The 144179-nt window shown below is 42.2% G+C and overlaps 2 protein-coding genes and 1 pseudogene across 24 annotated transcripts in view; 2 read left to right on the top strand and 1 right to left on the bottom strand.

Moving 5' to 3' along the window:
• Window positions 1–11998, bottom strand: part of LOC106574327 (partitioning defective 3 homolog B) — a 157243-nt gene extending 145245 nt beyond the window's left edge. The window contains exon 1 of the mRNA XM_082962407.1: window positions 11876–11998. Within this exon, the coding sequence (XP_082818533.1) occupies window positions 11876–11998 (123 nt within the window). The remainder of the gene's footprint in view (window positions 1–11875) is intronic.
• Window positions 11999–13758: 1760 nt separating this feature from the next.
• Window positions 13759–16914, top strand: LOC106574365 (zona pellucida sperm-binding protein 3-like; annotated as a pseudogene).
• A 40684-nt stretch (window positions 16915–57598) lies between these two features.
• Window positions 57599–133463, top strand: LOC106574331 (muscleblind-like protein 2a). Of its 23 annotated transcripts, none has more exons than XM_014150179.3 (10): window positions 61069–62168; window positions 73012–73850; window positions 109878–110045; window positions 110290–110496; window positions 111701–111949; window positions 117440–117493; window positions 117983–118142; window positions 119649–119684; window positions 120648–120742; window positions 128064–133463. In XM_014150179.3, exons 2-10 carry the CDS (start codon window positions 73677–73679, stop codon window positions 128076–128078), a joined length of 1158 nt encoding a protein of 385 aa, XP_014005654.1. In that variant the 5' UTR covers window positions 61069–62168; window positions 73012–73676; the 3' UTR covers window positions 128079–133463. The 23 variants fall into 23 exon arrangements, with proteins under 23 accessions (XP_014005652.1, XP_045553507.1, XP_045553508.1 ...); XM_014150189.3 differs by having other exon boundaries at window positions 61083–62168; window positions 110293–110496; XM_014150177.3 differs by lacking the exons at window positions 61069–62168; window positions 120648–120742 and adding an exon at window positions 57599–57863.
• The last annotated feature ends 10716 nt before the right edge of the window (window positions 133464–144179 follow it).

The raw sequence follows: 144179 nt of genomic DNA, 5'->3' as shown, positions 1-144179 counted from the left end.
TTCTAGTGCCCTCGCCAATTTGTTGATATAGATAGATATATATATATATATATATATATATATATATATATATATATATATATATATATATATATATATGTTGGGGCTTAAGCTGCTTCCCTCTCTCACCCCACAGCCCTGTGGAAATAAATGTGTGTTTTTTGCCAATTTTAACCGCACACTTCTTGTTTGTGTACATGAAATTTAATGATTTTATAATGTCGTATGTTTTACCCCCAACACCACTTTCCATCAATTTGTATAACAGACCCTCAGGCCAAATTGAGTCAAAAGCTTTTTTGAAATCAACAAAGCATGAGAAGACCTTGCCTTTGTTTGTTTGTCCATTAGGGTGTGCAGGGCGAATATGTGGTCTGTCATACAGTAATTTGGGACTTGGCCACTAATCCTGCCAGTCACAGGAGGTGAACGTCCATGCTCTGACTGGGTAATTGGTCACAAACTGGTCAGGGATACATTACTGCCGTCTCTGATTACTGCATACATTACTGCCTTCACTGATTACTGTATACGTTACTGTCTTCACTGATTACTGCATACATTACTGCCGTCTCTGATTACTGTATACATTACTGCCGTCTATGATTACTGTATACATTACTGCCTTCACTGATTACTGTATACATTACTGCCGTCTCTGATTACTGTATACATTACTGCTGTCTCTGATTACTGTATACATTACTGCTTTCACTGATTACTGTATTCATTACTGCCTTCACTGATTACTGTATACATTACTGCCGTCTCTGATTACTGCATACATTACTGCCTTCACTGATTACTGTATACGTTACTGTCTTCACTGATTACTGCATACATTACTGCCGTCTCTGATTACTGTATACATTACTGCCGTCTATGATTACTGTATACATTACTGCCTTCACTGATTACTGTATACATTACTGCCGTCTCTGATTACTGTATACATTACTGCTGTCTCTGATTACTGTATACATTACTGCTTTCACTGATTACTGTATTCATTACTGCCTTCACTGATTACTGTATACATTACTGCCGTCTCTGATTACTGCATACATTACTGCCTTCACTGATTACTGTATACGTTACTGTCTTCACTGATTACTGCATACATTACTGCCGTCTCTGATTACTGTATACATTACTGCCGTCTCTGATTACTGTATACATTACTGCTTTCACTGATTACATTACTGCCTTCACTGATTACTGTATACATTACTGCCTTCACTGATTACTGTATACATTACTGCCTTCACTGATTACTGTATACATTACTGCCGTATCTGATAAAAAAAAAATATATATATTTTAAATTTAACTAGGCAAGTCAGTTAAGAACAAATTCTTATTTACAATGAGTAACTGCCTTGCTCAGGGGCCAAACAACAGAGTTTTACCTTGTCATCTCAAGGATTCGATCCAGCAACCTTTCGATTTCTGGCCCAACGCTCTAACCACAAGGCTACCTGCCGCCCCTAGGCAACAGCCATGGCAACAGCCAGACCATAACACACCTCTCTGATACCATTTATTTAGGCTAAGCTTGCATCCCAAATGGCACCCTATGCCCTATATATATACCTATAAACCTTTTACCAGAGCCCTATGGGAGAGAAAGAGAGTTTTGAAACCGTTTTAAGTGCAATATTTACTGTTAAATTCGAATAGTTTCTTGTTGATGTTGTTTTGTGTCTTCTCACTTTTGTTTATTGTTTATTTCATTTGCTTTGGCAATGTAAACACGTTTCCCATGCTAATGAAGCCCATTTGAATTGAGAAAGAGAGAGAGAGAGAGATACAGAAGGGATTGAAACCAACAGCAGTTTAAGTTCTTTGAGCCAATCTGTTGTGAGAGGCAGATCCTCGGTCTTGTGTTTTACATTTGTATTTTTTTGTGAGATGGAGGGATGATTTTTTTCTCTCTGTCTTTGGAGAGTAGCCACAGTGTCAGTCCACTGACCTCTCTCGCTCAATTCAAATCAATTCAAAAGGCTTTATTGGCATGGGAAACATATGTTTACATTGAAAAAAGCAAGTGAAATAAACAATTAAAAATGAATAGTAAACATTACACTCAAAAACGTTCCAAAGGAATAGAGACATTTCAAATTATGGCTATATATAGTGTTATAACGATGTGCAAATAGTTAAAATACAAAAGGGAAAATAAATAAACATAAACATGGGTTGTATTTACAGTGGTGTTTGTTCTTCACTGGTTGACCTTTTCTCTCTCCCTCCCCCCCTCAACCTAAAGACGGTCTCTCTCTCGCTCTCGCTCTCTTTCTCGTTCTCGTTCTCGCTCTGTCACGACTTCCGCCGAAGTTGGTCCCTCTCCTTGTTCGGGCGGCACTCGGTGTTCGACGTCACCGGTCTTCTAACCATCGCCGATCCACTTTTCATTTTCCATTTGTTTTGTCTGTGGGTTTTTCACACCTGGTTTCAATTCCCCAATTACATGTTCATTATTTAACCCTCTGTTTCCCACATGTCATCGTATGTGTTTGTTCTATGTTGAGGGCTGTATGTGACGGCTGGTATTTTGTTGCCGGATTTTGTAATATGCACCCGTGTAATTTCCGTGGTACGGTATATTTCACGCACCGTTGTATTGTTTCTATACTGGTGTTTTTCGTGTATTAAATACCTTGTCCATGCTTTCAATTTAAGCGCTTTATTGGCATGGGAAACATATGTTTTACATCGCCAAAGCAAGTGAAATAAGATAATAAACAAAAGTAATAAACAGTAAACATTACACTCACAAAAGTTCCAAAACATTAAGACATTTCAAATGTCATATGTGCTGCAGACTGTTCTAGTGCCCTCGCCAATTTGTTGATATAGATATATATATATATATATATATATATATATATATATATATATATATATATATATGTTGGGGCTTAAGCTGCTTCCCTCTCTCACCCCACAGCCCTGTGGAAATAAATGTGTGTTTTTTGCCAATTTTAACCGCACACTTCTTGTTTGTGTACATGAAATTTAATGATTTTATAATGTCGTATGTTTTACCCCCAACACCACTTTCCATCAATTTGTATAACAGACCCTCAGGCCAAATTGAGTCAAAAGCTTTTTTGAAATCAACAAAGCATGAGAAGACCTTGCCTTTGTTTGTTTGTCCATTAGGGTGTGCAGGGCGAATATGTGGTCTGTCTGGGAATATGGTGCCATTTGGGATGCAGCCTAAGACTGGAGTGTCGGTGAGCCTGTACTGTATGTGAGCAAATGAGGAGAAGGCAATAGAGCTGTTCGAAGATGGTGAAAGCATAAAAATATATATTGGCAAAAGTGCACTGGTGGCCAACTAAAAACACTAGCTATATACCTTTATTTTTCTTCCACGGCCTGGTTGGCAGACTACATTTGAAAATCTGTGAATGCATCACCACTCACACAGAAAACTCACTAAAGATGTGGAACTTTTCACTCAAACTCACAACATTTCTGTCTCAGTCGGATCCACTTAGTGAATCGATGGAAACACATATTTAATTGTTTTTTGGATGATTGATCTGGGTTTTCTGCAAGCCTTTTTATTTCGACAAGCCTCTTAATTTTACCCCCAGCAGTACAGTCAATGAACAATAAGACATCTTCTCCAACAAAGAAACCCTGGCAGTGGTCTCCTCCGTCCTCTTTTAAAAAATCTATTAAAATTGAGTTAAAATGAATGACAACCAGGGATCAATGGCGGCAATTTTAGAAAACCATGCAACTTTCATTCAGATTGCAGTGAAGTATTGATTCAAACTAGCTTAAAGTAAATCTTTTTTTTATCTATCTAAACAATTTCATTACATCTCTGAAAGTAGAATAAAGTTAAGTATGTAAAGCCACACATTGATTTTATGCGTAGAATGCCCTATTCATCATAAAATATGACAGTATAATTATTTGTTACTGACTTATAAGAGAAGTGTTTTAAATCATCATGTCAATAGCTCAGTCCATTGAGTCTGACCATAGGTAGGCACACACACACGCACACACACACACACACACACACACACACACACACACACACCCCCTTAGACAAGGCTAAGGGATCATCCATAAGAAAGTCTCTCTGCAGGTGTCTATATCCTGGCAGGGGTTTTCACTCCCGCAGGCAAGATCAATATCTTCCAACAACAGCTACCTCGGACCTCGAGACACTCCACACAAACTGTTTTTCATATACAGGATATTATTAGACAGCCACAGTGAAATGTCAAGATCTTTAAAAGGTAAATATCTCTCAAATGTCACCTGGAGGGTTTCCAAATTATTTTCCTCCTCATTGTCAAGATCGGGGCTGACATTAGGAATGAATGATTTTTCTGCCATGGGTGATTTCTCAGAGTCATTTGTTTCTGTCGTGTTGTCACTGATCGTTGTGGTGTGGTTGTTTGCATTCTAATGGCTGTTGTGTAGCAGGAGAGCAGGGCAACTGTTTGACCGTTGTGCTTGTGGGGGCTTTGAGATGGCTTTGATCTCAAACACTATGTGCCAGCGGAGATCACAGACACTGGATGGAAAATAGGCAATACCTAAGGTAACTAACTAGTGGTTATTACACGTACTGTAGGCTATAGGTTGGTGTAGGTGGTGGTTTAGGATAGAGTTGACCGACATGCCTGGATTAGGTTATAGTGAATTCATCCCCTGATGTATGTGTTTGTACTTACATGGAACTAGAATTAAACTTGAACTTGTGTCTGGCCATGTGAGACTAGGAAAGCTATACACACAGCTCAAAGCCAGTCCTGTACAGTATTGTTATACCATCGAACCAAGCCGAGCTGGGGTGGCCTGGTTACATATCCACCATAGCAGCTGGAACGTTCTGGAAAGGACAATATGAAAAGAAAATGGTTTGTGTCATCACAGTAGTGTGAAAAGGGTATTGGACTGGCCCAGGTAGGTTAGCCTGGATCATAGGGAAACAAAAAATATATACAAAAATCTACTGGGAAAGTAGCTCTGCCTTACGTTAGTGTTTCATCCAGTTTCCAGAGTAATCAAAAGATCAGAGGAAATTTGCCTTTCACACTCAATATCATCTCAAATATCAACCATTGTCACGTAGATTTGTTTTTCCCAACACAGATGATGTCTATTTTTAAGTTGTTTGTTGTTTGTTTGTTTTTCGTAACTGAAACATCTGTTTTGGTCTCCCGTGTGACAGACAGCTTGGCACAGAGCGAGGAAGGCAGCGGCGGCTTCACCAGGCAGAGCATCTCCTCTTCGCCAACCCTGGAATTGTGGGTAATGATGAGGCTCCCGTGGGAGATGTGGATGTGGCACTGTACCAGCGGTTCTGATGATGTCACAGCGTCAGGAGGAACACAAACAATTCAAACTTGAAAGGTTTGTTTGATGGAAGTCAAACTACAAGGAAACCATGGTTATAGCTTTTGCAGGGTTTCTCAACCACTCATTTTATGATTTGAAAAGAATATGACAGAGACACCTTGATAAATATTTTTGTGTGTGTTGATTATTACTGTATGCTCCCTTCAGATTTAGACTACAGCTCTTCACTGTTCACTCCACAGCTATGTACTATTACTGTGAAAGAGATCTTCTGGCAGCATTTTTTTTTAAGATTGCTAAATTAGTCTAGCGGCCAGCTATCTAAACTTGTAGTAAGCATGGTCGAATTACCGACCAGGAGGCACCCATTGATTTTGTTTATCACTCTCACACATATATCATACTAAAAACTGAAAATATTGCTCTCCACCCTATGGCAAAATGTGTAGAATTGCAGGAAATTAGCTCTGAAACATTTTTTTTAATAAATCTCTGCCCAATGGCAAAATGAGTAGAACTGCATGGAATTAGTTAAACAATTTCTAAATTTCACTCCTCCCCAAGGCAAAACGTGTAGATTTGCAGCAAACTTGCTTAAAAACTACAACATGTTCTCTACGCCCCATAGCAAAATGTGTAGAATTGCAGGAAATGAATTCCGCTGTCAAGAGGGGGGCCGCTAAAAGGTTTTACTCGCAAGGTTGGGGAAACAAAATTTCACTTAGGGCCTCCAAAAGGCTAGGGCCGGCTCTGACAAGATGTGTGGGTATGGATGTGTTTTTTTTTTTGTGGCCCCCAGCCCCATCAAAGTTGCCCATCCCTGCCCTATATAGAAGGATACACTACTTTTTGACAAGAGCCCTATGGGCCCTGGTCAAAAGTTCTGCACAATAAGGGTGACATTTGAGACGCAGCCCTAGACTATAGACAAAAGACACATTCCATTTTTACATCAGTTTCCTTCAGATATGTAAGCAGAGTCAGTAATTCACAAAAACCATAAAGTTATGTGAAAAGGGGAGGGAATAAGAGCAACACAGTGGAAAACCATTAGACATTTCATAATTTCCCTCCAGACGTGATTGAGCTGGATCGGCTGAGAGTTCAAAACACTCTGGACGGGAGGCAGTCATCCATCTTGACTGATTATGTCATTTAGATGTAATTGCAAGCCCCTAGGGATCGCTTCTCCACATATGCAGGCAGCGTGCACACAGACCCACACACACAAACAGCATATTGCATTGCACTCACTCACTGGCTATAACATTTCTGTTTACCCTCACAAAGAAAGTAAAATGTCCCATGCACATCCGCCGACTGCTCCGTTTCATGGGTAATCAAATTAGAGTTGGTTTTCGATACATCACTGACAAATTGTTTATTAAACAAAAGGGGTTCGGTTTCCATATAATTGACAGCGATTCACTGGGGAGCAGGAGGCATAAACCTTGCTCTGGTGTATGTGTGTGTGTGTGTGTGTGTGTGTAGGGGATTTTTGTATTTATACATTTTGGGATTTCTTTGTATTTTACCCCCTTTTTCTCCCAATTTCAATCTTGTCTCTTCGCTGCAACTCCCCAACAGGCTCGGGAGGCGAAGGTCAAGTCATGCGTCCTCCGAAACATAATCTGCCAAACTGGGCTTCTTAACACCCGCCCACTTAACCCGGAAGCCAGGCGCACCAATGTGTTGTAGGAAACACCGTTCAACTGACGACCGAGGTCAGCCTGCAGGCGCCTGGCCTGCCGCAAGGAGTTGCTAGAGTGTGATGAGCAAAGTAAAGCCCCCCAGGCCAAACCCTCCCCTAACCCGTACAACGCTGGGCCAATTGTGTGCCGCCCTATGGGACTCCCGATCATGGCCAGTTGTGACCCATCCTTGGATTGATCCCAGGTCTGTAGTGACACCTCTAGCACTGCGATGCAGTGCCTTAGACCGCTGCACCACTCGGGAGGCAGGGCAAGAGATTTTTTTATATACAGTACTGTACCACAATAGTGTATTATCAAAGCAAATCCCATATCATGGATCTTTTTCATGATGTCCTACATTTTAAATGTGAAATAATTGAATTTGTCAATACTAGGTTACAGCTGAGAAAACAACTTTAAACAACAAAAGTTTTGGTTTGTATGGTTTTCACAATGGTTATCCCTAGCTCTCTTCTACTTCCAAGGAAGTGTATAGGTCACGCCCTGGTTCAATGACCACGCTATTGTCCACTGCTTGAGTCAGCGTCACCTGTCAATCATCGCATGGAAAATGCCTTTAGAATGTGATCAGTCTTCTGCTCCATATAATCTCTAGCCTATGACCTTTTCAGATGGAAAACCTTTCACTGCATCCCAAATGGCACCCTATTCCCTATAGAAGTGCAGTAATTGACCAGGACCACCCTGCTTTGTTTTGTCTCTATAGTAAAGAGATACAGAGCATTCGGATTCAGACCCCTTCATTTTTTCCACATTTTGTTACATTACAGCCTTATTCTAAAATGGATTAAATGATTTCCCCCCCTCATCAATCTACACACAATACCCCATAATGACAAAGCAAAAACAGGTTTTTAGATTTTTTTGTAAATGAATAAAAAGTAAAAAACTGAAATACCTTATTTACATAAGTATTCAGACCCTTTGCTATGAGACTCGAAATTGAGGTCAGGTGCATCATGTTTCCATTGATCATCCTTGAGATGTTTCTAACAACTTGATTGGAGTCCACGTGTGGTAAATTACATTGATTGGACATGATTTGGAAAGGCACACAGCTCTCTGTATAAGGTCCCATAGTTGACAGTGCATGTCACAGCAAAAACCAAGCCATGAGGTCAAAGGAATTGTCCGTAGAGCTCCGAGACAGGATTGTGTCGAGGCACAGATCTGGGGAAGGATACAAAAACATTTCTGCAGCATTGAAGGTCCCCAAGAACACAGTGGCCTCCATCATTCTTAAATGGAAGAAGTTTGGAACCACCAAGATTCTTCCTAGAGCTGGGCGCCTAGCCAAACTGAGCAATCAGGGGAGAAGGGCCTTTTGTCAGGGAGATGACCAAGAACCCGATGGTCACTCTGACAGAGCTCCAGAGTTCCTCTGTGGAGATGGGAGAACCTTGCAGAAGGACAACCATCTCTGCAGTGCTCCACCAATCAGGTCTTTGTGGAAGAGTGGCCAGACAGAAGCCACTCGTTAGTAGTTTGCCAAAAGATTGAACTCTTGGCCTGAATGCCAACCGTCACGTCTGGAGGAAACCTGGCACCGCTCATCACCTGGCCCTACGGTGAAGCATGGTGGTGGCAGCATCATGCTGAGGGGATGTTTTTCAGCGGCAGGGACTCGGAGACTAGTCAGGATCGAGGGAAAGTACAAAGAGATCCTTGATGAAAACCTGCTCCAGAGAGCTTAGGACCTCAGACTGGGGCAAAGGTTCACTTTCCAACAGGACATTGACCCTAAGCACACAGGCTTCGGGACGAGTCTCTGAATGTCCTTGAGTGGCCCAGCCAGAGCCCAGACTTGAACCTGATCTAACATTTCTGGAGAGACCTGAAAATAGCTGTGCAGCGACGCTCCCCATCCAACCTGACAGAGATTGAGAGGATCTGCAGAGAAGAATGGGAGAAACTCCCCAAATTCAGGGGTGTGAAGCTTGTAGCGTCATACCCAAGAAGACTCGAGGCTATAATTGCTGCCAAAGGTGCTTCCAGAAAGTACTGAGTAATGGGTCTGAATACTTATGTAAATGTGATATTCCAGTTTTTTTATTTGACTAAATTTGCAAACATTTCTAAAAAACAGTTTTTGCTTTGTCATTATTGGGTATTGTGTGTAGATTGATTAAAAAAAACAATTTCATCTATTTTAGAATAAGGTTGTAAGGTAACAAAATGTAGAAAAAGGAAGGGGTCTGAATACTTTCTGAATGCACTGTATGTAGGCTACCATTTAGGAATCTGAGTTGTGTAACATTAGACCAAGGATGCAAACCAAATGGCACCCTATTCCCTATACAGTGCACTTTTGACTACATGGGCAATAGGGTGCTTTTTGGGACACAGACCAAGTCTAAACTGTCAACCTGCCTCTGTCAGCACCATGGTACGTCATTGCACCGTTTTGCTAAGTGATACAGCAGCTATGCCGGAGACTGAGAATATTATTTTAGTGTGTATGTGTGTGATGTGTGTGTGTGCTTGCGTGTGGGTGTGTGTGCGCCTGCCCGCCTGAGGCCGTGTGTGTGTGTATGGGGTCTAGTGTGGTCTGCAAGGATGTGGTGTGATGCACATCTTTAATAACAGTACATTAGACATTTGGTGGACCAGACCCTTCTTCTCTGCTAATCTGCTGGAAATTGAGTATGACTGCCCGTGAATCAGAGAGCCTTGTTGTTGTGATTGCATGTCTGTGTCGAAATTAGGCTGTTCTGAGGGCAAAAGTGGGTGCAATTCAATATTATTTAGGTGTTCCTAATGTTTTGTGCACTCAGTGTACAGTAGATCATTATATAGATAATTCCACACGATATCACCAGGGGTGGGGGTGGGGGGTCTACAGTTGGGGCTATGGCATATAATAACAGTATCTACTGCATACAGATAGATAGACCAACATTTTGTCATAAATAATAAAGAGAACAGATCCCAATACTGAGCCCTGCAGTACACCATTCTTTATTCCAGGAAACTAGACTTAACACCATCAGAAATCACATATTGTGTCCTGTCTGACAGATAATTCTCAAACCACTTGCAAGAAGCCTGATCCAGGCCTATTTCAGTCAACCTTTGAATGGGAATGTGGTCAGCAGTGTCGAAGGCCTTGGAAAGTTCTATAAATAAGGCAGCACAATGATTTTTATGATCTAAGCAATTTAACACATCATGTAAAACAAGCATAGCAGCTGAAACGCTGCTACTGTATGTCCAGGTCTAAAACTGGATTGGTGCACATTTAGAATAGAGGGAGAAGTTAAAAAAGTTCCAGGGATTCTAAACTTTGGAAAGGCAAGATAATCTGGAAATTGGATGGTATTTATCTAATTCAGATGATCTCTTCCTTTAGAGATAACAACAGAAACAACTGAGCCCTGGTCAAAAGTAGTGCACTAAATAGGGAATAGGGTGCCATTTGGGATGAACCCATTGAATCTCCCACTGGGATGACCAGCAGACCAGCACCTGGCAGACCTGCCCTCTCTCTCTCTCTGTTATCCTTCTCTCTGCACCCAGAGTAAAACACCATCCCTCTGCCCCTCCTGTATCTCCATTGTTTGTGCAGTCTCTCCCTGTTTCTCATTCTTTCTCTTGTTCTCTTTTTCTCATTCTCTCCTCTGTCTGCCTGTCTGTTTCTCTCTCGCTCTCTCTCTCTCTCTTCATCTCTTCCTTCTCTCTCTTTATCTCCTCCCCTCTCTTCTATAGTTTTCTTCCTCTTCCTTTTAACCTCTACCTATTCTCTCTCCACCAGATTCTAACCAAAATTAAAAACGGCCCCCAATGGAACATAATACAAGATAATTGTACAGTGTATCAGTGTATAGTGACCATAAAGCAAGCAGCTATGTGAATCATGCTAAGGTTTGTAAAATAACATAATCACAGATGCCAAGGCTGCAAAAGAAGTCACTGGGAGAGGATGGTGTGATAAAATCCTCACAAAATCCAACCATGTCCCAACCAGCCTCCACATTTTGCAATCACTGTTGCGGAATGATGATGAACAAGCAATAAACCTGCTAATCTTGAACACTTCTCTCTCCCCAAAGCAGAAGGCTATAACTCCTTCTGTCTCTCCTACACATCCTAAATGAGTATCATAACCGTTACCTATATGTTCCACTGTAGAGCAGTGGCAAAATCACCTTATTTCTGACATTTTGCGAGGTTGTATTATACATGTGTATTACTGCTGGTCTATATGAGTGTGTTGGTGTTACAGAACATCTGTGCTGGCTTCCATCCTGTTTACATCGTCCACACACAGACAACACTTTTTGATGAGGCTCATAACAGGACAGTGCCAATGCTACTGCTACTCTGTGTCCATGTGAAATCTGAGTAGGTGTAACATGGAATTAAGTATAGAACCCATATACTGTAGGTATACACAACTTATTCTTGTCTTTTATTATGTCTTATTGTCAAGAAGGAACCTGCAAGTAAGCGTTTTGTTGGACGGTGTATGCCATACAACTAATAAAAAACTTTAACCTGAAACTTCATATCGGTGACTATCCCTTGGAGTGCAAAGTCAGACAAGGTGGGTCAAGTGAGGAGCACAGTGCCCTCCTATGGTCAACAGCTTTCCCCAATCCCCGCTCTCTCATTTAATTAACACATGAGCAGCTGGTTTGCTGGTGCAGCAGAGTATGGGTGTTTGTGTGTGTTTGTGTGTGTGTGTGTGTGTGTGTGTGTGTGTGTGTTTGTGTGTGTGTGTGTGTGTGTGTGTGTGTGTGTGTGTGTGTGTGTGTGTGTGTGTGTGTGTGTGTGTGTGTGTGTGTGTGTGTGTGTGTGTGTGTGAGGGGGGTTGTTGTCATGGCTACCTGCTTCCTGCGCTCCCCTTCAGCTCCAGATGGGCCAGGCTTATTGGAAACAGAGTCGTAGAGGTTGCCAGGCCCTATCTGGAGGCCCTCGGGGGCCAAATTAGGGCTCCCCAAGGGCCACATTAGAGCCTGTTAACTAAGTTAGATGGAGAAATGGACCAAGGGAGCTGACTGACAGACCGGGGCTCAGACTCAGACTGCATCCTAAATGACACCCTATTCCCTATATAGTGCACTGCCAGACTGGATCAGGGTGCCATTTGGGGCAGCCTCAGACTCATCTCAGGGCTATAGTCTCTATTCTCTCCACTGCCTTTTGTTTGCCTGCTGATCGGGAGATAACAGCCAGTTCCTGACAATGGAGGCTTTTCAGGTAGGATGTATTTTGGAAAAAAAACGGCTGAGGAAAGATGATTAATGTATTCCAGTATTTCAACGCAAAGGTAGCTACGGTATTCTATTATGAGTTATGGGAGATGGGTTTGCTAATTCTTCCAAGAACAGTCCCTGCAAATTAGTATGTGATGTGATTTCCACAGACGAGTTGGTGTGTGTTTGTGTGTGGATGTCTGTGTGTGTCTGTTTGTGTGGCTGTGTGTGTGTCTTTAAAGTCATCTACACACAACCAGACTGGGTTAGCCTGTTGAACTGAAGCCTAGAGAACATCTACTATATTATTGCCACATTCTTGATACCCATCCAAGCATTTTTCTATTTCTTTACAAGCAAATCAACAAGGGTAGAGGTCAGTAAGTGAGGAGGTTTTCATATTGGAATTCAACCATAAAGACTGGGGCCATGTACTTCCTGCCCCTCTGTCTCCCCGCCCCTTAGGTGTGATTGACAGGCCTGTTGACAGCCCATATAGGCTCCAGATGAGGCCTGCTCACTGTCCCCGCACTCCCCTCCATCTGACGCACCACAGGGAACGATCATAAATCACCTAACACACATACACACGAACATACACACACACACACACACACACACACACACACACACACACACACACACACACACACACACACACACACACACACACACAGAGTCACAGTCCACATTCTTCAAGCCACTGGAGCCACTTGATCATCTGACGTGGACGTTTAAGATCCCCGTTTAAAGGCCAGGCTTCAAACCCCCAGGGTGTGGTGGCTTTTGCTCATAGGGCTCATAAAACTCTATTTTAAAATGAAAAATCTATATCCAATCTATGACCAATAAGCACACTATATACTCAATTCACATCACAAATAGTACGGTTAGTGCGGTTAGTATGAGTTTTCGAACACAGCTTATAAGCAAAAGTCAGTCATACTGAGGGTGCATCTCAAAAGTGTAGAGTCCTTTTATGTCCTACCCTCTATGAGTGACAGGAGACAAGGAAAGAAAACCATGAAAGAGTACTGAGACACACCCATAATCTTGCGCAACTCCCCGGGCTGCAATTTCACAAACGACAAGTGGAAGGAAACAGGAGCAAGCTCACAGATTCTGCTTTAAAATGAAATGTCATTGAATCCACAATGGACACTATGTCAAAATTCAGAATGGGGTTGAGAGTAGATTTGGTTGGGTTTGTTGTGCTTGTCTCATTCAGGTCATTCAGTGATGCTCAGAGTTTGCTTTTTCCAATGCCATCACGTAATCAAGAAACATCTAACTTTGTCAGCTATGGTCTACAGCAGCAAGCAGAAGAGCTTGTGAGCACAGGCTCAAGGATACCCACCCAAGACCTATTCAGGCCTTTTCAGACACCTATGCCATTTGAACAAAGGATACCTGTTCAAATCCCTGTGCAAACTGAGTATGGGAAACCTGCACCATCTCCTATACAGTTTGAATATAGAAACCTGTTCAAAAACCAACCCAGGTGCCTGTAAAATATGAACCTCAACAGCCTGCCAGAAAGCAACAGGCGTTTCAACCAGGGAAACCGAGTGAAGTTTGAGCTGAAGAATCCAGTGTCTGTTACCAGTGTAGCGGTCCAGTACAGGCAGGACGTGGTTCGGGTGGAGGTCAAGCAGGATTTCCTAGGGAACGGTCAGTTCTTCCGACCATCTGATCTGACCCCTGGGAGGCTGTGCATCCAGAGTTTTTTGATTTTTTTACCCACTTTTTCTCCCCAATTTCGTGGTAGCCAATTGGTAGTTACAGTCTTGTCTCATCGCTGCAACTCCCATACGGACTCGGAAGAGGCAAAGGTCGAGAGCCATGCGTCCTCTGAAACACAACCCAACCAAGCCGCACTGCTTCTTGACACAATGCCCGCTTAACCCGGAAGCCAGCCGCACCAATGTGTCGGAGGAAACACCGTACACCTGGCGACCGTGTCAGCGTGCACTGCGCCCGGCCCGCCACAGGAGTCGCTAGTGCACGATGGGACAAGGACATCCCTGAACCCAGAATCTCTAGTGGCACAGCTAGCACTGCGATGCAGTGCCTGAGACCACTGTGCCACTCGGGAAGCACCATGGATCCACAGAATTTGACCATGCTGACCAGAGGCTGCTATTTGAGACTGAGCTGCTAGGATATAGGAGCATGCTAATGCTATGTTTGGGCCTAGTGTGTGTGTATGGGGAATTTGTACAACGAATAGTTCTCTTCCATAATTGTTGCAAGCTACAAAAGAACACATGAATTGATTTTGTTTGGAATGAGAAATGGAACAGAACATCTGTAGATTCCAGAGTCAGTCTTTGTAAGGAAGAGTGGATTGTATTGATGCTTAGTGGTGTTGTAGTACAATATGTAGTGCTGGAAAGTGACTTTGTTTTCTTTAGATAACAGAGGATGTACTCATCTATATCTTTACCCTTATCTACACACCAACACCAGTTTAAGGCACTCCCATTGTAAGAACAAATGATGCTGAGGTTGGAGTTGAATGCCATTATCGAAGGTAAGGACTTTTACTTCATTCTCACTTTTCAAATGCTTTCCATGTCATGCTCTAATGAAAACAACCCTGGCTCTGGCTGTAAAACATTTGTATCCATCAGGGAGCACAATGTGACCAGTAATGCTCTGAAGCCTACCTGGGTTCCCTTTGCCTCCACCAAGGTTGCAGAGCAGCAGCTGGTCTTTTCTCTCAGGCTCATGACAGGTGGGTATATAACATAGGTGAGACTACACCTTTAAAGTTGACCTCTGCCATTTTGGGTTATAGAGTACCACTGTATCAGTCATAATACCCATAAAACCTAGCGGTCAAACAGGGAAATGGTTCCAATAATTTTCCCCATAGGGCATTTTTGTGTAGGCTTACTCTGCCATGACGTTTTGATAACGTGTACATTTCTCTAGGACAGTCACTTTTATTAATATATTCTCCTGTATTTATCCCCCCCAAATTAAACGCTAATTAGCTGCTAATGTGGCAATCATAAAGCACTACAAATGCCATGATGATCTGGACGAGACTGCCAAATCAAGGCAAAGGTAAGCATCTCTGGATTAACTATCTAATGATAGCTAAATGTAGTAATGAATAAATTGTTTGAAATTGACACAATAAATGTTAGCAAAGGTGTCAGCTAGAGATGACATGCAGGACTTTGCAGGGATTTGTAGTTTTGCATGATGTCTACATTGATGCAAATTAGCATTTAAGAATCTGAGAGTAAATAGAGCAGAATATATTGCTAAAAGTAACCTTGTCCGAGAGAGATTTGCATGGCTATCAAAACGTCACATAGCCCTTGTTTTAAGTGTTTCTAAAATCCCCTATGGGAAAAATGAATGGTGGAAAACAACTGGACCCATTTCCCTGTTTGACCGCTACGTTTTATGGGTATTATGACACGTCCATTGTGAGGCTCTATTGCTGCTTTAGCTTTTCTTCTCTTTCAGATGACTGGCAATTTGAGAGGCCCTCCAGTGTCTACTTTCTGGGGCATGTCATGAGCATTGAAGCCTCCATTATCCAAGCCCACCACACAACTCTCCATGTCTACGTGGACAGCTGTGTGGCTACACTGGCCCCTGAACCTACATATTCCTTCATTGAGAACCATGGGTGCGTGTGTGTCCCCCTTCCAACTTACCGTACTTCTGTATATTGTGAATTTAAATTCAACTTTGTTTTTATTTCATCCCATCAGGTGTCTGACTGATGATAGACAGACAGGCTCCAAGTCCCACTTCCTGCAGCAAACCCAGGATGACAAACTCTAGTTTCAGCTTGAGGCCTTCAGGTTCCACCAAGATGAGAGGAGCTCTGTGAGTAACGATACATTCACCTGAAGGCCATTTTATTTTTAGTCTGTATGTGTAACAGTGTAGGTTCCGTCCCTCTCTTCGCCCCAACCCGGGCTCGAACCAGGGACCCTTGCACACATCAACAACTGACACCCCACGAAGCATCGTTACCCATCGCGCCACAAAAGCCGCGGCCCTTGCAACGCAAGGGGAAACCCTACTTCAAGTCTCAGAGCGAGTGACGTCACCGATTGAAACGCTATTAGCGCGCACCACCGCTAACTAACTAGCCATTTCACATCGGTTACATATGTACTGTACTCACCTGTCTTGTTCATTAGGCACTAAATGGAAGAAAACAAACAGGGGGAATACCTGGACTTGTCCAATAAGAAACAAGGACTTTGATTTTCTGTTGTTTACTCTAATGAACACAACCCTGTACAAGTAATATCTCTCCTACCTTCCTATAGATGTACGTCACATGTCATCTGAGAGCAATGTCGGCCTCTGCTTCCATTGACTTCCATTCCATTGGCTTGCTCGTTTACTACAGAGGCAAACCGGTTTGTCTCTGGGGATTGAGTTTATACTGCACGCAACTATAATTCTGCAAACCTGGATGTTTATATATTGGATTTGTATAGAGCTAGGACCCAAAGCTGATCATGGTTTTAATTTTTTAGCATTTTCTGAACTGGCGTCTTGTTTTCTTTCCTCTAAGGTGGGTTTCAGCAGGTGGGGATGACCTGGTGTGTGGCTGCTGTGACTCCACCTGTGGCCTGAGAAAGGGGAGGAGTCTGCCGACTGACATCGTATTCTACCAGAGTAATCTTTGAAGTTTATGATTTGATCGTCCTGTGCTAGTGGTGCTTTTCTATCAAGTGGAGTCTAGCTTGCATCTCTTCCCCCCCCTAGAGCTTGTAGGTATGCATTTGGACAGAAATTCTGTATTACTCAATTTATGATAAAGTTGTATTGTATTCTGAATGAAATAATTGAACTTCCTTCCTCAGGCGTGTCTCTCATGGGGATACTGCTGGCTGCTGTGGGAGTGGTCTCGCTCACTGCACTGGCAACATTGCTGTAAATGAGGCTACGCAAGACCCACAGGCAACAACCACATTTCGCTACTGAGTTTGGTTAATCCAAAAGTTACGCTACTGATTTAAAATTTGACAGGTAACTAGTAACTCACCGATTACTTTCAGAAAGTAACCTAACCAACCCTGAACACAATATACACATTTACCTTTCAAAATCCCTTAACTAAACTGTATTCAAAGTTGCCATGGCCATTACAAAACAGTTACATTCTGATCCAAGGATTACCTACTGTACGCTAGCGTGGTTAAAACAGATTGAACCAGACTCACTCAATGGTGAGCACGATGTTCAGTCTGGTTTAACCAGGCTAAGGCCAGCCCTGATCCCAGTCATCACTATTACATTGTAGTTTGATGAAAAACATGCCGTCTGGTGTTTCATGTTCGGCGCTGTCATCACCCACGGCTGTGGTATGAAAGTATGTGTATATGGCCGTTGCATACCAATGTCATGTAGCAATATATATTCAACGATCTGGGTGCAATAACAATGTTCTGGGTGCAAGACATGTGCCAGGCCTTTGATGTGTGGCTGCCCTCTGGGTCATGTATCCTGTTAGGCAAAATGGCTGATACACACACTCATTCAAATTGAGACGCACACACACACTCTCATAATTTAACTTGTCAATTTGCACCCCCACAAAACAATAACAGTTAGACATCTGTGAACACATTCGGGCAATAACAGTACAATGATGCACTGAATTTATTCTCAATCGTTCAACGTCTCTTTTCTCTCTGGCCTGGTCCTAGCCCTCTGTTTGGCTTAAGCCTTAGACCCTCCTACACCTTTTGTGTTCACATGTCTGAAAGGCCTGGATAGGTGAAAGTTGTATGACACACACTATCTAAAGTCTAGTTCAGGCCCTGCTTTTGTCCCATTCCAGTGAAACTTCCAGGGGTGAGGGAGATTCAGGAAACTGCTGTCATGTGGCCTGCCGATGCTCTATTAAACATGTCTTTCATTACCCCATACTCTGTAGGGTCAGCCCTACCCTACCAATCAAATACCCAGCCGGCAGGCACGAGCATGCGTGTAGCGCACACAACACATACACACACAGCCGCCAGGCCTGCACACGGGAACAAACACCCTATTAAAGTGGGGCCTTACATATTACTGTAATAAAGACTCACAGTGTTGCATGTATGGTCTTTTTAATCATGTCTATTTATCTTCCAAGGCTGGTAAGCAACAGTTCATGATAAGCACCATGTTTCATGAATTCACCGCCGCTGGTACTGTAAGAAAGATGGCAACCGCTAGAAGGAAAACCCATCTTGTTGGACTATCATTTTTATTTATTATTTAACCAGGCAAGTGAGTTAAAGAACAAATTCAGTCTAGGACAGTCTAGGAACAGTGGCTTAACTGCCTTGTTCGGGCGTAGAAGGACAGATTTTTACCTTGTCAGCTCGGGGATTCGACACTCTAACCACTAGGCTACCTGCCGCCCCAGGAATTTTAGCTCTAAATTGTAGTACACTAATAAAAACAATGGAATTAATCTTCATGTCAGTCCATTTTAAGATTAACCAGGCTAGCCTAGGCTAACCCTGTGACAATGTTAGTTTGGTAATGGTCATTGCAATTTTGAAAATATGGTTCTGTAGGAAGTGCTTTTGTGAAGTAAAAGTGTATGGGCTGTGTTCAATCCATATAGCGGAAGTACTGTCACGTCCTGACCATAGCAAGTTGTTATTTTCTATGGTAGAGTGGTCAGGGCGTGACAGGGGGTGTTTGTCTAATTGGAGGTCATGCCAAACAAAAACCAATATAGAAATATAAAACTAGAAACTGAACATAGAAATACAAAAACAAACACCCTCTGTCACGCCCTGACCACTCTACCATAGAAAATAACAACTTGCTATGGTCAGGACGTGACAAGAACAGTGTGATTGAAACGTAAAGTCAATGTTCCCGCCTTAGTGGAGACTGCATTCACAGTAACCGCTGCATGTCGGCTCAATCGTAAATGACTTTAACATTTATATTGCGCAATCAGTAATACTTCAGCAATGCAGATTGAATACAGCCCTATATTACGTTTTAAGTGTCGACTTGTAAATGTTACCGGGGAGCGGTGGTACTGCAACCAAGCTCATTGGCTCTTTTGATTTAGCTCCAATAACGGAGAAGCACATTGTCTGCTGGTCTTTGCTCTAAAATCTAACCTATTCATATATATATAAAAAAAGGTCTGATTAAATAAATGGGCTCACCAGCCAATAAATTACATTAACCAAATAACTGGTTGTATTACAGGTCTTCTTCCACTGCAGTCATGCTGCACATCATATCAATGTGATTCCTGAGATGTTAACTCTCCACACTTTAGCCCTAGTTGTCGTCCTGAGGCGTAGCGTGGTTGAGACATAGGATGTGAATCTGCAAGTTGCTGTCAGTAGGAAGGATTCTTTCCAAACAAAGGATAGTTAACATCAAGTGGTCATGGATGGCTTTGAACATGGATGGGAAAACAAATCTCACAATAGCATCAATTGACCCTAGGGTGCAATACCAAAAAAGATCACAGAAATTTTTGCAGCTCCCTTTGGGGATGTTTTTGGGGGTTATGAGGTGTGGTTCTTTAGGGCAGTCACCCCTCTTCCTTCCATTGGGAGGGACAGTGACCTTATAGCAGGCAAAGGTTGAAGGTTGCCCCGCAGCCTTTCTCTCTTCCTAGCACACACAAACGCGCACACATGCACACACATACACACACATACGTACACACCAAGCAAATATACAAACGAACACATGCATGCACGCACATGAACGCACACACACACACAGATGGATGGATGGATGAAAGGGACTAGAACATCAGGAGACTGATTATCAGACAGACAGACTTAACACTAAGCCGGCTTAGCTAGTGATGGTGGGGGGGTTACAGACAGACAGACAGACAGACAGACAGACAGACAGACAGACAGACAGACAGACAGACAGACAGACAGACAGACAGACAGACAGACAGACAGACAGACAGACAGACAGACAGACAGACAGACAGACAGACAGATTTACTGGAAGATACAGAGACAGGATAGCTCGCCATCCCTCTATTTACTCAACACAAAACACTCCATTCTGGAGACAATATCAATTTCCTCTAGACGAAGAAATGAAAACAAGCCACGATTATTAAAAAAAGATGGAAATGACAGTAAAGACAGATTGAGGGGAACCTGTTTTTTGCAGAATGATCCCCGGGAAGAACTATTCTCAACATATTTAAAACCGTTTTTTTTTCTTTCTTTTCTTTTTTTCTACCAATAGACTAGGCTGCTTTTAGCCACAACTTCTGACACACATTCCCATCCGTTTGTGATGCTCTAAAAGAGGTTAGTGGTAGCATGTAATCAGCGTATTAGCGAATGACTAAATAAGAGAGAATGAATGAGGGGCTCTCCCTCACTGAAGCCCATTTAAGGCGGGATAAGAGATCCTTAATTGTGTCCTGTGAGTCTGGATCTGAGGAGGCTAATTAGATCCTCTTCCTCCATTATCAACCCCGTTTTCTTTTTCTTCCTTAACCAGGATCTTAATTAACGGGGTTCATTATGAGCCATGATGGAGATCGTCGGAAGAGATCGTTTGACAGAGGTTGCTCTCTCTCTAGTCTCTAACCCAGAGCAACATGTGTCACAGTGTACTCTCTTAGTTAATAAACCTACATCAGCAGCATATAACCTCAATATTATAGCTTACAGCCTTGCTAGTTTTCTTATATCTTTGTTATTGGGTATGTTCCAGGTTGTCTTTATAGCAGTTGGGCTGCAAATAGTATGATCAGATCCCCCAATGCCTGGAGAAGTGTTCAAGTAATAGCCTTTCCATCTACTCTGACTATCGATGACATGCCATACATATGTTCCTTGTATTTCAAATGGACAGTAAATCTATCATCACAGACTTCAGCTGAAGACAGAAGAACCTATTTCTTGCTAGACTATTTTCCTGTGATTCCCTATATCAGCTGTTCTAACACGAGGTAGAGGCCTCTCACACTCCTCGAAGCCAGCGTAACGATACAAATAGATGGTTGGCCCATGGAACTGTTTGCAACTGGGAACTTAATACAGATATCTTTTACTGTGAGGCAGATGGTTTTCTCCTCTGACAAAGCAGAAATCCATCCCAAAGCAAACATGGCACCTAGCCTCCATCCGCTATGAGTAGAACCTCTACCAAAAGCACTGTTTGTCTTACTTTTACTGTGGTTTTATGTGGTATTAGACACTGGGCAAAAGTATGCAATTGTTTTTCCTTTGGTGGATTAAAGTGTAGCAAATGTTCCTTTGATCCCAGGTGTGTGTGCGAGTGCATGTATGTATGTGTGTGTGCGTCTGTGTACGTATACAAAACGTGTACTGTATTTCTGTGTGTGCAGTAATACACCGAGTGTGTATTAGGGAGATAGGAGGAAGGCAGATTATAGGAAACTTATCTCTGAGCCCCGTTTTGAGATGGGAGCTAAAGAGCGTTCCTCCCTGGAGTAGCAAAAAATGTGCAATTGCTCAACGTTTATGAATCCTAATATACCAATATTGTTCATGTCTAGTAGAGTGTGACCTTAAATCCTGATTGGCATATAGGAAACGGCATCAAGCCAGCATAACAACGCATTCCTTATCATTTAAATGAGGATGAACCGTCAACCTGAAAAAATAAAGCAGATTTCTATCTTGCGGCACCAATGTGATAAATGCTCCCATCGGGTTTGAGTGAAGGAAGCCGTCAGCACTTCTGTTTTGGTTTTCCTTTGCTGCACAGAGAAATGGAATCCTGTTTTTCTTTGTCCTCCTGGTTTTCTGCCCCAAGGGAGGTGTGTGTGTGTGTGTGTGTGTGTGTGTGTGTGTGTGTGTGTGTGTGTGTGTGTGTGTGTGTGTGTGTGTGTGTGTGTGTGTGTGTGTGTGTGTGTGTGTGTGTGTGTGTGTGTGTGTGTGTGTGTGTGTGTGTGTGAGTCATTGCGTGTGGTTGTACACGTGAGTGTGTGTGTGTGTGTCTATGTCACAGGTTAGAGAATTCACCTTTTAGAAAAATGTCCATTCCTGCTTTTCTGATATATCTTTCACCAGTTGATAAATCTATGGCCTTGCTGAAATACCCAGGTATGAAAACAGGATTTTCCTTGGTTACACCCTCTAAAACTGTCTGTTCCTCATAATTCCCAACCACAACTTCCATCTGTCAATCAATCAATACAATGTTATAAAATCATTTTTACATCAGCAGTTGTCACAAATTGCTTTAACAGTAACCCGGCCTGGACCCAACGAGAGCGTCTTGGCTCTATGCATTTTACTGGTTTGTGACCCACTGACAGAGGGGAATCAAGCAGGCCAAGAGTTAACACACACAGGAACTTTATTTAAACACACTGAGGAGGATAAACATGGGAATTGTTCTGTAAGGGTACAGAGACAGAGATTATGAATATAATACACAGGATATAAATACATTGCATCGATATGTGCAGAGTGCAATAGAATGGGATAAGTTATGCATGAAGGAATGATAATAAATAGAACAATTGGAGCAAAGGACTGTTTTTAATAACCATGTATTACATAGTAACAAAAGTCCCAAATGGCACTCATGCTAACAATACCAATGTTACCTAATGACATTCAATGAACACAGTGAAGCTACATCCAAATAGGTAACATCAATGGCAAAAATATCTAATCTCTATTTGTAGCACATACAGTGCCTTCAGAAAGGATTCCCCCTTGACTTTTCACACATTTTGTTGTGTTACAGCCTGAATGTTTTTTTTAGGGGGCAGATCAGCTTTAATGTTCCAGATAGATTGGGGCTTCCATCAAGGTAATTGTCTGCATCAATTCCAATCCCCCATATATTTGTTGGGTAAATGTACAGCACCAGTCAAAAGTTTGGACACACCTACTCATTCAAGGCTTTTTCTTTATTTTTACTATTTTCTACATTGTAGACTAATAGTGAAGACATCAAAACTATGAAATAACACATATGGAATCATGAAGTAACCAAACAAGTGGTAAACAAATCAAAATATATTTTAGATTTTGGAATAGCCACCTTGATGACAGCTTGGCACCCTCTTGGAATTCTCTCAACCAGCTTCATAATGTTTTTCCAACAGTCTTGAAGGAGTTCCCACATATGCCGAGCACTTCTTGGCTGCTTTTCCTTCACTCTGGGGTCCAACTCAAAACCATCTCAATTGAGTTGAGGTCGGGTGATTGTGGAGGCCAGGTCATCTGATGCAGCACTCCATCACTCTCCTTCTTGGTCAAATAGCCCTTACACAGCCTGGAGGTGTGTTTTGGTCATTGTCCTGTTCATAAAACAAATGATAGTACCACTAAGCGCAAACCAGATGGGATGGCGTATCTCTGCAGCATGCTGTGGTAGCCATGCTGGTTAAGTGTGCCTTGAATTCAAAATAAATCACTGACAGAGTCACCAGCAAAGCACCCCCACACCATCACCCCTCCTCCTCCATGCTTCAGATCACACGTTCACCTACTCCGCATCTCACAAAGACACGGCGGTTAAAACCAAAAATCTCTCATTTGGACTCATCAGACCAAAGGACAGATTTCCACTGGTCTAATGCCCATTACTCATGTTTCTTGGCCCAAGCAAGTCTCTTATTCTCATTGGTGTCCTTTATTAGTGGTTTCTTTGTAGCAATTCGACCATGAAGGCCTGATTCATGCAGACTCCTCTGAACAGTTGATGTTGAGATGTGTATGTTACTTGAACTCTGTGAAGCATTTATTTGGGCTGCAATGTGAGGTACAGTTAACTCTAATGAAACTGGTATATATTTTTATTTATCACAATTTTCTTGAACCAATTTTGGTCTTTAATGACAGACAAGTTCCTTACTTTTCCCCCCTTCCACTTGCCTCTTCCATTTTTGTGGTAATGCTGCAATTAGTTTGTTGTAATTTTGGGTAGAGCAGACATTTCCATATGTCTATGTTAGCTGCATATGTGACATAACTCCACCAGTCCTGTTTATGATATCATTTACAAAGATTATATATTTTTTTAACATTTTATCAAATATATATTTTTTTTAAATAAATTATTATATTTGAGTTTAACCACGACATTAGTTCTGTCTTTTCTGGTGGATAAAACTGAAATTGCAACCAACTGTCACGACTTCCGCCGAAGTCGGTGCCTCTCCTTGTTCTGGCGGCGTTCGGCGTCGCCGGTCTTCTAGCCGTCATATATTTTTTAAAGTCCCTAGATGTAGGCAAGGCCATAAGCAAATAATGGGATATGACTAAAGATTGAATTAGGGTGATTTTTTGGAAAGAGCAGGTGTTCTTAATGTTTTGTATACTCAGTGTATAGTTTACACAATAAACTGCCTGTCAAGTGTGTTTCTCTGTTTTAAGTGAGTGAGTGAGTAAGTAAGGTCAACTATATTTAAATTATTGTTTTAGTATTTGAGTGGTTATCAGTCTTTCTTCCAGTTCCAGGTATAGCCTACAATAAACATCCGTACAGTGAAAACAGATTTACTTCGACTGTTCCCTCACAGCTCAAGAACTGTGTGGGATGATAATGCAGTGAAATCTTTAGAGAAGAGCAATATTGCCCCCTGCAGCTCAAGCACTATGTGTTAAAAACAAAATTCACACTGTGGGTGCATCCCCATATTGCTTCATCTCCTCCACTACTTTCCTTCATCTGCAGTAATGGGAAAGAAATTTGACAGGTGAAAACACTTTCCAGGTAGGTATCCTCCATATTGCTTTCACCTGTCCTTTAAAAAAAAATATTAGGGGCAAATCCTAACTTTTAATTGAATTTTCACTTAGTCATGTCTATGGGAGACAAAGTGAAAATGTTACCTAAGTGGAAGATAGGATTCTCCCCTTAGTAAAGATGAAGAACAGAAAACAAGGAGATGCATCCTATATCATTGTTACGTTCCCCAGTTTCTGTGTTGTAGTTTGTATATTTGTGAGTGTGTTTCAGGTAATGGCTTCCTGAAATTCTCCAAGCAGCTGATTGGTCGGCCCCATTGCTGATTGGAGAGCTGACCCCGCCCCCTCGTCAGGACGCAGCTGTCTCCAATTAACAACCCCACCTAAAGCTATATAAGCCAGTGTGCTGTTGCTCAGAGGAGGAGACACTGAGAGATATTTGCTGAGAGATATTTGCTGAGAGATATTTGCTGAGAGATATTTGCTGAGAGATATTTGCTGAGAGATATTTGCTGAGAGATATTTGCTGAGAGATATTTGCTGAGAGATATTTGCTGAGAGATATTTGCTGAGAGATATTTGCTGAGATATTTGCTGAGAGATGAGGTTGATGGCAGATGTTGGTTGTTTCTCAGAAAGATAACTTGGTATGTACTTAGTTGGTTGTTGCTGAGAAACCTTATTATCTTCTGTTAGTTTGTTGCTCAGAGAGAGCTTTAATGTCCTGAGTTTTTCTCAGTTTAGTTGTGAAATTTTGTTATTCTGTTTCCTTTGTTCCCAGGGGGGAAGGGGAAGGCACTTAGGGAGTGTTTAGGCAAGAGGCCTGCGGGCATACATGTACCCGTAGTAATTTATTGTCTATGCACACTAGGAAAGACCTGGGCGGACCATCCCCTGTATTTTGGTTAGTGCACCAGGTGGTGCTAGTTAGGTAAGTAGTGGGTAGGCAGGTAAGGTAGGAGAGGGGCTTTGATAATTAGTTTCTTTGCTTTGGTTCCGTCCAGCCCCTTTTCCCCCAACCTTACCGCGTGAAGGAATAAATTCCCTGTTAACGGTATTCTCTGCCTTTTTGTCATCCTTACTCACACCTACAGTCCATATCTCTTTCACACCACGGAGAGCTAAGTTGTAGTAGGGTGTTGCGTTCCCTCTTTCTAGAGGCATGCGTAACAATCATGTCTCATCAAGGAGAAAGAATTGGTATAGATACTGTAGACGGACAGGTGATGGGGGGGGGGGGGGGGAAGACAGGGAGTTTAATTGTTTTCTTGGAAACCCAAAGATGTGGCACATGCTACTTGTCATTCAACCACTGTTCCTGCGTTCTCTGCTCTTGCATTTTGTTCACCTTATCATTTTAAATTGTTTAATTTTAATGTGTATTTTAGTTAATAAAATTGTTTGCTTCGTTAATTTAGACAAACAGCAATCATGAGATGAAATATCCAAACATGGGAATGGATATAGAAAAGGGAATCTTACGCACAGTTCAGATGCCAAATTTATGTTGAGTCGAACTGAATATAAATTAAGAGCGGGTTAGCATGGTTAAGAGCTTTTCTTGACATAGCCTACTGATTTCATACAACTGCTTTCAATCAACACTGCAGTAGACTTCTTTGTTGGTTTTGAGTCTAATTCAGGCATAACAAATGTTAATATCAGGATGGCTGACCTTTTTACGTGCTCCTAACCAACTGTGCTATTATGTTAGTTTTTTTTGCGTTGGTTGGAACTTATTTTTTAACTTATTTTCTACATAATGTTGCTGCTACCATCCCTTATAACCAAAAATAACTTCTGGGCATCAGAACAGCCATTACTCACCTCAAACTGGAAGAAGCTTTTTCCTTTAGAGAGTCCGAGTCCGACGCGAAGGATATACTGCTTTCTCGCGAACAGGCCCAAATCCCCTTCATTTGCGTGAAGAAAAGACAGAAAAGGGGGCGGTTGGTCAGGCTGCCTTCTGAGAATTTGTAGGCGAGCAGGTAAACCCCCACTGCCATCGGTTCCATTAGCCAATGTGCAATCATTGGAAAATAAAATTGAAGACCTACGATCAAGATTATCCTACCAATGGGACATTAAAACCTGTAATATCTTGTGTTTCACTGAGTCATGGCTGAATGACAACATGAATAACACAGCTGGTGGGTATACCGCTTTTTCGGCAGGATAGAACAGCGGCCTCTGGTAAGACAAGGGGTAAGGGTAAGAGGCCTATCTATATTTGTAAACAGCTGGTGCATGCAATCTAAGGAAATTTAAGGAATGTTTTGCTTGCCTGAGGTAGAGTATCTCTTGACAAGCTGTAGACCACACTATTTACCAAGAGAGTTTTCATCTATATTCTTCGTATTTGTCGATTTACCAACACAAACCAATGCTGGCACTAAGATTGCACTGAATGAGCTGTATACGGCCATAAGAAAACAGGAAAACGCTCATCCAGTGGCCGGGGACTGTAATGCAGGGGAAACTGAAAACCATTTTACCTAATTTCTATCAGCATGTTAAATGTGCAACCAGAGGGAAAAAACTTTACACCACCTTTACTCCACACACAGAGACGCATACAAAGTTCTCCCTCGCCCTCCATTTGGCATATCTGACCATAATTCTATCCTCCTGATTCCTGCTTACAAGCAAAAACTAAAGCAGGAAGTACCAGTCACTCGCTCAATTAGAAAGTGGTCAGACGAAGCAGATGCTAAGCTACAGGACTGTTTTGCAATCACAAACTGGAATATGTTCAGGGATTCCTCCGATGGCATTGAGTAATATACCGCATCAGTCACCGGCTTCATCAATAAGTGTGTCGATGACGTCGTTCCCACAATGATTGTACGTACATACCCTAAAAGCCATGGATAACAGGCAATATCCCCACTGAGCAAAAGGGTAGAGCTGCCGCTTTCAAGGAGCGGGACTCTAACCCAGAAGCTTAGAAGAAATCCTGCTATGCCCTCCAAGGATTCATCAAGCAGGCAAAGCATAAATACAGGACAAAGATTGAATTGTACTACACCGGCTCTGATGCTCGTCAGATGTGTCAGGGCTTGCAAACTATTACAGACCACATTTACATTTTAGTAATTTAGCAGACACCCTTATCCAGAGCAACTTACAGTAGTAAATGCATACATTCCCCCCCCCCGTACTGGTCCCCTGTGGGAAACGAACCCACAACCCTGGCATTGCAAACACCATGCTCTACCAACTGAGCCACACGGGACACGGGACCATTCTACAAAGGGAAACATAGCCGCGAGCTGCCCAGTGACACAAGCCTACCAGACGAGCTAAATTATTTCTATGCTTGCTTCGAGGCAAGTAACACTGAAACATGAATGAGCGCATCAGCTGTTCCGGACAACTGTGTGATCACGCTCTCTGTAGCTGATGTGAGTGAGACCTTTAAACAGGTCAACATCCACAAGACCGCAGGGCTAGACGGAATACCAGGACGTGTACTCCGAGCATGCGCTGGCCAACTGGCAAGTGTCTTCACTGACATTATCAACCTGTCCCTGACTGAGCCTGTAATACCAACATGTTTCAAGCAGACCACCATAGTCCCTGTGCCCAAGAACACTAAGGTAACCTGCCTAAATGACTACCGACCCGTAGCACTCACGTCTGTAGCCATAAGTGCTTTGAAAGGTTGGTCATGGCTCACATCAACACCATTATCCTAGAAACCCTAGATGCACTCCAATTTGCATACTGCCCCAACAGATCCACAGATGATGCAATTTCTATTGCACTCCACACTGCCCTTTCCCACCTGGACAAAAATAACACCTATGTGAGAATGCTATTCATTGACTACAGCTCAGCATTCAACAACATAGTGCCCTCAAAGCTCATCACTAAGCTAAGGACCCTGGGACTAAACAGCTCCCTCTGCAACTGGATCCTGGACTTCCTGAAGGCTGCCCGCAGGTGGTAAGGGTAGGTAACAACACATCAGCCACGCTAATCCTCAACACAGGGGCCCCTCAGGGGTACGTGCTCAGTCCACGCCTGTAATCCCTGTTCACTCATGAATGCATGGCCAAGCACGACTCCAACACCATCATCAAGTTTGCCGATGACCCAACAGTGGTAGGCCTGATCACCGACAACGATGAGACAGCCTATAGGGAGGAGGTCAGAGACCTGGCCGTGTGGTGCCAGGACAACAACCTCTACCTCAATGTGATTAAGACAAAGGAGATGATTGTGGACTACAGGAAAAGGAGGACTGAGCACACCCCCATTCTCATCGATGGGGCTGTAGTGGAGCAGGTTGAGAGGTTCATGTTCCTTGGTATCCACATCACCAACAAACTATCATGGTCCAAACACACTAAGACAGTCGTGAAGAGGGCACAACAAAACCTCTTCCCCCTCAGGAGACTGAAAATATTCGGCATGGGTCCTCAGATCCTCATAAGGTTCTACAGCTGCACCATCAAGAGCATCCTGATGGGTTCCATGACTGCCTAGTGTGGCAACTGCTCGGCCTCCAACCGCAAGGCACTACAGAGGGTAGTGCGTACGGCCCAGTACATCACCGGGGCAGAGCTTCCTGCCATCCGGGACCTCTATACCAAGCGGTGTCAAAGGAAGGCCCTCCAGCCACCCTAGTCATAGAGTGTTCTCTCTTCTACCGCACGGCAAGCAGTACCGGAGCGCCAAGTCTAGGTCCAATAGGCTTCTTAACAGCTTCTACCCCCAAGCCATGAGACTCCTGCACAGCTAATCAAAGGGCTACCCAGACCCCTCTTTTACGCTGCAGCTACTCTCTGTTTGTTATCTATGCATATTCGCTTCAACTCTACCTACATGTACATATTGCTATTGTTATTTTACTGCTTCTGTTTAATTATTTGTTACTTTTATTTTTTGTAAAAAAAAGTTTTACTTAACACTTGTTTTTCTGAACTTCTTAAAGCATTGTTGGTTAAGGGCTTGTCAGTAAGCATTTCACCGTAAGGTCTATACCTGTTGTATTCCGGGGCATGTGACAAATACAATTGTATTGGATTTGATTTGATTTTTTAACAGCGACCTCTCACAGAAGCCCTCCACCTGCGAGTACGAAGCCATGATTGTTCTTCCATTGTGGGTGTGGTAGAGAAGCAACCTTTATTTGCATGCAATTAACACATATTAACATACTGTATGCTACCATTCCACAGACAGTGGATCAGATGATGCGCACTCTATTGTTTCAGATGGCACTCTTGCCACAATCTCTGACTTCCGACTTCCGTGCGTTCAAGACATACAGATAGACATATATGTGCCATTATAGCCTCTGTGACAGCATAGGCAACGACATTGAGGCAATCTCCATTTTGAAGTAGTACATTTTCTTCTTCACAATTGGCTAATCCCTCTTGATGATCCAGTTGGACATGACTCCAACAGGGTCACCAGGAGGGATCCGCCAAAGAAGTTGGAAGTCCCACCCAGTTGACTACATTCAAATTGTAGAAGCCCTCAATAGCGCTTCTCATGCTAACACAGCCTTTTTGCCACTATCAGCCTCTATCATTCTCTGTGGTTCAAGACAAGTGGGAACTCGAGCGCATACTGGGAAAAATCGTACAGCTCCGTCATGAAGTCAGAGATTTCCGAGTTTCAAGTTCCAAGTTGTTTTGCACGCGACATTAATGCTCAGAAAAATATGAGGTCAAATCATGACGTCCGTGATCTTCAGGTTGGAAAGTTGGAGCTCTAGAAAGAGGCCGAGTTCCCGAGTTGGAATTCTGAGTTTGATGACCGTTCAAATAGATTTTGCCCAGTCGGAGCTGTTTTTTTTTTTTCAGAGCTTCCAGTTTTCAGCGCACGGAAGTCGGAAGTCAGAAATTTCCCAGTTCCCAGTTCCAAGTTGTCCAAAGAGAAAGTGACATATTTTGATGCAACCAGTCAGGATGCTCTCGATGGTGCAGCTGTATAACTTTTTGAGGATCTGCCAAACCCATGCCAAATCTTTTCAGTCTCCTGAGGGGGAATAGGGGTTGTCATGCCCTCTTCACGACTGTCTTGGTGTTTTTGGACTATGATAGTTTATTGGGGATGTGGACACCAAGGAACTTGAAGCTCTCAACCTCCTCCACTACAGCCTCGTCAATGAGAATGGGGGCATGCTCGGTCCTCCTTTATCCTGTAGTCCACTATCATCTCTTTTGTCTTGATCACGTTGAGGGAGAGGTTGTTGTCCTGGCACCACATGGCCAGGTCTCTGACCTCCTCTCTATAGGCTGTCTCATCATTGTCAGTGATCAGGCCTACCACCATTGTGTCGTCTGCAAACTTAATGATGGTGTTGGAGTTGTGCTTGGCCACGCAGTCATGGGTGAACAGGGAGTACAGTAAGTCAGTCAGGTTTCAAGACTGGGCATTCAACTGAGACTGCTCTTCTCTGTGTCACGGAGGCTCTCCGCACTGCTAAAGCTAACTCTCTCTCCTCTGCTCTCATACTTCTAGACCTATCTGCTGCCTTTGATACTGTGAACCATCAGATCCTCCTCTCCACCCTCTCCGAGTTGGGCATCTCCGGCACGGCCCACGCTTGGATTGAGTCCTACCTGACAGGTCGCTCCTACCAGGTGGCGTGGCGAGAATCTGTCTCCGCACCATGCGCTCTCACCACTGGTGTCCCCCAGGGCTCTGTTCTAGGCCCTCTCCTATTCTCGCTATACACCAAGTCACTTGGCTCTGTCATATCCTCACATGGTCTCTCCTATCATTGCTATGCAGACGACACACAATTAATCTTCTCCTTTCCCCCTTCTGATAACCAGGCGGCGAATCGCATCTCTGCATGTCTGTCAGACATATCAGTGTGGATGACGGATCACCAGCTCAAGCTGAACCTCGGCAAGACGGAGCTGCTCTTCCTCCCGGGGAAGGACTGCCCGTTCCATGATCTCGCCATCACGGTTGACAACTCCCTTGTGTCCTCCTCCCAGAGTGCTAAGAACCTTGGCGTGATCCTGGACAACACCCTGTCGTTCTCCACTAACATCAAGGCGGTGACCCGATCCTGTAGGTTCATGCTCTACAACATTCGCAGAGTACGACCCTGCCTCACACAGGAAGCGGCGCAGGTCCTAATTCAGGCACTTGTCATCTCCCGTCTGGATTACTGCAACTCGCTGTTGGCTGGGCTCCCTGCCTGTGCCATTAAACCCCTACAACTCATCCAGAACGCCGCAGCCCGTCTGGTGTTCAACCTTCCCAAGTTCTCTCACGTCACCCCGCTCCTCCGCTCTCTCCACTGGCTTCCAGTTGAAGCTCGCATCCGCTACAAGACCATGGTGATTGCCTACGGAGCTGTGAAGGGAACGGCACCTCCATACCTTCAGGCTCTGATCAGGCCCTACACCCAAACAAGGGCACTGCGTTCATCCACCTCTGGCCTGCTGGCCCCCCTACCTCTGAGGAAGCACAGTTCCCGCTCAGCCCAGTCAAAACTGTTCGCTGCTCTGGCACCCCAATGGTGGAACAAGCTCCCTCACGACGCCAGGACAGCGGAGTCAATCACCACCTTCCGGAGACACCTGAAACCCCACCTCTTTAAGGAATACCTAGGATAGGATAAAGTAATCCTTCTAACCCCCCCCCCTTAAAATATTTAGATGCACTATTGTAAAGTGGTTGTTCCACTGGATATCATAAGGTGAATGCACCATTTTGTAAGTCGCTCTGGATAAGAGCGTCTGCTAAATGACTTAAATGTAAAATGTAAATGTAAAGTGGACTAAGCACGCACCCCTGAGGGGCCCCCGTGTTGAGGATAAGCGTGGCAGATGTGTTGTTGCCTACCCTTCCCACCTGGGGTGGCCCATCAGGAAGTCCAGGATCCAGTTGCAGAAGGAGGTGTTTAGTCCCAGGGTCATAAGCTTAGTGATGAGCTTTGAGGGCACTATGGTGTTTATGTGAGCCATGACCAGCCTTTCAAAGCACTTCATTGCTACAGACATGAGTACTACGGGTCGGAAATCATTTAGAAAGGTTACAATGGTATTCTTGGGCACAGGGACTATGGTGGTCTGCCTGAAGATACTTGCCAGTTGGTCAGCGCATGCTCGGAGTACACGTCCTAGTAATCCGTCTGGCCCTGCGGCCCTGTTGAATGTTGACCTGTTTAAAGGTCTTACTCACATCGGCTATGTCGAGCTTGATCACACAGTCATCTGGAAACAGCTGGTGCTCTCATGCATGCTTCAGTGTTGTTTGCCTTTAAAGCATAGATAGAAGTTGTTTAGCTCATCTGGTAGGCTTGTCTCACTGGGCAGCTCGCGGCAGGGCTTCCCTTTGTAGTCCGTAATAGATTGTAGTCCACATCCGACGAGCTTCGGAGCCGGTGTAGTAGGATTTCATCTTTGTCCTGTATTTACACTTTTCCTGTTTGATAGTTCATCTGAGGGCATAGCAGGATTTCTTATAAGCGTCCGGGTTATAGTCCCTCTCCTTGAAAGCGGCAGCTCAACACTTACTAGCTCAGTGCGGGTGTTGCTTGTAATCCATGGCTTCTGGTTGGGGTATGTACGTATGGTCACTGTAGTGGACAACTTCATCGATGCACTTATTGATGAAGCCGGTGACTGATGCAGTATACTACTCAATGCCATCGGATGAGTCCCTGAACATGTTCCAGTCTGTGCTGGCAAAACAGTCCTGTAGCTTAGCATCTGCGTCATCTGACCACTTCCTTATTGAGCGAGTCAGTGGTACTTCCTGCTTTAGTTTTTGCTTGTAAGCAGGAATCAGTAGGATAGAATTATGGTCTAGCTACAAAAAAATATAGATGAAAACTCTCTTGGTAAATAGTGTGGCCTTCAGTACATCTTATTATGAGATATTCTACGTCAGGTGAACAAAACCTTGAGACTTCCTTAATATTTGATTTCACGCACCAGCTGTTATTGACAAATAGACACAGACTGCCACCCCTTGTCTTACCGGAGGCAGCTGTTCTATCTTGCCGATGGACCGAAAACCCAGCCAACTGTATATTATCCATGTCGTCGTTCAGCCACGACTCGGTGAAACATAAGATATTACAGTTTTTAATGTCCCGTTGGTAGGATAGTCTTAAACGGAACCAGTTTATTCTCCAATGATTGCACGTTGGCCAATAGGATGGATGGTAGAGGCGTGTTACACACTCACCAACAAATTCTCACAAGGCACCCTGACCTGCGTCCCCTGTATCGGTGTCTTTTCTTCATGTGAATGACAGTGATTTGGGCCTGGTCCAGTATCTGGAGTAAACCTTCGCGTCTGACTTGTTAAAGAAAAAATCTTTATCCAGTTCGAGGTGAGTAATCACTGTTCTGATATCCAGAAGTTATTTTCGGTCGTAAGAGACGGTGGCAGAAACATTATGTACAAAATAAGTTATAACGCGAAAAAACACATAAAATAGCACAATTGGTTAGGAGCCCGTAAAACGGCAGCCATCTCCTCCGGCCCATTTCCATTTTTTATACTTTTGCTCTTGGAGTAATTTCATTCCTGGACTAAATGACTGTAAAATCACCAGGAAATTTGTTTAGTTTAGGAAATCTGTTCCCAACACAGGAGGTTGATGGCACCTTAATTGGGGAGGACGGGCTCTTGGAATAGGCTGGAGCAGAGTAAGTGGAATGGTACCAAATACATCAAACACCTGGTTTCCATGGGTTTGATGCCATTCCATTAGCTCTGTTCTGGCCATTATGAGCCGTCCTCCCCTCAGTAGTCTCCTGTAGTTCCCAAGTATTCCCACGCATAAATAGAGAGACAGTCAATTTGCACTATGTTCAGGCCCCCTGACCATCCGCTCAAGGAAAAATCATCACAAGCCTGAACATAATTGAGGACATCTGAACTAGAGCTTACAATATGATACAAGAAGTACCATAATTGCCCACTAGATGGGGAACAGTCAACATGGAAGTGTTCACTGAAGCTTTCTGCAGCTTGATATCATTTTGCAAACATCTTTCAATAGTATAATTATACTATTGTGTGTATCTGAAACAGTATATTTAATTAGACTCTAATTAGGAAAATGAAACAGCAACATTTGACTATTGGACTTTTAAGATACAATTCAATATTTGATCCCACTTAACACTTGACTTGAAGAACACAAGGTGGATAAGGCAAATTTAAGTGGTGATAGCTACATATCATAGTTAACACGTTGTCATTAATGACATCATTGTCAGGTATCAGGTACCAGGTACCAAAGGCTAAAATGGCAATTTTGCATGTAGATTTTATGATGTTCCTATAGCGTTAATACTTGAAGAAAGTCAACATGAAAATTTGCAACAAACAAATTCAATGCGTGTAGGTGTGTGCGTGTGTGTGGTGTGCATGCATGCGTGTGTGTGTGTGTGTGCGTGTGTGTGTGTGTGTGTATGTGTGTGTGTATGTATGACTGGCAGGTCTGGCAGGGCTTGTGGGAGGTGTGTGGGTTGTTTCACTCCTGGCTCCTCTCTCACACTGACCTGCCACCCACCACCCCGTCCTCACTGGTGTTGTGCCTGGCCAGAGAGAGAGATGGAAAACACAACAACAATAATAACATCAACATATAGTATCTGCTCTATTTTTCACATCAATCGATTAAATGTACAGTGGGGGGAAAAAAGTATTTGATCCCCTGCTGATTTTGTACATTTGCCCACTGACAAAGAAATGATCCGTCTATAATTTTAATGGTAGGTTTATTTGAACAGTGAGAGACAGAATAACAACAAAAATATCCAGAAAAACGCATGTCAAAAATGTTATAAAATGATTTGCATTTTAATGAGGGAAATAAGTATTTGACCCCTCTGCAAAACATGATTTAGTACTTGGTGGCAAAACCCTTGTTGGCAATCACAGAGGTCAGACGTTTCTTGTAGTTGGCCACCAGGTTTGCACACATCTCAGGAGGGATTTTGTCCCACTCCTCTTTGCAGATCTTCTCCAAGTCATTAAGGTTTCGAGGCTGACGTTTGGCAACTCAAACCTTCAGCTCCCTCCACAGATTTTCTATGGGATTAAGGTCTGGAGACTGGCTAGGCCACTCCAGGACCTTAATGTGCTTCTTCTTGAGCCACTCCTTTGTTGCCTTGGCCGTGTGTTTTGGGTCATTGTCATGCTGGAATACCCATCCACGACCCATTTTCAATGCCCTGGCTGAGGGAAGGTTCTCACCCAAGATTTGACGGTACATGGCCCCGTCCATCGTCCCTTTGATGCGGTGAAGTTGTCCTGTCCCCTTAGCAGAAAAACACCCCCAAAGCATAATGTTTCCACCTCCATGTTTGACGGTGGAGATGGTGTTCTTGGGGTCATAGGCAGCATTCCTCCTCCTCCAAACACGGCGAGTTGAGTTGATGCCAAAGAGCTCCATTTTGGACTCATCTGACCACAACACTTTCACCAGTTGTCCTCTGAATCATTCAGATGTTCATTGGCAAAATTCAGATGGGCATGTACAGTGGGGAGAACAAGTATTTGATACACTGCCGATTTTGCAAGTTTTCCTACTTACAAAGCATGTAGAGGTCTGTAATTTTTATCATAGGTACACTTCAACTGTGAGAGACGGAATCTAAAAATCACATTGTATGATTTTTAAGGGTTTCCTTTAGGATTTTGCCTGTGCTTGGCTCAATAACGTTTTTTTTATCCTAAAAATATCCCTACTCCTTGCCAATGACAAGCATATCCATAACATTACATTTACATTTACATTTAAGTCATTTAGCAGACGCTCTTATCCAGAGCGACTTACAAATTGGTGCATTCACCTTATGATATCCAGTGGAACAACCACTTTACAATAATGCATCTAAGGGGGGGGGGGGGGGGGGGGTTAGAAGGATTACTTTATCCTATCCTAGGTATTCCTTAAAGAGGTGGGGTTTCAGGTGTCTCCGGAAGGTGGTGATTGACTCCGCTGTCCTGGCGTCGTGAGGGAGCTTGTTCCACCATTGGGGTGCCAGAGCAGCGAACAGTTTTGACTGGGCTGAGCGGGAACTGTGCTTCCTCAGAGGTAGGGGGGCCAGCAGGCCAGAGGTGGATGAACGCAGTGCCCTTGTTTGGGTGTAGGGCCTGATCAGAGCCTGAAGGTATGGAGGTGCCGTTCCCTTCACAGCTCCGTAGGCAATCACCATGGTCTTGTAGCGGAACATGATGCAGCCACCACCATGCTTGGAAATATGAATAGTGGTACTCATTGATGTGTTGTGATGGATTTGCCCCAACCATAACGCTTCGTTTTCAGAACATGAAGTCAATTTCTTTGCCACATTTTTTTGTTTGTTTTACTTTAGTGCCTTATTGCAAACATGATGCATGTTTTGTAGACATTTCAGCTTTAAATGTTCAACTAATTTGTAAACATATCAAAAAACATAATTCCACTTTGACATTATGTAACAAGTGTAGGCCAGTGACACAAAATCTGAATTAAATCAATTTTAAATTCAGTCAGTAACACAACAAAATGTGGAAAAAGTCAAGGGGTGTGAATACTTTCTGAAGGTGCTGCATGCATCATTAGCTACTGCAAGCATTTGTTACTGTATCCATTACATACATACTGTATCCATTAGCTTCTGTATACTGTATCCATATTATGTCTATTGAAAAACTAGAGCAATATGTGGCTGCAAGGTTGTAAATTTAGCATAAACCAAATATAGCCTTTTTACTAGTCCACACCACCTGTTGCAGTAATATACTACAGTAGTTGCTGGACTTGAATGATGACTAATAGACACTAATGACTGTGAAAATGTTTATAATTGTTCCATTCACTGAGCTTTAAAATGAGCAGATACATCAATTCAGTAATGTGAGAGAACATAGCTTATTTTCATTTCATTCATGTTTGTTGTATTCACTGAGCAATTGAATGCACAGCTACATCAATCTTTTTATTTTTTATTTAACCAGGCAAGTCAGTTAAAAACGAATTCTTATTTACAATGACAGCCTACCGGGGAACAGTGGGTTAACTGCCTTGTTCAGGGGCAGAACGACAGCTTGGGGATTCAATCCAGCAACCTTTCGGGTTACAGGCCTAACGCTCTAACCACTAGGCTACCTGCCGCCCCAATTCCATTACTGTAATGTGGATAGAGCGATAGATTGAGAGAACATACTTTATTTTCAATCTTAAAGCCACAAAAAAATGGTGTTTGTTCTATTCACCGAGCTATTCTCATAAAATTTGAGATCGATTGGAGACTTTCTTTTTTTCTATTCTTAAAGGGATGCAGGTCACTCTACTGTAATATTTCATGTCACTAGTCTATTTCTTGCACATCGTCCTTCCCACATAGTCTTTGGTTCTGCCTCTCTCATTCCCTTAGTCATAGTAACTGTCCATGTAACCTATTGTAGCAGCTTTGTAGCCGCAGCACCATCAATATTTCAAACTGATGGAGCGCCTTGAGACAGGTTATTATTGTCTCTCAGACTGTGTATGGCATGTAAGTAGTTATCTACCCAAGCACACACACACACACACACACACACACACACACACACACACACACACAGACACAGACACACAGACACACACACTCACTCATCATGCATAACCTCAACCTCAGCCATTAATTTTTCATTCACAAAAACCCATGTCGCCAGTCAGCATTTGCTGTCTAACTGTTCTACATCATAGTGTGCTGCTGGGCTGGTGGGTTGGGCTGAGTAGAGTGAGCATGAGTGAGCGTGACGTCGACAGATCGTAATTAGCTGAATTCTCTCCGATCCTTATGCTTTATTGAATATTTAAAAAATAAGCTAAATCCTGACGGCCAAGAGGAGACTGCTAAGCAGCCTTGAAATGCGTCCCAAATGGCACCCTATTCCCTATATAGGGCTCCACTTTTTACCAGGCCCCATAGGGCTCTGGTCAAAAGTAATGCACCATATAGGAAATAGGGTGGCACTTAGGACACACACTTAGAGGAGCAGAGGGAGCAGAAGAAGTGGGGTTTTGGAGCACAGTCACTTCCAGGCTCTCAACTATTAATGCAACCTTGATACATTCATAATATAAAGAGGTTTACTGTACAGTGTGGATGGAACCTCTTTGGGAAAGAGAGCGAAAATCTATAACGGCCATAGATTTCTTTGTGTATAGCTTACTATTAAGTTCTATCAGAAGTGGACACTGATAATGGTGACAAGTACACATATTAACTGTTTCTTGGATTTAAACGTTTTTTTTCCTGAGCTCAAAGTGCTTGCCCAATCAAATTAATTTATGGTAATATATTGTAGGCCCTGATTCTGAGCTGTGTGTTGTGACATTTCTTGGTGGCCATGCAGCATCAGGGTGCCACACTGAGACAAGACGCCCCGCTCCACTAACGACCCTGCGACAAAAACAAATTGGATGGCCTGTTGTCCGGGCCTCTGGCAGTCTCTATGGGGGTGCCACAGGGTTCAATTCTTTGGCCAACTCTTTTCTCTGTATACATCAATGATGTCGCTCTTGCTGCTTGTGAGTCTCTGATCCACCTCTACGCAGACGACACCGTTCTGTATACTTCTGGCCCTTCTTTGGACACTGTGTTAACAACCCTCCAGACGAGCTTCAATGTCATATAACTCTCCTTCCGTGGCCTCCAACTGCTCTTAAATACAAGTAAAACTAAATGCATGCTCTTCAACCGATCGCTGCCTGCACCTGCCCGCCCGTCCAGCATCACTACTCTGGACGGTTCTGACTTAGAATATGTGGACAACTACAAATACCTAGGTGTCTGGTTAGACTGTAAACTCTCCTTCCAGACTCACATCAAACATCTCCAATCCAAAGTTAAATCTAGAATTGGCTTCCTATTTCGCAACAAAGCATCCTTCACTCATGCTGCCAAACATACCCTCGTAAAACTGACGATCCTACTGATCCTCGACTTCGGCGATGTCATTTACAAAATAGCCTCCAATACCCTACTCAATAAACTGGATGCAGTCTATCACAGTGCTATCCATTTTGTCACCAAAGCTCCATATACTATCCACCACTGCGACCTGTACGCTCTCGTTGGCTGGCCCTCGCTTCATACTCGTCGCCAAACCCACTGGTTCCAGGTCATCTACAAGACCCTGCTAGGTAAAGTCCCCCTTATCTCAGCTCGCTGGTCACCATAGCAGCACCCACCTGTAGCATGCGCTCCAGCAGGTATCTCTCTCTGGTCACCCCCAAAGCCAATTCCTCCTTTGGCCATCTCTCCTTCCAGTTCTCTGCTGCCAATGACTGGAACGAACTACAAAAATCTCTGAAACTGGAAACACTTATCTCCCTCACTAGCTTTAAGCACCAGCTGTCAGAGCAGCTCACAGATCACTGCACCTGTACATAGCTCATCTATAATTTAGCCCAAACAACTACCTCATCCCCTACTGTATTTATTTATTTATTTATTTTGCTCCTTTGCACCCCATTATTTATATTTCTACTTTGCACTTTCTTCCACTACAAATCTACCATTCCAGTGTTTTACTTGCTATATTGTATTTACTTTGCCACCATGGCTTTTTTGCCTTTACCTCCCTTATCTCACCTCATTTTCTCACATTGTATATAGACTTATTTTTCTACTGTATTATTGACTGTATGTTTGTTTTACTCCATGTGTAACTCTGTATTGTTGAATGTGTCGAACTGCTTTGCTTTATCTTGCCCAGGTCGCAATTGTAAAGGAGAACTTGTTCTCAACTTGCCTACCTGGTTAAATTTAGGTGAAATAAATACAAATAAAAAATATTGAAACAGGGAAGGACAACCGGGAAATGTCCAATAAGAAATGGTAATTTTTGTTTTCCTTTTTTCAAAAAAAATGTAACCTATGGGCTCTTGTCAAAAGTAGTGCAATATATAGAGAATGGGGTGCCATTTGACAAGAATTCAACACTCAGCACATCAGCTATCGTTTGAGCATAAGGAATCACTATGGGGAAATCACGAATCCATCATTACTTAGGCATAGTGATTAGGGGAATGCACATGAATGGCAAAACTCGAATGTCGAATACCCAGGTGAGCTAGGCTCAATCAATCAAAGTGACTGACAGAGGATAGATGCCCACAACACACGCAAACACACACACACATACTGTACATGCAAATGCATATATGCATGCACACAAACACAAATGCAAACACGCATGCACGATCACACAAATGCACATACACACACACACACACACACACACACACACACACACACACACACACACACACACACACACACACACACACACACACACTTCTGCCCTGTATGGCCTCCTTTGCATTACAGTTTTTTTATCGTTTTAATAATATTTCACAAGTATGTGTTCTTATTACAAAACTCATATCATCAAAAAGGCTGTTTTTTCAAACCTTTATGCACATTTTCAATTGACTAAGGACAACACACAAAATCACACAGTAACCTTTTCACCAAACCTAATCAAATCAAATAGTATTTGTCACATGCGCCAAATATAATAGGTGTAGACCTTACAGTGAAATGCTTACTTACAAGCCCTTAACCAACAATGTAGCTTTAAGAAAAATACCCCAAAAATAAGAAATAAAAGTAACAAATAATTAAAGAGCAGCAGTAAAATAAGAATAGTGAGGCTATATACAGGGGGTACCAGTACAGAGTCAATGTGCGGGGGCACCGGTTAGTGGAGGTAATTGAGGTAATATGTACATGTAGGTAGAGTTATTAAAGTGACTATGCATAGATAATAACAGAGAGTAGCAGCAGTGTAAAAGACGGGGGGCAAAGCAAATTGTCTGGGTAGCCATATGATTAGATGTTCAGGAGTCTTATGTCTTGGGGGTAGAAGCTGTTTAGAAGCCTCTTGGACCTAGACTTGGGTGGCTGGAGTCTTTGACAATTTTTTAGGGTCTTCCTCTGACACCGCCTGGTATAGAGGTCCTGGATGGCAGGAAGCTTAGCCCCAGTGATGTACTGGGCCGTACGCACTACCCTCTGTAGTGCCTTGCGATCGAAGGCCGAGCATTTGCCATATCAGGCAGTGATGCAACCCGTCAGGATACTCTCGATGGTGCAGCTGTAAAACCTTTTGAGGATCTGAGGACCCATGCCAAATCTTTTCAGTCTCCTGAGGGGATATAGGTTTTATTGTGCCCTCTTCACGACTGTCTTGGTGTGCTTGGACCATGTTAGTTTGTTGGTGATGTGGACACCAAGGAGCTCTCAACCTGCCACACTACAGCCCCGTTGATGAGAATGGGGGCGTGCTCAGTCCTCCTTTTCCTGCAGTCCACAATCATCTCCTTTGTCTTAATCACGTTGAGGAAGAGGTTGTTGTCCTGGCACCACACGGCCAGGTCTCTGACCTCCTCCCTATAGGCTGTCTCGTCGTTGCCGGTGATCAGGCCTACCACTGTTGGAGTCGAGCCTGAGTGAACAGGGATTACAGGAGTGGACTGAGCATGAACCCGTGAGGGGCCCCTGTATTGAGGATTAGTGTGGCGGATGTGTTGTTACTTACCCTTACTACCTGGGGCAGCCGTCAGGAAGTCCAGGATCCAGTTGCAGAGGGAGCTGTTTAGTCCCAGGGTCCTTAGCTTAGTGATGGGCTTTGAAGGCACTATGGTGTTGAACGCTGAGCTGTATTCAATGAATAGCATTCTCATATAGGTGTTAATTTTGTACAGGTGTGAAACGGCAGTGTGGAGTGCAATAGAGATTGCATCACCTGTGGATCTGTTGGGGCGGTATGCAAATTGGAGTGGGTCTAGGGTATCTAGGATAATGATGTTAATGTGAGCCATGACCAGCCTGTCAAAGCACTTCATCGCTACAGACGTGAGTGCCACGGGTCGGTAGTCATTTAGGCAGGTTACCTTAGTGTTCTTGGGCACAGGGACTATGGTGGACTGCTTGAAACATGTTGGCATTACAGACTCAGTCAGGGACAGGTTGAAAATGTCAGTGAAGACACTTGTCAGTTGGTCAGCGCATACTCGGAGTACATGTCCTGGTAATCTGTCTGACCCTGCGGCCTTGTGAATGTTGACCTGTTTAAAGGTCTTACAAACATCGGCTGCAGAGAGCGTGCTCACACAGTCGTCCGGAACAGCTGTAGCTCTCATGCATGTTTCAGTGTTCCTTGCCTCGAAGCGAGCATAGAAGTAATTTAGCTCGTCTGGTAGGCTCATATCACTGGGCAGCTCTCGTCTGTGCTTCCCTTTGTAGTCTGTAATAGTTTGCAAGCCCTGCCACGGAGCCTGTGTAGTCCAGGCTAGTAGGTCAGGATGTCATATGGGAGAGATACTACCCATCAATCACGGGTGCTGTATTTCAGTTGTGGAGAACCATATGATGGTAATTTTGATATTTAGATATTGAGATACTGTACAGTACATTATGTTCCTGTTCTGTGTTCTTTTTGTAATTATATGGTCTATATTCCTGTTCTGTGTTCTTTTTAGTTATATGGTCTATCCATACCCATACGATTACAATTCATCACCTGAAAACATATAGGGGCACAGAGAGGTATTTGCAAAACTACGGTAAAGTCTCCTCTGCAGTGAAATCGATAGGGGACCCTTAGGGATGAGCGTGACTCAGGCATAGGCAGTTTTTCTTAGTCATTATTACAGTCTAGCCGCTGTCAGTATAAAACTACTCCTATGTTTTTGTCTCCCATCGATGTGTTTTGAGTCTTTTTTACATTCTGATAAACAGATTTTGTCTGTTGTCTCATATGCTGTGTAGTACACTCTTAGAAAAAAGGTGCTATCTAGAACCTAAAGGGGTTATTCGGCTATCCCCCGTTTAAAAACCCATTTTGATTCTAGGTAGAACCTTCCACAGAGGGTTCTACCTGGAATAAAAAATTGTTCTATCTGGAACCAAAAAGGGTTCTCATATGGGAACAATCAAAGAACCTATTTGGAGTGTACAATCGTGGCCAAAAGTTTTGAGAATGACACAAATATTAATTTCCACAAAGTTTGCTGCTTCACTGTCTAGATATTTTTGTCAGATGTTACTATGGAATACTGAAGTATAATTACAAGCATTTCATAAGTGTCAAAGGCTTTTATTGACAATTACATGAAGTTGATGCAAAGAGTCAATATTTGCAGTGTTGACCCTTCTTTTTCAAGACCTCTGCAATCTGCCCTGGCATGCTGTCAATTAACTTCTGGGCCACATCCTGACTGATGGCAGCCCATTCTTGCATAATCAATGCTTGGAGTTTGTCAGAATTTGTGGGTTTTTGTTTGTCCATCCGCCTCTTGAGGGTTGACCACAAGTTCACAATGGGATTAAGGTCTAGGGAGTTTCCTGGCCATGGACCCAAAATATCAATGTTTTGTTCCCCGAGCCACTTAATTATCACTTTTGCCTTATGGCAAGGTGCTCCATCGTGCTAGAAAAGGCATTGTTTGTCACCAAACTGTTCCTGGATGGTTGGGAGAAGTTGCTCTCGGAGGATGTGTTGGTACCATTCTTTATTCATGGCTGTGTTCTTAGGCAAAATTGTGAGTGAGCCTACTCACTTGGCTGAGAAGCAACCCCACACATGAATGGTCTCAGGATGCTTTACTGTTGGCATGACACAGAACTGATGGTAGCGCTCACCTTGTCTTCTCCGAACAAGCTTTTTTCCGGATGCCCCAAACAATCGGAAAGGAGATTCATCAGAGAAAATGACTTTACCCCAGTCCTCAGCAGTCCAATCCCTGTACCTTTTGCAAAATATCAGTCTGTCCCTGATGTTTTTCCTGGAGAGAAGTGGCTTCTTTGCTGCCCTTCTTGACACCAGGCCATCCTCCAGAAGTCTTTGCCTCACTGTGCGTGCAGATGCACTCACACCTGCCTGCAGACGCACTCACACCTGCCTGCTGCCATTCCTGAGCAAGCTCTGTACTGGTGGTGCCCCGATCCCGCAGCTGAATCAACTTTAGGAGATGGTCCTGGCGCTTGCTGGACTTTCTTGGGCGCCCTGAAGCATTCTTCACAACAATTGAACCGCTCTCCTTGAAGTTCTTGATGATCCAATAAATGGTTGATTTAGGTGCAAGCTTACTGGAAGCAATATCCTTGCCTGTGAAGCCCTTTTTGTGCAAAGCAATGATGACGGCACGTGTTTCCTTGCAGGTAACCATGATTGACAGAGGAAGAAAAATGATTCCAAGCACCACACTCCTTTTGAAGCTTCCAGTCTGTTATTCGAACTCAATCAGCATGACAGAGTGATCTCCAGCCTTGTCCTCGTCAACACTCACACCTGTGTTAACGAGAGAATCACTGACATGATGTCAGCTGGTCCTTTTGTGGCAGGGCTGAAATGCAGTGGAAATGTTTTTGGAGGATTCAGTTAATTTGCATGGCAAAGAGGGACTTTGCAATTAATTGCAATTCATCTGATCACTCTTCATAACATTCTGGAGTATATGCAAATTGCCGTCATACAAACTGAGGCAGCAGACTTTATGAAAATTAATAGTTGTGTCATTCTCAAAACTTTTGGCCATGACTGTACTGTAGTAGAATCTATACAGAACAAAAATATTAACGCAACATGCTACAATTTCAACGAGTCTACTAAGTTAAAGTTCATAATATAAGGAAATCAGTAAATTTAAATAAATGATGCCCTAATCTATGGATTTCACATGACTGGGCAGGGGCACAGCCATGGTCGGGCCTGGAAGGGCTTAGGCCCACCCAATAGGGGAGTCAATCAGAATGAGTTTTTCCCCAGAAAAAAGGCTTTATTACAGACAGAAATACTCCTCAGGTTCATCAGCTGTCCTGGTGGCTGTTCTCAGACGATCCCGCAGGTGAAGAAGCCGGATGTGGAGGTTCTGGGATGGCATGGTTACACATGGTCTGTGGTTGTGAGGCCGGTTGGGCGTACTGCAAAATTCTCTAAAACGACATTGGTAGAGAAATGAACATTCCATTTTTTTGCAACAGCTCTGGTGGACATTTCTGCACTCACCATGCCAATTGCACGCTCCCTCAAAACATGAGACATCTGTGGCATTGTGTTGTGTGGCAAAACTGCACATTTTAGAGTGGCCTTTTATTGTCCCCAACACAAGGTACACCTGTGTAATGATCATGCTGTTTAATCAGCTTCTTGATATGCCACACCTGACAGGTGGATGGATTATCTTGGCAAAGGATAAATACATTTTGTGCATATGGAACATTTCTGGGATCCTTTATTTCAGGTCATGAAACATAGGACCAACACTTTACATATTGTGTTTATATTTTTGTTCAGTATAATATTTGAATATCAAACTTTAATTTCAATGTCAAACATATGGATATTGAAGGTGTTGTGATGAATCTATATCTGCCAGTATAAACGATTCCTCTCTCTTGCTGGTAGCCTAGTAGGTGGTCTAGTTGTCACTAGTGGGCTTTCTGAGGTGAAGAGGATACCCTTAAATCTACCCTCAAATTCATTAAACAAAGTATTTACAATAACTCCCTGTTTAATACCATGACGCCATTCATATACTTATTTCTTGTAACACACAATAGAAAGGTACAGTATAGATGGGATTCATTTACATTTTGTTGTGTCGTTATCCATGCAGTTGCATACCTGACATGCAATAACATATATTTATCAAATATTCTACCATTTAAGTGTTAATAACATCATTCTCTGGGGTTAAATGTCCGGGTTGTATTTGTTAATTTCCATTGTCGTACAATCTTCACTTTCCACTTATGGAAAAACACATGAGCCCCATTTTGAGATTTCAGAGGCGAATTCAGCACATTGTGTCAAAATAAAGAGTAATTTTTCCACTGCCATGAAATCCTTAACTGACAAGGTTTCTATGCACATTATTTGTGAAACCTTTTAACTTGTGACACACACACGCAGGTATGCACACACGTACGCACACACGTAGAAGTAACAGGCTGTGTATGTAAGGGTATGTTCACAGTCAGCAGAATCAAACTACATCTGACTCTAGTACCCTCAAACATTAGCACTATTGTAAAATAATTTCCACATATCTGACACTGTGTATGTCCCAATTGGCACACTTTTCCCTTTGTAGTGCACTACTTTTGACCAGGGCCCATAGAGTGCCATGCAAAAGTATTGCACTATAAAGGCAATATGGTGCCATTTGGGACACAGCCACTGACTTGCTCTGTTTGCTAAGGAAAGTCCAATGACAAACTGATAAGTAACGAGGTCCCATTTGTGACTTAAGCTTACTTACAGTTTTTTACAATCACTTTGCCACTAATTTCAGAACCTTGATGTCATTTTTCAAAACTCTAGACACAAAACTCACAACCAATGATCAAAATGCAAATTCTTCAAAACTCTGACACTTTTTCCAATAGCTTGGATACAATAGACATAAAGCTAAGATCATTTGTTCATTGAACTAAAATAACCTGTTCAAAATGACACAACTTAACATCAAAGTATTACCATTTCAAAATGCAATTCACACATTACCGTAATTTCCGGACTATTAAGCGCACCTGAATATAAGCCGCACCCACTGAATTTAAATTTTTTTTTTATTTTGAACATAAATAAGCCGCACATGTCTATAAGCCGCAGGTGCCTACTGGTACATTGAAACAAATTAACTTTACACAGGCTTTAACGAAACACGGCTTGTAACAAAAATAAATAGGCTTTAACGAAACACGGCTTGTAACAAAAATAAATAGGCTTTAACGAAACACGGCTTGTAACAAAAAATTTAAAATTAGCAGTAAGCTTTAGTTGTCACGCTGCTGTTTTCAACGTCTTATCATCGACTCATTAAGACCAAGCTCCCGTGCAGCAGCTCTATTTCCTTTTCCAACAGCCAGATCAATCGCCTTCAACTTGAAAGCTGCATCATATGCATTTCTCCGTGTCTTTGCCATGATGAGGGTGACAAAATGACTACTGTAATCAGAATGATGGGAAGTTTGAGAGCGCTCGATTTCATCTAAACAGTAAACAAAAAAGTTGTTTGACCTTAACCCGTTCGGCAATTTCATTGGTCTAATGAAAGCTTCATGCCGCCAAAAAACTGAGCACGTCACAGAATGTTTTTTTGGAGAAAAAAAAATTGAAAGCGGGAAAAATCCATATATTAGCCGCGTCATTGTTTAAGCCGCGGGGTTCAAAGCGTGGGAAAAAAGTTGCGCCTCATAGTCCGGAATTTACGGTACATCTGAGATGACTGTCTATTCATTTCATTACAATGATCTAACTATCAATTGATACAACTGCTCAAAATGATAAGTAGATGTTGCATTACTCTTAATGCATAGTTTTATGGAAACTGACAAACAATATTCCATGTTTAAATCATGAAAGTTTCAGGATAATGAGATCCATTGACACCAATTACCGTGGAATATGAACCAATTGGACTACATTATCTATTGCTGTAATATTTCATCATCATTCTTTATCAGACACTGTTTCTATGGTCCCATGTACCACTTTTCCAGACCATGTTTTCAGATTTTACATTACTGTACACTCACTTTGGCCACTTTATTAGGTACACCTACCTAGTACTGGGTAGGACCCCCTTTTGCCTCCACAACAGCCTGAATTATTCATGGTGTTGTACGTTAATAGATGCCATTCTGCACACCACTGTTTTAAACAGCTGTTATTTGAGCATTTGTGACCTTTCTGTTAGTTTGAATGAGTCTGGTCATTCTCCTCTGACCTCTCTCATTAACAAGGTGTTTTTGCCCACAGAAATGCCGCTCACTGAATGTGTTTGTTTATCGCACCATTCTTTTTAAACTCTAGAGACTGTAGTACGTAAAAATCCCAGGGGGGCAACTGTTTCTGAGATGCTCGAATCACCATGTGTGGCATCAACAATCATACCACGGTCAAAGTTGCTTAGCCTCTCCAGCGTCCCGTCCCGTATGCGGGATCAAAATCCAGGGAAAACTCCTAGCGACATTAGCATAACGAAATTTAATATTTTTATTTTTTCAAATATAGGACTGTCTCATATCGTTTTATAGATACACCTCTCCTGAATCGACCCACGTCGTCCGATTTCAAAAAGGTTTTACAGGAAAAGCAAATCATTAGATTATGTTAGAGGAGTCCATCGTAAAAGCAGCAACATAGCCATTTTCCGACCAACCACATGCATCACAAATAACCAAAAAACAGCTAAATGCAGCACTAACCTTTTACAAACTTCATCAGATGACACACCTAGGACATCATGTTACACAATGCATGCATTCTTTTGTTCAATAAAGTTCATATTTATATATGAAAACAGCATTTTACATCGGCGTCTGACGTTGACTAACTATTTTCCCGTCAAATGCATCCAGGGAAACAGTGCTACAATTTACTGAATTACTATTCGAAAACATTTTTAAAATGTAATATTGTCATTCTAAGATTTATAGATGAATATCTCTTGAAAGCACCTGTCATACCAGATTTAAAAATAACTTTACTGGGTAATCACACTTAGCGATAAAAGGGGATGCGATACTCAGAAAATTAGCTAGTAAACCGAGCTCGGCGCCATCTTGGAACAATCGCATATCACATCTAATCTTGTATAATATTGTCAATAATCGCTTACCTTTAGTTGTCTTCATCAGAAAGCACTTCCAGGAATCCCAGGTCCACAACAGATGTATTTTCGGTCGAAAAAGTCCATCCTTTATGTTCCATTAGCTTGCTGTTGTTAGCGCGTCTGAATGCTGTATCCAAATGCTCTGCCGGTCGCGGGACAGCCGTTTCGAAATAAAACATTTTTTTCCCATTTAGGTTCGTTCAAACATGTCAAACGTTGTATAACATAAATCTTCAGGGCCTGTTTCAACAAGAGAGCCAATAAGATTCGAGGGGGACGATTGTATTGTTTCAAAACGTTTCCAAAGGTGGGGGTAGACAGGGCCGCAGGCGTCATAAGGGTGATGGCCCTCCCCCTGTGACCAATTTCCAACGCGTCTCATTCACTGAGTTTCGACAGTAGAAGGCTCAAAACACTTTGTAAAGACTGGCGACATCTTGTGGAAGCAATAGGAAGTGCTCAATTAACGATAGCTCACGGTGTGATTAATAGGCAACGACGTGAAGTTGAGTCCACAATTCAGAATTCCACTTCCTGTTTCAATCAGTCTCAGGGTTTTGACTGCCATATGAGTTCTGTTACATTTACGTCATTTAGCAGACGCTCTTATCCAGAGCGACTTATAGTAGTGAATGCATACATTTAATTTTTTTTTTTTTTTTCCCATACTGGTCCCCCGTGGGAACTGAACCCACAACCCTGGTGTTGCAAACACCATGCTCTACCAACTGAGCCACACGGGACCAACAGTAAAATGATTACAACATGTCTTTGGAGTTGTCAGGGATGTCCATCAGAAATGATTACTACATGTCTTTGGAGTTGTCAGGGATGTCCATCAGAAATGATTACAACATGTCTTTGGAGTTGTCAGGGATGTCCATCAGAAATGATTACAACATGTCTTTGGAGTTGTCAGGGATGTCCATCAGAAATGATTACTACATGTCTTTGGAGTTGTCAGGGATGTGTTTCCTAGGTGTTTTGAGTCATGTGATCTGGACACATTGGAGTGTAGTGTAGCAGACAGATAGATAGAATCAGTTTTTTTCAACAGTAAGATTCCAGTTGATTTTATAAATTTCTGATAAAAATATTAAGGGAGTTTCCTATTTCACTCACAACACACTTTACAAAGAAAATGAAGAATAAAACACAAAAATGTAGTATTTTACTCAATTTTACTGTTGAACAAGCAGAAGAATAGGCATCCAATGTGAATCTACACTAAGGGAGCGGAGTAGAGGGGTACGGAGGTCCAGGGCTGGTACTGGAATGGTAGTGCTGGGTATTAGAGCAGGCCAGGGCTGGTACTGGAGTGGTAGTGCTGGGAATTAGAGAGGGGTAGAGCTGGCGCTGTGGGGCAGGAGCGGTTTCTTGGAGGGGGGGTCCACCCAGGGTTGGGGGGACAGAGCGTCCTGCCGTGACGGGACTCCCAGCTCGATGGATTTGTCAGTTGGTTATGTAACCGCTGCAACCCTTGGTGAGATCAGATCACACAGTGGAGAGATGTTTGGAATCCAGAGCTCCTGGATTCAGTTATGAGCCCAGGTCCCCCCCAAGTCCCTGACGTTTATACTAACCACCATAGACTACGGTGACATTGGTTCTTCTGTCATTTTTTCCCAAGTAAGATTCATATCTGAGACCACCCAGAGACGATAGGATAGGAACAGAAAGACATGGGTTTCATCTCAGTAAGACAGTCATACATACATGACTTGTAGTTGCTCCTTCCTGTCTGATGTTTATAAAGATGTCTTCTCCATCCAGACAACCCAAGATAAGCTTATCTACATGGAAATTAGTAATAAAAAGTGTATTTTTGGTATCATAAGGAATTATAATTGCTCTCATATGACCTGTGTGTGCGTCATACAGAGTGTTACTCAACATTTCCTCTTTACCCAGACAAACTGATCTGCATGAAAACCAGTATCAACAAGAAGCATTTACTTGGATGTGACGTTAATGTGCTGTTGCCCTGTTGCTGACGTCTGTTACGTAACCATCCCCTCCTTCCTGGCTGAGTCCCAAATGGAACCCTATTCCCCACATAGTGCACTAGTCTCAAGGCCTCTGTTCAAAAGTAGTGCACTATGTAGGGAATAGAGTGCAACCTGGGATGCATACATAGTGCCCTGGCTCCTGGGTGTCAGCAGGCAGCGGCAGCGGGTTGGGATTACACACACTACAGGAAGTCTCCGTTATGCCGCCCTAGAAGGTCAAAGGCCAGTTTAGGTTGCTGACACACAGAGGAGCTGTGTTATCCGACATAAACCACAGTGATAATCACTGGCGTCTGTTTCAGTCCACTCTGTTAGAAATCCCTGGCCTCTCTGACTCAGACAGCCAAGCAATCGGCTGGACACTGATGGTGATGATGGTCAGTCCTGATGCATACTGTACGGAGAGGGATGGGATATCCGTCCTAAACTAAAGAAATAACCAATCTCTGTTAGAAGGCCCTGGTCTACGCCATGCATATTAGGAAGTCACTCAGCTGTAAGACCAAAACTCCCTCAGTTGTCAGACCAAAACTCCCTCAGTTGTCAGACCAAAACTCCCTCAGTTGTCAGACCAAAACTCCCTCAGTTGTCAGACCAAACTCCCTCAGTTGTCAGACCATTGTCAGACTCCACTCCCTCAGTTGTCAGACCAAACTCCCTCAGTTGTCAGACCAAACTCCCTCAGTTGTCAGACCAAACTCCCTCAGTTATCAGACCAAACTCCCTCAGTTGTCAGACCCCACTCACTCAATTCTTTGGCGCATGGAAATGTTACTCAATCGGTATCAAGGGACCTAACGTGTGCCAGAAAATAATTTCCCACACCATTACACCTTCGCCACCAGCCTGTACAGTTGATACCAGGCAGGATGGGGCCATGTACTCATGCTGCTTTCTGCCATAAGTATGACTCAACAGGAACCTGGATTCGTCAGAACAAGCAATGTTTTTCCACTCCTCAATTGTCCAATGTGTGTGATCTCGTGCCCACTGAAGTCTCTTCTTCTTGTTCTAAGCTGATAGGAGTGGAACCCGGTGTGAACTTTCACAAACTGGAGTCGGCCAAACACAACTCCCCTCAACAAAACAGAGAAAGGATTTTATACATCAGACACATACAGACGTAAAATCTTAATTTGAGCCAGGCAATGTGAATTATTATATGGATTATGATTAATGGACATTTTTGTTGGGGTTGATACATTTTTTATCAGGGCAAATCAAGTCTGAAATTACAAAGTGGAAATTACAAACTTTCAAAGCATTTTTAAAACTCAAATACCCTACAAGTCCACAGTTCCTCCTTCCCAGGTATGGAGAGGATAAAAGACATGGCTTAGAAACCAAACGTTGCAAGTTCAAACCTCACATGTGCAGATTGTCAACATGCAGTATTTTCTTTTTTTAAATGTGGTTGTGTTTGTTGATTAAATGCTGTTCAAATGCACAATAGAGAGGCAGCTAGCCTAGCAGTTAAAGGCGTTGTTATACTGTTATACTCACAGACACCATTCAAACAGTTTTAGAAACTTTAGGGTGTTTTCTATCCACAGGTATTAATTATATGCATATCCTAGCTTCTGAGTTTGATTAGTAGGCCGTTGAAAATGGGCACACATTTTTTCCAAAATGCGCTGTGGCGCCCCCTATCCTAGGGTAACGTCAAGAGGTTAGATTACTCATCTTGCCTGTTCTAATGTTTGGTCGAACAACATCTAAAGCTATCTACTCTATATATTGAGTTGCAGGCAGCCACATGATTCGCTGTTCGAATGTAACCTTCTTTGATGAGCTAAATCAGGTCTGTAGAGCTGATGGCATGACCTATGTCATTGTGTGGGATAATGTCAGGTTCCACCATGCTCAAATGGTGCAAGCATGGTTTCAGGCCCAACCACAATTTACCACCCTGTACTTACCCCCATACTCTCCTTTCCTTAACCCGATTGAGGAATTTTTGTCCACATGGAGGTGGAAGGTATATAATAGGCACCCTCACGAACAAACCACCCTTCTCCAGGCCATGGATGACGCATGCAATGACATCACGGCAGACCAGTGTCAGGCCTGGATTCGCCATGCCCGAAGATTCTTCTCAAGATGTTTGGCTAATGAAAACATCCATTGTGATGTGGATGAGAACCTGTGGCCAAATCCACAAGACAGGGTTGATGGAAATATATAAGTACAGTAATCAATCCTTTGTTTTGCTTTTTACAGTAAGCCAGGTGAGGAACACTGCAGTTCACGTTTTACTGTCGTTTTTTTCTTTTTTTGTAGCTAATTATTTTAGCTTTGATTCAAAGAAACCTATGTTGTGATTGTATTGTATTTCATCAATAAATGTCATATTTTGTTCAATGATTCCACTGTCTCTGTAGTATTCTCTCTACTAGTCCTTTTACAGTGATGTATTTACGCGTCGTAGCATAATGAAACATGTGTCACATATTTTGTACTACAATATTTAATGATTGTACAAACAACTACACAGTGAAGCTATCGGTATCTTGTGTGTGGGTGATCTAAATTAATGTTCCTATGGTATTTCATGATAAATGAGTTATTTGAACCGATGATTCTGCAAGTGCAAGGTTTCTTTAAAGATATGAATGCACAATGCAATGTTTTGAACATTGGACAGCCTGTGTTACAAGTGATGACTGTTTTGAGTTTTGTGTCTAGAGTTTTCAAAAATGACCACAAGGTTCTGAAATTAGTGCCAAAGTGATTGTTAAAAACTGTAAATGGCAGAGACGGTCACTTGCTGTGGTGCCTAATTATCTATGATATGCTTGATAACCGAATAGCGATGTATCGCCAATTAATTCAAACTTGACAACAACATAACAAAGATAACTTTAACAAGATGCTCAGGACAATACAAGATGTCTGCCAACCAATATCACATATTTTTTCAATTTTGTTTACATATCAAATAAAGAGCAGACATTGTGTAAGACTTAAAATATTGTCATAGGTCCCTCACATAGTTTTCAATGGCATTACGCTTGCGCCATTTACTACATTGGTGTCAGAAGTGGGATTTGGTGGCCTTGCGGCCATCAGAGTGGCTTGTATGTGGAGGACTTGGTATAGGGAAATGTGGGGATGTGCTCTCCTGAATGGAGGGGATAGTGTAGCGATCCTTATCTAGGTAAGATAATTGTGATCTCCCCCATGTGTGTTAACCCTATTGGAACAGTTAGTACGTTTTCTATCAGACTGGGAGACCTGGGTTTGAGACCCACATGGGACATTTTACTGTCGCCGTCGGCTACAATTGCATAACTTTTTTAAATTGACGAATGTTCAGTGTTTTGCCCATATAATTCATTCTATTTACTTAACCATAAAAAGCATGCATTTACTATACAGTTGTAAAGGATGACCTTGACAATCCCTAAAGATGAGTCAATGTTCCCCCTTCATCTGCTGCTGATCATGTGCTAGGCTATCATTCACACACATTCCACTATGCTGGCCCTTTGGTCTTGAGCACAGTGCATGCTAGCACTAGCTGGCTCATTGTTCATTCACTCAATAGGCCCTAGGCATGGCGTGGGTAGGACTCAGAAGAGCCAAATCCATGCCCTGCTCATTCCATGAATATTTTTGACATGGTCCTCCCTGACTTGTGCTACTTGCTGAGGGCCAAAACCTTACTTTGACTACAAGAGCACACACAGTGGTATGTGTGTGTGCGTATGTGTGCGTGTGTGTGAGTGTGTGTGTGTGCGTGAGTGCGTGCGTGCGTGCGTGCGTGCGTGCGTGCGTGCGTGCGTGCGTGCGTGCGTGCGTGCGTGCGTGCGTGCGTGCGTGCGTGCGTGTGTGTGTGTGTGTGTGTTAAACCCATGGAGGTCTTAGGGACTATGTCATAAACCCCAGAACACAGTACCAGAATGCAGTTAAAATGCCAGCAATATTGGTCAGGGAGAAATCCAAACCAGTCTGAATGAAAGACAGTAGAGGCCTAATCCTGATTTTACTTTGCAGGAAAGTGTCACGTCCTGACCAGTGAAAAGGATAATTTGCCATAGTAGAATGGTCAGGGCGTGGCAGGGGGGTTGTTTTGTGTGTTTTGGGGTTTGTTTGTTTCTAGGGGAATTTGTTCTAGTTTTCTATTTCTATGTTTCGTTTTCCATGTTTGGCCGAGTATGGTTTCCAATCAGAGGCAGGTGTCTTTCGTTGTCTCTGATTGGAAGCCATACTTAGGCAGCCTGTTTTCCTTTGGGTTTTGTGGGTGGTTGTTTTCCGTATAATCTGTGTACCTTATGGAACTGTTTGTCGTTTGGTTATTTTGTTTAAGTGTTCTCTCAAAATAAATGAAGATGAGCACTATATACGCTGCGCCTTGGTCTAATCCTTTCGACGCCTGTGACAGTAAGGCATGTGATAGATCAGAAATTGTGTAATAGGATATTTGTCAACCTAAAATATTGTAATATAATTATAAATGCAGTTTATAGGGGTTTAATACAGATGTTCTGTATAAATAGCCTCTACAATATATGTAAACAGACCATAAATGTCAAAAAGAAATTATTCTACATTTCTGTTTGTGATGCAGCATCCAGGGTGCATCACATCCGGCCGTGGGAGTCCCATAGGGCGGCGCACAATTGGCCCAGCATCGTCCGGGTTTGGCCGGGGTAGGCAGTCATTGTAAATAAGAATTTGTTCTTAACTGACTTGCCTAGTTAAATAAAATTAAATAACAAGGTTCATGTCCATTCTAGTATTCTAATTCCTAATTAAATGGTTAAACCAAACGACCTGAGCTATTTTTAGCATGACTGAACTGTTTTTAATGATCTTACCACAAAACACTTTTTAAATTGATGTTCTTTTTATGATCTTTTTACTGTATTAGTATGTACTGTCCTATATGTGAGAGCGCTCCAACAAAACATTCCAATGTATGTATTACTTAATACTTGAAAATGGCAAATAAACAACGTGTGTGTGTGTGTGATTGTGTGTCGGCTGTGTATGTAAAATCAAATAAAAAATACTCAACACAGAAATAGAATCTCAATCAATAAATTGTACAGAAATTTAAAAAATAATGAAAAAATAAAGGTGCTCTGATAAACACTATCTTTTTAATAACTCATCGACACCTATAGTTTTGCAGAGATGATGGGCTGTGATTTGTATTTATTTATTTATCAATGTTGAGCTCAGTGTCGATTAACCACACTACATTACGAAATTATTAATATTAAATTAATTGCAAAAATCCTGAATATCAATCTCAGTGGCACTGAAAGAGCTTCTTGTTTATTAAAATCTGTAGCTAGCTAGCTATATATTTTGTCCCAGGAGATTCACAGTTTGTTTCCTAGGCAACAAGCGGATCCCTTGCCCTTCCGTGTGCTTCTGACGTTCCTTTTGGACCATACTAAGTACAGCTATTGGTAGGAAGACGGTGATATTTATCTAAACATAATCTATTTCAACGTGCAAGTTGGACAACAAATTAAATTGACATTGTGAAAATTAGAATTCCTACAAACTAAATAGTGTTAATACATGCAATGCATAATTATATCGCTACCCCCCTATAGTCAAGTGCATCCTTCTTTACCATCCTTTGGCCATCCCTGAACCAAAGATATTTATAAGTAACCTAAGATAGTTCATTTGTGTCGTTTACAGTGGGAGCAAATGAAGCATAGGGGGCAGAACAAGCAAGGAGGTGGGCAAATCCAAGCACGAGCTAGCGAGATCCCATTCGCGCGTTGTAGCATGAATTTGCATATTTCCGTTAGGGAACGCCTCCCCTGTAAAGTGCACGTGTGCACAAACTCAATTCGACCGCCACTCGTTCTAAACAATGCAATTTTAAACTTTGGCAAAGCGTCAAGTCTATAAAACTTAGTGCACTGTGTTCGTAGCAGATAATAGTTTTGGAAACAGAAAAATGTTTTGAGATCAGATTTTTCATCGATGAGAAAATTAGAAGAATGTTGGCCCAATTTCACCTCGTTCCATCATCTCTAACTTCCACTGGACTTCCTCTCACTACCATATTTGGTGGAGAGAAAACGTTCTAAACGGATGCTTCAGTTTTATAATCCCTGTGACGTGTCGGGGTTACCCCTTCTGGCTGTGACTGAACTGCAAAATAGCTTGTTGCTTGTGCAACACGATAGCCTTACTGTAAAGTAGTTAGTGGTGAGAAAAAGTCATTTCTGCCTTACCGATTTTCTATTTTTATTTTCCGACTAGAATGTTTGCAACTCCATATTACCTTTCCTGAGAGTAGTTCCGTGTGGGCCGTTGGAAGTCTCTTGCCTGCGCGCGGTGACAAGTACATCTGGATGCGACAGGTAAGCAGGTAGCCAGCCAGCCAGCTAGCTAGCTAAATTCTTACTTGGGTTGTTATGATTGTGTTTAGTTACCGGTTAACTAGCCAGTTTGTTTACTTCGTCACCTTGTGCTTGGCTATGTGAATGTGGTTGCCAACATGGATAGCTAGCTATGTTATTTTACCAGCGCGAGCTACCGTTAGTTCGTTTTGCCGCAGCTACTTCAACAGGAATTCTAGCTAACGTTAACTAGCTAGCATCTCGTAGGCTTTCAAAGTGAGTTTTGTAGATTTTGTAGAAACTATTGCTTAGCCAATGTTGTCTGTCAACTAGCGCTACATTTCCCCCACGAGGTCGCTTCCAACTATTGGCTAGAACGGTTTCCTAACTTCACGGCACGCGAAAATGTTATCGAGCTGTCAAGCTTCAGGTGGCAGTCAGTGACATTAACGTTATTAATGTTGTTATTGACTTGATAGTCGTTGTACCTAGCTAACTAACTAGTTGGCTTTGGCAAGCCAATGTTGCCATACCCAAGCCGATGCAAACTAGCTAGTTACCTAAAATAAATTCCATGGCCACATCTTGGTCCAATTTTAAAGGGGGAGAGAAGAGTAATCTATTAATTAACGTTACTAGAATAGGTTGAGCACCTCTAGATCCAAATGACAGTGTGTTGCAGACATTATCACCCGCAGTAACAGTACATGCATCAAATTGTAGGTTAAGTAAACATAATGTATGTTATTTAACTTTGACATATAACATATTTTATGACTTAGAAATACAAAAACTCACTCACTCACAGTTTTCTTCTAGTGTGAGTGAAGGTCAATAGGCTATGCTTGTGTGTTAATGTACCAAAGATGATTGATGCTGATCGAGGATGATTTAGTAAGGCTCAATAAACAGTTAGGCAATGCATGTGACTCATTGTTTTATTCCATGCTCTGATGTTCATGTGTGCACTGCAGACAGGTTACCGTTTGCAGAGCAGAATACAGATTTCAGACTCAACTAATGCAATAGCCTAGGCCTGATTTTTAGTTCTTGAATCAGGTTAACAAATGTTATTTTGCTCAGTGTTCTGGAGAATTGCTAGGACTTTAGAAGTTAATGGTATAACCTAGCCTTCAAGTAGCAGGTTATTGTGTGTCTTACAAAAAGAGAGATCCTGAAATGAATATGCATTGCAAAGAACTGTTGATGAGATTCACAGATGATATTGGGTCTATCCGTGGATCTGTTTTGTCCATCATATTAGGTAGCCATGGAAACCCACTGCTGATTGAGACTTGAAGCTCTGCAACATTGCAGGGTCAAATAAACAATTAAACAAGATGGAGCTTCTCTGTATTGTCAGTCATCTGAAAGATGTTACATAGCTGCATTCGGATGTAGGGTAAGCCTATCTCATTTCACTCTATTATATAGTGTTCTGTACATTTTACTCAGTCAAGTATTCATTGGTCAGCAGAAAGTCCATCCAGGGGGTTCAAAGTGAAACACAACTCCTGCCTTTTGCTATTTAATTACAGCCAACAACAGGAATGCAGCAGCCTATCATTGATCTTTCACTGGTTTCTATTATTTTCTTTGTTAAAATATTTTTTTGTAACAGTATTTTTTTATTGGAATTTCACAATTTTCACCCATATTAAGAGATAAGACAAAGCAAAAAAACAGCACTCACTTACACATACATGCATATATATGACCAATGAATATATATATACACACACACATATATATACATACACCATCTTCCTCTCCCCGCTCGGCGCTTCTCTCACCCCATCCCCATCATTGTGTCTCTCAATACATACATTTTAAACGAACATACAAACAGAAATTAAACAAAAAAGCTCAGTTTTAACCAAGAAGTTAGGTTCCACACATGGAATGTACAGTGCAATTCTGAAATACATAGATCACCACCATTCTAAGAGAATCCTTGCAGCATAATAGCTGATACCTCATGTTCTAGGTAATTTAGATAAGGTTCCCATACTTTGTAGAACTGATCTGTTTTAGAATGCAATGTACATGTCAGATATTCCAGTGGCACCCATTCAAATAGTATCTTTTGCCAATCTTTAATAGAAGGAACCTTATCACTAATCCACTGTAAAAGGATGTTTTTCCTCACTGCGACAGTAAGGATGTTGTAAAGCCTCCTCTTACCCCCAGAAGTAACATGCCTACTAGGGAGACCTAACAGTAAAGAAACTGGGTCCAATTCTAGATCAACCCCTAGGATCTTTTCAATTTCTTGCAGAACACCAGACCAGTATCTTTGTATTTTGGTACATGACCATAAACAATGTGTTAGGGTGCCTGTATCAGTTTTACATTTAAGACACTGAGGAGAGGAGGAAGAGGGGCTAAAAGCATGTCTGCGATTTGGGGATATATGCAATCTGTGTATTATTCTTAATTGGATTACTCTAGTACGATTAGATATTGTTTTTCTTATCTCCAAATGTCCTCCCACATCTCTTCATCAATAGTAACAGACAATTCTTTCTCCCACACTTGTTTCACCCTCTGTGTGTCGACAGCAGAAAAAGACCTTAAAGCGTCATAAAACAGACTTACAGACATTTTCCTTTGTGGGAAAAAAAGCATTCTTTCAATGACAGACACATATCAGGGTTGCCAATTATGGTGGTGCTCTTCAGAATATAATGTCTTACTTGTAGGAAGCGGAAAAAGTCCTGCTTTGGGAGTCTATTTCTCGACCATCTGCTCAATTGACAATAAAATCTTATAAGCAAATAAGTAATTTAGTCTCCGTATGCCCTTATTAAGCCAAAAGTTAAAGCCAGCATCCAGCAATCCTGGACCAAAATCTGGGTTGTTAAGAATTGGGGTAAGAGCAGAGGTTAGTTTGGACCTTCCCAAAAAATGTTGAACTGACCTCCATACTTTGAGTGTGTTAAGTGTAATGGCATTATTGCAGTGATCTTCTACAGACTTGAAATTTAGGTAGAATATTGGACTTTGTTTAGGACCACTTGCTCCCCAATATATTTTCCAGTTGTTTTCCTGCAGTCATCTCCCCTCCACCTCTGTCTGATGAATACGACTCTGTAAGTTGGGTCCCCTATTATGGTCTATGAGTGGGTCGCATGCAAAGGTGACATTGGTGGATGGCGCTAACATAAATGTTTTAGTGTGTCAACTGCTGAGGTAGGATACACAATTCACTTTGTTTAGGAAGATAGATTCACACCATATCACTAGGTGTTATTGTCCGAGCTAGCCTTGAGGGTTATCAGGTTTATTTGGCAGTGGACTGGAAAGAGCATGTCTAGCCTCGTTGATGTTGATAAAGCACTCAGGCTACCACATAATCTGCTGTCCATGTATAGGAGTGGGAGCTCAACACAGACAGGGAGAGGGTGAGCGAGATAAAAAAAAAGAGGGAGAGTTGGATAGAGAATTGGAGCGAATACAGCTGTTGTGTTGGATTCGAAAAATCATGAAGCCGGGGCTCTGACTCATCAGTTCTGTGCTGCCGCCGCTCCATCCACAACATCTCACGTGATACTAAATAGGCTGCTGTTTGTGTCGTCACCAGGGTGGGGTGGGGAGGAGAGACAATGTTCTCTTTCCTGAGGGGATGCTGCTAAGCTTATGTCATGTTACTATGCTCTACATCAGATAATTTCATATTTATTATATAAACTGTGTTTTTGTTTTGCCTATAGTGATACAGAGGAGGATGTGATGTTTTCATGTTGGTTGCCTAGTAGCCTACATGTTGTGTCCTTCGTGGAATGGCCAAAAGGGGGATGGATGGCGCGTAAAAGTTTAGCTGGGCATGAAATTGGGGAAATACCTTTAAGATCCAGCAGTGTCTGTGTCATTGGGTAGTTCTGAGTTCTGCCTGCCAGTCAGTACCCTGCGAGCCAACCAGAAAAGAGCTGTGACCTGATATCCCTTTTCCTATTGGCCAGAGCAGGGAGTGGGCAGACCTGGCTGGAGGCGGGTGGGCAGGAAGGGGCTGGCTGTGGGGGATGGCTGTAAGCGTTTCAGCCAGATAGTTGAGCAGACACTGCTCTGCTTCCTGCCTGCTTCGCTCCCCTCCCCTCCGTGGCTGAGAGAAAGAGAAAAAATCTCTGTCTAGGCATGGGATTCTGGCTGCTGCAGCGCTCGGCAGCTCCTCCCAGGGAATGACAACAGTTCACATGGTCATTAGCTCCAGACGCTGAAGAAGGGGAACTACTCCGAGGCATAGCAGCTGCACCTGGTGTCTCTATCTATGCTGTGGCTTAAAGAGAGAGGCACGACAGAGCTGTACAGGACTCAGCAAAAAACGAGGTGGGAAGAACGTCTCTCTGATCTATTTTTTTTTTAAGTAGTTTGCTGCAGTATGGTGCATACCATCCTGGGTGGGTAGGGAGGAAAGAGAGAGAGTCTGTGTGGGAGAGGGAGCTACAGAGAGGGGGAGCACAAATGGGTGAGGGGAGCTCGCTGGTACAGTCTAACAAACACTTTGCTGGTTACAGCCGCTTGAATTTCGCTTGTGTTGGGACTTGTTGATGACTAGGGACACTAACTACCTCAGACAGACAGTGCCTCTCCCTTCCCTTCATGATGCAGAAAAATTATGCAGACTTCTCTCTCCATGAAGTTCAGAGCACGTGGACTAGCCAGAGAAAGATTTGTTTGTAGCCCGCTCCATAGGCGGTTTCAAACTTTCCTTTTATGTCAGAAAAGAGTTTCACTTTCAATGCAGTTCATAGGCGTAGATAAAATATTTTTCTCTTGTACTGGAGGTGAACATGAAACAGAGCTGAGGGCTGGCTCCCTAATTAGCCTTGCTTGGGCTTCTTACTATTTTAAGGAGGTCCCACGTCTTTTATCACAGAGGAGGTCCACAGCCACACTCCACAGTAAGGTCTTTATCCACTGCTCTGTACTGTGCTATTATGGGAGGGAGCTGTAAATGTTGACCGGTGCGGCCTGGAAACGAGCTGGTAAACACTAGAAAGGTGTCTGTCTAACAGTTGGCAGTCGTGGGGGGAAGTGGAGGACGAAGTGGGTGTTTTCTGAAATGGAAGACCGTTAAGCCCTTCCTGTTACAAAAATAAACAACAAAAAACAGTAACGTCACAGACATGCAATGGCTCTTCATTAGGAAGGCCAGGGCTGCAAGCCTGAGCTACTCCCTCCCTAAATTGATTCACATGCGAGTTGTCACTGCTGACACAGAAAGGTAATTAGCCATGCCTTTTTAAAGGATTGGGAGCTTTTAGCAATTTTTTTTCCCCCTCCAGACCTTTTAAACAGTAACAACAATCTACGTTACATTCAAAATAAGCTCTTTATGGCCAAGCACGGATTTTGTGTGTTTGCTGTGATGGATGGAAAAGAAAGCTGAATCATTTGGCCCTCACATTAGCATGGGTTTTCAGTGAAAGGATAATTCTACTTTAAAATGAACAGGCCACATTGGAAGCAATTTGACAATTAGCCTGCTAGTTGGTCATGAGTCATAGCTTGACAGTTGAGTTGTTTTTAGTGTTAAGGGTTTTCTCTTCCAGAACTACCGGGAAGTGTTTTAATTTAGCTAAATGCTCAATTTAAAAAGACAGGCTATTAGAGGATCATCTGAAGTTGGATGATATAATAGTGTCACAGCATTTCTTCCTGAGTAACCTTTGTGTGAATGCACAGTTGCAACCCCATCTTTTAGTACTCAATTCTGGAAAGTCATTGACAGTCACAGTAAATGGGTCTTCTGTCTGTTACAGGCTACATACACTTCAAATCCAGCCCTCTCATTGGCTATCAGATATATATTGACCTGTAGATGGGCTAATCAGGGCAGGGGATTGGTTAAATATCCTATAGGTCAGTTTCCCCGTGTCAGTGGCATGAGATGACCATTGTGGTCACCGAGTTTTAGTTAAGGCTATTAGGATATGAGGCCCACATTTCTGCTGACTTTGTTAAATGTTCTCTGCTTTGCCTCTTCCTAGTAGCCCTGCTTAGCTTAGTCCACTAACCTCTGCTTAGCTAGTGTCTCTCATTTCTCCTTACGCTAATGACATTTGATAATTTGAAGCTCCAGGAGCTAATGCCAATATCAATTTGCAGGATGGCATACTTTTAATTTCCATCCATTTATCCTAGCCTAATATTTGAATAGCAGGCCTATGAGTTGTGCTTCGAAAATATGCATTGCTAAGACATTTGTTTAGACTTCCAGGAAATTGTGATATACAAGTTAAGCTTATTTAAATACGTTCCCATGTGATGTGAATTTAACAAGATCTTTTTAAGAGAAATCTGCAGCTCAATAAGTATCCTAGAGCTATATTTTTATGAAGAATATTCAGCAAACGGATTGCACGATACGGCAGTTGACCTTATGTAAATTCAGAACAAAATGCCTTCATCAAATTATGCTTTTTAGAACTGTTATTATTAGGATGGTAAACATGACAGAAATCATTTTTAACTAGCCTGATCATAAAAAAACAAGAACACTATTACTCTTGTTTTTTTACAACCAACTGGAGATGGACATTTTCGCTTTCATTACACTGAAGCACACTCACACTCTTTGCTCTCATGGAAAATGTAGCCTACTCATGTTCCTCTTGGCCATATGCAAATATATGGTGGATTGCCATCTCTGTGTTGTAATAAATTCAAAAGAGCAGGTATTCATTTGCTTGGTTGTTATAGGCCTGCTGTTTAACAGCTAGCTGGTGCTTTAATAAGATCGTCTGTAAAATGGAAACGATGCAAAGTGTAGACTATGCCTTTCTCTCAGGTTGACAACATCCAGGAGAGACTAACAGCGCATACACAGCTAATAGGATACGTGGGTGGTATTCAGACGTCAAGCTAATGACTTTTACTTGAGAGAATCCTGCACTGGCCTGCTCTCATTCAAATGAGGAGATGGCCAAGATAATTCCTGGCCAGCTGGCTTTCGTAACTGTAATCCATGAAGGTCTTGTCGTAACATGTAGCTTTCCCCAGTCCCCACAAATCTCTGGTCTGCTCTTAAATCTCCTTTCCTGGCTGGGTAGGCTAGCTGCTCTTTTGTAAAACATTGAACTTTTACTGGATGGGATGGTTTTGCCTGCCTCTTTTCAAGGGACAGAGCGATAGACTACAGTTTTTAAAGTTTGCACATTTCAGTGTACCTAGTGGGATAATTTTTTATTTTGTAGATGAAAGTCAAAAAAGCTTGACTGTTGAGCACTGCGCACATCACTCTGTCCTGAAAGCACCAAGAGAGAGCTGGGCGGGGGCGTACAGGACTGATCTGTGCAGGTCACAACAAGGGTGTCGCATGGCCCTACCCATCTGTGAACCATCTGTTCCTACACTCGTCCTCATCAGCACTCTTTCCTGGAGGTGTGTCTGCTAGGCTAGCCTCAAAGTAGTCGTACCCCTTGACTTATTCCACATTTTATTGTGTTACAGTCTGAATTCAAAATGTATAACATTTGTGTCATGTCCTGACCAGTAAAGGGGTTATTTGTAATTAGTTTGGTCAGGACGTGGCAGGGGGTATTTGTTTTATATGGTTTTGAGTGTGTGTTTATGTAGAGGGGCGTTTGATTTATGTTTCTGGGGTTTTTGGTTTAGTTCTATGTTGTATAGTTCTATGTCTGTTTCTAGGGTGTTTAGTTCTATGTTGTATAGTTCTATGTCTGTTTCTAGGGTGTTTATTTCTATGTTTAGTAATTGGGATTGGGGCCTTCAATTGGAGGCAGCTGGTTATTGTTGCCTCTGATTGAAGGTCCTATAATTAGGAGTATGTTTGTTTTGGGTATTGTGGGTAGTTATAGTTGCATAGCTTTGTGTTTAGCCTGCATCCTGTTCGTTCGTACGTTTTGTTGTTTTAGTGTTCAAATAAAGTGAATTATGAGCACTCAACCCGCTGCGCCTTGGTCCAATACCTACGAAAGACGTAACAATTTGCTTTTGTCTTTTACCCCATAATGACAGTATAAAAACAAGTTTTTAGAAATGTTTGCAAATTTATTGAAAATGAAATGCATAAATATCTAATTACAGCATTACTTTAGTGTCTTGCTATTCTGTACAGACTTCCTTGTCACCCTGTCAATTAGGTTAGTTTTGTGCAGTAGCTAAAATGTTGTTGCTCCTTCCTCATTTTTCTCCTATCACAGCCATTAAACTCTAACTGTTTTAAAGTCACCATTGGCCTCATGGTGAAATCCCTGAGCGGTTTCCTTCCTCTCTGGCAACTGAGTTAAGGAAGGACGCCTCTATCTTTGTAGTGACTAGGTTTATTGGTACATCATCCAAATTGTAATTAATAACTTCACCATGGTCAAAGGGCTATTCAGTGTCTGCTTTAAAAAAAGAAAAAAATGAATGTTTTAACCCATCTACCAATAGGTGCCCTTCTTTACAGGCTGTATCACATCTGGCCGTGATTGGGAGTCCCATAGGGCGGTGCACAATTGGCCCAGCATCGTCCGGGTTTGGCCGGAGTAGGCCGTCCATTGTAAATAAGAATTTGTTCTTAACTGACTTGCCAAGTTAAATAAAGGTTACATTTGCAAGGCATTCAAAAACCTCCTTGTTCTTTGTGGTTGAATCTGTGTTTGAAATGCACTTGCTCAACTGAGTGACCTTACAGATAATTGTATGTGTGGGGTACAGAGATGAGGTAGTCATTCAAACAATTATGTTCAAACACTATTGCACAAAGTGAGTCCATACAATGTTCAGCACTTTTTTCCCTCCTGAACTTATTTAGGCTTTCCATAACAAAGGGGTTGTATACTTATTGACACAAGACATTTCAACCTTTTATTTTAATTAATTTGTAAACATTTTGAAAAACATAATTCCACTTTGACATTATGGTGTGTGTGTGTGTGTGTGTGTGTGTGTGTGTGTGTGTGTGTGTGTGTGTGTGTGTGTGTGTGTGTGTGTGTGTGTAGGCCAGTGGAAAATCTTTAATCAATTTTAAATTCGGGCTGAAAAAGTCAAGGGGTGTGAATTTTCTGAAGGTACTGTATATTTTATTTGACGTTTTATTTAACTAGGCAAGAACAAATTCTTATTTACAATGACGGCCTAGGAGCAGTGGGTTAACTGCCTTGTTCAGGGGCAGAACGACAGATTTTTACCTTGTCAGCTTGGGGATTCGATCTTGCAGCCTTTTGGTTACTAGTCCAACGCTCTAACCACTAGGCTACCTGCCGCCCCTTATGTAGCCCATGCTCAGTATATATGCTATCTTAGGCCAGGCTACAGTACGAACACGGGGCTCAGTAATATGCTAGGGCTAAGCTGTGCTATATCAAATGGCTGAATGAGCTTTCTCTCGCTCAAGTAACCTGATTTCCAGGGCATTCTCCATGATATGTAGGCTACCAGGTATCTTAGCTGTGTTCTTTGTATTTTCTGAACCAGGAAAGAAGAGTGTTAGAGTAGGCCAATAAGATATTACACTGGTACCTGATATGATAAATGCCTTTTTGCTTTATCTATCTCACCCTGATATGGGGTCATAATACATTGAAAGAAGACACTGTGTTGCCATTTTGTTTTAATCTTTTAGCAAAATACCATTACAATAAAAAACTTTGCCCCCACTCACACTGTAACCCAGACAGTTATTCAAATAACACATCGATTTGTGGGAATTGCTGATGCCAGGAAATTGAGAAATACTTGGCTTCTAAGTGATGATGATAATGATGGTGATTCAGAATTTCCCATGATTTAGGAACAAAGTGTTTTCTGTGCCAAATAAAAACGTAGAAAAAAATATAAACAACTGGTGAGGAAATGCAGTACTGCATTACACAATCCTAACTTTAAGCATTAGTTGGGAAAATGCTCAACTGACCCAAGATCAGCAAATTCACTCTACACTGTATTACATGTGGCCAGTGGTGTAAGGTACTTAAGTAAGAATACTTTAAAGTACTACTAAAGTTGTTTTTTGGGGTATCTGCACTTTACTATTTATATTTTTGAAAACTTATCCTTATACTTCACTACATTCCTAAAGAAAATTATGTACTTTTTACTTCATACATTTTCACTGACTCCCAAAAAGACTTGTTACATTTTGAACGTAACAGGAAATGGTCCATTTCACCAACTCATCAAGAGAACATCCCTGGTCATCCTACTGCCTCTGATCTAGCTGACTCACTAAACACACACATGCTTTGTTTTGTAAATGGTGTTGGAGTGTGCCCATGGCTATCCGTAAATAAGAAAATGTCTCTCCTTCCAGTATGAAGGAATTAAAAGGTAATTTTGCGAGCCAATGCTAACTAGCGTTAGCACAATGACTCGAAGTCTATGTATGGTACTGTAAATTATACAATAACTATGAGGTTAAAGTGCGGACTGGCAGCTTTAATTTGAAGGTATTTTCATTAGGGCTATCCACGATGAGTAAAACGCTTGGTCGACCAAGAGTCGTCTGTTCTTTCGACTAATCGACTGTTCAAAATTTTATTTTTCTATATAGACACAACCTATGTGTTTTAATATGATCAACTATATGTTGTCTGATGCTTTAAGCACACTGATTTAAATAATTTAGACACACAAATGACTGGGGGAGTCAATGGTCAGAAAAAAATAACTGTTCCTTAACCTACCTCCCGCTTTTGCTGGCCTTTGCAGATTCTGCCATTACGCTCCCTAAGTTGCTGGTAATAGGCTACACCAGGGGTCGGCAACCTTTTGGAGTGCCTATTTATCTTACTGTTTCTACCGATCTGCATGCCAGTTATGATTTTCGTATGCACATTTTCTTGGAGCGGTTTCATTGCTTTTAATATAGTCTTTGTATCTCAATCATTGTTGTGATTAATACAAATTCTATCTAAATCTAAATTAAAATTATACAAATCTAAATAACTTCTATTTCCATTGCCTACTATGCAGAAATAGCCTACATAGCCAACAAATAACCACATTGCAGCCTGCAGGTAGAAAATATTCTGATTTAAAAATAAAATAAAAAAAATAATAATAATCACATGGCCTGTCTGCAAGGAACTTGAAACATTGTATCAACTTGGTCCAGTCTGAAGTCAAGCTAACAAACTTTCAACCTTGTATAAAGTATTTTGGACCCTCAGTTTCCCGGGACAGACACAGCTGTAGGCACGCTGAGTGGTAATGGAAAGGGAGACTTTTCAAATAGGCTACATTGAGGAATTATTGTCATTCTGAATGGATGTTAAAACAGACTTTGTTTACTTGCTGTTTGAGGTGAAGGAAAATTATTTGGGAAGTTCCACAGCTTATTAGTGGTGTAGAGTTAAGACAATCAGAAATACTATCAGATTTCTCTCATTTGCGTGCAGGCCAAGTAGCCTAGGCCTACTTCTATGCATAATCAGATGCATGTCTGTTATAATCTCCACCCGGCACAGCCAGAAGAGGACTGGCCACCCCTCATAGCCTGGTTCCTCTCTAGGTTTCTTCCTAGGTTTTGGCCTTTCTAGGGAGTTTTTCCTAGCCACCGTGCTTCTACACCTGCATTGCTTGCTGTTTGGGGTTTTAGGCTGGGTTTCTGTACAGCACTTTGAGATATCAGCTGATGTAAGAAGGGCTATATAAATAAATTTGATTTGATGTCCTTACTCAACAGAAGCACTCCAAACAAAATGAATAAATTGACAACTCGTAAATGGAATGAAATAAACCAAAACTTGTTTCTCACAAGTGTAGCCTAGGTTGTGCGCTCTGCAAATAACGTGTCCACTACGACAATGACAATTGTGAAAGACTGGTAGTAATTAAAAATAATACATTGAATGCATTAACCTAAATTAGTAACCAAACAAACATTGTAAATGAGACATTTTGGGAATTAACAGTAAATGTACTACTGGTGTGCCATCCCCACGGCCTCCGAAATGGATTAGTCCACAGAGGCGTCAATCAAGATGTGAAATGTAAAAAAAATATTTTTGCAACTGCTGAACTTAACAATTCTCGGTTGACAAACAGCCTGTCGACTAAATGAAATCCGCCCTAATTTTCATCCATATTGAGTGAAACATTTATAAATTACAGCACTTTTTGTTCAGTCTCCCCATTTTTTAAGGGGACCAAAAGTATTGGGAGAAATTTGTCTGTGTATTAAAGTAGTAAAAGTTTTGTATTTGATCCCATGTTCCTACCTCACAATGACTATCAAGCTTGTGAATCTACAAATTGGTTGGATGCATTTGCTGTTTGTTTTACATTTACATTTACATTTAAGTCATTTAGCAGACGCTCTTATCCAGAGCGACTTACAAAATGGTTTTGGTTGTTATAGATTATTTTGTGCCCAATTGAAATTAATAGTATATGTGGTGTCATTTTGGAGTCACCTTTATTATAAATAAGAGTAGAATATGTTTCTAAACTAGATGAGAAAGTAACAGATGCACAAATATCATACCCCCAAGACATGCTAACCTCTTGCCATTAAAATAACAGGAGAGGGGTATGATATTTGTGTGTCTAACTTTCTCAGTCATCATTATTCACGATTTATTCAGGATTAGCCATAATCATGTTAGCATCCACATTAATGTAGAAGTGTTTAGAAACATATTTTTTTATTTGCAATAAAAGTGACTCAAATTACACCATACATTAATTACCGTTAATTTCTAAAGATTATTTCATGAGAATGTGACTATAATATTATAAATTAGCCCATAAAGTATGCTTATATGTTGGTTTCCAGGTCCAGAAATGGAGCATCATGGCTGATAATGGTTAGGCCTACTTTAATTTGGCACCAGCAGCTTGTTGCATGGTTATAGTCATAGATATGGAATTTTATTTTTTATTCTAACTTTATATTCAAGCAGACCTGAATGTGACATAACTGCCCATGATATCGAGCCAAGCGATCAAGATAAGCAGTCTATCTTACAGTAGGCCACTGCCATGGCTTTTGCTGTCTGGACTTGCATTTTTTCATGACCACTAAAGCTACTCCCTCAAAGTTTTGACTATGATTTGTACATAGGTCTATTTGTTTGTATTGAGTCCGACCAATGTCTCTTGTTCATTGTGGAGTGCAGTATGCTCACTATGCTAGTGTTGTACTTATTTTGCCCCATGTCTTTGAATGGAGGGATCTGTGGGATATGAAACGGTGAAGAGAATTTTAAACAGCAGCTGCAGGTTTTTACAACCCTCCCTCCCTTGTTCGCTTGCCCCACCCCCACTTCCTTCTCCCAGTTATCACCAGAAAATATTTCCATATGTTCTAAGGGAAACAGGCACGGTAGTCGGTTTGTAATGGATTCAAAAAGTAAGCTAAAGGCTAGGCTATGTCCCTTTTTTAAATTTGATCTAGCAAGTCCTTTTCCCCCTCCCCAACCCGAGTAGCCGGAGGACATTGCCTGAAATCAGATTCAGAGCGAGAGGCGTGAGACTCATATTCTCTCTCTGTGAATTGAAAATCCACTGGCCGCATCAATGATCCGACGTCTAATTTGACTGGTCGTGTCTGGTGGGTGTTGAGGCGCTCTAGGTACCCAGGCAGTGGTGTAATTGTGTCTGGCACATGCATCTGTCTCGGTCTCTCTCGCTCTGCCTGTTGGATGGCTTCCCGGAATACTGCTGCGCTGCACGTTTTCTATTAGCTGGCGGCTCTCGTCACGGCATTACTCGACAGGGTGGGTGGACCCCAGGGGCTTTATCCTTCCTGTCCCGCACTGACTTAGCGTACTGCACTCTTGCTGTCTCATTGCACAGGGGTCGTTGCCATTCTCCGCTCTGCTTTGTATTCAACACGCCTGAGAGCTGCGTCGGGCGAGTTGGCGCACAATGACGCAAAGTAATGATCGGGAACAGACCAAGTGGCAGCTGAATAACCTCGCAACCGCCCTCTGTTGGCTTACACAACACTTCAAGCCAGCCTCCTCCTACCTAGCCACACACAAACAAGGGCGCATGCAGACACACTCACTCTATCACACACACGCACCACTAAAAACAGGGCGCCAGACATCTGTATATCAATGTGTTTGACAGTCATAATTATTCTCCTTGTTAATATGATAGGCGAAACACTGTTATTACTATTTCTCAATGTTTGGCTTTGGCCCTACATTTCTAGGGCACAATCTTCAGTTTTGGGGGTAAAGTCCAGTGGCGTAAAGTACTTAAGTAAAAAGTACTACTTAAGTCATTTTTTTAAGTATCTGTACTTTACCATTTATATTTTTGAATACTTTTACTTCACTACATTCCGAAAGAAAATAATGTACTTTTTATTCCATACGTTTTCCCTGACACCCAAAGGTACTTGTTACATTTTCAATGCTTAGCAGGACAGGAAAGTGGTCCAATTCACTTATCAAGGGAACATCCCTGGTCATCCCTACTGCCTCTGATCTGAAGGACTCACTAAACACAAATGCTTCGTTGTTATAGCATCAATACCAGTATTTTTTAAATATTTTTTCTAGATCAAAAAGGGGCTTAGGTGATGGGCATGTCAGGGGGCGTGGCAATGAGCGTGGTCAGCCTGTCTACGTGACTTTTATTAAAAAAATTTACATTTTCCCCTTCTTGGCGGTGTATAGAAATGTTGGAATTTTTAAGCAAATTTTCTGCAGTTAAAAAAATTTCTCCATCGAGTTCAAATATATTTTTTAATGATTTTTAAAGCTAGATTCCTGCAATTCTATGCATTTTGCCTTGGCTAATGCTGTGTTATTTTGCTTTCGCATAATAACAATGTATAATATTTAAAAATTAATTGTTTTTTGAATTTACTATTATTTTCTATTTCCTAATTTTATGTCTGGTTTTAGTCATTTAAGTTTCCACTGAAAGTGTTTTTCCATCCCAAAAACATTTTTAGAGGCCTGCCCAAGTATTACAATGGCAGAAAAATCTCTGAATACTTTTTCCTATGGGTCTGTATTGTTAAAGAACATTCACAGCTTTATCTTGTGAACAGTGGATTTATTGCCATTTTATATATTTTTCTAGAGTTTTGTAATTGATTGTCCACTAATTGATTTTGGGAAATAATGCAGTCCCCAGCAACACATTTCCAGTTTATTTCATGAACTGTTTTAGCTTAAAATAAAAAAAAGACTGTTGCATTAATGCCTCAGGCAGTTGTTTAACTACTCCTCTGAAAATAACCCCTCTCTCTCTCACACAGATCGTCGACAGAAAGTGCCTTGTCAGACATCCCTACTTGAGCTGCCTGCCTGCACGTCTCCTCCACCAAGCATGCAACATTCCCTCCCTCTCTGTGACAGAAGATAGGTCAACCTCAGCCCCTGCCCTACCAACTCATCTTTATCAGGCTCCGTCGCTGCGCAGCCTCAGAAACCCAAGCAGAAAGATTTAACTGCAACGGTTGGGGGAACTGGCTGGACGCTCTGCCAAAACAGAGTGCTGACTGACTCATTCGGAGAAGTTTAGTCAATACCCAACCCACCGTCTGCACAAATTTATATTCTCGCCCAAGCAGTGCCATCGCCCTCGAAATAGCACCAGTTTCAATTATCTTCCCCGCCCCTCTCCCGCTTCCTTCTCACTACCACCACATTTGGGCGGTCCGTCAGTCCACCCTGCCTCTGAGCATGCCCCCGTTGACCCGTCAGTGGCCTGCACCTGGGACTAACTGATTGACGTCTCTTGATTGACAGCTTCTCTGATAGCTGCCATCTCCCAAGTTGCGCCCACATCCAGGTTGCAAGTCCACCAACTCTGCTGCTCCGAAGTCTGCAAGGGCAAGGTTTTTTTTAGCACACTGAAGAGCCATTAGAGTATAGCCTCTCCTTAAACAAGTGGCTAGCTTTACCCCACCCCGGCATTGCTATGGCTTTAAATATTGCTTCGATGCGAGACACAAAATGGCTGACACTGGAGGTGTGCCGACAGTTCCAGAGGGGGACATGTTCGCGGACTGACGAGGAATGCAAATTTGCGCACCCGCCCAAAAGCTGCCAGGTGGAGAACGGAAGGGTGATTGCCTGCTTTGACTCGCTAAAGGTAAGGAATGCAGAGCACAGATAAAGGGGAAGTATTTATTCTAAGGCACATGTGTCAAACCAAGGCCCGCTGGCAGGATCCGGCCCGTGACACATTTCTGTCAGGCCCGTTCTGCGCGCCAAAGGCGGTGCATTGCCACACACTCCTCTTCCCAGACCCACACACACACACCCACCCATGAGCCAGCCAGTGTGCTGTATCATATCACTAAACATTTGCAGCATCCCCAACTGTTCTCCGTAATGGTACTGGCCAATTTAAGCGTGTTGTCAGAACTGGGTCATTGCTGTGCTACAGACAATGTCATATTGGTTGTCAAAAAGTTATTAGATAAAGGATTCACATGTGAGTATATATTAGGACACACGTGAGTATGATGAGTCAACAGTTTGATACGCTCCCAAAGTGCACAGTGGAGGGAAAGTGCATGAATACATGCCACAGTCCTAGGCTACTAAAATGTTGCAGTCTGGCTTCAGTTTTTTAAAGCTTGACAATGAATAAACAAAAAACTAAACATGCAACAAAACACCATTTGAAAGGTAAACATGTAGGCCTGTTATAGCAACATACAGCTGATTTCAACTACCTGTGCTCCATGCAGAGAGAGAAATTATAAACATATTTTAAGTTTAAATGTTACAACAACCTACCTACGTTTTTGTTATTTGCAATTTTGAAATACTTTTTGATTAGAGTTGTAGCATATTATGCACCTCTGCAAGCATAGCAGCAAAGGCTGGACACATATTATTTATCTTTTGTTTAATAATAAAACGCTCTATACAGCATCCTATGTACATTTTTAATGAACATATTTTTCTAAAAACAAACAGGCTATGTCTGGCCCACGAATTTGTTGTTTTTTCTATATGTCCCTTACAGTGATTTGAGTTTGACTCCCCTGTTCTAAGAGCTTCTGTGGTATTGCTCTCCAAATCCTTTGCTCATTAAATTGGGACAGATTTACTATATATTTAAATTGGGCACTACAATTTAAGAACCAACAGGTTTTGTTTCATAATGGCTTCACTTTTACCCAGGTTTTAATAGATCTGTCTTGCTGTAGGCCTAATCATTGTTAAACAACTCCCTAATTATAAAAGATTATAAAAGAGCCTGTTGAAGGCTCAGAGTCTGTTAAGGTAACTTATATATTCAATCGAAGAAAATTAGCTTGGCCTATTACGTAACAACTTTGTAATATGAGGGGACTCAATCTGGAGCAGGTAATGTGTAAACAACATGCGCTATAGATCATTCCTACCTCAGTATCATGTAAGGACACCTGATTTCAACATTTTGCTGTTCCAATGCTAGGGGGTGCTCAAATTAGAGAGTGTGTGTCAGTTCTCCACGCAATGCCAGAGTCCGACAAGCTTGACCTATAGCGCGAAATGTCAGAGGTCTTCTGTTGTGATCACTGCCACCAGTTGTGGATGGGCTTTTTATACGTTTAGCTCTGTTACCATTCCACGTCCATCCTTTATACTAGTGACTAACATCTGATCGGTGTAGAGGTGTCCAATGGTTCTATTTCTAGACTGTGTCAGCTGTTGCACAAAACAACATGTTGGATAAGGTGAATGGTTTTTATTTAGCTTATGCAAGCAGTTGTTGTAATAGCAATAGCATAAAACTACAAGAGTATGGTGCATGGTCACTTTATTTGGATAGTCCCATATAGATGATCAACAGATAGTCTGTTTATCGTATGACTATCTGTTGATCAGCAAATGCTTGCGACGGTTACGAAAGGGTTATGGTTTGGTTTCGAATAAGAGTTAGGGTAAGGGCTATCTAGGTTAAGGGTTAAGTTTAGGGTTGGGGCTGGTGCATAGTTAGTTGAAATGTTGTTGACCCTTATTGAACATCTAGAAATCATCTACTTGGCACTATCTAGATAGTGTTTCAAGGATTTATGCTTTATATTTATTTATCCATATTTTTTTCTGCACTGTGTAAACATTTTGTTTTAGACATTGAAAAGACCTAGGCTGATACTGCAATCATGGTGCCTCGTAATCCAATAATTCAACAGGAATCAATAAAAAAATTAAGTACAAATAAAACCCTGAGAACTTTCAAGATGAAAGAACCTGACAAGAACCTCATATTAAAAGCAGGTCCCCTTACATAACATTACACAGCGAACTACTGCAGTGGGGATGGGGGAGTGCAGGCTCCCTTATTTTGAAGACAGCGGCAGCAGTAGCTGAACCTTGAAACCTACCCAGTGACAATGATGAATGACCAGAGAAACTGGAGCAGGTATCTTGCCGAACAATAGTCATACGTCACAATGCCTTTAGCTTTTTAGATGGTGTGAGCTATTGCAGCAATTGTAAAGGGACACCAACCAGAAGGTTATGCGGTGTTTATAACACAGTCTTCAAGGTCATGCTTTGGGTCAAAGGCACATAAGAGTGAGATGCGCTTTTTACATGATACCAATACTGGGAACTCACTGGGGGTCTGTTATTTTTCTGGTGTTTTTCCCACTGTCGCTGACCCTACAGGAGTGTGGGTTACGGTCAATGTGCATTCTACATTATATAAAATCTCTGTCCAGCTTGATTTAGGGCCAATATACTATACTTTTCATTTGCAAATTATGTATGTCAACATCTGTAATGATCACTACCTCCTTGGCATGTGTGGAATTCTGCCTGCTTCAGTTCAGAACCAAGCCCAATAACCACTCTCTAACTACATGAGTCTTGGCAGCTCTACGTCATTTAGAGGCAACTCGCTGTTGAAAATGGTGTTGTATTTATGGGGCCATCAGCTGTTTTCTTGGCAACCCCCTTGTTATTTGTAAATCTCTGTGAGTTATTGCAGAGCAATCGGCCAATTGACTGGCGGTCTATTGCAGCTGCCCGGCTCCGTCAAACCCTGCAACAGCTTAGAGATGTTCTGTAGAGATGCAAACTGCATTGAAACGTCTGATTTGTCACTGACATTTAATTGCGGTGTTATTGTTCATATGAAGTGTAAACGGATACTGAGATGCCACAGAGTCAAATATGAAGGAACTAACTGCAAGGGTACGATCTGTGTTGAAACGGTGTGTCCTCCTAACCCTCACTGTAAACTCAGTGTTATTCTGGTGGTTATCTGGGGAGCCCTGTTCTGCTGACCTGTCCCTCCGAGGCATATCCTCATGTGCCTCGGGAGCCAGTTGAGACATCACCACCAGGCTAATGTCAGAGTCCGAGCTCTCTCTCCTATTATATCTGCCTGCCTGGATCCTCCTCCGCCACCCCATCTGTGACCAAGGTTATCTAGCCTGTCTAGTGCGAGGCGTGACACAGGGAGATCTGAAGGGATCCATTCAAAGGTTTAACCTCAGAGAGGTGAGGTAGAGGTACTCTGCTGCATAGAGGCATAAGGCGAGACGAGACGAGAACAGAACAGCCAGGCCTTTCAGCCTCCTCGCCGAGCCCCCTGAGGCATGGCAGTCACCCGACCAAGAGGGTCCACGGGGCGGGGGCAGGGCAGTGAGCCAGAGGCCAGTCAGGCCACTGGCAGCAGAGCCCAGATAAACGCTGGCAGGATTGACCTGCAGAGGCAGGTTGAACAACAGGCTTTGCATTCTCCCTCCTCTGTGTGCTTTGCATTAACAAGAAGTGCAAGAGAAGTTAATTCTGTCACAGGCATCGCTTATGTTCACTGTGCCATCGTGACTTTGTCTTGCTGCTCTCAGCATTTCGTACTGTCTTGTGGATTGCGTGCGTCCTTTCAGGTACTTTTCTCTCCCGATGGACAGAAGTTCTGTGTCGCATGCACACTGTGTGTCAAGCTATGTAATCATTACTGTAGGCAAAACTGTCCCTTAAAATAATCTGGGTTTAAAAACTAGGTTTGGTTTGAGCTAAGACACATTCAGGATTAATTGGAGTGAGCCTACCCCAGAGCAGGTTAGAGCTGAATGATGTGTTGCCATAGCAATTTACCTGACTAAAAGGTGAGCCACCTTTGTGACAACGGTTATCCGGTTTTGATTTCAGAATTGGCCTAAGTTGGCTCACTATCACGCTTTGTGGCATAGCCTACTGGTTTGCTTTGAACTAACCTGACAACAGTTAGACTACTCTCAAAGATACTAAACAAGGGAACCATGACCCTGAAGGAGGAGGAGGGGTTGGGGGACAGCAACGAAGGACAGAAGATATGTCTATGAAAACATAAATGCCGGAGTCATGTGATTGTGTCACGGTGGCTGTGAGTGAATAGCCTGTTGTTGAGTGCCGTCTGTTACTGACAAGTCTAGGGGTATAACAGTTTACCAAACACACCTTTTCGTTACATATTGCAGTTTTTGTTTTGGGGTCATGATTTGGTTTCGGTACAGCGGGAAAATGTAATGCCAACCGTTACTGTAGTTAATTTATGTTTATTTAAGAAATACAAAGTGTTGGTATTCCTGATTTCCATATATGATCATGAGTCATATAATGCCTGATGGAAGCACCATCAGGAATACCAACACTTTGGATTTTCTTTAATGAAAATGCATGATTATTCATCAATAACAGTATTATAAAGTGCAATATGTGTGTGAAATCAATATGTAAACATGGCTCAGACATTATATAGGCCTATGCTACAATATGCGCTCTTGTGACTCATAAAGGGGGCGTGTCTGTAGCACAGTCATTTTCATTTCCCACTCCGGGGAAATGTGATGGGCTTTCGCTGTTAAGCCCTGGAGGTCCGTACATCTGTAGTAAGCGCAATACAGGGTGCATTGGCCAATTCATTTACAACTTCGGCTTTAGCTTCCTTATAGAGGTGGGTAGGCTGAAATGGGTGCGAGAGGGCGAAGTTCATAAGGTGGCTTGAGCACTTTTACGAGGTGCTGAAATTTCCTATTCTTCTCAACCACCAAGAATGGGCGCATATCCACGGCTATAAACATACCTATCACTCATAACTTATTTGACCCGGTCAGAATCCTCTGCTTGAATGCAGTGGGGAGATGAAGTTGTAGTGTTTTTGTTGTTGTTGCGTTTCCGTCTTTCTCCGGTGGTAGGAATACTGGGGGGATTTCAGTGTAATTGTGTCAATATGTTTGAGGTGTTGGCAGCTGCGTAGGCCATTCTCGTTGAGCAGTGGCAATACACTATTTTTGTCCATCGCCTTTGGGAACATTTTGGCTCCCCAGTAGATTACAAACTGGATATTCAAACATTGATGGAATCCTCCTGGTTTATCGACCCCCACCACTCGCCATCATACAGAACTAGTTCCCAGCTGCGCTTAAAAAAAGGACAGTTTGAAATGCTCCAATCAAGATTCAAATTTTGATTACAAGGTACGCTCTAGTTTTATTAATGGAACATCCTGAAATGTTTTTTTTCCAGCTTAGATTTAGTCGAGGCGTACACCACAGTGTAGGCATAGCCTATAGGCCAAGTGTTTTTATTTTGTATATCTTTTTTTAATGTATTAATTTGGGTTCACAGTGCGGACCGAACCGAGGTCCCCGTACCGAGCAATTTTGATACAAATACGTGTTCTGTTACACCCCTAGACACGTCCGCAGTGACAATTTTCGGCACAGGCATTAATTTAGGGCGCTTCTCACTCATGGAAATTAATGGTTGTGCTTCAATCAACTGCCTATGACTAGACTCAATTGTTTCAATGTGAGATTGGAAGTCTTCTATGACATAGTGCCTTCAGAAAGTATTCACACCCCTTGACCTTTCCCACACTTTGTTTGTGTAACAGCCTGAATTTAAAATATATTAATTTGACATTTTTTGCCTACTCACAATACCCCATAATGTCGAAGTGGAATTATGTTTTTAAATATTTTTACAAATTAATAAACAATGTAAAAGCTGAAATGTCTTGAGTCAATAAGTATTCAACCCCTTTGTTATGGCAAGCCTAAATAAGTTCAGGAGTAAACGTGCTTAACAAGTCACATAAGTTGCATGGACTCACTCTCTGTGCAATAATGGCTTTAACATAATTTTTTATTTTTGAATGACTACCTAATCTCTGTACCCCACACTAGAGGTCGATTTAATTAGGGCCGATTTCAAGTTTTCATAACAATCGATAATCGGCATTTTTGGGCTCCGATCATGGCCGATTACATTGCACTCCACGAGGAGACTGCGTGGCAGGCTGACTCCCTGTTATGCGAGTGCAGCAAGGAGCCAAGGTAAGGTGCTAGCTAGCATTAAACGTATCTTTATAAAAACCAATCAATCTTAACATAATCACTAGTTAACTACACATGGTTGATGGTATTACTAGTTTATCTAGCTTGTCCTGCGTTGCATATAATCGATGGGGTGCCTATTAATTAATCATTGAATCATAGCCTACTTCGCTAAACGGGTGATTTAATAAGCGCATTCGTGAAAAAAGCACTGTCGTTGCACCAATGTGTACCTAACCATAAACATCAACGCCTTTCTTAAAATAATACACAGAAGTATATTTTTTTTAAACCTGCATATTTAGTTAAAATAATTTCAGGTTAGCAGGCAATATTAAACTAGCGAATTTGTGTCACTTCTCTTGCGTTAATTGCACGCAGAGTCAGGGTATATGCAACAGTTTGGGCCGCCTGGCTCGTTGTGAACTAATTTGTCCGAATTTTATGTAATTATGACATAACATTGAAGGTTGTGCAATGTAACGGCAATATTTAGACTTATGGATGCCACCCGTTAGATAAAATACGGAACGGTTCCATTTTTCACTGAAAGAATAAACGTTTTGTTTTCGAAATGATAGTTTCCAGATTTGACCATATTAATGACCTAAGGCTCGTATTTCTGTGTGTTACTATATTATAATTAAGTCTATGATTTGATAGAGCAGTCTGACTGAGCGGTTGTAGGCAGCAGCAGGCTCGTAAGCATTCATTCAAACAGCACTTTACTGCGTTTGCCAGCAGCTCTTCGCAATGCTTCAAGCATTGCGCTGTTTATGACTTAAAGCCTATCAACTCCCGAGATTAGGCTGGCAATATTAAAGTACCTATTAGAACATCCAATAGTCAAAGGTATATGAAATACAAATGGTATAGAGAGAAATAGTCCTATAATAACTACAACCTAAAACTTCTTACCTGGGAATATTGAAGACTCATGTTAAAAGGAACCACCAGCTTTCATATGTTCTCATGTTCTGAGCAAGGAACTTAAACGTTAGCTTTTTTACATGGCACATATTGCATTTTTACTTTCTTCTCCAACACTTTGTTTTTGCATTATTTAAACCAAATTGAACATGTTTCATTATTTATTTGAGACTAAATTGATTTTATTGATGTATTAAGTTAAAATAAGTGTTCATTGTTCATTCAGTATTGTTATAACACCAGCATAATCTCGGGAGTTGATAGGCTTGAAGTCATAAACGGCTCAATGCTTGAAGCACAGCGAAGAGCTGATGGCAAACACACGAAAGTGCTGTTTGAATGAATGCTTACGAGCCTGCTGCTGCCTACCACCGCTCAGTCAGACTGCTCTATCAAATATCAAGTTATAGACTTAATTATAACATAATAACACACAGAAATACCATTAATATGGTAGAATCCGGAAACTATCATTTTGAAAACAAAACGTTTATTCTTTCAGGGAAATACGGAACCGTTACGTATTTTATCTAATGGGTGGCATCGCTAAGTCTAAATATTGCTGTTACATTGTACAACCTTCAATGTTATGTCATAATTACCGTAAATTCCGGACTATAAGCCGCAACTTTTTCCCCACGTTTTGAACATCGCGGCTTAAACAATGAAGCGGCTAATATATGGATTTTTCCGGCTTTCAAATTTTTCCCCCCCAAAAAACACATTCTGTGACATACTCAGTTTTTTGGCGGCATGAAGCTTTCATTAGACCAATGAAATTGCCGAACGGGTTAAGGTCAAACAACTTTTTTGTTTACGTTTAGATTAAATCGAGCGCTCTCAAACTTCCCATCATTCTGATTACGGTAGTCATTTTGTCACCCTCATCATGGCAAAGACACAGAGAAATGCATATGATGCAGCTTTCAAGTTGAAGGCGATTGATCTGGCTGTTGGAAAAGGAAATAGAGCTGCTGCACGGGAGCTTGGTCTTAATGAGTCGATGATAAGACGTTGGAAACGGCAGCGTGAGGAATTGACTCAGTGCAAAAAGACAACTAAAGCTTACTGCTAATTTTTAATTTTTTGTTATAAGCCGTGTTTCGTTAACCTGTTATGGCTAGGGGGCAGTATTTTCACGGCCGGATAAAAAACGTACCCGATTTAATCTGATTATTACTCCTGCCCAGAAACTAGAATATGCATATGAAACTAGAATATGCACTTGATTGAACAAAACATGCATGGTATTGTATAACATAATGTCCTAGGCGTGTCATCTGATAAAGATCATCAAAGGTTAGTGCTACATTTAGCTGTGGTTTTGTTTTTTGTGACATTATATGCTAGCTTGAAAAATGGGTGTCTGATTATTTCTGGCTGGGTACTCTGCTGACATAATCTAATGTTTTGCTTTCGCTGTAAAGCCTTTTTGAAATCGGACAGTGTGGTTAGATAAAGGAGAGTCTTGTCTTTTAAAATGCTGTAAAATAGTCATATGTTTGAAAAATGGAAGTTTTTGTATTTTTGAGGAATTTGTTATTCGCGCCACGCCTATCATTGGATATTGGAGCAGGTGTTCCGCTAGCGGAACGTCTAGATGTAAGAGGTTAAAGCCTGTGTAAAGTGAATTTGTTTGAATGTACCGGTAGGCACCTGCGGCTTATAGACACGTGCGGCTTATTTATGTTCAAAATAATATATATTTTTTAAATTCACTGGGTGCGGCTTATATTCAGGTGCGCTTAATAGTCCGGAAATTACGGTATGTACAATTCTGGCAAATTAATTACGGTCTTTGTTAGGAATAAATGGACTTCACACAGTTCGCAACGAGCCAGGCGGCCCAAACTGCTGCATACAGTGGGGGAAAAAAGTATTTGATCCCCTGCTGATTTTGTACGTTTGCCCACTTACAAAGAAATGATCAATCAATAATTTTAATAGTAGGTTTATTTGAACAGTGAGAGACAGAATAACAACAAAAAATCTAGAAAAATGCAAGTCAAAAATGTTATAAAATGATTTGCATTTTAATGAGGGAAATTAGTATTTGACCCCTCTGCAAAACATGACTTGGTACTTGGTGGCAAAACCCTTGTTGGCAATCACAGAGGTCAGACGTTTCTTGTAGTTGGCCACCAGGTTTGCACACATCTCAGGAGGGATTTTGTCCCACTCCACTTTGCAGATCTTCTCCAAGTCATTAAGGTTTCGAGGCTGACGTTTGGCACCTCGAACCTTCAGCTCCCTCCACAGATTTTCTATGGGATTAAGGTCTGGAGACTGGCTAGGCCACTCCAGGACCTTAATGTGCTTCTTCTTGAGCCACTCCTTTGTTGCCTTGGCCGTGTGTTTTGGGTCATTGTCATGCTGGAATACCCAGCCGTAACCCATTTTCAATGCCCTGGCTGAGGGAAGGTTCTCACCCGAGATTTGACGGTACATGGCCCCGTCCATCGTCCCTTTGATGCGGTGAAGTTGTCCTGTCCCCTTAGCAGAAAAACACCCCCAAAGCATAATGTTTCCACCTCCATGTTTGACGGTGGAGATGGTGTTCTTGGGGTCATAGGCAGCATTCCCCCTCCTCCAAACACGGCAAGTTGAGTTGATGTCAAAGAGCTCCATTTTGGTCTCATCTGACCACAACACTTTCACCAGTTGTCCTCTGAGTCATTCAGATGTTCATTGGCAAACTTCAGACGGGCATGTATATGTGATTTCTGGAGCAGGGGGACCTTGCGGGCGCCGCAGGCTTTCAGTCCTTCACGGTGTAGTGTGTTACCAATTGTGTTCTTGGTGACTATGGTCCCAGCTGCCTTGAGATCATTGACAAGATCCTCCCGTGTAGTTCTGGGCTGATTCCTCACCGTTCTCATGATCATTGCAACTCCACGAGGTGAGATCTTGCATGGAGCCCCAGGCCGAGGGATATTGACAGTTCTTTTGTGTTTCTTCCATTTGCGAATAATCGCACCAACTGTTGTCACCTTCTCACCAAGCTGTTTGGCGATGGTCTTGTAGCCCATTCCAGCCTTGTGTAGGTCTACAATCTTGTCCCTGACATCCTTGGAGAGCTCTTTGGTCTTGGCCATGGTGTAGAGTTTGGAATCTGATTGATTGTTTCTGTGGACAGGTGTCTTTTATACAGATAACAAGCTGCGGTTAGGAGTCCCTTTAAGAGTGTGCTCCTAATCTCAGCTCGTTACCTGTATAAAAGACACCTGGGAGCCAGAAATCTTTCTGATTGAGAGGGGGTCAAATACTTATTTCCCTCATTAAAATGCAAATCAATTTATAACATTTTTGACATGCGTTTTTCTGGATTTTTTTGTTGTTATTCTGTCTCTCACTGTTCAAATAAATCTACCATTAAAATTATAGACTGATCCTTTCTTTGTCAGTGGGCAAACGTACAAAATCAGCAGGGGATCAAATACTTTTTTCCACCACTGTATACCCTGACTGCTTGCACGGAATGCAAGAGAAGTCACACAATTTCCCTAATTATAAGAAATTCATGTTAGCGGGCGGCAATATTAACTAAATATGCAGGTTTAAATATATACTTGTGTATTGATTTTAAAGAAAGGCATTGATGTTTATGGTTAGGTTTGGTGCAACGACAGTGCTAAATCATCACCCGTTTGGCGAAGTAGGCTGTGATTTGATGAAAAAATAACAAGCACCGCATCAATTATATGCAACGCAGGACACGCTAGATAAACTACTAATATCATCAACCATGTGTAGTTAACTAGTGATTTATGTTAAGATTGATTGATTGTTTTTTATAAGTTAAGTTTAATGCTGGCTAGCAACTTACCTTGGCTTCTTGCTGCCCTCGCGTAAACAGGTAGTCAGCCTGCCACGCAGGCTCCTCGTGGAGTGCAATGTAAGGCAGGTGGTTAGAGCATTGGACTAGTAACCGGAAGGTTGCAAAAACCAATCCCCGAGCTGACAAGGTAAAAATCTGTCGTTCTGCCCCTGAACAAGGCAGTTAACCCACCGTCATTTGAAAATAAGAATGTGTTCTTAACTGACTTGCCTAGTTAAAATAAAAATTAAAAAACGGCCAAATCGGTGTCCAAAAATACCGATTTCCGATTGTTATGACAACTTGAAATGGGCCCTAATTAATCGGCCATTCCGATTAATCGGTCGACCTCTAGTTACTATTTCTAAACATGTTTTCACTTTGTCGTTATGGGGTATTGTGTGTAGATGGGTGAGATTTATTTTATTTTTTTGTTTAATCCATTTTGAAGTCAGGCTATAACACAACGAAATGTGGAATAAGTCAAGGGGTATGAATACCAAGAAGGGATTCCTTAGAATTAAAATGACGAGGGGACAAATCTAATAAGTATCTCAGAGTAGGGGTGCTGATCTAGGATCAGCCCCCCCCCTGTCCATATATTCTTATTAATTGTGATTTTAAAAGTCAAAACTGTGCTTGATTCTTACAGTGCCAGCAGAATGCTGTTGTGAGGTGTTGGATTATTCCTCCCTCGCCTCCATGCCTGTTATCTTCACCATCAGCGCTACTTCTCGGTGACCACCACCATGTCTGACTTGAGTGTTTACATCCAACCTGTTTTCCAACGCTGCCTCAGCCTATCAGATTTGAGTTATTAAACAGAAGCGGTAAGCTACACTAGTAGTAATTGTTGTTTTAGGTTTGTGTTTTCCTAATGTCAGATAAATATCGTTGAGTCTCAAATGGCACCCTATTGACTACATAGTGCACTATATTGGGAATAGTGTGCCATTTGGGACACTGACATAGCCCCTCAGGGTGAACATGCCCTTGTTTTCTCTCCTCTGTAAGAACATCTTAGCATGTGCAGTCAGGCAGGAAGCCTGGTGGGAGATTTAAACCAATTGTCAAAGATCTTGACTCGGATTCAACCAAAAACATCCCCTGACATCTTTGAGCTCTGTGCAGCACCCGCTCCCTCATGCTCCCTCCCTCATTCAGTACAGGATCTGGGTAGTGGAACATGGATTTAACTTCGCACACTTTTCAAATCTTGTTTTTTAATTTAGATCTTGAATTTAGATCAAAATCACACCTCGCCTATTTGCTACGTTTGCGTTCGAGGAAGGAATGCTTCACTTCGTCTTCGTCTTGACTTCTCATGTGTGTGTATATAAGCTTGCAAACTTTTTAGGGGATGGGGGGAGGAGATGCATTCCTCAGGGTAATCCCCTAAACTGGGCCACACCCTCGCCCGAGCAAACATGCATGGATGGGGGAATGTATGCCGTGCAGCAGGCAGCAAAGCATAGTAAGGCTAGTGATTTCCCCCCCGGGGCATTCACAGCAACAAAGAAGCGCTGGCTGCTGACCTGAGCTTTAACAGTAGGGCTAGCGCTACCGGTGAGGAGGAGAGAAGGCTTTGATGATCCCTCCCACAGGCAGCATCCCCCTCTTAACAGAGGCCTCTCGACACCCCCGCCACACTCACACGCCAGACTTAATTTGGTCCCTGTGACGTCACTCTTCCCTGCTACTGTCTTGTGACCCCAGACAGGCAGTTAAACAGTTAATGGGACGAGGCGAAGGTTAAGTTGGCGCAGATGGTTGCTGCAGCTGATGAGCCCAGTGTTTCCCTCTTAAATGGGCCACTGCTCTGACGTGTGTGTGTGTGTGTGCATCTGTGTGTGTGTGCATCTGTGTGTGTGTGCCCGCCTGCCTGCTATGGCCTGCTCGTCTCCGCAGGGCGGGACCAGTGACAGTCTCTGTGGGCTGGAAACCACAGTCCTGGAATGGACTTCCTAAACACAAATTACGCTGTGAGAATAAGTCAGACCACTGATATAGCACAGCCCTCGCTCTGACCTCTGCAAAACTGGTCTAGGCCGTTTGAAGCATTGGCTGCTTTAGTCTGTTATTGGGAACTAAAGCGTAGCCATTTTGTATTGATTTCTTCCCCTTCATGATCTAATACAAAGATTCAGCATAGGGTGTTAGTGACCCAGTATTACTAGCAAGCCAATAATGGGAGACAGAGCAGAAAAAAATCAATCTGTAGGACAGAGGCTTCACCTAGTTCTCCCACACAGGCTCTAAATCATTCTCTTTCTCTCTCTCTTCTTTTGATAAAACAAGATGCTCTCTGAGAAATGCTTTTTTTTCCTTAAAGAATTTCTTCTGCAGAATGTATCCCTCTACAGTATCCCTCACACTTGTTAATTGCACCATCCATCCACTGTGGGATGTGGTAAGCAGGCACTGCAGCAGACCAAGGGGAGATCCAGTGAGTGCAAGGCAGGCAGGCCGGAAGCTCGCTACACGCTTGGCCTTTATGCCATTGTCTGCTTCCTACGTGGCCCCCTATTCCCTATGTGATAAACTACTTTTGACCAGGGCTCATTGGGTTCTGGTCGAAAGTAATGCACGATGTAGGTAATAGGGTGCCATTTGGGACGTAGCCATCGTCATTACTTATTGATCTGAAATGGAGCCTAATGCACATTTTAATTGCGCCTTTTCCTTTTTATTATTATTATTATTTATATACATGATTTTGTTAGGGCTGGGATGATACAAGTATTGCGGTAGTTATTAGTATCGTGGCAAGGAAAAAAACAAGCATATTTAACTTATTTTGGGAAACAGCCCTAATGTTGTAATCTATGCTGTCATCCAGAGTCACATTTATTTGTTTTCCAAGCTATTTGTAATGGAGACGCTGAGAGTCAAGAAGCAGGTGCAGGTGAAATGTTTAATAAAACATGAAACGAGACAACATAACAGTGGCGTCTACGCATAAACACCGGAACAATACTGACTAAGGAGAGAACCAAAGGGACTGACCGATATAGGGGAGGTAATCAGGAAGGTAGTGGAGTCCAGGTGACTATCATAAGGACATGCAGGTGCACGTAATGATTGATGCCAGTTGTGCGTAATGATGGATGCCGGGACCGGTGGTTAGTATTCCAGCGATGTTGAACGCCGGAGGGGAGGAGCGGGAGTAGACATGACACTATAGCACACAATATTTTACATACAGCAGGTTTTTAACCAAATAGTTGTCTGCTTCATGTTTTCATTTTTGCCATGGAAAAAATATTGCGACACTGGAATTGTCCCGGCCCTAGATTTTGGTCATTCACTTTTGTTGGGTAGCAGTTTTTCTCTTCAACTGGTTTGAGCATAATTGAGTTTCCCTTACAAGGCAACTGTTTTTTCTGTCACTCTGCCATCCCTCATCAGTTTACAACAGAATTTGTCTATCACATCCTAGACAAATAAACCACTAGATTAGATTAAATATTTTTGATTCAGTGAATTTTGCTGGAGGTGGAATGGGGGTTAAGCAACAATACTTTCATTAACACGCTTTTTTTCTCCCTTATGTCAAAAATAGGACACTTGTCATTCCATGAATGGATTGCGTTTTTCTAAAATTAATAAAATTATTTTCTTCTCATCAATCTACGCACAACACCCCATAAAAACATAACTACCTTATTTACATAAGTATTCAGACCCTTTGCTATGAGACTATTGAGCTCAGGTGCATCCTTTTTCTACAACTTGATTGGCGTTCACCTGTGGTAAATTCAATTGATTGGACATGATTTGGAAAGGCACACACCGGTCTATATAAGATCCCACAGTTGACAGTGCATGTCAGAGCAAAAAGCAAGCCATGAGGTCAAAGGAATTGTCCGTAGAGCTCCGAGACAGGATGTGTCGAGGCACAGATCTGGGGAAGGGTACCAAATAAATTTTGCATCATTGAAGGTCCCCAAGAACACAGTGGCCTGCATTTTTAAATGGAAGAAGTTTGGAACCGCCAAGACTCTTCCTAGAGCTGGCCGCCCGGCCAAACTGAGCAATCGGGGGAGAAGGGCCTAGGTCAGGGAGGTGACCAAGAACCCAATAGTCACTTTGACAGAGCTCTAGAGTTCCTCTGTGGAGATGGGAGAACCTTCCAGAAGGACAACCATCTCTGCAGCACTCCACCAATCAGGCCTTTATGGTAGTGACCAGGCGGAAGTTACTCTTCAGTAAAAGGCACATGACAAGAGTCTCTGGTCTGATGAAATCAAGATTGAACTCTTTGGCCTGAATGCCAAGTGTCACGTCTGGAGGAAACCTGGCATCATCCCTACGGTGAAGGCGGTGGTGGCAGCATCCATGCTGTGAGTATGTTTTATTTTTTTGTGCCAGGGACTGGGAGACTAGTCAGGATCGAGGGAAAGATGAACTGAGCGAAGTACAGAGATCCTTGATGAAAACCTGCTCCACAATGCTCTGTACCTCAGACTGTGGCGAAGGTTCACCTTCCAATAGGACAACAGCCCTAAGCACACAGCCGAGACAACGCAGGCTTCGGAACAGAAACAAGCTTTTCGTTGCACCTGCGAGATCATCTGCGAATCTGTACGTGACCAATAAACTTTTGATTAGCACAACTTTCAAAATACTGGCTGAAATTATACAAAAGTTTGCGAGTGCATCTTTAAGCTTGCATGCAGTTTCCCCTTGATGTTGTACACAACAAGCTTCCATCCCCCTGTCACAAGGGGATTAATGGCTGATACTAAGATGGAATTGCCAACCCTGTCCCTTTTTATAGTCACTTTTATAGTATTTACTTTATTTATTTAACTCTTTGATGGGAAGAAGTATTTGTTATGAAGTTGAACATGTGCTCTTTATTACCTAACATTAAATTAAGCTAAATTAATATTATAATTTTTTGGGAGGGGACTACATTACTCTTATTTGTACAATGACCTACCCTCCACCTAGGTACTTTGTTTTCCTCATTGTGTTTTGTGAGCCTTGGGATCTGGTGATACAGAATGTAACCACTCTGGGAGCAGCTAGGAGACAGGCAGCCACAGCTGTCTTCAGAGAGGATAGAGTCCCTTTTAATGAGCCACAGGCCTTCTTTTAATTGGCCTTAAAAAATAAAATCTAAGGCACAACCACCACCAATTAATCTGACTGGTAAGCTTTAGGGCCATGCAGAATAGGGTGCCATTTGGGATGGAGCTAGCCTCGGCAGCCAATAGTGACTGCTAGATCTGCACTATCGTCTAGGTTTGATGTAATACACTTGTGTGTCCCGTAGCCCTGCTCATGCATAAAGTATCCTCCATTCAGGCTGCAAAAGCATAATATTCCTGCTTAACTCGCTCTAATGGTGAGCCCCTTACCCCCCCCAAAAGGAAAATGTGTACTGCCCTAATAGAACACAATTTTCCACCACCATTTTCATACAAAAAAAACTTTCCACATATAAAGTATGTAGAAAAGATAATGGACCTGATAGATAGTTAGGTGGATACATCTATTATTCATTATTCAGTCAGGGACAAAAATGTTAAAAACAACGAATTTAGCAGCATGGATTTGATTATGTTTGAGCAAAATAACACCGCATTAGCCATGGCAAAATGCATAGAATTGCAGGAAATTATCTTTAAAACTGCAACATGTTCTCTCAGCTGCATGTCAATTTTTGTTTGAATTTTCTTGACAATTTAGCCACATTGACAAGTCGGCCGCACCCATTGCCACACCCCCTGCCACGCCACCACCTAAGCCTCTTTTTGATCCAGACAAAACACTATGTTCAATCATGGCTTTATACAGCAGGCCTATTTCCCAAGAGTCCTTGAGTGACTTAGTGTACGAATGTAGACTTAGTGGACATACCAGTATGACTCATCTTTAGCAGACAAGCTATCAACTGAAAGCCCATGTGATGTAAGAGCTGCTATGAGGTCTTTGAGGTTTACCAGAGGAGACTAGGGCTGCATCCCTATTGGCACCCTATTCTCTATTTTGTGCATTACTTTTGACCATTTGGGAAGTAGACAAGTTTTTCTCAACTCTACAACGTATATCACATCAATGGAGTTGAGTGGAGACGACTGTGGGCAGACTGAACCTCCGACTACATCTAGTCGCTGTCGGTCAGTACATGTAAAAAAATGTAATTCTTAAACCCTTAGTGTGTACCTTTGTCCTCTGTTGCTGCGTGCCTTTCATTGTTTGCTGAAATATATACTTTAAGTAAAACTTTTGTCAAGTACAACCACTGACTGTTTCCTCGTATCGACTGACAGGGACTCGATGTTGTCGGAAGTACATTTTGCTCAGTCGTCGAAACCCAACTCCACCGAGATGTACAGTGCTTTCAGAAAGTTTTCGCACCCCCTGACTTTTTCCAAATGTTATTTTACAGCCTGAATTTGAAATGGATTACATTTAGATTTTTGTCACTGGCCTACACACTACCCCATAATGTCAAAGTGGAATTATGTTTTTAGAGTGTTTTACAAATTAATAAAAAATGAAAGCTGAAATGTCAATAAGTATTCAACTCCTTGTTATGGCAAGCTTAAATGAGTTCAGGGGTAAACATTTGCTTAACAAGTCACATAATAAGTTGCATGGACTCACACTCTGCAATAATAGTCATTCAAAAATAATTTGAAACATTCTCCTCTCTGTACCCCACACATCTGTAAGGTCCCTCAGTCGAACAGGGCATTTCAAACACAGATACAACCACAGAGACCAGGGAGGTTTTCCAATGCCTCACAACCGGCACCTATTACTAGATGGGTAAAAAAATTTAAAAAACAGACATTGAATATCCCTTTGAGCATGGGGAAGTTATTAATGACACTTTAATGGTGTATCAATACACCCAGTCACAAAAGATACAGGTGTCCATCCTAACGCCGTTGCCAGAGAGGAAGGAAACCGCACAGGGATTTCATCATGAGGCCAATGGTGACTTTAAAACAAAGTTTAATGGATGTGATAGGAGAAAAGAGGATCAACAACATTGTAGTTACACCACAATACTAAACTAAATGAGAGGGTGAAAAGAATGAAGCCTGTACAGAATACAAATATTCCAAAACATGCATCCTGTTTGCAATAAGGCACTAAAGTAAAACAGCAAAGAATTTCATTTTGTCCTGAATACAAAGCATTATGTTAAATCCAACACATCACTGAGTACCACTCATAGTGGTGGCTGCATCGTGTTATGAGTATGCTTGTCATCGACAAGGACTAGGATGTTTAGGATAAAAAGAAACCGAATAGAGCTAAGCACAGGCAAAATCCTACAGGAAATCCTGGTTCAGTCTACATATGACAGAATTTTTCTTCCACTTTGACGTTACATAGTATTTTGTGCAGATCGTTGACAAAAAATTACAATTAATTCCATTTTAGTCCCACCTTGTAACAACACAATGTATAAAAAGTCAAGGGGTGTTAATACTTTCTGAAGGAACTGTACATATAGTGGAGTTGAGAAACCCAGCTATTTGGAATGCAGTCTAAAGCTGTGCTGACAGACAGGTATCTTCCCTGTCTGTATCATATCAAGCGAAGTAGATTACTTATCACTAGCCCAGTGAATGACTAGTCTGTCTGTATAAGAGATGGAATTATTTCCTCTTTCACTTTCTGGGAATGTTGGGGGGAGCGTCTTGGAGTGATTTAAGCCTTGAAGTGAAGCACTCTTTTGTTTTTGACAGGTGAGGTAGCCTTAAAGTCCAAGTGCAGTCAAAAAAGGCATTTCCCTGTGTTTCATATAGTGTATTTCCACACTGAGTTTGGAATAATACTGTGCAAATGATGATAATGCCCTTTTAGTGTAAGAACTGTTTGAAAAGACCACCTGAAATTCTAGCCTGTTTTGGCCTGCACAGTGACATTACCAAGCTGAAAATTAGTTAATAGACCAAAGAGTTCCAAACCTCTTTGCTAATAATGGCTAGTTTTCAGATTTTCTTTCCCAGACAGTCCTAGCAAATGTATTTCTTGAGAAATTGCTCTTTGCCAAGATGCTACAGCATTTCTTTCTTTTTGACCATTTTAATTGAAAACAATCACAGTGAGGTACTTCATTGTTAGCCTGAAATGATTTTGAGATAAAAATGGCTCCGTTGGACCTTTTTTTATATAATTCTAAGGTCCATACAGCCTGTAGGCTTAACTTGACTATACTTTTAAACTCATTGGAATGCAATTCAGAGCCTATATCCTATCCGAATGCATAGATATGCAATATGATATGAATTTCCCCTTAAGATGACTGACCAGAGATGTATTAATTTGGAATCATACTAATGGGGTGGGACCTACCCAAATCTGTCCAATAAGAAACATGTTTTATGTTGCAGAGCTAATGAATACACCCCAACTTACTGTTATCATACTGACCGTGGGTTGCAGTGGTGGGCACCCGACGCGCTGTTAATGTGGAATCTACTTCATTTATCGTGTGAGTGTCTGCAGTGTACCAGTGATTAATGAACAAAGCGGGGGCCACCAGATGTGGAGGCCACCAAAATAGCACCTCTGTGTAATGAGCTGGTGTTTTTCTTTCTTGCCCACTGAATATTACCTTAAACTCCCTCGACGTGCAAACAACATACCACGGGATGTCTGTGTCCCAAATGGCACCCGATTCCCTATATAGTGCATTAGTTTTGACCGGAGTAGTGCACTACCTTTGACCACGACCCATAGACTCTGATCAGAAGTAGTGCACTATATTTAGTGAATAGGGTGCCATTTGGCACACACAATGTATCCGTCAGGGAATGCTTTACAACAGTTCCAATCGCTGAACATGTAAACCGTTAGGTCACATGTCAAAATTGGCCCCTACGATGAAACTGGGGAGAGGACTGTGGATCTGTCTCCATCCGTACGTTCGTCACATGCCATATCTCAGATGGCACTAGCCCGATTTTGGCGAAACTTGGGTGAATGATGCGTCTTGCCATAGAGATTCGGCATTTACAAAATTACACTGATTGGCCCAAGGCGGGAGCTTTAGTAATTAACTGAAATGTGTTGGTCACGTGATATCTCAATTGGCTGGGGGGGTTGTGTTGCTGCATCTTTCGTGGGGAACGACATGTTTACTGTTGCCTTGAACTTTGTGGCAGGATAGCATCTGTCAAAGTCTGCACTGTGCAATTGTGGATAACGTTCCAATGATTACAGAGGCCAGATTGATTACCATTGCAACTGCACTAAGGGTGCCTAATGATTTGACCATGAACAAAGGACCTCGTAATTACATAACTGCCAACTACAAATACTAGATTAGACTAGTCGTTATTATAGTGATTTGGTTCGACCGACGAGGTTGAGAAGCCTTTCAGTCAACAGCAGTGTTTTCCATGTTCTCCAGTGCTCTACACACTCCAGGGTTGTAATCACTAGAAAACCAAATGGAATAAAATGGACCAAAATGGGGAGGGACTACCTGAACTTGTCCAATAAGAAACACCTGTTTTCATTGCAAAATGTTGCACTGGTATGTACTAATGATACGACCCAGTGCACCATATACTCCAGCAGTAGGCTATCTGCAGCATGCCTTTCCTCCCTTCCCCCCAGTTTATGGTCGTGTGGTAAAGGTCTATAGATGTTGCTGGTGGTAGGGGCAGGGGTGGGGGGGCATGCAGAGTTCAGGGATGAAATTGAGATGGGCAATTTCACACCCAGCAGATGCCTGCGCCACTGACCCGCAGCGACAGGTGGGGGATACTAATTGGCAGCGCACACAGGGTCAGGGCCTACAAACTGGCAGTATCCCGAAGGCACCCTATTCCCTTTATAGTGCACTACTTTTGACCAGAGCACCATGGGTTCTAGTCAAAAGTAGAGCTCTATATAGGGAATAGGGTACCATTTGGGATGCCTACACACTTCCCCAGACTCAGATGATCCCATGGAGGGAGAGAAGGGTGTACAGTGGGAGGGAAAGATGGATGGGAGTATTGGTGGTGGTGGTGGGGGGGGGAACACAAATTGGCAGCGCATATACTGTTGCAGTTAATTAAAACTCATGGTGTGTTTGTAGTAATTATAACTACTCTAGGCGGGAGGGAGGGAACGGTAGGTGGAAGGCAGGGAGAGGTAGGCGGGACCAAGGGCGGGAGGGAAAAAGTAGGTGGGAGGTTTGGAGGGAGAGGTAGGAGTGATATGGTTTAGGGATGGAGCAGAAGGAGTGAGCGTGTGTTCTTCCGGTGACGCAGGGATTCTAAACTCTTATACTTCCATTTGTCATTGTTTAATAAAGACCAATGCAATTCAACGTTTACATTCATTAACAAATGTTGAAATGAGACTAATTTATTGTCTCTGTTAGACAGGCTTTATGAATACTCATAGAAATACAAACTCTCTCTGGGGGGTTTCTCTGTCTTCCTCTGCCCCACTCTCCCTCTATTCCCGATACAGGAGTGTTGGCTTGGTCATTCTGTCGTGTGTGTACACTGACGGTAGAAATAAAAGGTGTGCGTACTCCACTTGAGCGGCTTGTGTGAGTCATCACTCTTGGGCTCTAATTCACTTCATGTAGCGCGAGGCAACCTTGGGCTTATATTTAGAGCCAGAAGGCCCACATCACCAGAGAGCCTACATACAGTACCTAGCTACCTACCTCTGGGTCATATTCATTAGGGCATGCTGAATTTTAAAACGCTTTGCAAAGGAAAACAAAAATGTGTGTTTCTCATTGGACAAGTCCAGGTAGTCCGTCCCTGTTTCAGTCCGTTTCATGTTTTTTGCTGCCTTATGAACATGGCCCTGGAGAGGAGCTGCCACTGCATCTCTAAGCCCTCAGAGGCTCTTGAGTTCAGCCCTACGGGGGATATCTGTCACCAGGGGAAACTCTATCCCAACCAGAAAACAACATTTTGTATGCATTATGTCCTCGATTGGTTGTCATGCTCGCACAAGGTGTCTCCCCAATCACTCTTACTGCTGTGGTCCTGTGTGTCTCAGTTGGTAAGAGTGTGATGCTAGTAATGCCAAGGTTGTTTGTTCAGTTTCTGTAAGGATCACATAAATGTAATAAAGATGCACTCACTGTAATTAAAGTCGCTATGGATAAAAATGGCATATTATAGAAAGATGACGGAAATGCACAGGGTAGAGGAAAAGGTATATGCCAAACCAACGCGCATGAATTAAGGTTATGCGAGAATATACTAAGCCACTCTTGAAGGGCAGTTAACGTTGATGGAAAAAAATGTTTCTTTCTTTACATTACCGGATGACATCCTTCATCAGGGTGTCTGTGTCCAAATGGCACCCTGTTCCCTACCTGCACTACTTTTGACCTTAAGCTGGAATATGGTGCCATTTCAACGCATATGGATGTCTAGTTTATAAGCGCCACTTCGTAGTTTGAGAGTGATTTACTAATACAGCATTCTCCTTCAATGAATTGTGAATGAATAGAAAAGGCCCATAACACAACCCGACACTGTAACCTTGGACACACTGGCCTGCGTCAGCCATGTCTCCCATATTACAGATTTCCTGGTCTGTCCCAAATGGCACCCTATTGCACTACTTTTGACCGGAGCCCTATGGGTAAGTAGTACACTAAATACGGAATGATATGCCATTTGGGATGCATCTGTGCTCATCCATTTGCTGAGTGTGTTGGAAAGGGGCTTTGATGAAAAGATCGGCTCCTGCTCTCCCTCCACCTCATCCCTCCCTCCACCCCATTATCCCCCTTGGTCTGGGCTATGGATTTACATCACTCTGAAACACCCGACACGCTATCAATGAGGGTCGGCGCTTAGGTGAATGGTGGCCGGTGCGTAAGAGAGAAAATGACATGGCTATAGAGTTAAGCATGTACTCAAAACATAGAAGTAAACAAAGGTGGCAGAGTTAAAAAATCAGCAGGTTTTTTAAAAATGAATTCCATGTTCTAAAGATTTTTTTTTTTTTTTAAGTGCCTGTGCAAACTTTATGGTTTGAGTGTGCGGAGTACCTGCTGAGGCTCCCTTGTGTGACTGGTGATTTTTAGAATATCAATTGAAATTCTAGAGTTTTGATTAACTTTTTAGCATTTTCGGATGAAAAGCATGCCCAGAGTAAACTGCCTAATACTCGGGCCCAGAGTCAAATATTTGCATATTATTAGTAGATTTGGATAGAAAACACTCTGAAGTTTCTAAAACTGTTTGAATGATGTCTGTGATTATAACAGAACTCATATGGCAGGCAAAAACCTGAGAAAAATCCAACCAGGAAGTGTGGAAATCTGAGAATTGTAGTTCTTCTTTTGAATCCCTATTGAAACTACAGTGTCTGTGGGGTCACGTTGCACTTCCTAAGGCTTCCATTGGCTGTCAACAGCCTTCATAAAGTTTTTCCATCATTCTTCTGTTACTGGGCAGAGAATAGTAGTGGACTGCCTGAGGACAAAGGGCTTGGTGATGTGTGAGCCCGACAGTGCGCCCCTCCTTCTTTTTCTTCTTGAATGAATACGCTGTTGTCCGGTTGAATATTATCAACGTTTTATGTTAAAAATACCCTAAGAATTGACTGTAAAACAACGTTTGACATGTTTCTATGACCGGTAATGGAACATTTTGACTTTTCGTCTCTGGTACTGCGTTATGCCTTTGGATAGTGATCTGAACGCACGAACAAAACGGAGGTATTTGGACATTAAATATGGAGTATTTCGAACAAAAATAACATTTCTTGTGGAAGTAGGAGTACTCGGAGTGCATTCTGACGAAGATCAGCAAAGGTAAGAGAATATTTAGAATACTAATTCAGAGTTTTGTTGATGCCAGAACTTGGCGGGTAGCTGTATAGCTTGCTTCGATGGCTGAGCTATGTACTCAGAATATTGAACAATATGCTTTCTTCGTAAAGTTATTTTGAAATCTGACAAAGCGTCAAGGAGTAGTGTGTCTATAATTATTTCAATAACTGTTGTAAATTTTATCAACGTTTATGATGAGTATTTTTGTAAATTGATGTGCACATTCACCAGAGGTTTTGATGGGAATACATTTTCTGAATGTAAAATGCTGTTTTTGGATATAAATATGAACTTTATTGAGCAAAACATACATGTATTGTATAACATGAAGTCCTATGAGTGCCATCTGATGAAGATCATCAAAGCTTAGTGAATATTTTAGCTGTACTTTTGGTTTTTGTGATGCATGTTCTTGCTTGGAAAATGGCTGTGTGGATTTTCTTGTGAAGTTTATGTCCTAACATAATCTAATTTTATGCTTTCGCCGTAAAGCCTTTTTGAAATTGGACAATGTGGTTAGATTAACGAGAGTCTTATCTTTAAAATGGTGTAAAATAGTTGATTGTTTGAGAAAATGAAATTATGAGATTTTTGCTGTTTTGTATTTTGTGCCATGCTATTTCACTGGCTGTTGAATAGTGTGGGACGGTCACGTCCCACCTAGCCCAGAGAAGTTAAAGGCATCTAACATGTGATCGTCGCACATTCATACCACTTGACATTTTCCACATTTTGTGTTAAAGCCTGAAATTATTAAATTGAGATTTTGTCACTGGCCAACACACAATTCCCTATAATGTCAACATTGATTTTTTTTTAAAACAAATTAATTAAAAGCTCAAATGTCTTGATTCTAAAATTAATCAACCCCTTTGTTATGGCAAGCTTAAATAGGTTCAGGAGAGAGAATTTGCTAACAAGTCACATAAGTTCCATGGACTATAATAATAGTTTTTAACATGCTTTTTGAATGACTACCTCATCTGTACCGCACACACACAATTATCTGTAAGATCCCTTTGTCGAGCAGTGAATTTCAAACACAAATTCAACCACACAGACCAGGGAGGTTTTTCCAATGCTTTGCAGAGAAGGGCACTTATTGTTAGATGGGTAAAACTTTTTTGAAGCAGACATTGAATATTCCTTTGAGCATGGTGAAGTTATTAATTACACTTATCAATACACCCAGTCACTACAAAGATACAGGCGTCCTTCCTAACACAGTTGTTGGAGAGGAAGGAAACCGCTCAGGGATTTCACCATGAGGCCAATGGTTCTTTTAAAACTGTTAGAGTTTAATGGCTGTGATGGGAGAAAATGGAGGATCAAGAACATTGTAGTTAATCCACAATACTAACCTAAATGACAGAGTGAAAAGAAGGTAGCCTGTACAGAATACAAATATTCCAAAACATGCATCCTGTTTGTAATAAGGCACTAAAGTAAAACTGCAATAAATGTGGCAAAGAAATTAACTTTATGTCCAGAATACAAAGTGTTATGTATGGGGCAAATCCAAGACAACACATCACTGAGTACCACTCTTCATATTTTCAAGAATGGTGGTTGCTGCATGCTGTTGTGGGTATACTTGTCATTGGATGTTTTGTGATAAAAATAAACATAATAGAGCTAAGCACCAGCAAAATCCTGGGTCTCGACCCCGCCCTGTGCGACTGGGTCCTGGACTTCCTGACGGGCCGCCCCCAGGTGGTGAGGGTAGGTAACATCTCCACCCCTCTGATCCTCAACACCTGGGACCCTACAAGCCCTCTCCTGTACTCCCTGTTCACCCATGACTGTGTGGCCATGCACGCCTCCAACTCAATCATCAAGTTTGCAGACGACACTGCAGTGGTAGGCTTCATTACCAACAACGACGAGACGGCCTACAGGGAGGAGGTGAGGGCCCTCAGAGTGTGGTGTCAGGAAAATAACCTCACACTCAATGTCAACAAAACAAAGGAGATGATCGTGGACTTCAGGAAAAAGCAGCGGAAGCAGCCCCCTATCCACATTGACGGGACAGTAGTGGAGAAGGTGGAAAGTTTTAAGTTCCTCGGCGTACACATCACGGACAAACTGAAATGGTCCAGCCACACACAGACAGCGTGGTGAAGAAGGCACAGCAGCGCCTCTTCAACCTCAGGAGGCTGAAGAAATTCAGCTTGTCACCAAAAACACTCAAACTTTTACAGATGCACAATCGAGAGCATCCCGTCAGGCTGTATCACCGCCTGGTACGGCAACTGCTCCGCCCACAACCGTAAGGCTCTCCAGAGGGTAGTGAGGTCTGCACAACGCATCACCGGGGGCAAACGACCTGTCCTCCAGGACACCTACACCACCCGACGTCACAGGAAGGTCAAAAAGATCATCAAGAACAACAACCACCCGAGCCACTGCCTGTTCACCCCGCTATCATCCAGAAGGCGAGGTCAGTACAGGTGCATCAAAGCGGGAACCGAGAGACTGAAAAACAGCTTCTATCTTAAGGCCATCAGACTGTTAAACAGCCGTCACTAACATTGAGTGGCTGCTGCCAACATACTGACTCATCTCTAGCCACTTTAATAATGAAAAAAACCCTGATGTAATAAATATATCACTAGCCACTTTAAACAATGCCACTTTATATAATGTTTACATACCCATCTCATCTATACCATCTACTGCATCTTGCCTATGCCGTTCGGCCATCGCTCATTCATATATTTTTATATACATATTCTTATTCATTCCTTTACACTTGTGTGTGTATAAGGTAGTTGTGAAATTGTTAGGTTAGATTACTTGTTAGATAATACTGCATGGTCGGAACTAGAAGCACAAGCATTTCTCTACACTCGCATTAACATCTGCTAACCATGTGTATGTGACAAATAAAATTTGATTAGATGAAATTCTGGTTGTCTGCTTTTCACCAGACACTGGCAGATGATTTCACCTTTCAGCAGGACAATAACCTAAAACACAAGGCCAAATCTACACGAGATGCTTTCCAAGATGACATTGAATGTTCCTGAGTGGCCTAGTTACAGTATTGACTTAAATCTGCTTGAAAATCTATGGGAAGACTTGAAAATGGCTGTCTAGCAATGATCAACAACCAACTTGACAGAGCTTGAAGAATTAAAAAAATAATTATGTGCAAATATTGTGTAATCCAGGTTAGAGATTTAGGCATACTGGAGGTCGTGTGCAGCCCTTCTTGGCCAGGTCCTTCAGTATGCCTTTTAAAGAGGACATCTCTGTGGAGCTGCTCAGAGTCCCGGAGGTACTACGTATATGCAAGGAAACACTCATACCCATTTTTTCCCCCTACCATTTTCAGTAATAATTTTAAAAAAAAAGAAGTGACTTGCATCTAGCTAACAGATTGGAACTGAATCCCATGGGGATTTGGGTGTTTTTGTTTCTAATCAACAGTATACAGTGCATTTGGAAAGTATTCAGACACCTTGACTAGTTCCACATTTTGTTACATTACAGCCTCATTCTAAAATTGATTAAGTAAATGTTTTCCTCATCGATCTACATACAATACCCCATAATGACAAAGCGAAAACAGGTTTTTATAAAAAATATTTATAAAAAAGACTTGAAATTGAGCTCAGGTGCATCCTGTTAACTTTGATCAACCTTGATGTTTCTACAACTTGATTGGAGTCCACCTGTGGTAAATTCAATTGATTGGACATGATTTGGAAAGGCACACACCGGTCTATATAAGGTCCCACAGTTGACTGTTCATATCAGAGCGGAAACCAAGCCTTGAGGTTGAAGTAATTGTCCGTAAAGCTCAGAGACAGGATTGTGTTGAGGCACAGATCTGGGGAAGGGTACCAAAAAATGTCTGCAGCATTGAAGGTCCACAAGAACACAGTGGCCTGCATTTTTAAATGGAAGAAGTTTAGGAAGGGCCTTGGCGGTTCCAGAGCTGGCCGCCCGGCCAAACTGACCAATCGGGGGAGAAGGGCCTTGTTCAGGGAGGTGACCAAGAACCCAATAGTCACACTGATAGAGCTCCAGAGTTCCTCTGTGGGGGGACTGGGGAACTAGTCTGGATCGAGGGAAAGATGAACGGAGCAAAGTTCAGAGATCCTTGAAAACCTGCTCCAGGGTGCTCAGGACCTCAGACTGGGGTGCAGGTTCGTTCACCTTCCAACAGGACAACGACGCACACAGCCAAGACGATGCAGGAGTGGCTTCGGGACAAGTCTCTGACTGTCCTTGTGTGGCCCAGCAAGAGCCCAGACTTGAAACCGATCGAACATCTCTGGAGAAACCTGAAAATAGCTATGCAGCGACACTCCACAGAGCTTGAGAGGAACTGCAGAGAAGAATGGGAGAAACTCCCCAAATACAGGTGTGCCAGGCTTATAGTGTCATACCCAAGAAGACTCAAGGCTGTAATCGCTGATAAAGGTGCTAGAACAAAGTACTGAGTAAAAGGTCTGATTTACTTATGTAAATGCAAGATTTCATTTATTAGATTAAAAAATATATATATTTAAGCAATTTTAGAAAAAGGCAGTAACATAACAACATGTGGAATAAGTCAAGGGGTCTGAATACTTTCCGAATGCACTGTAGATAGGCTAGCAATTGTTGTTCATTTTCTCTCTCGAAATGTCTATTTTTCTCTAATTGCAGCTTGACGTTGGCTAGTATTTATTCTACAATTATTTTCCTCCTAGAAGGTGTCAGTGACGAATAGGACAATCTACAACTGGTACACAAGTGCCTGAAATGGACTCCGAGTGCTCATGACAGTTAGGCTTAGTTGTAAGGAATATTGCCTCAGTCCTTTACCTCGGCCGGTCAACACAGAGATTGGGCTGGTATGTGTGTGCACGCCGTGTGTATGTGTGCGTGCCTGTGTGTGTGTCGTTAGATTAGTGCAGCTCAACAGGGTGGGTTTCATGTCTCAGCAGGTCACAGATGATCAGATTAACTGGAGTAGGCAGGGCTCACTGGATTACCAGCCCAGCCTACTGGGCTACAGCATAGACCTGGGAGGCAAGGGGGTTGTAAGAGCATTGAAGACACACACACAAATCCTATCTCTATGTTGACAGGCAAGCAGAACACACACACATACAACTCTGTAACATCCATGCACAAAAAAACTTGCCCTCGCTCTTAGGTCTGGACGCTACCTCTTAACTCGTCCACAACAATCCAATGTCAGACAGTCCTCTTTCAACAAGCACATAAGTTAGACTTGCTTTTAGTCAGAAAGACTGTGTGTATATTTCTGCTGTATCTCAAGGTTCATCATTTGAGTTAAGTGCCACCCTGCTATTTTCAAGCTGTGTTCTTTCACAGAAACTGTGTGTGTGCTCAATGTTCCAAGCAGCACCTCACTCTGAATACACTCTCATTGATGTTAGTCAAAGAATTAGAATGAGTTGATCTATTTCTGATGCATACACAGTACTGCCTGCTGCACTTTTATACAATGCCCACTCCCCAGATGGAGATGTGTGTTTTTGTGTGTGTGTTTTCTGTGTGGGCCCGCGGTAGAGGGACCCCTGCTGAGGAGTGTCCCTACACAGATGACACTGTGTCTGTGTCGGAGAGAACAGGAGGGGGAAATTATCACCACCTATCTTTCTCACTCACTCGCTCTCCCTCCCTCTTTCTCGCACTTCTCTCCTCTGTAGTGGAAAGCCAGGAGGCTTAGGAGGCTCTTTGCCACACTCCTGGGGTAATCTCAGGCGTGTCAGCGGTAGCACCGCTTACCTATCTCTAGGATTACGGGTGTTGAAACAAAGGCATATGTAATTACCGTCGAGACAACACTGTAATCTAGTAGGCAGCGCGTGAATGCAACGGGAGGTGTGTGTGTGTGTGTGTGTGTGTGTGTGTGTGTGTGTGTGTGTGTGTGTGTGTGTGTGTGTGTGTGTGTGTGTGTGTGTGTGTGTGTGTGTGTGTGTGTGTGTGTGTGTGTGACAAAAAGCAAAAACAGTCCCTTGTTCCATCATTTATTTTTCTTAATGGTGGCTCTCATTTGTATTGTCGCATAATAGCCTTATGATGAGACTCGCCAGACATGTACGCCTTAAACAAAATGGGCAAAGTTTGTTACAGATATATCAACTGTTTTTTTTTCTTCGATTTGTACTTTTGACTATTTCTATGGTGTAAGGAACTCTAAGTTAAAGGAAACGCTAATAGGTATAGTTCATCTTCTCAAATGTCAAGATTAAAAGCCATAGGATATCATTTCAGTATGGAAGTACAGCATTTCAATTAGTGCTTATTTCCTTTTAGAAGAGCTGTGTGCATGGAGTTGAATGCCTCAACATGAGAGCCATTTGCAGCTATGGTGCCCAGTACTGCTTACGGATGTCATGGCACCTTGAGTAGTATTCATAGCTACAGTGAACCTGTTACAGTGAGCTTGAGTGGAATAGGGCACCGGAAAGGGACACTACTACCCCTAAGGAGGATGAAGGGACCTCCTGTCTGTGTGCATCCAGCAACGAGAACCCTTCTGCTTTCTTTCAGAGTGGTGTCGGGACCTGCTTTTTCCGTAAGTGCCCATCCTGTTGGGTTCTCATTGCACGAGGTTTCGCTAAAATGTCACACCTGACTGGGAATAAGGTTCACATGCCAGCAGCCATTAATGCCCAGAGAGAGACCGAGAGATGGAGAGCGAGACCTAGAGAGAGGAAGACGAAGAGAGGGAGAGTGACTGAGAGGAAGAGAAGAGGCCACCCGGCCAGGTCAGTGGAGACACAAGCCCCTCTGATATGGTGTAAAGGGATTACAGATATTCCCTGCTTCTTGTCAGAGAAATTAGTGTCAGTTCTCACAGCGAGCAAAGTCGTCGCCGGGGAGAAGGACAAACGGATAAAGAGAGAGGACTTTGTGTTGTCAGAGTTTCTCCGGAGGTTCAGTCATCTCAGGAGTTGTGGTGGATGTCTGGAAATGCAAAGGCATGAAGAAATAATGTTTAGCGTATTAACTGTAACATACAGAGAGATGCCTAGCCCGTGGTGTTCCACTATGTCTCACCAGTGCCTCATTTTTTCCCTTATTTTTTCCCGGTGACTCTTCTCCCTAGATTGAAATGGCATTAGGTCTTATTGGCCTTCTCATCTGTCACTCTTCTTCAAAAGGCCATCGATCCTGGCTGTCGAGCTGTCAGGATGGTGATAATGTCATAATGTGGGTTTCAGCTATGCAAACCCTGTACAGCGCCTTTCTCCTGAGGGTGAATGAGTAGCTTGTGTCTGACCCGTGTCACACAAAGAGAGAGAGAACCCCACCACTTCCCTCCATAACTAAAGCCCCCTCTCATTCACCAACATAATCTCTCTTCCCCCCGAAGCCATGTAGATCTAATTTAATTTAATTTGTCACATGCTTTGTAGACAACAAGTGTAGACTAATAGTGAAATGCTTACTTACAGGTCATTTTTTTAACAATACAGAGTTAAATATAAGATACAAAATGTTATAAAACATAAATAGTGACACAAGGAAGAAATACGCAGTGAATAATGAATAACAAGTAAAAATAACATGGCTATATACAAGGAGTACCGGTTATGTATGCGAGCAAGAGTTTGAATTATGGACTGAGAGGAGAGGGGGAGGCTTTGAACCCCTACCACCCACATAACGAGAGGGGCCGCCATGCCACCCAGCCTTCCCTGAATTAGGGTCTAGCTTTACTTTAAAAAAATGTTTTGCACCTCTGTCAGCTCAAGGGACGGTGAACCTCTGTCTCGGGCGAGGCAGAATAGAGCCCCATTGAAAGGAAAATGCAAATGGCCAGTAGTTAGCGGAGGCCTCAACTGAATCGCCATTCTGCTGCTCCTGGTAAAGTGGCCCTCTGTGCTGTGCCACCCACAGACACGCAGTCATCTCTGTCTCAATTCAGTGCACAGCTGATTGAGAAGGTGTGGGGGGGGGTTGGAGGGTTTTATTTTTTCTAGGCAGGGAAGGGGGCAGGGGGGGCCATGCCAGTACAGCAGCAGGCAGCCACAGTGTTGCCTTAAGGGTACATGTTTTTCCCTCCTCACCAAGGCCTCGTCGAGGGCAGCAGTGTTGTTCTGGTTTTGGTAATGTAGCACAATGCTATAGCTACAGAAGGCATCATACGGTGTAGTCTTGCTTGCACCAAACTCAAAGCAGCTGTGGGAAGAGACTAACTAGGCTAGTTTATTATTGAGATTCTTGAGGGAAACGACTTTGGCTCCATTGGACTACCCCAATATGACAAGGGAAAAGTGCCACCATGATTTAATGACTTGCCATGATTCGATCACATGCATGTGAAACCCACAATTTCTCGGTGTTAAAGACTTTGGATTCAGATGGGCAATTAATAGGTGTAATTAGTTAGCCTCCAAGGGGACAGGCCTAAATGGGTTAAGTGAGTATAATCCTAATCTGTTCATGAAATTACAGGCGTTCATCTGCATCCCACTGGGATTAATCTAATGTACATGGGCTGTTCATAGAAACTCAGTTGGTTAGGGAAGGGTGACCTCTAACTAGGTAGAAAAAGGAAGGTTTAGTCTCCCTAGAGCAATCACTTTAAAAGTGGGTGGCAAGAAGGCCGGGTCCTGTGGTTAAATATGTAAAAAGGGCCAGCATTTAGTAGTATTATACTCCCAGCCTCATTGTCATCGCTTTTCAAACCCCTAAGAGATAATTATCTTCTTAACCCTATTATATTATTAGGCCTAGTATCACAAGTTAGCTAGTTGCATAGATCCTTGACTTTGTGCTGAAATTTTGAAACAGACCCAGCTATCAGAAGGGATCCACTGTGTCATTACAGCTGAACGATGTAGCATCTGAAATGGGCTTGTTTAACGGGGTAATCATGTGCCTCAGGTTTCAAAAGCCCCTTTTCATAAATGCGTGCTCCGAGGCAACGGTGAGGATGAATAGATTCTTGCTCCATCAGTGTGGGTGGTTAAGACAACGGGGCTTCTCTCTATTCCCCCGCTGGGCAAGATAACATCTGACTCGAGCTCTAATGACAGTCTCTCGCTCAGTTTTTCATAATCTGAGACAGGCAGCTTTTTAGCGCTGTCATTGTTACACGAGGAACGCTCCGGGACGCTCTCCGGCAGCTCTGCTCAGAGCAGAGCCAGCCAGAAACGCTCCTCTAGTCGTTTCTTATCTGCAGCGTCAGTGGCACGACTCCCTCTGAACAGACCGACCCTGCTTGCGTCATCTCACGTGTACTTACTGCATAAGTGTTCTAGCCAGCATCGCTGTGACTTAGAGAGCCAGTGGGCTGTAAGTTAATTAGTACCTGACTGAAAAGGACCCTGTGATTATCATTTAATAACGCTTGTTAAAATTTACACCGCTCCGTCAATGCTAATGAGCAGAAGTAAAGTAATGTAGAGGGAGAGCATATTGACCGCTGTGCCACACACTTATGAATATAACCCCCTCCTTTCTAATGTGTCAAATGAAACGCTCTCCCAAAGTGTTTTTTATGGCTGCTTAACTCCTCCCTCAAATGGTGAGTAACGATGCTCAAAACTGGCACCGAATGCATTGACTCAATCACGACACTGGCAGCAAAATGTCACAAAGAAAGCATTGTTGTCAGGTGGCTTGTTTCTAACCAAGCAACCCAGGAGTTTTTCCCTGACCACATAAAATAGGCTATAACAAGGTTCGGTCCAGGTAGTCACGGCCCTACTCATGCGTGTGATTGTCAGCGGTCACAGCACTATCTAATGCCCTTCAGGCCATCCTCACAGTCACAGGGAAGGCATCCAAAGCTCAGCCTCAGCAGCACCGCATCCCCCATCACTCTTCCCCTCCCAGCAGTCGCCATGGAGTCTGTCTGCCTAGAGCGGCGTCAGTGATAGAGGCTCTGATTGGTTTTGACACCTCACAGGCTCTTGGCTGCGAGGCACAGCGATAACATTATTCTTTGGCTGGGGATGGAGTGGAGAGGAGGAGGAGGAGGGATATCCTGCGCCAGTGGAGAAACTGAGAAGGTGTACAGTGCAGCACTGGCATGAACCAGCTGTAGAAACTGAAGGGGGCGTAGAGTGCAGCCCTGTGGCACCCCATCCGACGGGTGACTTGACTTCCCCCACACTAAACCAAGACCTCTGAGCCCCTTCACTAGGGAAAATGATATTCATATCCTGAAATATGAGTTATTTGAAGGATAGGCCTGATCTAAAAGGAACACAATCATGCACTGTTTTATCCACCGAAGCAAAAAATAACTGCATTAATCCCATGATGATAGATAACTATCAGTGTTTGTTTTTAACAGTGTAGCCTACTTTGCCCCAGACTTGTCTTAGAGATGATTGTATGATGGGTTTAGTACTTACAATCATATTATATCTAGCTATAGCTAGTTTCTTACATAAATAAGGCATACCTTCACACATACAGCTTTGTTGGGCTCAGCTCGGCCCTAGGTTGGCCTTCTATGCCTAACTTCATGTCCCAAATCAAATCAGTGTCAATGCCTGCTCTCAGTTTGATGCTCTCACTGGTGCTTTTTTTATCACAGTGGGGTAGAAAACAAGCACTTTTCATCAGGTTTCTAATTTCCACTCGGGCTGACAACACCCGGCTGACCAGCGTGATTACATGTTATTTGTTCTGCGGACTCCCCGGGTCCAATAACCCCTCCTTGAATAAAGGTCTGCTCATGTTCGTGACCGGAACAATAAACTGGATGTTGAAACGGGGGAACCATATATAAAGCGTGGTTCAGATTTACAACCACCCTTATAGGGTTGATGTTGACATGTGGTGTCAAGAAAAATATTTGGTCATCTAGAATGCGGTCCACATCTTCTCTGACATGTTGCCTTGGCTAAAAGCAGAGGCGTCACGTACCCATTATTTTAGAGGGTTCACGAAGTACGTGAGGATGGAGGGGGGTGGTACTCCTTTCGGGAAGTTGGAGAATTTTTTATTTATTTTTCACACATCTGAAACAGCTTTTTTCCTGCAATCTAGAGCCATAATCATTATGCAACCTTGCCAGCAGACATGCCAGCTAAGATAGTTAGAAAAGCTACTCTAACTTGATTTATAGCTAGTTATGAAGTTGGGAGATTGGGAACCTATCTAGCAAGCTAAAGCCAACTTCATAAAACTGCTATGTGGCTAGTGTTGCAGAGACACAACAAAACATTTGTGTGTCACTCTACACCCTATCTCCTCCTCCATTGAGTATCTAGCGTTTTGCCTAGGCATCCCTTTGCTCTGTGCACCTTGGAAGGAACCACTTACTAGGGACAATGGGGTGTGGGGGGGGGGGGTACTCTTTGCCTGGTCAAGTCAGTGGGCACCTTCCTCAAAATATCACTGATAGTATCATAATTATTTATAAAAATATCTATGTGGGCTTAAAAAAAAATATTGTAATTTAACGTCTGAGAATTTTTAAAACGGGACAAATCTGAGGGAGCACGTGCCTTTGCCCCGTATGGACATAACACCACTGGCTACACAGATCCCTTCAGCCTTCATTTAGTGAATGTTTAGCGGCTCAATCCAAAATAATCACAAGCAAAACACGTCTAAGGTCATCCTTAGGCTCATCCTAACATTTACTGCAAACCATACAATATTGTTGTTAGCTTACTGCAGTAGTAACCGCAGTGGAACTATTTTGGCGGTCAGAGCGAGCTAGGCAGCGTGTGCATGGAGAGTGGCTGGCTGTATGCTAGTTTGTCAGTGGACTGGTAGGGAGGTTGTCCTATTTCAGCATAGACCCATGACTGGGGCGTTGATGCAATGCTAATTGGGTCACTGCTCTTCCCTTTCTGCCTGGTGGTGTTGAGGTGAGGCATTTCAACAGCAGGAGATAGATACCGGATGCTTCAGATTTATACATCTGGTGAAACATCTGGCGCCTTGTTCTATCTTTGGCGTCATTATCGTGCTAAAACACGTTGAAGCCAAAGCCACACATTGTAAGGTGTTAAGGATCCTTTATTGAAGCAGTTAGTCATCAAGCGCAAACCTCTGAGCTAGCTACTCACAGCCCCACCGGGCTGCTGAGGCCAATATGCACAACTCCTCGTCATTTGATATTAGGATCCCCATTAGCCGCTGCAAAAGCATCAGCTGTGAATATCAATGTGCTCCTCAGTATTCCATGTATTGAAGACTGTCTGCATATGCCTAACCTTTGACCATATGCCTAACCTCTGGTTTATTCATAATTTACTGCTTTAGTTTAGCTGCGCCCCTCTTGGTTTCCTTTAGGCCCGTTCTGTATTTCTGTTGTGACAACCCAATCAGGGTCTTTAACTTGTGTTTCATTTTTTAATTTTTTATTGTATTTTTTTTCAGGGCCGATGTACGCGGGAGAACTGCAAATACCTCCACCCCCCGGCCCACCTGAAGACCCAGCTGGAGATCAACGGCCGCAACAACCTCATACAACAGAAGACTGCAGCAGCCATGTTGGCTCAACAGATGCCTTTCATGTTCCCTGGCACGACCATGCAGCCTACCATGGTGAGTAACGGACTACTAGGCATTACTACCCCCGATGTGTCCAATTGTTTATTTCTCTCCCCACTTTTCTCTCTACATCTCTCTCTCTCTTCTTACTCTATCACTTTCGGGGTCTCTCCCTTTCTCTCTTCCTCCATCCAACCTCTTCTCTCTCTGCCTTTCTCTCCCCCTGCCGTCTCTCTCTCACCTCTTTAACATTTCTGTCCCTCTCGGTCTCCCATCTTCGCCCCCTATTTCTCGGTAGCAGTCGTTTCCTATTAGCCAGGGACTGGGCTCCAGCCCGGGGCTGAGCTACGCTCCCTACCTGACCCACATGACCCACAGCATGGGCATGATGCCCACCGAGATGCTCCAGCCCAGCACCCATAGTATCATCGTCCCCGGCAGCCCTCCCTGCTCCATGCAAAGCTCCTCCTCCAACCAGAAGCTTCTACGCACGGACAAGCTGGAGGTACACCACCACTAACCAATAACAATACCAGAAGTCATAGTATATCGTAGTATATTAGCAGTTAGGAGACATCACAAACTAACCAAGATCAATACCAGGAGTTAGGAGAGCCGGCCTCTGGGCAGTCACAATACGAGGAATCAAGAGTTTGCCCTTCGAGGGGGTTGGGAAAGCTTCTCCATAATTATCTTACGACACCATCCTTACCCACCTAGGTTGAGGTGGAAGTTACCCCTTATCACAGATCTTATTTTACCTAGTCCTAACCATTAGAGATATAAAACGTATATTTTACATACTCCCTTTCCACACACCTTTACTTTAAAAGAATAGATCACTTTAAGAACTTGAGCGCTGGCCAACAGAATTCTATACCTCACCGTTGATTAACGGGGCGGCAGGTAGCCTAGTGGTTTGAGCGTTGGGCCAGTAACCAAAAGGTTGGTGAATCGAATCCCCGAGCTGACAAGGTCAACCTGTCGTTCTGCCCCTGAACAAGGCAGTTAACCCACTGTTCCTAGGCCGTCATTGTAAATAAGAATTTGTTCTTAACTGACTTGCCTAGTTAAATAAAGGTTAAAATCTACTTAAGATAGATGAGATTATTTCAATGGGGGTTTTGTTTATACCACAACAAAGCACCAAGGCAATTGTGAGTTAATGAAAACAAAGAGTAGCCTTGGAAGGATGGCAAGCACAGACAGACCTGGTAGTGTAGGTGTATTGTGTGTTTTCCTCAAAGTACCGTCACTTAGCAACAGAGCGATGTGGTTGCTAATGAAAGGCCCTGTTCCACTGAGGAATGGGGACACTCCCACACTAAGTGAGACGGTTTACCGCCTTCTGCGTGTGTGTGGCTGTGGGCGGTGGGGCTGCGTGCGTGCGTGGTTCTCCCCACACTTAGTGAGTGTGCGGTGTTATGTTTTACATCCCAGGCTGTGAGTGAAGCCCCCTGTGATTGACTACACCCAGGCTTTGAATAGATAAACACCTCAATCTGTTCATTATTCATTCCATAGTTATAAACATAATGATAAGTTGTTGATATGTTATTGGTATGTGTATTATATTGTATGATATATTAAGCTAAGATTTGTGTGTCTATGTCTGTCACTGTGCATGTCTGTCCATTTGTGCGTGTGTCTGTCCATGTATGTACGTGTGCATGTCTGTTTGTCCGTGTGCACCCCACCCTCGTTCCCAGGTGTGCCGGGAGTTCCAGCGGGGCAACTGCGCGCGTGGCGAGACGGACTGCCGCTTCGCTCACCCCAGCGACAGCCCTATGATTGACACTAGCGACAACACGGTGACCGTGTGCATGGACTATATCAAGTCACGCTGCTCCCGGGAGAAGTGCAAGTACTTCCACCCGCCGGCCCACCTGCAGGCCAAGATCAAGGCTGCGCAGCACCAGGCCAACCAGACGGCCGTGGCCGCGCAAGCTGCTGCCATGGTGAGATCCTCGGCCGCCCTCACAGCCTGTAGAGTAGTGAGCACAGCACACGCTCTAAAGTAGGTTTGCAAAAATCTGTTAACTTTTCTAAATTCCCTGGGTTTCCAGAAATCCTGGTTGAAATATTCCTGAAGTCAGGAGGGAATCCTTGAACCGTAATTTCTGGAAAACCTTGGACTTTTTTGGGAAAGTTACAGACTTTTGTAGCCCCAGCAATGTCAGACAGCACACCTGACAAAGGGCCAGATCAAAAAATATAATTTCTAATGTTTATAATATGTAATCAACTAGTTTGGTAGAGTACACGCACTAGAATCTTCAAAAATGTGACTTTACACATCTAGAAAAGAACAAGTGCATAAAATGTGGAGCACTGTTTATTATGCCATACAGTTGATATACCACCTTCCTAGAATACTATTTTGGACGCTTCTATACAATTCACGGAAATGTGACCACTCAACCCACACTCAGGTCATTGTTTAGGCTCTATAGTTATCAGGCTTTAGAGAAGGTAAAGCGAATGTATATCACGACCACAACAGTCTATGTCTGCATCCCAAATGGTACCCTATTCCCTATATAGTGCACTAATTTTGACCAGGACCCATCCCAAATGGTTTCTATTCCCTATATCGTGCACCCACTTTTTACCAGAGCCCTCTGTTGAAAAGTAGTGCACTATATAGGGAGTAGAGTACCATTTGGGACGCAGTCTATTATTAGCTTCAGGTTAGGAGCTCTTTTATTCACCCTTGATCATACATACAAAGACAATGCCCACCCTCCTCTCAATGATAAGTGTAGCTCTCTGCAAATTGAATCAAGAGAGATGGGCGAGAGTGCGAAGCCAAACTGACATTAGGGCTCTGGTTGGTCATTGGTCCACTCCCTCATTATTGAACCCTCCCCCTTCACTGAGGCAGGCAGAGAGGCAGGCAGAGAGGCAGGCAGAGAGGCAGGCAGAGAGGCAGGCAGAGAGAGAGGCAGGCAGGTTTTGGTAGTAGGACTTTCACTTGGCTGTGACCCTCCCTCCCCCCTCTCTATACTCCGTGTCTACATTGGTCCGAGTCAGTGGCTATTGAATGGGCAAACTTGGCTCCGTCTTGCCCGCTGCCACTCACACTGCCGTCACTGCTCTCGCGCTGCTGTCTGATTCCATGGCATTGTCCAGCATGCTTTTCGTCTTATCAGCTTGCTCCTCCATCGCTCCATTGCTCTCTAAAACCCCAACCTCACCTCCCACTGATACTGGGTGAAAAGATGACTCGAGCACAGTTAGGGTTTAAAAGAAAAAGGACATAAACAATAGGAAAACACACGTCATCCAGTGCTGAAGACATGATTATGAGTTAATGACAACTCGCGCTCTGTTTCCTTAAGCTGGTGTGACCTTAGATAAGATATTGGGGTGACGGGGCTTATGGTTTACCGGAGGACAGAGAGCATTTTAGTCAGCTCTATGGGAGCATTTCCCCACTGCAATTCTCTCAATAAATGTAGCATGTACTATAAAGTAATTGCAATGTATTGGCACAAGGTACAGTAAGTTAGATACTGTTTTAGTTTTTTATAAAGGAGAACTTACATATATTTATTATTTTTATGATAGGAGCAGGAGAAAAAAACGAGATCCCTCCCGAAGGGGGAAGCATATGGTTCCGGAAGCGAGAGGGTTAACCACTCGACCAGACTCTTGTCCTAAGTTAGATACAGTTACGGGCACTGAAAAGTTGTACCATAGTAATTTTTTTTGTGACAAACTATCCAAAAGAGACCGAGTGTCATGTTGCTCATGCATTGTGTAACTTTTTAGTGCCCGCAACTGTACATGTATCATGAGCTTACATTACCCAAAGATTTGTTCATCTGGAAATATACCCCAGACAGAACCAAGTTTATGGTACATAAGGTTAGAAACAACAGGTGGAGGTGGTTAGATCCTGCTATGTGTTGAGTTTTAGGCTATACAGTTATACTGAGGGGTCATTTTGATTTAATTTAGCTCCATTTTGTCTTCCATAGCCTGTTGTGTCGCAAGTTGAATGCTGTTGTCTTTACTCCCCCCCCCCCCCCCCCCCCGATAAAAAATAGAATTTCTATCCCCTCCTCCGTTTGCCGCCATTAACATAACATTTCAGTCTAAATCTAACACTGAATCTGAGGTGTATTCATTTGGAATGATCGGTAACACTTTATAAAATATCTAATACCTTTCTAAAAGGTGTATTAATGTAAAGTGTTATCGAATAATCTTAGTATTGTCCTACACATAAAGCAAAGGCTTGTGCATGGCCTAGTAATCATAAGGGCCTTGGTTGTCCCATCGACGTTTCCTTTGTGCAATGTCATCGATTTGGTTTCATTCAGAAGCCTTGCTAATAAAACGTCAGTTTTTTTTATCTTCTTCAAATGTTATTGCATTGAGCAAATATATAGATTTTTTTACTGTAGAATCCAAGAGGAATGTAGAATAAACAGAGCTCCACATTCTGTGATGACTTTCCTAATAACAAATATTGTTACAAAGTTGCCCATTAACCAAACACTAACAAGTTAGTGCAGTTATGGAAAGAAAAATAATAGCTTTGCTTTTACCAGCTAAATCAGATTTTTTTTTTTTACCCCATGACTGAAATGGATGTGACCGACCAGCTGCCTAAACATTGTCCATTCTACCATTGTCTGCCATAGGGCATCTTTTATCAAACCATTGGTCATAATGGTCTCTATAAAATGTGCATTGGTTCCAAATTGCACTGCTTTTATTGTAAAAGCTAATAATTCCAATCAACAAGACCATGTGGTCCTTCATTGTCCAATCAACAATTATTTTGATTCTCCATTGTCCATTGATCAGAAACTCTCACTTGCTGAGATCATCTAGTCCCTGGTAGCCCATTCCCTTAGCCCCTTGTTTTTTTGTTTTCTCAGATCTAAAAGGACTGGATAGGTTTAAGCGATGGTGGTGGTTCCATCCTAGCCCTCTGTTTCCTATTGCTTTCACCTATCCAGTCCTTTCAGCTCTATGAACACAATAGTAAGGGCTAGAGCAAAGACTAGGGTTTTTCGGTGAGAAATGTATGTTGCACTCACATCCTATTCTGTCATGGTGGCCAGTCACACCAAAGCACCAAAAACAGAGCCAACAATATTCCATACAGCAGATAGTGTACAAGTGTTTTTTTATTTATTTAACCAGGTAGGCTAGTTGAGAACAAGTTCTCATTTACAACTGCAACCTGGCCAAGATAAAGCAAAGCAGTGCGACACAAACAACACAGAGTTACACATGGAATAAACAAGCATTTACAGTGTGTTTACAGAAGAGGGCGAATCCTACCTTTTTTAGATCTGTGAACATAACTCAAACTTTCACGTAAATCATGATGTCAAATGGAGATTTATGAAAAATGTTGACCTATGCACACAGATCTGAAGTTAGGATTTGGCCCAACTGAATGTCAATTGTTTATATTAATAATACCCCAAGATATTTTGATACATAGATTGATTAGATAACTGATATACTTGTAAAGACGTAACTAGCTTTACAGAACTAATAACTGCAATCCAAATAGTTTGTTTACTTCATAAGTGCATTTGAAAATCTTTGTACACTGCTCAAAAAAATAAAGGGAACACTTAAACAACACAATGTAACTCCAAGTCAATCACACTTCTGTGAAATCAAACTGTCCACTTAGGAAGCAACACTGATTGACAATAAATTTCACATGCTGTTGTGCAAATGGAATAGACAACAGGTGGAAATTATAGGCAATTAGCAAGACACCCCCAATAAAGGAGTGGTTCGGCAGGTGGTGACCACAGACCACTTCTCAGTTCTTATGCTTCCTGGCTGATGTTTTGGTCACTTTTGAATGCTGGCGGTGCTTTCACTCTAGTGGTAGCATGAGACGGAGTCTACAACCCACACAAGTGGCTCAGGTAGTGCAGCTCATCCAGGATGGCACATCAATGCGAGCTGTGGCAAGAAGGTTTGCGGTGTCTGTCAGCGTAGTGTCCAGAGCATGGAGGCGCTACCAGGAGACAGGCCAGTACATCAGGAGACGTGGAGGAGGCCGTAGGAGGGCAACAACCCAGCAGCAGGACTGCTACCTCCGCCTTTGTGCAAGGAGGAGCAGGAGGAGCACTGCCAGAGCCCTGCAAAATGACCTCCAGCAGGCCACAAATGTGCATGTGTCTGCTCAAACGGTCAGAAACAGACTCCATGAGGGTGGTATGAGGGCCCGACGTCCACAGGTGGGGGTTGTGCTTACAGCCCAACACCGTGCAGGACGTTTGGCATTTGCCAGAGAACACCAAGATTGGCAAATTCGCCACTGGCGCCCTGTGCTCTTCACAGATGAAGCAGGTTCACACTGAGCACATGTGACAGGTGTGACAGAGTCCGGAGACGCCGTGGAGAACGTTCTGCTGCCTGCAACATCCTCCAGCATGACCGGTTTGGCGGTGGGTCAGTCATGGTGTGGGATGGCATTTCTTTGGGGGGCCGCACAGCCCTACATGTGAGGTAGCCTGACTGCCATTAGGTACCGAGATGAGATCCTCAGACCCCTTGTGAGACCATATGCTGGTGCGTTTGGCCCTGGGTTCCTCCTGATGCAAACAATGTTAGACCTCATGTGGCTGGAGTGTGTCAGCAGTTCCTGCAAGAGGAAGGCATTGATGCTATGGACTGGCCCGCCCGTTCCCCAGACCTGAATCCAATTGAGCACATCTGGGACATCATGTCTCGCTCCATCCACCAACGCCACGTTGCACCACAGACTGTCCAGGAGTTGGCGGATGCTTTAGTCCAGGTCTGGGAGGAGATCCCTCAGGGGACCATCCGCCACCTCATCAGGAGCATGCCCAGGCGTTGTAGGGAGGTCATACAGGCACGTGGAGGCCACACACACTACCGAGCCTCATTTTGACTTGTTTTAAGGACATTACATCAAAGTTGGATCAGCCTGTAGTGTGGTTTTCCACTTTAATTTTGAGTGTGACTCCAAATCCAGACCTCCATGGGTTGATAAATTGGATTTCCATTGATTATTTTTGTGTGATTTTGTTGTCAGCACATTCAACTATGTAAAGAAAAAAGTATTTAATAATATTATTTCATTCATTCAGATCTAGGATGTGTTATTTTAGTGTTCCCTTTATTTTTTTGAGCAGTATATTTCTTAAACTTTTTAACCAAAGGTATAGTAGATGCTTTTTTTGCTTTTGTACTAATTCAGAACTTTAGCGATATGTTTCTTTAAACAAACAACAAACAATTTTTTGTTTATGTGCATGCATATTGTTTTGTACGTGGTATACTGCATTCAGATTATTTTGTTTTGTTTTTCCTTCTCACCTATCCACAATGCAATGCTGTCCCCCATGACGCACCTCTGCTTGCTGTTACCTGTATGTTAATACGCTTGACTCCCATTGGCCCACTGCCATCATGTGCTCGCTGCCTGCTATTTAAAGACTCAGTCGACTGCCAAAGCAATGAAGCGACCCCTCGAGGCAACTGTAGAACTGGTACTTTGACCTTTCACCTTTTGCTTTGCATGTAGCTTCTTTAATGTACTGTAGCAACTCACAATAATTTTAATTTGGCTTTTCGCTGTTTTAAATGTCCAAGTATTTTTATTATGCAATTAATATCCACCAATATGATTCTTGTAGTTATTCTTTTAGTATGCTTTACATTGATTGATCGTATAACAACAATGAGAATGTTAATTCCCAAGTATCAATTTGTTTGTTACTGTAAATCATTGTTTTAAAATTGCCTTGCTAGATATTGTGTGTAGTTCCTTCAATGTCCCCATGTGGTTATTTAAACCTAAGTTGCCATTGTGACTTCTCTGTTGTAACTTTGTGCTATTTTGTAGCTAGTAGCCACAAAAGACCCAGAGAAGCAGTGTGATTTCTCATGTTATAGTATAGAGAATAGTCATGTGAATGTAGTCATTTTTGAGGCCTCCGCCTCGTTGTATCTAACGTCTCCTCGTCCCTCCCGTACAGGCTTTCCCCCACGGCTGCCTGCAGCCCCTACCAAAGAGACCAGCACTTGAGAAGAGCAACGGGGCCAGCTCACTTTTTCACCCCAGTATGTTGCACTACCAGCAGGCCTTGGCCAACGCACAGCTGCAGCAGCAGACGGCTTTCTGTGGCTTTCCCACAGGTAGGGAGTACACCTGCCCACAACACACACACATGCACATGTACCTGCACACAGACACGCATGTAGGCAAACACACACACACCTATACACATTTATGTACACAGATACACACCCATGTAGCATGTAGACACAAGCTGGATAGAGCTTCCCTAACTTTCCGTTTCCCCATAAAAGCATCAAAGGGCAAAGTTCAAATATATAACCCTTAAAAGGTTTCACCAGGTGAGCTTGTGAGGAAATGGGATATTCCCCATATTTTCTCCAAAAGTTTGAGGCCAGTCTCTCTTTAAACCAACAGTGTGATCAACCGCTTTTTCTCAAGTGGAAATCAAGTTGTTATGGGCCCTGTTCAAAGATTGCAATTGGAATTGGCTCGCAAAACTACCTCTAACTTCCTTCATACTGGACGCAGAGACATACAAATGGTATCCATGAGTTCATCTCACTCTGGAGAAGTAAATAAAGGTATTAATTGCCAAAATCCCGAACTATCCCTTTAAGCCTCTTGTGGTTGAGACTACCTTCCCCTAACCCCATATCCCTCCCTTCCTACTCCTTTCTTTAGTGTTATCATCCTCCATGGCCTTTACACCCTTCCTCTCCTTTCCCAGTGTAGGAAGCATGTTCAGAATGCTGTGTACACACCACACATGGGTTCAATTAATATCAGTTTCTCTTGGAATACTCTAGCTGTGCTTTATTGAAGCAAAAGTGCAAACGCTGCCCATCTAGCACTCCAGATCCCACGCATAAAGTAATTTGAAAGAAGACATACTATTTGAACCCAGGTCTGATTCGTTCTCACTGCATGGTCCAAGCATCCAGCCCTTAACCTTCTCTAGCCTGATCCCAGAAATGTGTGTGCTGTCTTGCCAGCTCCTATTGCCATTGTCACGCCATGTGTCTGCTGTGACAGAGACCATAGGAGTTGGCAAGATGGCACACACATATCTGAGGCCAGTAAACCTCTGACACTTAAAAGTTTAATTTGTAGTATGTTTGATTTTACCTTCCCACCCCCCCAGAACATATTTATTTTTTATGATTTATTTACAGACCAGACTTTTTTTTTGGGGGGGGGGGTTTAACTAGGCAAGTCAGTTATGAACAAAGTCTTATTTGCAATGACGGCCTACCCCGGCCAAACAAGGACGACACTGGGCCAATTGTGCGCCGCCCTATGGGACTCCCAATCACGGCCAGATGTGTGGCATAATGTATGGCATAAGACTACAAAAATGGAGTCAAACTACACAGTGCAGTCATACCAATTGCAGGCTTGTGAAATTTGTTTAAATGCATGTTTATAGCTAGCTACCAAAATCTCTAGCCTGGTCCCAGATCTGTTTGTGCTCTCTTGCCGACTCCTATGGTCAATGGCATGCCATACAGTACAAACCGATTTGGGACCAGGCTACAACCAAAATCTCTGTCTCCTCTTTAACATGTTTTTTTCCTCCCCTTATTAACCCTCTGTTCACTCTCTTCCACTGCATGATCACACAGGATCAGTCTTGTGCATGACTCCTGCTAGCAGCCTTGGTAGGTTCCTTCCTTTCCCTTTTTCATTCTCACTATGCTTTTAAAGGAATAGGGTGAAGTTGCCCCTAGACTCTGATCTTGGGTCCCCACTAATGTTTAAGGTTAGGATTGGGGGAGGAGAAGCTGATCCTAGATCTGTACCTAGGGGAAACTTCACCATGGAGCCTCTTTAAATTGGGGGGAGAGCGGGAACAGGCCGGGAGATGTAAGCGATTACAGGTGACACAAAGTTCATGGATGTTGTGACACAGTGAGAGGCACGGTTGTAGAACATTGGACTAGAGTGCATGATTGTTTTTACTGAAAAGCGCCACAAAGTAATGCAAAGTGCTGCAAAGTCCTACATGTCAATTTGAAATCACCTGTAAGAGATGATTCTCAATTAGGATGTAATATATTTTGTTACTTAGCTACTTACTGTCTTCTACCCTAATTATGGAATGTGAAGTGTTATTCTTAACATTATCAGTATTACTAGTATAGATAAAATTGGCTTTCCAAATGAATTGTTTGTTGAAAAGTAGATATTGTGTTTTTTACTGTGCTGTGTTGATCCCAGAGAAAAATAGAAAGAGGGTGAACACAATTGGTAGAAAAGCTCTCAATCTTGATGGGGCTCTAATTGTTTTCTAGTTCGTCTCAATCTTATAATACCACTCATCATATCTCACTCAGTCCTCTGGGAACAACTGATTGTCGGTCCAAATTTCCTTACTTGTGATTGTAATTCAGCTTTTTCTCCTCTTTTTTTTTTTCTCCCATGCTTTCTCTCGCTTTTGCATTGTGATGCGCACACCTTCCGCTGGGCTAACCTAACGATGGCTCGCCCCTCTGTAATATGCATCATGCCCAAAAACCACAACAACCAAACAATCGACAACACCCGTTGCCATGGTTACCACACTGCCTCCACTGCCTACCTGTTCATTGCTTCCATGGCCCCCCCCCCCCTTCCCGAAAAAGTACCCATGATGTACAGTGCTACGCCTGCTACTATCTCTGCAACAACAACTCCTGTCACAAGTGTCCCCTACGCAGCAGCAGCGCCAGCCAATCAGGTTTGCTCATTTTAAAGCTTTCTTTCATCCATTCCCAGAGCTCTAAATAAGTGCTTGATGACCATAGTCCAAAGAGCTCATCTTCTATAATTTCAATTGAAATAGTCAATTGAGCCCGACCTCCACATCCTTCGATTAAATTCACATTTTTATTGTCCCAACAGTGAACTGTGGTATTTCAATGTCTGCCACAGATGTCAGAACGTGTTGACTATTATTTCAGAGGACTACTGTACGTTTGAAAAAGTATATGTTTAGTAATTTATTGGGCATGTTACACAATGACCCAGTGAAGCACTTATTCAGAGCTCTCACATTTGCAAATAATAGTTGTCTTGTGTTTCATTAGATCCTAGTTTTTGTTTTGCATGTATGTTGTTTTTCATCCACTTTACATTGTCAAGTTTCCCTCTTCACTTGTGTTAGAAACATCACTTGTGTGTTTCGTGACACGCACGCACATACACTTTTTTTCCACCTAAAAAAACCTAGCCACTCCATCTCCATCCACCATGTTGGCTCCTGTCAGCAAACACAGCTTCACTCTCTGACTCCCTGTTCTGCTGGGCGGTGATGGGTGAGGACGAAAACCTTGAGGAAACTGTCGATCCAGGGTGGCCATGTCTGCTATATTAGTGTTACAAGAGACAGGAAGGACGTCTTCGGAAAGGCCTAAAATGGCTCCAGATAAGCACAGTTACTAGTTAGACGCATGGCTCTGTGTCAGCAGGGGCTGGGAAGGTGCAGTTGGGTGCGGAAGTCAGGTGACTCACGTGCACACACACACACACACAACTCCTTTTAAACCTGACAATTACAGCGCACTGCCAGGTGGAGCGCCCGCAGCAAACCAAGCAGTCCTCCCATTAACCCCAATTAGAAAGGCCTTGAGCGGTGGCCACGTTACAGGCTTGATGAGATTTGATTTATAGCTCAGTGGTCAGTGAGCTTTCCCAGAAATGTATTGGACGGGTAACGTCGATCCATGATCATCAAGACTTCCGGTTGTCGGTGAATCATCATTATTTCACACTGTTCCCTCAAATTGGTTTATATTGAGAGATTCTCAGTGTAGAAAGTGGTGGTTGGTTTTCTCTTGGTTTTCACATCATTACACATTCAATCCCAGGCTTTATTTGGTGAAAAAATGAACCAGAAAATGCACTTTTACACATCATTCAGTGCGTTCAGAAAGTATTTATACTCCTTGACTTATTTCACATTTTGTTGTTACAGCCCGAATTCAAAATGGATGAAAATGTGTTTTTTAAAATAAAATATAGATATCTCCTTTACATAAGTATTCACACCCCTGCATCAATACTTTGTAGAAGCACCTTTGGCGGTGATTACAGCTTTGAGTCATCTTGGGTATGTCTGTACCAGCTTTGCACATCTGGATTTGGGGATTTTCTCCCATTCTTCTGTGCAGATTTTTTTCAAGTTAGATGGGGAGCAACATCGAACAGCAATCTTCAAGTCTGGGCTTTGGCGGGCCACTCGAGGACTTACACATTATTGTTCAGAAGCCATTCCAACGTTGCTTTGCCTGTATGCTCAGGGTCATTGTCCTGTTGGAACATACATTTTCAATGAGGTAGTCATTAAACACTATTATTGCACACGGAGTGTAACTTATTTGTGACTTATGACTTGTTAGGCACATTTTTTTACTCCTGAACTTATTTAGGCATGCCATACCAAAGGGGTTGAATACTTATTGACTCAAGACATTTCATGAGTCAATCAACACAATTCCACATTGATATTATAGGGTGTTGTGTGTAGGCCAGTGACGACAAATCTCTATTTAATACATTTTAAATTCAGGGTGTAACAATACATTTGGAATAAGTCAAGGGGTATGCATACTTTCTGAAGGCACTGTGACTTAAACATGTTAGACGCCTTAAATCAAGACTATAATTTCAATTGATATTCAAAAAAATATCTCTCTATACTGATTCTCCTCCCAGCATCTAGTCTGTATGACCAACCACACTAGTATTATTGCTAGCACATTGCCTATTATTGCTGCCTATAATGTTTTATTGTAGGCCTACTATTACGCATATGTCTCTCCACTGTTTTTCTCAAAACTCAATAAGCAGTCCCACTTGCTATTTATCATTCATGACTAGCAATTTCCTTGATATTGTTCTATTTTTGGACCATGACCAGGGAGAAAAATGACTTTCCCCTTTAAAGCTTTTTAATGATTACTTTAGAAACACACACCCGTCGCCATTTTGTAGCCTCTCCCTATGGCGCGTCCCAAATGGCACTCTATTCCCTACAGTGCACATAAAGTCGTATGAGCCCTGATCAGGGATGTAGTGCGCTATATAGGGAATAAGGTGCCGTTTCGGACACATCCCTAACATCACACCGCCCTGAGTAGCACATTTGTAAGGTTTGTTGTTCTGTAAGGTGTTCTGGTGAGTCAGCTGACGATGAGACTGCGAGGTGCGTGTCGGGGAGCGCACATGGCACACACAAACACATGCAGCCTCCCAGTCTCAGATGGCGATGGTGTTGCTTCGTCCAGTGTGTCTGAGTAGAAGAGAGCGGGGCAGGGAGAAACTGAGGGAGGGACCACTTTTAATGTTCCAATGTGGATCTCGTCATCATCACTGAGAGCTAGTGAAATGCATGGCTCTAATCATGATGCATGGACACTAGCTAACAGTTGTGACTGTGTATGTCTTACAGGAGCTGTAGAGACAGCCATAGCCTTCCCCTCACACGCCCTCTCCCTGTCTGCATCCTGCGTCCGTCCCTAGGGCTTTGGTCAAAAGTAGTGCACTATACAGGGAAAAGGGTTCCATATGGGGGACAAACCTGAATCCCAAATCAACCCCTAACCCCTATGCACTTGTGTAGATCTGAGCGGAGTGGATAGGTGTAAGCAATGGATAGGGATTCAGGGTATATGCCTTCACAGTCCAGGCACAACCCAGCTACAGTATTACATGTGTTGTCTATCTATAATATATCATATACATTGTGTTTTCACAGTAAGATTTGTAATAGTTTGGTTTGGAGTAGCATGTTTGACATAGGTGAAGTGGACCCTCTTTTAAAGGCCCAGTGCAGTCAAAAATGTGACTTTATAGTGTTTTATATATATTTACGCACCTTGAGTTTGGAATAATACTGTGAAATTGCGAAGATGATGATCACGCCCTTTTAGCTGAAATTTCAGCCAGTTTTGGTGGGATGGAGTTTTGGCCTGCCTGGTAACATCACTAGGCGGTAAATGTGTTAATAGACCAATAAGAAAGAGTTCCAAAAAAAAACTTAGCTGACCCGTTTCTCCTCCTGCTGGCTTTGGAGTAGTCTCGTGGACGCGCATCTCCAGTGTCACTGTTCCCAGCCTGACCACTAACAAATACTCCTGCTGTTCTTAGCCCAGAGACTGCAGACACCCCATTACACTTTCTGGCACCTTCTGAGAGCCAATGGAAGCCTTAGAAAATGTCACATTACAGCACAGATGCTGTATTTTTGATAGAGATGCTACAGAAGGACGACAAATTGTCAGACAGGGCACTTCCTGTATGGAATCTTCTCAGGTTTTGGCCTGCCATATGAGTTCTGTTATACTCACAGACACCATTCAAACAGTTTTAGAAACGTGTTTTCTATCCAAATCTACTAATTATATGCATATTCTAGTTTCTGGGCAGGAGTAGTAACCAGATTAAATCGGGTATGTTTTTTTTTATCCGGCCGTGAAAATACCGCCCCCTATCCCAAACAGGTTTTAACATCGGTGTTAAATTAGACATCGGGCCGATACCGATGTTGCCATTTTTAGCTAGTATCGGCCGATTTGTTCACCGATATATCGTGCATCCCTAGTTGTCTCTGTTACTTGAACTCTGTGAAGCATTTTTTTCGGCTTTGTTGGCATTTACGTATGACCCATAGCGATTGAAGGTTTTTGCAACTGCACTTTCAAAGTTCTTGAAATGTTCCGCGTTGACTGACCTTCATGTCTTAAAGTATTGATGGACTGCCATTTTCCTTTGCTTATTTGAGTTGTTTTTGCCATAAAATGGACTTGGCAGGGATGCAAACAAGTCACCTTTTGGCGAAATTCGTCGTTTTGAATCCAAAATAGGTGACCTACGTGATTCGTATGCAAACTGCTTGCTTTCACATTAACCACTTTTTATTTTACACACAGTGACTGATCATGTGGATCATATTCTTTGTTGTTTAATTAGTTAAAACCTGGGTGGGAAGAGAGAGAATATTCAGACAGGACACTGGATAAGACATGAGAAATACTCCAGATATAACAGACTGTCCCTAGCCCCCTGACACAAACTATTGCAGCATAAATACTGGAGGCTGAGACAGGAGGGGTCGGGAGACACTGTGGCCCTGTCCGACGATGCCCCCGGACAGGGCCAAACAGGCAGGATATAACCCCACCCACTTTTGCTAAGGCACAGCCCCCACCACTAGAGGGATATCTTCAACCACTAACCTACTAACCTGAGACAAGGCCGAGTATAGCCCACGAAGACCTCCCCCACGGCACAAACCCAAGGGGGGTGCCAACCCGGACAGGAAGATCACATCAGTGACTCAACCCACTCAAGTGACGCACCCCTCCTAGGGACGGCATGGAAGAGCACCAGTAAGCCAGTGACTCAGCCCCCGTAATAGGGTTAGAGGCAGAGAATCCCAGTGGAGAGAGGGGTTCCGGCCAGGCGGAGACAGCAAGGGCGGTTCGTCGCTCCAGTGCCTTTCCGTTTACCCTCACACCAGACTACAGTCAATCATAGGACCTACTGAAGAGATGAGTCTTCAATAAAGACTTAAAGGTCGAGACCGAGTCTGCGTCTCTCACATGGCTAGGCAGACCATTCCATACAAATGGAGCTCTATAGGAGAAAGCCCTGTCTCCAGCTGTTTGCTTAGAAATTCTAGGGACAGTAAGGAGGCCTGCATCTTGTGATCGTAGCGTACGTGTAGGTATGTACGGCAGGACCAAATTGGAAAGATGGGTAGGAGCACGCCCATGTAACGTTTTGTAGGTTAGCAGTAAAACCTTGAAATCAGCCCTAGCCTTGACAGGAAGCCAGTGTAGAGAGGCCAGCACTGGAGTAATATGATCAAATGTTTTGGTTCTAGTCAAGATTCTAGCAGCTGTGTTTAGCAGTAACTGAACTTTATTTAGTGCTTTATCCGGGTAGCCGGAAAGTAGAGCATTGCAGTAGTCTAATCTAGAAGTGACAAAAGCATGGATACATTTTCTGCATACTTTTTGTACAGAAAGTTTCTGACTTGGTCTTTTACCAAATATACCACCCCTACCTTGTCACAACACAACTGATTGGCTCAAACGCATTAAGAAGGAAAGAAATTCCCCAGATTAACTTTTAACAAGGCACACCTGTTTATTGAAATGCATTCCAGGTGACCTCATGAAGCTGGTTGAGAGAATGCCAAGAGTGTGCAAAGCTGTCAAGGCAAAGGGTGGCTATTTGTAGAATCTCAAATATAAAATATATTTAGATTTTGTTTAACACTTTTTTTGGTTACTACATGATTCCATATGTGTTATTTCATAGTTTTGATGTCTTCACTATTATTGTACAATGTAGAAAATAGTAAAAATAAAGAAAAACCCTTGAATGAGTAGGTGTTTTAAATCTTTTGAACGGTAGTGTATATTTGTTACTGCTCGACTTAAACAATCTCGGTCGACCAACAGCCTAACTACCAAACAACTACCAAACAATCGACATGTCGACTAATTGGTGTCAGCCCCACAGACAAGTCTTGATCATAAGTACATGCAGGTCAATCCTCTCACTGCGCTGACACGGATGTGAGGGCGCCCTCTTCTGGCTGAATTGGGAAATACACCAAGATACACTAGTGGTGGTTTTGTCACATTGGTTACAAAAAGTAATTGGAGTAAACATTGGTTCACATATTTGCAGGATGATTGTACAATGTCCCCTTTGGGGCTGCTGTCTGCAGTAAGGATTTCTGTAAAGTTCCATCATAAGCACAAAAAAACAAACAGTGTAATTAGTGTCACACACGTTTTATTCCAACATCATCTGATGTTTGCTTTTATTTTATGGTGGGTCAGGTATCCACCCCTGACCTGTCATTTCCTTTTTTCTGTCCACCATGGCCCATTCACTCACTCCATATTACTGATTATCAGTGATGTCTGTGTACTCCATTTCCAAGCAGGCATGCATCTCCACCCTTGAACACTTATGATAATTTTACACACGTTCATTACACATGTTCAGTGTTCATGTACAGGTAATTAGAACGCTTGTTATGGTCATTTAGGTAGTTTGCTATTTAACTGTGCCAGTGTGTGGTGACCTTTTGTCAGCACAAGAACTGTTCGTCTGGAGCTTCATGAAATGGGTTTCCATTTCAGCCTAAGATCACCATGCACAATGCCAAGTGTCAGTTGGAGTGGTGTAAAGCTCATCGCCATTGGACTAATCTGGTTTTAATTATCCCAGTAAAATGCTACCTGCCGAATGCATAGTGCCAACTGTAAAGTTTGGTGGAGGAGGAATAATGGTCTGGGGCAGTTTTTCATGGTTCGGGCTAGGCCCTTTAGTTCCAGTGAAGGGAGATCTTATAACGCTACAACATACAATGACATTCTAGACGATTCTGTGCTTCCAACTTTTTGGTGACAGTTTGGGGAAGGCCCTTTCCTGTTTCAGCATGACTATGCTCTCATGCACGAAGCGAGGTCCGTACAGAAATGGTTTGTCGAGATCGGTGTGACCTCAACCCCATCGAACACCTTTTGGATGAATTGGAACCACGACTGCAAGCCAGGCCTAATCGCCCAACATCCGTGCCCGACCTCACTAATGCTCTTGTGGCTAAATGCTGCGGGGACTTGTTTCCAATGTTCCAACATCTATTGGAAGGCCTTCCAGGAAAGAGTGGGGGCTGTTGTAGTAGCAATTGGGGGGACCAACTCCATATTAATGCCCATGATTTTGGAATGAGATGTTCGACTAGCAGGTGTCCACTTACTTTGTCATGTAGTGTATGTTAGGGATTGGCTTTTTAACCACCCTATGAAGACAATCTGTCTCTTGCTCAATCTTTCCTGGATTCCTTGCATCCTCTCTACTCGCATTGGAGAAGGTCAGAGGGAACTTGGTTCTTCTCCAATACGGTTGAGAAGAAGGCGAGGGGATCAGATGTGAGGAATCATGGATAAATTAAATGAGATGGAGCCAATCAGTTGAGAAGGTTTAGGCAATGAACTGATGTTTTTGTTCTCCATTTTTCTTCACCTCTCCCACAGATCATCCTGAAGTAACTGTCAGGAAGGAAATGGAGTGTCAAGAAGCTGCACTACAAAGCCCAAAACAGCCCTTCTTCTGTACATACTACCTTCCCCTTCCACTACAACAACCTGCATGCTAAGAGTGTAATACTACCAATTAACCATAAGACTTGAGTGCTGGTGTAAGATGATACACACAACAAAAAGATGTATATGTATTGCTAGGAAACTATTGCCATGAAAATTATGACAAAAAAGAATATGTACTGAACTACATACACTTAGTGGAGAGATGGCGATGATGAATTCATTTTAACGATTGTTTCCTCTGTTAAAGGAAAATGGGTTATTTTTATATTTTGTTTTCAAGACGGAACCTCGATCTGCACAAATGTTCACCCTTTGAAAACACCTTATTTGCACTATAAGAGAACTAGTGCTTATTGTCAAAAGTGCTTAATTGTTTTAAACAGGAGAGTCACAGAGAAGTGAAGCCCCTGGTTGCAACTGGCCCTCCAGACCAAGCTAGAAGTGATTGTTTGACTTTTTGTTTGTTTTAATTATTTTAAAAAGACAAATGTTAGGGAAGACGACATGTTTACTCAATGACTGTCCTATTAACGATGGTTTGAACGCGCTCCCCCACCCCCATCACCACCACCCCTTTAAAACGGTGTGGTATGCGCTCCATATGAACCATTTGCCAACATTTAATCTCTGGAAAACCAACGGCTTGCCAAACGAAAGTCATCGCGACTGACAGACTAACGGACAGAAGCGATCGGAGTCGATCTGCAAGGAAACAGACGTGGAACAGCTTCGTGGCCAAAACGTGCAGTCGGGCCTCGTTTTTGTGCACATCTGGTGAAAAAAGAACCTAAAATGTTGATTTCTTCTCCTTTGTTAAATTTCAGTTTTACTTTTGGATGGGTGCTGACATTTGGATTGTGGGTGTATTTGTGTGTTGGTGTGTGTGTGTGTGTGTGTGTGTGTGTGTGTGTGGTTGGGTGGGTGGGAGCCTCAGAGGGGTCGGTGTTGGGGAGAGTTATACTGGGCATCAGGGAGTGCTACTAGCCTTTATGGCCCCGGTTTGTGTGCCAAGGGCTTAACGAATGCTTGTGGGTGGCCGAAAGCATACAGCGGGAGGGAGCCTCAGCCTGATGGGCCAAGCCATGGATGTCTGCCAGCAGACTGGAACAGACCGACTGGAGGGATAAGGGTGAGATCGGCGAGGGGTGAAACAAGTGCTACGACTCAAAAAGGTGCATTCGAAGATGCTTGTCATCGTCGTGAGATGACGTGAAGTTATATACTGGAGGGCTATCTGTGACTGTCAGTCGTCACCCTGCTATCACCGAGAATCCTGTTTATATTTGAGAAAAACTGTAGAAGTGCCTAAAAATCCTTTAACTTTAAAACAACAAGCATCTGGAGAAACATACTTTGTCAAAGAAAAAATAAGAATATACAAAAGGATGGTTCAAGCAAAGTTCCCAAAAGTATGTTGACCTATTTAGAGAAAAGACTATTCACTTTTCATGCAGATGCCATTGTTAAAGCAGTACCCTAGTGTTATTGTAAACATATATTTAACACGACAAAAAGTAACTTTCTGAACGGAAAATATATATAAACTAACCAAGATGGCTTGGTAGAATGTTTGTTAAACATTTCATGATGTAATATTTTGTTCTTACCATAGGTTTTTAGTAGTTTACATTGAAAAAAGTGATTGAGAATACAGGAAATTGTGACTTGTGTGTAATGTATGTAACGTGTCTCTTACTTTGAGAGTTTATATTCATGGTTGTAGCAGCAATGTATTCACATTTATTTCAATTTGTTTTATGACGTTAAGCATCAAGATATGTGTGTCACCAGAACAATCTGTTATTTTATGCCATGATATAGTTAACTGTGTACTAGCATTGTTTTAAACCAACCTCCACGTTATTACCTAATGGTTTATGAGATGTATGTATTTCGACTCTAAATCACATTTCTTGACACTACACAACCAATTATTTTCCTTGTGTATGGGTGTTCAACAAAAAGGATCAGAATCATGACATATTTTCATGGCGCTTGATCAACAGACAATCCACAACTAGACACCTTTGGTTCAAAAATAATAAGGCACTGGTCTTAGTATTTTGTTTTTTGTTTCTTTTTGTTCACTCTCACTGAGATTTTCTTCTAAAAAGTTACAGTTTTAATGTAATTTTTGGTGGAAAGTGAACAAAGGTATTTTTTGGTAACTTGTCGTATTTTGTTTTGTCAAATGAGTAAGAATGACGTAACCTATTCTATTTTGAAATGAATGTAATTTATTGCGCTGTGCATCCCTACAAGGTCGTGTCTCTTTGGTCAGCCAATGAGATGCAGATCAGGAGCAAGGGGGTTGAGTCTTAAAGCCACCAATAGAAAGCTACTGGATCTCCCTTGTTTTGTCATCAACACAGTTCATCGCATTACAGTAATGAGCAAGGCTTTAGAATTGCTTATATTGTTCAACAAAAAAAAGAAAATAAGAATGTTAATTGTATAGGTGACATTTTACCAAAAAAATGATTTAAATATGTACTTTTCACTCTAGTATTTCATAATATTAAGTTGTTGCTGTGGCAACATAAAGTTGCAATTACTAAAGTTCTGTATTTTTGTAAATTATGTAATCGTTAAGTTGACTTTTTTTTCTAGAACACTGCACACATCACTAGATTGTAAAGCAGATTTCAACATTTCTTATTTGTCGTGATTATGACAATTTTCCTTAGCAGCCTCTGTAAAGGTGTAACTTTAACACTTAAGATGTAATAGACAAAGTTACCAATGATATTTAGGATGAAATTATAACAAATGATCTATTAATTGAATAGTTAAGATGTACAACTTTACCCCTGAGAAAGGACCACTGGTTTCATGCACACCAATGGAAAAATATTTATGAATGTAGTTTGTTAAATTGTTTATCATCAGTTAAGGATTGCACTTCTTCCGGTAAAGTAAAACATTTCATTATTTCCAATGCCATACCTAATGAAATTTGCAAAGTCACTATACACCAGTAATACAGTAATTCTGTATAATAGTCACTACCTGTTTGTATCAGAGAAATAACCTTTGAGCATCTTGCATGAAAGAAAAAGTTTTTATTAATAAACAATAATTTCCTGAATGTTTCTAGTTATACCGAAAAACACAAAAAATAGTCTGCACATGAGACAAAATCCAAGTTGTCCTCGAATGGGATCCATGGTTGTGCCCAAATTAATGGAATTGTGCTTAGAAAAGTAATTTATTGAAATTAAATGTGTTGACATTGACTGACTGATGGTAAGAGAAAAATATATAAGCACTTGGGTCAGCTGAGCAGACGGCTTATCCAAACACTTTGCCTTATCGTTAGTCCATCGTGCTTAAGGTTTTATGTTCCAGAGCTGTTAAAAATAAACTTTTAAAGGCTATAAACTGGTCTCTACTGAAGACTTTTGCCTTTTATATATATACACACATATATATATATATATATATATATATATACATACACACACACACACACACTACCATTCAAACATTTGGGGTCACTTCGAAATGTCCTTGTTTTTTAAAGAAAATTTAAAAAAAGAGTGGGTGGCCCCGGTGCACAACTGAGCAAGAGGACAAGTACATTCGTGTCTAGTTTGAGAAACAGACGCCTCACAAGTCCTCAACTGGCAGCTTCATTAAACAGAACCCACAAAAAAACTGTCTCAACATCAACAGTGAAGAGGCGACTTCGGGATGCTGGCCTTCTAGGCAGAGTTCCTCTGTCCAGTGTCTGTGTTCTTTTGCCCATCTTAATCTTTTCTTTTTATTGGCCAGTCTGAGATATGGCTTTTTCTTTGCAACTCTGCCTAGAAGGCCAGCATCCCGGAGTCGCCTCTTCACTGTTGACAGTAAGACTGGTGTTTTTGCGGGTACTATTTAATGAAGCTGCCAGTTGAGGACTTGTGAGGCGTCTGTTTCTCAAACTAGACACTCTGTTTTTGTCCTCATGCTCAGATGTACACCGGGGCCTCCCACTCCTCTTTCTATTCTGTTTAGAGACAGTTTGCGCTGTTCTGTGAAGGGAATAGTGCACAGCGTTGTACGAGATCTTCAGTTTCTTGGCAATTTCTCACATGTAATAGCCTTAATTTCTCAGAACAGGAATAGACTGACGAGTTTTAGAAGAAAGTCTTTGTTTCTGGCAATTTTGAGCCTGTAATCGAACCCACAAATGCTGATGCTCCAGATACTCAACTAGTTTAAAGAAAGCCAGTTGTATTGCTTCTTTAATCAGAACAACAGTTTTCAGCGGTGCTAACATAATTGCAAAAGGGTTTTCTAATGATCAGTTAGCCTTTTAAAATTATAAACTTGGATTAGCTAACACAATGTGTTATTGGAACACAGGAGTGATGGTTGCTGATAATAGGCCTCTGTACGCCTATGTAGGTATTCCATAAAAAGTAGTCATTTACAACGTTAACAATGTCTACACTGTATTTCTGATCAATTTTATGTTATTTTAATGGACAAAAAATGTGCTTTTCTTTCAAAAACAAGGACATTTATAAGTGACCCCAAACTTTTGAACGGTAGTGTGTGTGTGTATACATATATATTATATATAATGCTAAAAAGTAAAAACTTAAAACAATATTTTTATTTATATACATAAGTTAAATATCGTTTTAAGTTGTATTTTTTTGCGTTTTTAAAACGTGAGGCCAAAAGGATCAACTGCTGTACAGAAAGCAGTCTTGTGTCCTAAGCCCCATTCGAACACTTTAATAACACACCCTTCCTTACTTACTTTCTGATCTAACACAATTTGTTAAGTGTAAGCAACAGTTCTGTCACATAGCTTTCTCTAATCCAGCCATGTCAGATTAGGTATTTCTTCAAGGAAGGGGGAAAGCAACGATGCATTTTGTTAAAGTATTGGAACAGGGCTCTATTCTGTCCTTGTAGAGAGCTTGACGATAAGGGTTGTGGCCAACATGCCATGCTGAATGTTCCCTAAAAGGACTGCAGCCAGGGTCGTATTCACTAGCCGAAACGGGAAGGGGCTAACTGAACTTGTCCAATAAGAAACGCTTGTTTTTGTTTAATGTTGCAAAATGTTTCGCTACGGTGTTCACTATTGAATATTACCCAGGTAATGAATTGAGACTGCTTTGCCATCAGAAATGCAGTATCCAATCTACTTTGCAAAAAATATATATAGAGAGAGAAAAAGACAAGACTCTCATTGGATTATTAGTTTTGATGTAACCATTTTTCTGTTTTCTTTGTGCGTATAGTTTGTGCTATTTTATGTTACTATAGTCGTGTTTTGTTTCCAGCAAGAAAGTGTAAAATCTATTGAAATAAAGAAAGAAAAAATGGAAAGGATGTTTGTTGAAATTACCTTATTTACGTGAATAATGACAGCGATATGCAGTTGTCTTACCTGCCTTAGTTGAAAGTCCTGACTGTATGTTGCTCTGGACAAGAGTGTCTGCTAATGGCCAAAATGTAAAAATGAATAATGCTCTTATGGACATGGTGAATGACAGACATGCTTCAACAGGGTTCCCCAACTGGTGGCCCATGGGCCGAATTTGGACCGCGGAAGATATTATGTGGCCCAACGAGCGGAGGGTTAAAATTTTAACTTTTCTAAGTAAACATTTACATTTATTTTTTATGTTTTATTGCTGGACATAAAACATAAAAAGTACAGCAAATCAGCTCCAAGTGATAAACATTATCCAAAGTATCCCAACACATATTATACAATTATATAAGCAAGGTTTGAAATTACTTTTTTAGTCAAATATTATATCTATTTGGGCTTCCTGCAGTCAATTTGCAGTCTGCAAATTATTTGTAATTATGTTCCAGCCCCCTGAATATCCGCTCAAGAAAAACTAATCTAGTAGTTGATGATTCCTGTGATACAACATGCCTGTTGCAGATCAATAGATACGGGGAATGGTTGTTGAACTATAAACAGAAAGAAAATACATTGAATCTTGTGCATTCTGCAGTAACTTTTTGTCCCCTCAGTAAAGCCCAAGTAAATAATCAAATGTATTTCATGAAGCCCTTTTTACATCAGCAGTTTGCACCAAGTTTTTTACAGTTACGGTCTAGACCCCAAAGAGAAACCAATGCAGAAGCAAAAGCACAATGGCCAGGAAACACTCCCTAATATCGAGGAACCTAGGGGGATATTTTTACATTTATAGTTTACTTAAAGTTTTAAAGTTAGTATTGTTGCTTAACTGGCCAAGGAGCAGGACCATTTTAAATAACTGCCACTGTATTCAGACAATCTAAGTTGGGTCAGTCTGAACATCTCAACATTGGTTTGGTGTTGATAGCTTAAAATGGTGAAAGAGAAGATGGGTCTAGAATAATTTAATTTTTTTACCATTCAAGTTTATGACCCTTTTTCACCATTAATGCATTGAGCGCTCATTTAATATTGTTGTAGTACAAAAAGTATACATGCTTTCAAAAATATTTTCTCAGGCAATCTAAGTTGGGTCAGTCTGCACATTTGGAAGTTGGTTTTGTGTTAATAGCTTTAGTTTGAACAATCTGACAGTTCTGTGGCAGTTCTTCCGCCATTGAAATTAATGGGGATACAACAAGCTTCATAGTTCAGTATGAATGGTAGCAAAAAGCTGTGTTGAAGCAATCTGAGTTGACCGTCTGCACATGTCAACGTTGATTTCGGGTTTGTAGCATAAATGGTTCAAGAACAGTGGAGGATCCAACATGGAAGTGTGTATGGGCATTTGTGGTGGTGGTTTGGGGTCTGTTAGTGGGAATACAAAGCTTTGGAGGTAGAAAAAACTCATGCTATGATGCTTAGGTGGATACTCTGGATACAGAACTGTTTGAGCAGCTGAGGTAGATTGAATGGAAAAAAACAAAATGTTGCTTTTTACATTTTGCAGCACCTTCTCACTACACGATAGGTATAGTTCTGACATGACAGTTTCACCTTACCTGCTCCAGGTAAGAACACCATCTAGAACAAGTATGGTGATTGCATATGACTAGTTTTACAGTTCCAGAAAAGAGAACATTCTAGACCAGGTATAGAGGTCATATAACCAGTTTCACAGCTCCAGGAAAAACACATTCTAGTCTAGGTATAGAGATTGCTTAACCAGTTTCACACTGTTTACTATAGATACATCTCACTGGTGTAAAACATTGTGATAATTCAGTAAGAACAGTACTGTAATTTCACACATTTGTTTGTGTTCCTGTGCAGCTAATAGTATGAACCAATATAATTTGATGAGCATGGTATATCGCAATATCCTTTTATCCTTTGTCTTTGCAAACAGTCTATAACAACTGTCATAAGCACACTGTTTTTTCTTTGATAAAACCTCTGTCTCTGTTACAGTATAACATATATTATGTCTTATGAAAACTCATGTATACAGATATATATTTTGTGTAAGCAGACTTCTATTTTATGTAAGCAGACATAGAAAATTATATTTCCTAAAGAAAATGTGTGATAGGCTATGTGGTATGTAGGGGTTAGTATATTTGGGTAGAGTGAGTACAATAGCATGTTCTCAAGATCTCAAAATGTTTTAGTTTGAACATTCTAAATGTGGCTGTGATTGCAGTTTAGAATGTTGAAGCCTGCCAAAATGTATGGGTAAGTTATAGTGGGGGTCAAAAAAAAGAAGTTTTGCACTAAAATTGAGGCTGTATTATAAATATCAGTGGGATTGTAGCCTTTAGTGGGGTAATAACAGTAGAAGTAGTGACCACACTAGGGATTTGAAATAGTAATTGTAGTATTGACTGGTAGAAGTAAGCCTAATAGTAGTTGAAGTAGGGGATAACCGGGCACAAAGTAACAATTTTAGTTTTTTTTTACTAATTACTCAGATCGCTAGAGACACCATATGTTATGGCAAACATCTTGCATATGTCCTCTACCATTTATCAACTGTAATTTCATTTCTACGGTAAATTAGTTTAAATTAAATAGACCGAGAACAGAACTATCGCAATGTTACTTTTGTACCTGCCAGCGGGGTGGGAATAACACAGCCTTGGGATGGAAGTAACAGCTGGCAAGAAGTGCACAACATCTGGCTTATCTCCATGTTTCTGGTTTGTAATGCTTGTTACTCTAAACAAATTTACTCTGAACAAATGTGCTATTAGACGTAATTTCATGTTTGTGTCATGTTTGAATAATTATTGCTATATGTTCGTAATTTCTGAAAATGAACCATGCGTCAACATTGCAATGTTGCGCAATCACAATATTTTGCCTTAATGTTAATCGGATCCAAATGGATCACATAATAGCTATATTAACCATCATTTTCTCATCTCACTTTAATGGGAATGTAGTAGGAGATGCTTTACAAAATGTTCAATGACTAGTCATGCTTAGCCCTACCAATCAGGTGTGCTCTAGCTGTCCTTGTCATGCGCGCTCCTCGTGTCTTGATAAAATAAAAGTCTTTATTCTCTTCACAAAAGGAAAACTCATCATGCGTAACACATTTCCATGGCTTGACATAGGTTAATTGACAACCAGAATCATGAAGATATATTTTAACTACTAACCTGTCGATTAAAAGCTTATGTGAGAAGATGATCCATCAAGTCAATTGATTAAGGCATAATTCTAATGTCATTTATAATTTTCAAACCTTCAGTCACTTGGAGATATTTTGCTAACATTATAAAAGCAATATGAACTAGAGGAGACAATGGCCTGTGCTTAAACATTTATTTTATTTTATTCCAGGTCATCAGTTTACTTTCAGCACAGAATTCTACAGGAGAATTCCAGGCCATTCATCCGTGAGCTGAAGCTGAAGCACAGCTGGGTCATGCAGCAAGATAATGACCCAAAACACACAAGCAAGTCTACATCAGAATGACTGAAAAGAATCAAATGTAAAGTTTTGGAATGGCCAAGTCAAAGTCCAGACCTAAATCAGAATTGAGATGTTGTGGCAATACCTGAAGAGAGTTATTCATGCTCAAAAACCCACAAATGTTGCTAAGTTAAAGTGGTTCTGCATGGAAGAGTGGGACAAAATTCCTCCACAGCAATGTTAGACTGATCAACTACAGGAAGTGTTTGGTTGCAGCCATTGCACAACCTGTTATTGAGTGTATGTGGGCAATTATTTTTTCACACAGGGGCATTGGGTGTTCTATGACTTTGCTTATGAAATAAATTAAAGTATCTCATTTGTTTTATTTGTTCACTAAGGTCCCCTTTATCTAATATTAGGTTTTGGTTGAAGATCTGATAAGTTGGTGTAAATAAAAATATGCACAAATAAAGAATATCAGATAACGGGCATATACTTTTTCACTGCACTGTTTAATGCTCAAAATCACTTTTGGTTAATAACTCACGAAACATAGTCAGACTGGTCTGTTTCTTTGCAGGGAGGTCATCCTCCACATTAGGAATGTGATGACTTCACTACTTCATTCTAGCTTCTGTGTTATCTGAGAAAATGGGCGTGTAACTTTTGGCCGTGTTACTTTCGTCTAGGCTCTCCCCTACACTGCAGTAGTAATAGTGGCCGTTGTACAGTAGATAGGTACAGTGGCGACCTGTCATTCAGGGCCCCACATTTTTTGGGGATAAAAAAATTGTGGGGGGGACTTGCCTTTTTTGCATGTTATTTTGGCATTAATACGTGTCACATATCAGTTTGCAAACAATGTAAAAAGTATATATATATAATTGAATTAATAAAGCCGCATAGAAACGGGCAGGTCTGAAATGCAGGTGTTTCAGCCTAGCTCAGTGCTTTCTGTGGTGGTGGCGCAGGCCAGCAGAAAATAGGAGCCTTTTTTTACCTTTATTTAACTAGGCAAGTCAGTTGAGAACAAATTCTTATTTATAATGACGGCCTAGGAACAGTGGGATAACTGCCTTGTTCAGGGGCAGAACGACAGATTTTTACCTTGTCAGCTCGGGGATTCGATCTAGCAACCTTTTGGTTACTTCCCCAACGCTCCACTAGGCTACCTGCCGCATTGCACCCTGATTGGCTCAGCATTGCATTGTGATTGGCTTAGTGTTCTGTTACTTATGGGGACACTACGTTACCCGCCTTTAGTAAGGGTAGACATCAAGAATGTGAGCCCTTTGGGTCCTGCCATAGACTTAGAGTAGAAGTGCCCTTCCAAGAAGGCTCAAGGTCATTGGCCACAGATAAAATGATGTCAAATCACGTTATTTCTACAGTAGCTTTGATTGGACTGTCAACATCTTACTTTCCAAATTTTAGCTAGCAGTCATCGTAAATCAAGTAGACAATCTACTGGCAAATCGTTTTTAATCCATGTCATATGAAGATAAATACTGAAGGTAAATTATATGTAAAACGTATCGGTGCTCATTGGCCATTGGACATAAACATTACACCAACACGTTGGAAATCACATATTCAACAATGAGTTGTTTGGAAGGAATCGGTGAAAGTGGCTAACCGCAAGTATTGCAACTGGGAAGTCAGTCTGGTAAAATACATTTTGAACGGTCATCCAACTCGGAATTGTAAATCTTTCTCTTTCTTTGATGACAAAATTTGCCAACGTTGGCCCGCCTCCCACAACAAGGTGAGTCCAAAAATGTTGTAATATGCCAGGGAGATATGGTCAGCCATATCAGCTATGTTTTTTTTTAAAAGGCAGTAAACGAGGCTGAATGAATTGTTTCGCTGCCAGACAAGGCTCCGCTGATAGCCAGGTGTAGCGGTGGTAAGGATTCACTCCATTGTGCTGGAAAGAAAGCTCTGCTGTTGGGACATGTAGGCCCTAACAGTTTGTGGGCACCGCTTGTCGCCGTTATTGTGCAATTCATGTATTGTTTAGTGTTGTGTTGTGTAGTGGCTTTGCTGGCATGCAAATAAAGTGTAAAAAAAATAGAGTTTGCCCCACCAAGATTTACATGCTAAAATTACCACTAGATAGGTAGGCCTATAGTCAGGTAATCAAGTGGGTTAGCTAGGATAAGTTGGGTCGCTATTGAAATGTTTAGTGCGTGTGGGGTTGTTATGGTTACTTTAGTGGGTTGGAGTGAGCTGTGTGGCATAGTCAGTCTTATACAACGGTTGCGTCTAATCCTGAATGCTGATTGGTTAAAACTGCATACCAGCCGGTGTCTATTCCACAATTTACCACCTGCTAAATCTATGTTAAAATGTCTATTTTGGCTCAGTTGGTAGAGCATGGTGTTTGCAACGCCAGGGTTGTGGGTTCGATTCCCACGGGGGGCCAGTACGGAGAAAAAAAGAAAAAAAAATGTATGAAATGAAATGTATGCATTCACTACTGTAAGTCGCTCTGGATAAGAGCGTCTGCTAAATGACAAAAAATGTAATTGTAAATGTATTTACTCTGTTCCATCTGACTGCGCAATCCACTGACTCATCAGCCCAGCCAGGCAATTTATAAACTTGATCTCCACTAAAAAAATAAAGCATCTAGACATTATCTCACATTTCTTTTAGACTAACATTTATTTTTCAACAGCGGAGATTTGTTGATTTTTATAAATAAATGTCTCTCCGACATTTGCAACATTGTTTCAATATTCAAATTCGATCTCCAGCTGTCCCATAGTAATGAACATGTCGTGACGAGACAGGCCGGTAGCGTTTCTCAGCCAGTTGAAATCATGAATCAGCTGGCATCATTTTTATGGATATACAAAAACATGTCAACGAAACGAAGTACAGCTAGTTTGCAGTCTTTCCAGCTTCAGTTTGAAGTGATTGTGTTAGCTGTGTTTTTGGCTAACTCCTCTGAACAACAGTGTCCTGACAAGAGAGCACATTTTCTATGCCAGGCGAAATCGTGCCTCATTACCTAATTGTTATGGATGTGGGATACGAATGTTGCCAGCCAGTATGGCAATGAAACATTTAGATACAGAACAAAAAGACTGAACGATAGGGTCGCTCGTGTCTCTGGCAATCGAACCGATAGAACGAACTATGCAAGATTTAGTATGCAAAACTAACTGCACAAGAGATATTCTTGTAGGCATAGCACATTGGAGTAGTATTATATTGCATTAACAGGCACGACTCAGGCCTGTACTCTACACAGACCGGTGCACCATAACCAATCAGAGGTGCAGTAGGCCTATATGCAACAATGGAGGAGTGGTTGCTTCCAATAAAAGCACATGTGCATTTCTACCCATCAGTCAGGTAAAGAGCTTTCTTATGTCTTAAAGGGGAAGTGTTGTATTTTGAGACATGATTTAATAAGCTACACTACCGTTCAAAAGTTTGGGGTCACTTAGAAATGTCGTTGGTTCTGAGAGAAAAGCTAATTTTTTGGGCCATTAAAATAACATAAATGAATCAGAAATACAGTGTAGACATTTAATGTTGTAAATGACTATTGTAGCTGGAAACGGCTGACTTTTTAAATGGAATATGCGCACAGAGGCCCATTGTCAGCAACCATTACTCCTGTGTTTCAATGGCACATTGTGTGAGCTAATCCAAGTTTCTCATTTAAAAGGCTAATTGATCATTAGAAAACCCTTTTGCAATTATGTTAGCACAGCTGAAAACTGTTGTTCTGATTAAAGAAGCAATAAAACTGGCCTTCTTTAGACTTGTTGAGTGTCTGGAGCATCAGCATTTGTGGGTTCGAATACAGGCTCAAAATGGCCAGAAACAAAGTACTTTCTTCTGAAACTCGTCAGTCTATTCTTGTACTGAGAAATGAAGGCTATTCCATGCGAGAAATTGCCAAGAAACTGAAGATCTCGTACAACGCTGTGCAGTACTCCCTTCACAGAACAGCGCAAACTGTCTCTAACCAGAATAGAAAGAGGAGTGGGACGCCCCGGTGCACAACTGAGCAAGAGGACAAGTACATTAGAGAGTCTAGTTTGAGAAACAGACGCCTCACAAGTCATCAACTGGCAGCTTCATTAAATAGTACCTGCAAAACAACAGTCTCAACATCAACAATGAAGAGGCGATTCCAGGATGCTGGCCTTCTAGGCAGAGTTGCAAAGAAAAATACATATCTCAGACTGGCCAATAAAAAGAAAAGATTAAGATGGGCAAAATAAACCGGATAGAGGAAGATTTGAAAAAAGTGTTATGGAATCTAAGTTTGAGGTGTTCAGATCACAATGATGATCGGTGATGTTGTACCCACAGCGACTGTTAAAACCTTTATAATCAGGGCAAGGTGACCAGAAACCAGACCGAATACAAACAGTGTAGCTATTCCCTCCGCAAGGCAATCAAACAAGCTAAGCGTCAGTATAGAGACAAAGTAGAGTCGCAATTCAACAGCTTAGACACGAGAGGTAAGTGGCAGGGTCTACAGTCAATCACAGACTACAAAAAGAAAACCAGCCCCGTCGTGGACCACAATGTCTTGCTCCAAGACAAACTAAACTTCTTTGCTCGCTTTGAGGACAATACTGTACCACCAACATGGCCTGCTACCAAAACTTGTGGGCTCTCCTTCACTGCAGCCAACGTGAGTAAAACATTTAAACGTGTTAACCCTCGCAAGGCTGCCAGCCCAGATGGCATCCCTAGCCGTGTCCTCAGAGCATGCGCAGACCAACTGGCTGGTGTGTTTACGGACATATTCAAGCAATCCCCATCCCAGTCTGCTGTTTCCACATGCTTCAAGAGGGCCACTATTGTTCCTGTTCCCAAGAAAGCTATGGTAACTGAGCTAAATGACTACCGCCCCGTAGCACTCACTTCCGTCATCATGAAGTGCTTTCAGAGACTAGTCAAGGAACATATCACCCCCACCCTACCTGACACCCTAGACCGACTTCAATTTGCTTACTGCCCCAATAGGTCCACAGAAAACGCAATCACACTGCACACTGCCCTAACCCATCTGGACAAGAGGAATACCTATGTAAGAATGCTGTTCATCAACTACAGCTCAGCATTTAACACCCTAGCACCCTCCAAACTCGTCATTAAGCTCAACCCCGCCCTGTGCAACTGGGTCCTGGACTTCCTGACGGGCCGCCTCCAGGTGGTGAGGGTAGGAAACAACATCTCCACCCCGCTAATCCTCAACACTGGGGCCCCACAGGGGTGTGTTCTCAGCCCTCTCCTGTACTCCCTGTTCACCCATGACTGTGTGGCCATGCACACATCCAACTCAATCATCAAGTTTGCAGACGACACTACAGTGGTAGGCTTGATTACAGATGCACAATCGAGAGCATCCTGTCGGGCTGTATCACCGCCTGGTACGGCAACTGCTCCGCCCACAACCGGAAGGCTCTCCAGAGGGTAGTGAGGTCTGCACAACGCATCACCGGGGGCAAACTACCTGCCCTCCAGGACACCTACACCACCCGATGTCACAGGAAGGCCAAAAAGATCATCAAGGACAACAACCACCCGAGCAACTGCCTGTTCACCCCGCTATCATCCAGAAGGCGAGGTCAGTACAGGTGCATCAAAGCTGGGATAGAAGCTGTTTTTCAGTCTCTCAATCTCAAGGCCATCAGACTATTAAACAGCCATCACTAACATTGAGTGGCTGCTGCCAACATACTGACTCATCTCTAGCCACTTTAATAATTAAAAATTGGATGTAATAAATGCATCACTAGCCACTTTAAACAATGCCACTTTATGTAATGTTTACATTACTCATCTCATATGTATATACTGTACTCTATACCATCTACTGCATCTTGCCTATGCCGTTCGGCCATCGCTCATCCATATATTTTTATGTACATATTCTTATTCATTCCTTTACACTTGTGTGTGTATAAGGTCGTTTTTGTGAAATTGTTAGATTTCTTGTTAGATATTACTGTATGGTCGGAACTAGAAGCACAAGTGTTTCACTACACTCACATTAACATCTGCTAACCATGTGTATGTGACAAATAACATTTGATTTGAAGAACATTCGTGAGACGCAGAAAAAAATGAAAAGATGCTGGAGGAGTGCTTGACGCCATCTGTCAAGCATGGTGGAGGCAATGTGATGGTCTGGGGGTGCTTTGGTGGTGGTAAAGTGGGAGATTTGTACAGGGTAAAGGGATCTTGAAGAAGGAAGGCTATCACTCCATTTTGCAACGCCATGCCATATACCCTGTCGACGGCGCTTAATTGGAGCCAATCTCCTCCTACAACAGGACAATGACCCAAAGCACAGCTCCAAACTATGCAATGACTATTTAGGGAAGAAGCAGTCAGCTGGTATTCTGTCTATAATGGAGTGGCCAGCACAGTCCCCGGATCTCAACCCTATTAAGCTGTTGTGGGAGCACCTTGACCGTATGGTACGTAAGAAGTGCCCATTAAGCCAATCCATCTTGTGGTAGGTGCTTCAGGAGCACGGGGTGAAATCTCTTCAGAATACCTCAACAAATTGACAACTAGAATGCCAAAGGTCAGCAAGGCTGTAATTACTGCAAATGGAGGAATCTTTGACGAAAGCAAAGTTTGAAAGACACAATTATTATTTCAATTGAAATCATTATTTATTAACATCTTGACTCTATTTCCTATTCATTTTGCAACTTATTTAATGTTTTCATGGAAAACAAGGACATTTCTAAGTGACTCAAACTTTTGAACGGTAGTGTACATATTATTGATATTTTATTAAGTGATTGAAATGATGACACTATCTTCAGTAGCCTATTCCAGCAGGCTATTGTGAAACATAAGCACTTATTACCTCGAAATTGTCTCTCTATTCATGTTGAATAAATTAGTCTGTTAATTTGAACTAGGCAAGCTGCTAAATTGTTCAGTTTACAGTAGGAAAGATGTAATCTATCTGAAATGAGGTGTAGGCCTATCAGGGGCTATAGGCTAACTGAATTTATCTAAGCAAACCATGGCAAAATTGAATTACAATCATAAACCCAGATTTTAATTTGTAGTCTATGCCTATTGAAATGACAAGTCTATCTCCCAAATGGGCCATTTATAACGGATTGTAGTCTTAACATCAGGCACATAATAACAGTACAACTGCCCGAAAATAGCCTAACAGTTTTTTTTAAATGCTTGTCCAAGTGTTTCTTGCTCAGAGATTGAGATCCTCTGTTCAACTTTC

The sequence above is a fragment of the Salmo salar genome, chromosome 16 (genome assembly GCF_965601325.2).
Source record: "Salmo salar chromosome 16, fSalSal1, whole genome shotgun sequence".
Taxonomy (NCBI): Eukaryota; Metazoa; Chordata; class Actinopteri; order Salmoniformes; family Salmonidae; genus Salmo; species Salmo salar.
The sequence above is the reverse complement of the archived record's forward strand: the minus strand, read 5'-3'. Positions and strand labels throughout refer to the sequence as shown.

What these genes read in the sequence shown, in the direction of transcription:
- LOC106574331 (XM_014150177.3), top strand. Translation starts at nt 73,677, where the DNA reads ATGGCTTTAAATATTGCTTCGATGCGAGACACAAAATGGCTGACACTG. An exon ending in TACGCACGGACAAGCTGGAG is followed by an intron (nt 110,497 to 111,700) that starts GTACACCACCAC and finishes CCTCGTTCCCAG; the next exon opens with GTGTGCCGGGAGTTCCAGCG. An exon ending in GACTCCTGCTAGCAGCCTTG is followed by an intron (nt 119,685 to 128,063) that starts GTAGGTTCCTTC and finishes CCTCTCCCACAG; the next exon opens with ATCATCCTGAAGTAACTGTC.